Below are 144,179 nucleotides of genomic sequence, written 5' to 3' on the forward strand. Positions count from 1 at the left end.
GGGCTGAAAAGATCCTGGTTGGGCGCTGAGGTGTGGAAGGGCCTGGTGGTCTGTCTGGTTCCCTGCTGGGTCCCCAGGGCTTACGACAACGCTGGTGCCTTGTCCTTGCTCAGAAAATACCTGCCGGATGAATGACTCTGACACGCTTGCGGCCTGTGATAATCCAGATGCAGTGGGGACTTGTTTGCATGCTTAGCAACGTGCTATTTGGGAACCATTTCAGCGATGAGGTGAGACTGACTTTTATCTTAATTTTTCATGCGTCTGTGAATAAATAAATACTAGTCTCAGAGCCCCTGGAAACAGCTGGCATTCTCTCTTCAGCAGCATTGCTGAAGCTTTCTCCTGCTCTGGCCCATGGGGTCGACATTGTGTACTCTCAGAACTCCCGTGAAACCTCCCGCACTGCCCAGGACATTTCAGCTAAAAGTGCTGAGACACTCAGCTGTTAACAATACGCCAGTAACAGCCACCTGCGGGCTGTTTGGTCTTAGGTGAGAGGGGCTGTGCACTATTCTTTCTCTCACTCAAAAAAGCCTATCATGAGTCAAGTAAAAAAGATGTATTATGGTAGGAACAATCTTAAATCGACTGCTTTATTTATTTATTTATTTAGAGCGTGCCAGGGAGGGGCAGAGGGAGAGAGAGAATCCCAAGCAGGATCCACACTCAGCTGGGAGCCAAGTGTGGGACTTGATCTCACAGCCTTGAGATCATGACTTGAGCCAACATCAATGATCGCTTAACCACCTGAGCCACCCAGGTGCCCTTCACTCATTTATTCTTAAGGGACATTATTATTGGTACTTGTTGGTACTTTATTTTTTTTTATCAACAAATGACTTTCAATCTCACAGTGATTAAGATATAATAACTGGGATTGAGAACCAGTGCTTCGTACTCCAAAGAGCCTTGACATTTATGGATTTGGCAGTCATGGAGTTAGTGACCAAGGATCCTTTCCATATGGTGATTTTTCAGAGACACAGATTTCAATCCCATGGCCAGTGAGGCCGCCGGAGGATGACAGGGAATCCATTAGCTGGTGAACCCAGCCCACTGTGCACCTGCCAATGTCAAAATAGCGTTAATATTTTCTATTTGACTTCAGGGTCCTCTAATTCTTGGGACCTGATTAAGAAAAAAAAGTTAGTAGAACATGTCCCCAGGACAAACAATAACTGCTGGTGATGAAAAAAAGAAGACAGAGAAGTCATCAGACAAAGAAGGATCCTTAGCTGGGCTCATCAATGCTTATGGAGAATCATTAAGGATATGAAGGTCATTCAGAATTTCCATTTCCACCTGACTGCATTGTACAGAGGGCATGTGAAACTGCTGCCATTCACAAACACCTCCAGACACATCCCACCTGACCGCCAGGGGTCAACTATGTCTTCAACACTCCCCCAGCAATTTGGTTTTGCTATGACTCTGCATGATCTTGAAGGAAACTGTTGGCAAATCGAAGATAAACATCGAACCAGACTTGGTCTAACTGCATTAATTCCAGACTGATGGAGCCTGAGCTAATGAGGTTTCATGCCCTGAAGGACATCTTAGTCCTTGTCACCGGGCTTGGGGATGCCTTTCCTGAAGAGGCTCACTCCCCGGGGCACAGCCAGCCCCAAGAGGCCGCGTTCTAACTTGCTCTCCCTTTCTGCGTCTCCGATTCTGGCCCTTAAAAACAACACACCCTTCATGATACTTTCCAGGTAATTCTTCCAGGTGGAAGATTCACACCAGCACAGGATTACCCATGAGCCTTCTTTAGATGCCGCTCCCCTCTCTCATTTCCTTCTGATACTTAGACATCAACCACGGTGGGAGGTTATCCAACTTGAGTTTTGAAGTTGGGCGAATCTTTTTCACAGCCGGGAAACGACTCAGATTAAGAGTTGCTATTTGACTTCAAATTATGATGCTTTGATTAAGCATGTTGGGGAGAAACCATAAATAACAATCCTAGGCCTAATTTTCCAAAATTAAATAAGAACTGATATCAATTTCTTAAACTCATGTCTTTCAAGGAGCAGCTTGCTCTCAGAGTGGTCCCAACTTTTTAGGGTCTTTTTATATTGACGGCCTGGTTTTTTGTTTACGTAGATCCTATAGATAACAACACAAATCACAATAATTCAACAGAACAACATGTGATTATTCCAATACAGTGGATGCAGAGGTTATGGTCATCACTCAAAGCCATGTAGTGAATGGCCCTCTGATCTTACTTTAAGAAATACATGTGCCCTTCATGCAGGGTCGTGTCTTCTCTTGGTTCCAAGTTCATAATGGGGTGACCAGGAGCTCTATTAGAAATTGAACCATGGTAGGATATCCAGGGCAGCTGTTCTGCCCAATTAAAGACTAGATTGCCTCCCACTCAGCCAGGACAGAGGCCCTGTGGGCTTTTAAAGACTCCACGAGAACAACTGAGAGCTGAAAACAAAGTAATGGACTGGTGATGTTGCTTGCCTTTTCACGAACACAAGAGGAGAATCAGAGAAATTCGGGCTCTAAGTGGGGACGTGAGGAAGGAGATGTACGGTCAAGGGACATAATTTGTCAGAGTAAGTCATGCTTAGGCAGGTGTGTATGCTGGACCCCATGATCCTACAGAGAGAAGAGGGGGTGAGGCAGGACAGAAGGGAGCGGGTTGTAGGAGTGAGGACCCTCAGAAGGCAGTGGAATGTGGGACGCACAGCTCGTGGGGACGCTGGGCCAGGAATACGGAGTTCCTATAATGTGGGGCTGAGCATTTTCATCAAATCATGGGTTCAAATCTAGTCTCTGTCAGTTTGTAGAAATGTGTGAATTTGTGCAAGTTAACCTCTTTTTTTTTTTTAAGATTTTATTTATTTGACAGACAGAGATCACAAGTGGCAGAGAGGCAGGCAGAGAGAGAGGGGGAAGCAGGCTCCCTGCTGAGCAGAGAGCCCCATGCGGGGCTCGATCCCAGGACCCTGAGATCATGACCTGAGCGACCCTGAGATCATGACCTGAGCCGAAGGCAGAGGCTTAACCCACTGAGCCACCCAGGTGCCCCGCAAATTAACCTCTTTAAGTAGCCATACCCTCACGTGTAAAATGGAGGGAATAAGATCTCAAATTTAAATTGTTACCCTTGAGTCACACACACACACACATATACACATGCTCACATAGGAATCACTCATCTGTGAAGATAGATTACGTCCTAAGTCTTTCCACAACTTACCTCCTGGCATTTCTCTGTCCTCTGTCTCTGGCGGGACAGCCTGAGGAGAGGAGGGGCTACCTGGAAGTGGGAGGGAGGCCAGTAGGGCTTGCCGTGGCTTTGTCAGACACGGTGCTGGGCACGTTCCCTTTCCTTGTCGTCTTGATTCCTCACAGCAGGGCCTGATCCTTGGCATCTGGGGGCTGGGAGTGAAACAGGAGACATTAGGGTCTTGGGAGGGCAGGGCCAGCTCGCGTCCTTCCCTGCTATCCTTCCTGACTCCTCAGGGAACACACGGTTCAGCCTCAGACAGTGGATAATTTTGTGGCAGGGGAGGAAGAAGGGTCCTGCCTCATCTATCGGCAAACCTGATTCCTCTGTGCATGGAAGTGGGGCCTTCTGGTTAACAGCAGGAGTGAAAAGGAGGGGGAATGTTCCATCAACACAGAAACGATGTCTCGGAGGAGTGGGGGGTGACACAGGAGAGACTGTGTCCCTTGTGTAAAGGAGGTCACTGCTTCTGAGAAAGAAGTGAAAAAACAGGAGTGCCTGGCGATGCTCCAAGTGCTTGTCACTTGCCGTCGACGGCACCGCCAACCTGCGGGTTTAGGAACCAGACAGCTCTAAGTTCAAATCATGTTTTGTGACTCACTAGTTTTATGACCTTAGGCAAGTTAGTAAGCCTCTCTGGACAATAGTTTTTGCATTTGTGAAATGAGACCAATCCCAAAAGAGTAAAACCCTAAAGGACAATCCCAAAATGAAGACTGACTTTTCCAGGACAATCATGTGCATTAAAATCACACACATATATATGAATGATGTGTATTACGGACTGTTGAACAGCATCTGGCTTTTAACCGTTGCTTTAAAAAAAACATTGCTGTATTTTCATCATCATTTAAAAATTTCAAATCAAGGTTGGGCGCAAAAAACCCCTACACTTCCAGCTTGGTTTCTAGGGGACATAACGGCCCCAGAAGCACGGGCCTGACCCTCCTAGTGCTGAGGGGGCAGAACCTCTCAGGGCAGGGCTGGCCTGGTCGAGGCTAAGACCTGATGCGGGTCCTCAGACACGGACTCCACAATCAGGTCTGTGAGACCAAAGCGTCTGTCTCTACCTGTTAGTCTCAACCCTGTGGGGTTCTGACAAGGCCCCAGTGTCATCAACCCACATTTCCTTTTAACTTCAAAAGGCTTGCCCTGGGTGCCTGCTGTGCGGCAGGGTTCATTCTAGATGCTGTGGGTACAAAGACTGAAGGTGTGTGCTTGAACCACAGCTCAGGAAGTCGGAAGCAACCTGCAGACCATGCCCCCAGATGCGGGGGCCCCTCGCCTGCGGATGCAGACGGCCCCCCAGCACAGGCTGCAGACAGTGGGCCGTAGCCCTGAGTCACGCTGGAGACAGTGCTGAATCTCCCAGAAAACAGCTTACACAACGTGGAGTATCAGTTTTCTCCTTGGCTCCTTCCCCCCATGTACCAAGATAACGGAACCAGTTACACAGAACACTCAGCTTATTTGATGGTTGGGAAAACCCAAAACCTCCCCAAGGGAAGGAAGGCCCAAGCGCCTGGCGCAGACTTGCCCAGGGCTCCCAGCAGGCCCCGGGGACCGGGCCGCCCCCGGTTCCCTGCAAGGCCAGGCTGAGGCCCTCCAGTGGAAAGTCCTCGAAGGGCTCCCTCGGGGATCGGGAGATTTCCGCTGGCTAACTGGAGGCAGTAAGTGCCTTCCACGGTCTAACTGCAGGAAGAAATGGAAAAAAAGAAGGGAACGAGGAGACAAGGGACAGAAGGCAGCCAGCATTCTGGACGCCTGACTTGCAAGTGAAGGCAAAACTCTTAGGTTCCAGGGTGCCTGGGTGGCTCAGTGGGTTAAAGCCTCTGCCTTCGGCTCAGGTCATGATCTCATGGTCCTGGGATCGAGCCCCGCATCGGGCTCTCTGCTCAGCAGGGAGTCTGCTTCCCCCTCTTTCTCTGCCTGCTGCTCTGCCTACTTGTGATCTCAGTCTGTCAAATAAATAAATAAAATCTTTAAAAAAAAAACCAAAAACCCCTAGGTTCCAGAGCTCTACAGGCTTACAAAACACTCCACAAAGTATTGCATTTAATCTTTTCCTGAAATTCTCACTCCCTCACCTCTCTTTCTGGTCTCTCTGGGTATGACTCTCAGCCCGGGCCGGCACTGAAGTCTGTCACACTGTGGGAGTTATTGAGCCTCGGGGAGCTTGTGTTTTATCACCTGTAAAATGGGCATGATGGCCTTGTGGGGGGTGGAGGACAAGAGCCAGAGGTTGTAAAGCATTTCACGCAGTGTCTTCCGTGAGCAGTTTGTGAGTTTTCTGCCTTGAGTTTCTTTCAAGCTCTTGGCCACTAATGGGAACCCGAAAATGCGATCAAACCCAATATGTGAGTTCGGGAAAGATGCACCAGGATTCTGAACTCATTTTGAGACCCTGTTAAGTCAAGGACACCGATGCAGATTCCTCAGCAAGTGTGCGTGTGGCAGTCGTGGCAGCAGCGGGCTGTCTTCCCCCAGGACTCGCAGAGTCTGTGGATGCTGTCCGGCCCCTGCTCTGGGCTGCAGGGCCGTGAGCTCGTGGTCGGGCCTGTCTCTGCAGACATTCGCTCAACAACCAGAATCTAGAGGCTGAGTCAACAAGCACTCCAGGGAGAGGACAGGGTTATGGGGATAAAAAGCAATGTGGAAACATCTCGGGAAGATAGGGAAGCTGAGAAATCCTCCCCATGTCCCTAGGCCAATTATTTTCCTTGCGTTTATTTAAACTTTCTCACGAAATCTTGCATCGTCGGAAATTTTAGCACCATTTTACGAAGGGGGAAATGAAGGCTCACTGAGCTTAAGTCACTGGTGCAACTTTGTGCATGGAGCGAGGGCGGGTCTGGATCGGAACCGGATTCTGAACGTCGTACTGGTTTCTCTTTTATATCACGCCACCTTTCCCTGGAAGCCTCGACTGATGGAAAATCAACACTCTCCGGGGATAAGGCGGCACATTTTCCTATGCGCTTTGCTCTGCATCCTCCTTCCTACTCTCTCCCTCTGGAAATAGATCATGAAGCCACCAGGACCCCCGAGGTGGCTGTGTCCACCAGCCCTGTGGATTTTTGGCCCGGTTGCTTCCCATCAGACTTCTGCATGTCTGCCAGCCTGGTCCAGCACATCTCCTCTGGCTCTGATTTCTCCCCGCAGGAACCCAAGAGTCTGTCTCCGTATGTGTTATCAGACCAGCTAAAGAGTTACACATGTCCGCTCGGAGGAAGAGGGCTTTGATGTTGGATCTGCCTCCAGGAAAGCCTCCTGCTCCCCTGTCCCGGCTGGAGCTCTGTGTTTTCATCAAGTTCCTCAAGACACCTCGCTGCTTGCCAAGAGGAAGGCCAGTGAAGCAGGACGCTCCCGGTGTGGGGCGGGGGAGGGGGACGCATCTCCCCGGGCCCTGAGTTTGGACAGGGTGCTGATTATTCTGTGGCTTCCAACCTTAACTTCCTTTGGCGGAAGGGATCTGGATTCTTGCTGGGTCTTCAAAGCCTGTGGCTCCTTCGGAAAGGAGAGGGGACAACAGCGAGGGATGTGCTTGTTACAAGCCAGGCTCAAGGCAAAGTGAACACTTGCCTGTGACCAGAGTTTGCAAAGTGTACTCGCCTTTGTCATTTCATGCTCTTCTTGGGGGAAGCCCGGGAGCTGGGCACAGCAGCCCAACAATGTGTACTTGGCTTGCTGAGCATACGGAACCCTACCTCTGGGCTCCTGGTAAGACCATCCTGCAGGTGGTGGATGTCCCCAGATGACACCTCCATCTCTTTGTGATGAGACCTCCGTGATTCTCCACACGGTGATGCTTGGAATTGGGGGGGGGGTCCCTGTGACACAGGCGATGCCCAGAGTGAGCCACCGTGCCACGGTTGGGGGGTGGGTCTCTCGTCCATCTCTCCTACCCTCTTTTTCTTCCAAGGGCTCCTTTACTGCACAATCCCTTTTACGTGCCCCCTTGGTTTATATTAAATTGGCCCGTGTATCTGGGTGTACTTACAGCCTCTCCAGGCTTCACTGATGGGTCATTGATTCATTCACAAAACCGCTTTCATTCTTAGAGCTTCAGGCTCCATTTTTTCCTATCCGGTAGAAATATCTGCTTCCTATCTGTTTGCCCTTCCTTCCTTGACTTTTTAAGGGTCTCCCCAACTATTCTTGTTGTTGTTTTTCTATATGACTCTTAGGATACAGAAAGAATCTTATTGGCATTTTAATGGGAATTACACTAAATTTGTAGATCAACTGAGGAAGCTTTGGTAACTCCAGGATGCTGTCTTCTGGTCAGAATGTAGTAGGTCTTTCTACTTTTCAAACACTTGAGGCCTTTAGATTTCTGCTGTGCATCAGGCATGTTCTTACTTTATTCCTAGGGATTTGATTCTGTCTGGTGGTTATAGTTGATAAAGGTTTACCCTTCCTTGCCTGTCTGACCGACTATTTGTATTGGGGATGGCTGTTGATCTCTATACACTGCACTGGCTTGGTAAACTCTCTTATGTTTGAAAATAGTCTTTTAGGGGCTCCTGGGTGGCTCAGTGGATTAAAGCCTCTGCCTTCGGCTCGGATCATGATCTCAGGGTCCTGGGATCGAGCCCTGCATCAGGCTCTCTGCTCAGCAGGAAGCCTGCTTCTCTCTCTCTCTGCCTACTTGTGATCTCTGTCTGTCAAATAATTAAATAAAAAAATCTTAAAAAAAAAAAAGAAAATAGTTTTTTAGCTACTTCTCTCAGGTTTTTTGTGTATATAGGTTGATTTGCCTACATAAATAACAATATTTATTATATTCTGTTAATATAGTACTTCTAAATGGACTCCATAAATTTATTTGTCTTTTTAAATTAGAGCTAGTACCAGGGCTAGTACCAGGGGGTTCAGTCGGTGAAGCGTCTGACTCTTGATTTCCACTCCGGTCATGATGTTGGGGTGGTGAGGTCGAGCCCCACACGGGGCTCTGCATTCAGCCTGGAGTCTGCTTGAGATTCTCTCCCCTTCTCCCTCTGCCTCTCCCCTGCTCAGGTTCTCTAAATAAATTAATTAAAAATATTTTAAAAAAAAGATTTTACTTACTTATTTGAGAAAGGGCAAGTGAGAGAAAGAGAGAGAGCTCGAGCGCATGAACTGGGGGAGGGAGAGGCAGAGGGAAGAGCCGGCTCCCCGCTGAGCAGGGAGCCCGACCCTGGGATCCTAACTTGAGCCAACAGCAGACGCTTAACCAACTGAGCCACTGAGGAGCCCCAGTAAATAAAACCTTTAAAAAAATTAGTGCCAGTGCCCCCCAGAACAGTATTAAGTGATAATAATGATAATATCATTCTTGTCCTGTCCCTGACTTCAGTACAAAGGTCTCTAAATTCTGTGTTAGTAGCATGATAGACTCAGATAAATATCTTTTTGTCATTTTGAGAAAGTCTTTTTTTTTTTAAAGAATTTCTTTTTTAATCAAGAAAGGAGGCAATCCTATACTTTGAAAAGTTCTATATGTGTGTGTGTTTTATCATAAATATGTTAAGAGAGTTTTAATATTTGTAATTTATAAATAAATGAATGTAAAGATGTTGGGGATGCCAGCTTTGAAAAACTGATTGCCTCAGGCATGTAATCAAAGAAGCTTGGAGACAATGGGCTTGTAAGATCGTAATAAAATTACTTATATTAAAATATTAACATTTACCACATATAATTTAGCTTTTTGTTTTTTTTCAAATGCAGAAGGCACTTGAAGATCTTGAATGCGTAATGGATATTGTTTATCTTATCAGTTGATGGAAGATTGGCTAACTAAGCATCGATCATTAGACGGTCTTAGTTCATCTCTGAAAAAGTCTGATTTCTTTGCCCCTCTGAATGTCTTCCTCTACGTCGGATGGTTTCAGGGAAGCAGCAACATGCTGGGTTTCCCCAGTCACACCCCCAATCGTGGAGGCATCATGATATGACAGAGGAAGGATGGAGGGGGGCCTGTGTAGCCTGGGTCCTGCCTCTCTGAAGTACACCTTGGACAAAGAGTGTGTCCTGGTTGAAAGATGCTCTTTCTGGCAGAGGCAAGGTGGTGACACACCTATGGGCAGACCACTCAAAGGATGGGAGGGAACCAGACTTCATAATGACTCATGGCTTCAGCACAGCGGGACTTCCTGTCGGGGCCACTGCCGGAAGTCTTCTTGAGTAGATGATTCTGACAAGTAAAGAAACACAAGTATTCTTTGTAGTCATAGAAAAAGGAAAAGATGGCTAGAGGGATAAACATCTCAAACAACAAATTCTTTTTATGGGATGTCTGGCTTTCTGCAAATTTTTACTGAACCAAGACATGTGTTCTTTTTAAAATTAATACATACAGTACAAAAACTCAAAACAATATGCTGATTTATTCCATAAAGATAATTCCCAGGCTAACTGTGGTTTGTTTTACACTGTCAACAAGAGTAGGGAGCTGGGGGAGGAATTTTATAAAGTCCTGGAGATGAAAAGCTTGGGTCCACATGGAATGACTACTCTATAATCTAGAGTAAATTCAATCTCGGCCTCCCTCCTTCCCTCCATGTTCCTCTCTCCCTCCCTCTATGTCTCTCTCTCCCTCCCTCTCTCCCTTCTTTTTTATCTCTTTCTCTTTTCCTCTCTCTCTAAATATATACATATACATATATGTTTATATATGTGTATATATAAAATAAACGTATATGTTGAAATGGCAAATTTAATTCAACCTTTTAAAAAGTACTCATTGAGCACCATGGGAACACAGAAGCAAGATCAAATGGAGTGCCTTTTAATCTATTTAAGGAGTGAATACATGTGCATATGGAGTCGATAACAATTCAAAGAAATACAGAATTGTGGGGCAACTGGGTAGCTCAGTTGGTTAAGCGTCTGCATTCAGGTCATGGACTGAGCTGGGTCCTGGGATTGAGCTCCGCATCAGGCTCTCCACTCAGCAGTGAGTCTGTTTCTCCTCCCTCTGTGATCTCTCCTGCTTTTACTTTCAAATAAACAAATAAAATCTTTTAAAAAACCCACAATTGAATGACAAAATAACATGGACTGTGTTATAAGAGGTCAGAAAACTCGTGACTGGTTGTCGGGATTGTGTCAGTGGGGTGTCTATAAGTACAACGGAGCAAAGTGGGGAAAAAGGACCTAGGATTTCTCTTCCTTCTCCTAGCATTGTTCCAATGTCACAGGCTCCATCTACCTGCTCATCTGAAGGTCTGTTCTAATGACCTCATCCTGGGGCAGGGGGCAAATCAGAGCTCCTGTCAGTCTCCTTATGTGCTGCCAGTGTTAAGGCAAGAAGGAAAAAATGACAAGCTACCAGCAAGTGAGAAGGATGTTTTTAGCTGTAGGATTTTTGAGTTTAGTGCCATCTGCTAGTCAGAGCAATTGAGTCAAGGAAGAAGATAGACAACGAGCCCATGAAAAGATGCTCAGTCATCAGTCAGTGAAGTGCGAGTTAAAAGCACAGTGCAATGCCGCCATGCATCGTTAGAGTGGCTAAAACAGAAGACAGGCTGACCGTGCCGAGTGCTGGTGAGGATGAGGAACAATGGGAACTCTCATTCATTTCTGAGGGGAACGCAATATGGCGCTGCTGTCGGAAAAGCAGCATGGCGGTTTCTTGTAAAGCGCACATACGCTTACCGTGTGACAATTCCATGCCTAGGCTTTGCCTCCTCCTTCCAAATAAAAACATGTCCTTGAAAGGGTAGTGAATGAATGTTCACATCAGCTTCATTCATAATAACCCCAAACTGCAAACAACCCCAGATAGGTGTATTGACAAATGATTTATGACATTCAAATTATGAGTAATACACAGCAACAAAATGGAATGAACTATTCATTGATACACCCCAAAACACAGATGAATCTCAAAAATGCACTCAGAGAAGGAATGATTCCATTTATGGGATGTTCTCAAAAACAACCTATAGTGACAGAAAGCAGATTTATGGTTGCCTGAGGCTGGGGTGCAGGCTACAGGGACACAAGAGAGCCTTCCAGAGTGATGCACATATTTATATCTCGATTGTGGTAGGGCTTAACCTGGTGTGTAAATTTGTCCCGACTCATCACACTGTATGCTTCACATGAATGCGTTTGGTTGTATGTAACGTATACAAGAAGTAAGAAGAGAAGGAGGAGGCCCTTCTTCTGAATGGACTTTCAGGACAGGTGAACCAATGAGAGATAGCACTTGCTTCTGAGAAAGGCCTGGGGGATGAGGGACAGAGAGCCGCTCAGCCCCACATCTGCCCCAGCGCTGTACAAAGATGGCGGCTGAGTCATAGCCTGGCAGCCATGGTGTGGTCTGCTTGGTTGGATGTTTCTTTTGAGACCCAACTCAGTTCACTGGCTCCTCTTTTGAACAAGAAACTTAAGTTGGGGTCTAGCTAACTGTGGTTCGGAAGAGCATTCCTCCTGGGCCCTGTGCATCCGGAAGACGGTCCCTGCTCTGAGAGCATTTCCAGTTCGAGACAAGGTGGGAGATCAGAAGGAGATGGGCAGCTTCTGCTTGTGTGCCCCCAGCAAGTCATCCTCTTTGAAAAGAAACCAGGGGTTCGTAGCACATTACTAAGTTTGGGAAAATCTAAATAAACTTCCCCTCATCCCCAAGCTTCTTGGCCAACTCAGTGAGCCACATTGGAACAGTCTAGATTTGGGGAGGGGGGAGTTGTAACTGCAAGATAGATCATAATCTCCACTAAGTATGTTCTGAAATGTAAATTATGGTTATGGAACAGTGATGATTCACATAATTACATTGAAATTAAAATGGAAACAAAGTATGACTGTGAGCAGCATCTTGTAGAGAAATTACCACCACCAGATGTACGTAAATTGTTCCCTGGGTAGACTAAGGCACCTTTCCAGGACATTCCTATGAATTTATATTCTATGGACACTGAACTCCCTATCGAAAGCCCATCTTAATTACTGTTTTCCTTTCCAATGAACCATTTCCCCCACTGTGGGAGATACTTGTGTGGTTGGCTAAGTTAACAATTACATGAATTTCAAGAATTCTATCTTCGTTTTGAGCAACAAAAGATAGACAGCCACAGGCACTTTTTAGGTAAATAAAAACAAAGGAAAAAGAGTTCCTAAGTACATTAAATCTAAAATGGCTTAAAGCTGATTGTATGGATCTGAATATGATTTCTTCCCTTACTGCACACACCAGGGCTGGGAGTCAGGGCCCTGGGGTCCAGTGTCCACTGTCTCATTAGCCAGGTATGTGACTTCCAGAAAATCTAACCTCGTTCCGGTTTCCTCATGGTCAAGTTAAGATGGCACCATGTCCTTGCCAACCTCAGCAAGTAAAAGGCTTGCAACAAAATGTTACATCTGGTGCTAACACTTTGAAAAAGTGCAAGTTTGATATGAATACAAAGGAGCGTTTTTTTGGTTTTTGGTTTTTTTTCGCATTCCCAAGACAAATTTTACAATGGTATAAACATAGTATATGTCGTATCACTACATGTACATGCTATGGGACTGGTTCTGAAAGCAATAAAAATCATCTCATTCAAAAATTTACCAATCTGTTAGCAGCAAGCACCAAGGGCTAAGTGTCCTCCGAGAGCAGCACTCGCTCTCACCAGGTGGCTGTTAGGAACAGTCCTCTGTCACCACCGCTCGAAATCGTTTTAAGTTCCACACTGGGGTATGGCAGGAGTTACTTTACCACTAAACCAAGAGACTGCAGACTGAAGCCTGGAAATGGAATATGAATTAAAATTTCAAAAAGAAAAAAAATAGCAATTGGGTCCTAGAAATGCCACCATGGTTAAGTCTAGAATATAGTCCATATTCCATTCAATGCCAGCTATAGTTAAAAAAAAAAAAATGGAATGTCCCTGTGTCTGGGTTGTTTTTAGGGGAATAAGAGAGTCCTAGGAATTTGAAGTCAAGGATTGGTCTTGGCATTGTCTTGAGCTTACTGCCTCCGGCCTAGCCCTTGAGCTACAGGGTGGATCCATTTCCTGCCCTGCTCTCCCCTCCTGCCCTCTGCTTGCTCCCTGTCACATCATCTCTGAGGGTAGAAGCGACCCTTAATTTCCTCTTTTAGGAACCCTAGGAGCTGTGAAGTGCTTTTGTGTTTCTTGAGTTGTTTGAGGTGGTTGAACACGCGTTAATTGAGTGCAGACAGCCAGACCAGGCAATAAAAAAGTGACTAATACATGGTCCCTGTCCTCACCTTGCTGAAGATCGGATGGCTGGTCAGGCTGACGAAGGACACAAAAAGTGCCTTGCTATTTTGAGGAAGGAGATGTGGATCAGGAATGTGGATCAGGAAGGTTTTATGGTGGAGCTTCTGTCACTTGAGCCAGGCCTAGGCTGGGGAGAGAGATGTTTGCAACATGGGGCTCAACTGTAGGACCCTGAGGTCACAACCTGATCCAAAACCAAAAGTTGGACACTTAACCAACTGAGCCACCCAGGCACCCCTGACTGGGACCTTTTAAAAATTAGGACAACCAACGTTGGGTTCTAGATGATTCCATACACACCATGGTGCGACTAGTCTACCTGCCAGGAAGTGGCTGCCCACTGAGGGCTCTGTGAACAGCACAACTGAATGACATTAATAATTCCTAATGCTGTTTCTACTTGTAATTTTCAGTGGATTCTTTTCCCAGTCAAATTTCCCAAATTTAAATTAGTAGGGTTGTGTAAATCTAAAGTACTGAAGGAGGAAGAAAGGTATAATTTAATTCTTCATATGCAAACTTTATTTGCCAAAATGTAAGAATGCTGTTTAAAAACAAATTATCTGAGTTGTAAACCAAAGTCTAATTAAACAATTAATTTCATAGTACAATTGCTCAACTTGTTTTAAACTATAGAATGGATACATTTGAACATTATAGAAACTTGTTTTAAAAAGCAATTTAATATGTTTGAGCTTGTTGTATACAAAAGAATGGTTTGGAGGACTGGAAAGTGTTCCAGAGTGACAAGTGTTCCTAAGTTACCATTTCTGTTCTTCAAAATCCAAAACATGGACACAATATATGAATCAATGGTTTTCCTGGAGCAGGAAAGAAAGGACAGTAACCCCTGAGAGATTGTAACAAAAAAGATAAGCCCTACAACTGCCCAGGGTTATTGCTTTGAGAAAGTTTCCAGGTGACCATGAACAGAGGTGAGCCCGAAAGGAGTCCCACAATCTCCCTGAGTTTAGGAGACAAACTGATCAACAGAATGCCCATCAAAATCCTAGCTAGTTTTTTTTTTTTTTTTTAAGAAATTAAACAACTGATTCTAAAATTTAGATGGAAATGCAAAGAAGCTAGAATAGCCAAAACAAGTTTGAGAAGAAACAGAGCTGGAGGAATAACAATATCTGATTTTAAGAGAATATAAAACTACAGTAGTCAACAGTGTGGTGTTGGCATTAATACTGTTGAATAGATCAATGGAACAAAATAGAAAGTACGCACATGTGTGGAAAATGGATTTTTGACAAAGGTGTGAAGGCAACTTGGTAGTCTTTTCAACAGATGGTGCTAGAACAATTCTGTATCCACATACACAACAAATGAATTTCAATCCGTACCTCACGCCATATACAAAAGTTAACCCAGAATGGATCACAGATTTAAATGTAAAACCTCAAATATAAACTTTAAGAAGAAAATATAGGAGAAAATTTTTATAACCTTTATTAAGCAAGGATATTTAGAAATACCACCGAAAACAACATACATGAAAGTATAAATTGAATCATCAAAATGAAAAACTTTTGTCCTGTCAAAGACAGTGTTAAGGAAATTAAAAGACAAGCCACAGACAGACAGAAAACACTGGCAAATTACCTATCTACTAAAGGACTTCTATCATACTGAATACATAAAGAACTCTCAAAATTCAATAAAAAAGAAAACAAGTATCTCAATTAAAATAATGGACAAAAAATTTGAATAGATACTTCACCAAAGATATACGAATGGCAAATAAGCACATGAAAAAATGCTCAGTGTCATTTGCCATTAGGGAAATGCAAACTGAAATCCCAATTAAATATCACTACACACAGTGCAGTAGCTAAAATTACGGAGAATGACGATACCAAGTGTTGTTAATAAGGTGGTGGAAGTGGAACTCTGATTCATTGCTGGTGGGACTATAAAAAGGGATAACCACTTTGGAAAACAGTCTGACCATTTTTTTAAATGCTAAACATAGATCTATCACATGATTTGGCCATTCTACTCCTATGTATTTATCAAAGAGAAATGAAAGCATATGTCCCCTTAAAAAATTTATATGACTGTTCATAGATTTGTTTGTAATAATCAAATACTGGAAACTCCCCAAATGTTCAACAGGTGAATGGAGAGAAACAACTGTGGTATATCCATGCAATAAAATCCCCCGGTAATAAAAAGGAATGAACTCTTAGTGCGCATGACAAGATGAACGAATCTCAAAATAATTTTGTTGAAAGAAATCAGACAAGAAAGGAGAAAACATAATGTACAATCCTAATTATACAAAACTCTAGAAAATTCAATCTATGGTGACAGAAGGCAGGTTGGTGGTGGTTTGGAGATGGGAGGTACAGGGAAACTTGGGGGGGTTGCAAGTGGGTGTGAAGAAACTTTTGGGGTGATGGAAATGTCTGTTATCTTGTGGTGATGGTTTCAGGGATATATATAGAGATAGATCAAAACACATCAAGTTATCCACCTGAAATATGTGCATTTTGGTATGCCAATTACACCCCAATAAAGTTATTTTTAAAAACTTAGGATGTGACTTTGGGCACCTAGAGCAAAATCCTGGTTTGGGAGCTACAGAAGTCATGGAACACCAAGATATTAACAATATTTGGTTCTACAATGTGACTTGTCTTTAACTGGGAAATAAGATATTCTTGTTAACTGCCCAACAATAGGCCGTAAAGTCTCTGCTGAGGCTCTCCCACCACACAGATGGAGGCGAATGGGTCACTGAAAGCAGGTTTCACCACCTCCTCTTCCCTCCTTCCTTATCTTGGGAAACGAGAAGGGGGAGAATATGAAAACAGACTTAATATAAGGGAAGATACACAACAGGTTGTTGGAAACATATGAACCCAGAAAATGGGTATCAATATCCAAAAACTACAAAGAAAGATTTTTTCTCCGCCTTTGCTCTCTTCTTTTCCTTCTTTCCTTACCATCTCTCTCTACCATTCCTTTCTTACTAAACCCTTTCTTTCTTTCCTGTCCTTTTTCCCCTTCTCTCCTTCCACCTTCTGTCTTTTACCCCCACATCCCCTTGACCCCCATTTGCTGGCAGGATTGCACAGCGGTTCCGACTATCGCGCGGACCGGAGCAGACTGCCCAAGTTCAAATCTCATCCCGTGCTCTGTATGGTATTTAATGCCTCCTGCTTTAGCTGCCCTGTCTGTAAATAGGGTAATACCAAAGGCTCCTTCTCATTGGGCCAGTGTGGTAGGTAAAGCACTTGAAACAGGCAGAACCACGGGTTAATACCCTGCAGTGTTACCATTCCCAGGGCCCCTAATCTACCGACAGATTGGGCTCCAATCAGTTAAATGTAACTGGGCTCAGAGACGAGGGCAGAAAGCACGAGATTCCGAGAGCTGGAACCCAGTCCTGTCTCAGCCAGTCCCCAGCTCCCTGACCCCTTCCATATGATTTATGCATCAGAGCTTAGACTGCTTCCTGGGGAAAACGAGAAGGTTGATCCAGAAGACTGTCTCCATGGTAGCATCCAGCTGTTAACACTGCTTTTTATAATTCAAAATCATACAAATATTATCAAATGAGAAGCTTTTTGACAACCATTAGGCACAATGGAGTTTTTCAGGTTCCGGCAAAGATCATTCATTATTCAGTAAGAAAGATAACTAACCTTGCAAATTGCATGGACAGGACGATGGCTAAAATTTTGGCAGAATGCTGACTTCTTTAATCTTTGATGAGAACTTTCAACATGCAAGTTTATTATCTTCTGAAATTGGAATATATTTGAAGTTTTGGATCAGAACCTCCCTTTCTCAAAGCCGTGCGTGAAGTCTCTCAAAAGTTTAGGAGTCTGTGTATTTTGCTGTGGTGGCCAACGCGCCACTAGCTTGGCCTTAGGGACCCCCCAGAAGAAATCATTCCAGAAGGGCTCTGGAGTGATTCCATCTTCTCCCAGGTCAGCAGCATGAGTGGTGAGTGAAGTAACCATAGAAAGCAAGCTACAACCAGTTGACATGACTTCCTTTGTGCGAAGTTCACTGCAGAAGTAAAACAGTGCTGCCGGCTGAGAAAAAGACTCCACTTTTAACAGGGGGGCAGACTGAATGTGGAGACTGTTCTGTCGTGACCCAGAAGGCATGAAGGGGATCCAGTATAACATGAAGAGGGGGAGGTTTCCTCTGCTAACATCCTACTGAAGAAATTGTTAAGTGTGTCAACAATTCTGAATGCTTTAAAGGTTCAAGTAACTTTTAGGAGTGTTACACTCCCATTGGGGTCCTTATCCAGAAACTGGATCACTTAACCAAGGGACATCAATCTGTCCCTGAAGGCATGTTGACTCCAGGAACCAAACAGGAATTTTGTTAAAACACACGGAGATCATTTAGATGTCCCTCATAATTCCTAGAAGAAGTCTCTGCACTGCTCTCTGCTGGGATGAGCTGCTCCCACAACGTGGTTGATTCTGTCATTTGCTGCTAGTGACAATCACCATCTCAACTGGCACATTCTTGGAGCTGTTTAGAGAGAGCCAAAGGCATCCTAGCCTGTGGACACCACGGTTCTGTGCAGGGACCTGCTGAGACTCCTGTCCCTTCCAGCCAGCAGTGTCAACATTAGACCGGGAGTCAGAATTTGGGCAAGAATCAGTTGAACCGATCTGGGTATCTCGATGGGTCACTGTAAAAGAGGGAGGGTCTGGCTCAGTTTGATTAAATGGCATCGTTAGGTCAGGGCTTGAAGTTTTGAGTGTACAAATGTATGCGTGTCTTTGGGATAGCAAGCAGGAAATTCAACTTCTGACCTGATTTCCAGGATGAGGCCGGTTCAGGTGTAGTGAGGAATCTTTATAGATCGCTAAGTTCAATGAAAAAAAAAAAATCCTTGTAGCTTATTAAAAATTGGGAAATACAGGGAAAAAAACACAACTCCACAGAAATAGGAACTGCTACCAGATTCGTGTCTTTCCAACTGATGCTTTTCTGCACACATTTTCATACAGCCGAGACGGCATGTATATGTGTATATGAGATGATAGGTATACACTACGTAAACATACACAGATATGTACACTGCCTTGTAAGTTGTCCTTAAGATGCTTTGTGCATTTCCGAGTTCTTGTAATTTTTTCAATGTCAAAGTAATAACCTGTTGTAGTTATATTCTCACATGGTTAGATTCTAATATGGTTAACTGCTTTTTTATTGTTGGACATAGTGTTCTGCTGTAGTAAAGAATGCTTTTATAAACATTTGTGCATAAATAATTGTACTTTTTCTCTTTAGCACTATTCCCCTGAAATGACATTACAAAACTCAGGAATTAATACATTTTTAAGGCTCAGGGTACATTTTACCAAATGCTTGTGTCAAAATACCCTTCCGCCAGCTGTGGTTGAGAATGTTCCAACTCCTGGCATCATGACCAGTGCTGAGCATCTCTTGAAAGAAAAAAATCCTTGCTAATTTGATGAGAAAACAGTATCTTACTGTAATTTTATTCACATTTCTGATTACTAGTTACCATGTATTTACTCTCCTGTTTTTCCTCTTCTATCAACAACTTGTTTCTGACCTTTGCCCATTTTTCCCATTTATCATCCGCACTAATGAAATTTTGCTTTGTAAAGTCTCCATTGAAGAAGCAATAAAACACTTACTAGATTTCACTTTATTGAATTGATTTAAGTATTTTATTTAAAGTAATATTCTGAAGATTATAGTTTATTGATAGGAAAAATATGAATCATACATGTTTAAAGATAATTTTGTACTGACATTTATGGGAACTTGATTTCTCCAAATAACATGATTAGTTTTGTAGTGCGACTATTGGAATGCATTCTGCAGAAATGTGGTTTTACCTTCAGATCTGAGCATCATACCCTTACATCAAAAAAGAAAAAAAGGATAATAAAAAAACGCAACTTGGATGAGTTTAAATTTTAGTAGACAACATCTGATTTGTTGAAGAGTAAGTTCTTTTATTTACCTCTTCAAGGAACTGGTTATTTTTTTCACTTCTCTCTGTGCATCTGTATCCTATAAAGAAAATACAAGTACACAATGAAATTTCACACAGTGCTATCCTGGGTGTTTTGAAGCAAACTTTGGTGGATTGAGGCGGTACTTTCTGAAGGACCATTATAAAGAAATTACAGATTTCTTAGATCCAGGCATTATTCAGATCTCTGAGAAGATGTGTCATGTGGAGAGCTAGTTTCAGGGTTCCTCCCACCAGGTCTAGAGTGGTGGGAATGCAGGGAAAAGAGAGCCTTCCGTGTAAGCGGACACACTTGATCTCACTAGCGTGTTAATGGTTAACACGGTTTTCTTTTTCAGCTGCACCATGTGGAAGAAGTCCCAGCCCTAGCAGCAGGATTTGAAGAAATCCGAGGTTCCACTGCAAGATCCAGGCTAGCAAAAACACCTCTCATTATTGACTTTAACAAGTAGTTTATATGTAAGACGAAAAACCATGTAATATGTTTTCTAGTACTGCAAATGTGTTGTTATTTCTTTAAAACGGGTGTGGAGGTTAGAAAGAGAGGTGATAAATTCAGATGGCAGGATACTCCTCTACATTTTTGCATTTTACAAACATTTATTGAGGGGCGCCTGGGTGGCTCAGTTGGTTAAGCTTGGGTCATGATCTAGGGTCCTGGGATCAAGCCCCCAGTCGGACTCCACGCTCAGCAGGGAGTCTGTTTCTCCCTCTGCCCCTCCCCCTGCTCCTGTTCTCTCTCTCTCAAATAAATAAAATCTTAAAAAAAAAAAAAACACCAAACATTTATTGAGCACCTAATTGGAAAAAATTTAAGGGATGTAACAAATTTAAAATGAACAGATGAGGAAAAATAAACAAAGTAATATTTGGAAGTAGCTGTTAGATTAAAAAAAAACTGGAAGTTCTTCAATAGTTTTAATCATAATGTAGTGTCTGATTAATAGGATGTCTACTTCTATCAAATCAATATTTTTTGAAGACTGTGAGAAAATATGACAAACAAATTTAGGGTATGAATGTATTACTTAAAAGAACTTATAAAAAATAAGCTGTAATCCCTGTTGATCTTTGTAACCCTATGGCTAGCTGATCGCTTGGCCCCTGGGAGTCCTGAATGGATGCCTGCTATTAGGGGTTTGATGCTGGAACATACAGTAACACTTCCCATTGATCAATTCCTAGGAATCCATTTCTTACAGAATAATGACATGAATGAGAGAATTATTTCAATTAGATGCCTAAAGAAATGAAAATGCACAAACCATAATGACAGATTAAAAATGAAGATCACAGCGTAGCAATATTTACACTCATGCCCCACAAAGAAGAGTTCCTCCAACCTCCACCCCAATTCAACTGGCACCGAATGTGCACACCCACACGCTCACACACACACATCCCTCCCATTTCACTCTTTCCCAGGGCTTCCATCCAAGTATTCTATTTATTTATGTTTTTATGTACAGAGGACCCTGGTAGGGCTTTTTAGCCCAAAAAGCCAGCTAAAACCACCACCTCCAATCATGCTTTCCTCTGTTATCATCCAAAATATAGGCCCTTTACACCCTCGATTCTCGCTGGTGCTCCTGATGCAGCTCTCCTGTGAATTCTCCTCTTTGACTCAACCTCCCACTCCCCCTCCCCCCGCCCCCCCCCCCCCCCCGGCCTTTTTCTCGGATGCTTCTACAGAGCTCCCTAGCACTCCTGTTAGGGGACGTGTTTTGAAGTCACTTTTGCATCACCGGTAATGCATTTGCTGAGAGAATATATTCTGGGGGGAAGGGGAGAGGATGACGGGTATTACTGGTGGAGGGGTGGGAGCCAATGGGGGAAAAGGATTGCCCTCTACCATTTCTTATAGTTGTTAAACTCCTAGTCACTCTCCCTTTACGTTTATTTTTACATGACTTCGGGATCTGGGTCACTCTCCACACTGTCTGCCGTCACTGTTGGAGACACCCTTGCCCCCATGGCCCGTGGATCCCAGCGCCCCAGGAGCTGGTCCCCTCATCTCTGATGTCCTCCTGCACCACCCCTGTGAGCACACCCTGGGCTGCATCGTGACCTAGAACCACTCTACCCCGGACACTGGCAGCCTGCTCTCTGAACACAACTGCCTATCTTATTGGGCCATCTATCCGATTATTCTCAATAACACCAATTTTTCAACTGCTACAGCTTTATTATTTCCTTCTTGTTCTCTGTCAGCTTCCTGTTGCTTTGACTTATTTTCTACCCACTTTAGGTTCTACATCCAGCTACTCTCTGAGTGAGAGAGCAAAACCCTTTCTCCCTCTGTGACGCCTGCCCTGGCTCTCCACCAACCGACAAGTCCACAAACCCGTCGAGTTTTCTACTGAGCCCATGACCAAAAAAAAAAAAGAAAAAAAAAAAGAGGACTGTGATGTGCTCTCTCTGACTTCCTCAGGACCTTATTCTATCAATTATCTCCTCTCTCCCCGGTCTTTCTCGAACCCTGCCTTCTTCGCTGGCCCTTTCTCATCATTTAAATATGCTCCCCTAGTTCCCATCTAAAAAAACATGATTTCTCAACTCCGGCACCACCTTAACCACCGCCTGACCATCCCCCTCTCTTCCCCATCATAGTATTGGAAGGGCGCCTACATGTACTGACTGCATTTCCGCACCTCTGGCACTCGGCACTGTCTCTGCTTCTATTGTTCCACGGAAACAATCTGGGTGAAGATCGGCAGTAACAGACATCATTAAATTCAGCTCATTCCAGTACTGACTTCTCCAGAGTGTCTGACAGAGCTGACCACGTCCACCATCCTTTGGCTTCTGAGGCCCCTGTGGCCACTTCTTTCCATCTCACTTGCAGCTTCCTTTTCCTCCTCCCCTTCTCTTATGTTGGTGTTTCTCAGAGTTGATCCTTGACCTGTTGGCTTTCAAATACTCTCACTTAACTGGGTGATCTCTGCCATCCTGGGGCTTCAGAGATCCGTTATATGACAAATATCAATCACCTTATGGATTGGAAAACCTCACAGACACAAACTCAAAAGGTCCATAACTGAACTCACCTTCTCTACCAAATCTGGTTCTCCAATGTTCCCTAGATCCTTAAAGGTACTACACTGGTCAGTTTCTAAAGGCAGAAACCGAGACCTCATTTTTGAGTCCTTTATCTCCTGGAAATTCAGAGTCTGAGTCTTGTAGACACTGCACCCACAAATCCGTTAAATCTGTGCTCTCCTCTCACTCCTCACTGCCATCACCTTAGTCCAGGTCACTGGCTCATGCCTGCTTTATTATAGGAATTCCCTAAATGGTACCCCTTCTTCCAGTTCTGCTCCCCTCTGAGCCAAGTCAGTCTCCACACGGCAGCTGGTGTGGCCTCTCCCGGATCTCATTGTGTTACTTGTTGCTTAAGACCCTGTAATGGGTTCCCCCTGCCTTTAAGAAAAAGGTACACAGGGTTCTCATCTCTTTCCTCCCTCTAGTACTCAACATTTCAGCCACATTGTACATTTGATTCAATGCTTTTAGGCATATTTCTCAATTACAAGCGTTTTAGTGTCTTATCAAGTAGGGCCACCCACATCGGTACCATCCAAGACACGTGAACCACATCGTGTGTGTTTATGGTCCATGTTTCCATTCCATTCACCTTTGTCATGTACATACATGTACATACATATTTTGACACTAATATAATCCTTAGATTATATTAGTTCCCCATTTTTGAGTTACATTAAAATTTGTTTTCTGATTGAACAAAGTCTTTGTAAATATGTTTAGAGCTGCATAAAGAATAGAAACTGGTCAGCTTTCCACAGTGAGGTAACAAAGGGAAAATGGCCTGATTACTCAGCATGTTTCATGATTTTTTGAAGACAAATACCAATGTATCAGATTTTTTATCATCAACTTTTATTAATCTACTGAGGAGGGATTATCTTATAGCCTATTGCATGTTACCAGATTCTGCCTTCTACATGTCCAAGAACGCGTTTCAGTTCTACATTTTTACACTGCATTATTTTCAGTGCCATAACATTTGCCAAAAGTCTAAATTATATGTTGAATTGTGTTCTAAAGCGCTCTTGATAGTTTTGTTCTCCAGTATGAGTTTTCTTACAGAAGCTGCAGATAAAGGCATTTCTACTTGGACTTGAAGCCTGAGGGACTCCCCAGTGTAAGAACTTGAAGGCTGACTAAGGTATGCGTGATCGCTGAAGACTTCCCTTCATTTGTGATACTGAGGGTGTTCAATACCGTGAGAATCCTCACGTGTCCTGGAATGTTACTCTGTGAGGAAAGGGTTTCTCCTCTTTATTTCACTGAATTGCTTCTCGAACACAAATTATCTGGTATTTCTCAAATGGCTTCCTCCTCCTGGTAAAGACTTGCTGTTTTCCTTCTTGCTTTCTGTGTTCTGTGTCTTCCAAGGCTTGAGCTTTGGCTGAAGGCTGTAGGGTGTCTCCCCCGTGGGGACTCTTGTGGAAAGGTTAACGCTGAGTCTGAAGCTTCTACATCCGTTACATGTATGGGGGTTTCTCTCCAGCGTGTGTTCTCATGATGGCTGAGGTTAGAGCATGGGCTAAGGGCTTTACCACGGAGATGACATTCATAGAGTTTCTCTGTGGTGCGAACTCACTCGTGCTGTTTGAAGGGTAAGTTGTTACTGGCGGCATTTCCACACCGATTACAAAGGGTTCTCCGGTGTGAATTCCTTCACAGAAACAAAAGTTATCTCTGCGGCTGAAGAGTTTGCCACATTTGTTACATTTGTAGGGGATCTCTCCAGTACCACAGACCAGTCAGTTGAGCGTGGCTCCCCATTCGCATTATATTCAAAGAGCTCTGCTCCAGTGTGAAATCCCTGCTCCTAAGGGGGAGAGGAGAGGCCGCTAACGGTCTGCCTACATCCACTCATCAGTTCATCTGTCCACATGTGGATTCTGTGCTGATCCTTCAGTGATAACCCCCGGTAGAAGTCTTTGCCACACTGGCTACACTCAGAGGGTGTGATACTCTCCCGTATTGAAGTTCTTCCCTTCGTAGCAGGTCAACTGCACAGCGATCTGATGAATTCTGAGGTCTTCATTACGTTTCAAGCACTCGATATAAATGGGCCATATTTGTGCACATGGCATCTTCTGAGGACTCGGGTTATGGTTTTGAGTTCAGGTTATTCTTTGCCTCCCCAGATTCAAACTATGCAGACCTTTCTGCTGAGACAGCACACTTCCTCTCTGCAAAACACTGTAGTTTTAAGTTCCGGGCATATAAAGTTGTTGACATGCAAGAATCTGGGCCCTAGAGCCCAAGGGCTGACATTGCCAATGTCAAGTGCAGTGTGATGAGCTTAGAGCTCCCTGAAAGGGACAGAAGACATGTCACAAATAACTCACACCAGGAAGAGATTACAAGTGCCACAAGAAGAAGCACTTATGGGAAAATATGTCAGTACTCTCTACCAAAAACTTTGGATAAGGAAGTCTCTCTCTTACTTATTCTTATTCTTAAACTTACATTCTTATGCTCCTGGCATTTGGTAATGACTGTCAAACATCAACTTGACTAGACTGGGTACAGCTTAAGAATGACTGATTCCAAACTGATGCTCTGACATCAGTTATTTTAAGAAAATTATTAAAAGGAGGTCTAAGAAACTTCTTTAAGGTGTTTTTAAGATCAACTTTAAAAATGCAACCGAGGCCACTGTATATCAAGAAGACTTAATGAATACAGTATTTCAGAATGCCGATGAATACAAGAGCTGACAGAGTAGAAATGGGGGACGTAAACAGGGTAGCACCCTCCCATCTGCAGCTCATGAAAATGTCTGTTTAGAGAATGGGAACAGTCTGTCCATCCGCTAGTGGCCTTATTAAGTTCTTTTAAAATGAACCAGGAAGAATCAATTCTCTAGACCTGGATGGCACAGATGAGTTAATCTATAAGAAATAAGTCCAAACCAGAAAGAAATAGGGCAAATCAGAATTTCTAACAAATGAGACCCTGGACAGCATTGCTGGGTTTCAGTAAGTGAACCACTCACTCCTCTGAGCTGTCGTGTTCCCTTAACAGGAAGGCAGGGTGAACATCTGTAGAATGATTCGATTTTATAAACTTATCTGAGAAACCAATCTCCTAATTAAAATTGGCCCGGTAATGGGTATTAAGGAGGGAACGGGTTGCATGGAGCACTGGGTGTTATACGTAAACAGTGACTCTCGGAACCCTGCATCAAAAACTAATGATGTACTGTCTGGTGACTAACATAATAACAAATAATAATAATTTAAAAATCAAACGTGAGGTCTTAATTAAGACGGAAAATTAAAGCAGGATTAGGATTTTATTGCTAAGAGTGGTGACTAGTAAGAGGGATGATTCTTAATCTGTGTAACAGTATGGAGATACAGCCCAGGATTTTAAACAACAGGTAACTTCCAAGAACTTGTTAGCCGGGACACACTCGTGTTTACTTGGAGCATTCCCGGCGTCCTCTTCTTCCTGGAGTTGTTCCTCGTATATTTTATTTACTGTCCTATAAGAGTTTGTCTTAGAAGAGCAATTAATTTCACTTCAAAATAGCACAGCCGTTTAAGAACAGTCTGTTTCTTTCCCAGATCAGCGCTTCCCTCGCTGTGACACACACCACCACATCCTGCTCCGTGCCCTGAGTGCTCGCACAGCCCAGGTCGGTAACTTGACCCTTCTTCCAGGCAGAGAACTCCCAGGCTGCTGGTGCGGTCATGACTTCATTCATCAAGCATTCTCACACTGCCTCAGACACAGGAATCCCTTTTATTTTAAAAATGGAATGCTTCTCGGGACCTGAGATTACCTTCCTGGGGTCAAGAAAAGTCCACATGAATAATAAAATACTGTAGTTTCAAGTTCTGGGAATACAAGGTCGCTCACGTGCATGAATCTGGGCCCTAGAGCCCAAGGGCTGACAGTCCCGATACCGAGTGCAGTGTGATGAGGGGCAGCCCCCTGGAGGGGACGAAAGACAGCTCATCGCTGGGAAGAGGTTACAAGTGCCCCGAGAAAGCAGTGCCCACGTCACGCAAGGTCATGCGAGGGAGAGCGCGCCAGGGGTCGGTGGCCTTCACTGTAATTCGTGGCTCTGCTGGACATTTTGCAAATGAACAGAATGGTCAGCAGAATCACTACTGGGGTGCACTTCAGTCAGGAAAACCTTACAGAGATCAGGGGTACTACAGATAACTCTCCGCAGCCTACTTACTAATTGAAAAAGAAACGGAGACATTCCTGACAGTACAATTAACTCCTTGAAAAAACCCCCCAAAAGACCAAACCTCCTAGAAAATGCAAACAGAAACATCACTGGGAAAAATAAAAAAGTAACATGGGACATATTTACTAATGCTGTTTTGCTTATTACCCAAGTATTTCCACAGCGCCCAGCTCTCTCAGTTACATTCATAATCAGTCCCACTTACTAGCATTAGTATTTTTGTTTGCGTGCTATTAGTCTTCTGATTCTTCCTGCCCGGACTCATGAGTGCTTGTCACATGCCAGGCCTGGCACCTGGCACTAGGAATAGGGGGGTGAACGAAACACACCTGGCTGAGACTCTCTTGGAACAATCACACCCATTACGAGGCAACCACAGCTCTGTAAATGATATGAAGGAAAAGCAAGAGGCGCTTTCTTGCCTGGGGGCGTCAAGGAAGTCTTTCCTAAGAAAGGACATTGGTGGTGAGGCTGGAAGGGTGAGTAGGAGTAAAGGTGGTGAAGGGAGTGAGGGCTTGAGTGGGAGTGTTTTGGGAAGAGGCAACAACAGGGCCTGGGGGTATGAGGCAGGCGAGAGCATGGTGCAGAGGTGAGGAGAGCAGGGAGCATACACCAGAGCCCTGAAGGCTGTGTTACACATTCAGGACTTTCAAGCAGGGAAGGGACAGACTGACGTTTGCTTAATCTGCTACCTTGGCTGCTAAGGAGAGTCAAGAACGACCTGTGTGGGCCAGTGGGAGGCTCCCACGTCGCAGTTCAAGTGAACTGGGGTGCTTTCCTGCTTGGAGTGGGGGCAGCAGAGCGAGAGGGCCGTTGGATGGCTCATGGCATGTTTTAGAAGAGGAAGTCTGAGAACTTGGGAACTGGGTGGGTGTCTGGGTTGGGGGTTGAGGTGTCAAGGATGATTCCTAGCATTCCCAACTGATGAATGAATGTGCCATTTAGTAGCTAGGAAGACGGAGAAGAGCAGATTCAAAGGCCTGATGACGAGCTGAGTTTGAGATGTCTGCGAAACACCCAGGTAGAGATGTCACACGGGAAGCAGAAAAGGAGGTCTAGAGTTCAGAAGGGAGGTCTAGAGATGCAAATCTGAGGACTGCTGGCAGGTAGATAGCATTTAGAAGTCATGGACAACAGGTTTGTGGGGAGGGAGGAGGAAAAGTGAGAGGAGAGGAGAGACTTAGGGACCAAGGACCAAACCTCGGGGGTCACGGATACTTAGCCCTTGCGCGAGAGCTGAACTGCACGCACAAGTAGTCGCATGTCACACCAGGCATCATACTTCATTATCATACTGTACTCTAATCTCAAATTCTAATAAGAATGCATAGACACCCAGTTTAAGATGACTGCATATAACCTAAGCAACATCATTCAGGAGAAATGGGCAAGTTGGTAGGGTCCCCATCACCGATATGGGGCAAGCAACCAGAGGGACAAAATCTGTTTTCTGCCCCCCAAATTCCATAAAATGTCTTCTGTGGGTAAGTGTTGCTACTGAGCCTGTGCTGTGTGCTCAGTGTTGACCAAAAGAACCCACTGAGGGTCGGAGAGAGAAGGACAGCCAACCCTGTAGGAAATCCCGAACCTAGGAGCCACCCGAGACCTGGAGCAGGTGATTTCTGGGAAGGCCCAGAGAGGGCTGGCCAGCCCCGTCTACAGACACGGGCATCCCCGAACCCTGAAGCTCCAGAAAGGTCTTGCTCTACTTCCCCATCATCTGTATTTCCCATGACTGTCCTGAACACCTCCTTCCCTCCAAGCACACAGATCTTCACTTTTCCATGAGGAGGCTTTGGTCATGACCTGTGACGTGCTTCTCTTACACCTCCACATCATCAAAAACCACCTCTGGTGCTCCTTGATCTCTTCTAGGTGGAAATAATTTCCATCTTCACTATTTCCATAACCAATTATTTGTACCTCTCTTAGCTCTTTAGGCTTTTCACCCTGAGCTACAATTATTTGGCTATCTAACCTATATTCTAGGCTATAAAGGGCTGTGGGCATGCCTTGCAAGTTTATATTTGAGATCACAACAAATATCAGCCACCAATGTGGCTCCAACAGAGAAGGAGAGGGCTGCTTATTTCTGAGGCATTTATTTCCCCACGCCACCCCTTTTTTAAAATGTAGGCTCCATACCCAGTGCAGAGCCCAACATGGGGCTTGAACTCATGACCCTGAGATCAAGACCTGAGCTGAGATCAAGAGTTGGACGCTTAACCGACTGAGCCACCTGGGCGCCCCTTGAGGCATTTCTTTTAGCTGTGATTCAGAGAATGATGTTTGCTGGTATGGAAGGAAGAAGGAAAACATTTATTTTCTTTTGTTCCCACAATACCAATATATGGCTCACAGGAACACAGACGGGACTGTTAACTCTGAAATTCTTAAACCAGAGCACATCCAGAACGCTAAATCAGTAAATAAAAGGGCAAGAATATGATAGTTTCTTCTTCATTAATGGTAGGTGTTCAAAGACCGAGAAAATGGTAATAAATTATTTTTAATCTCCTTCCTGCTAGAGGATAGCATCCCCTGCTGTGAGCTGAGGACTGAAGATGGCAGGCACGTGGACAGTCCTCTTGCTCCAAGGTGGGCAGCCTGCCTACTTGTCTGCTGCCTATCACAGCCTCACCATCAGCTCCCCAGAATGAGGCTGTCCTCCCTCCTTCCCCCAGTGGGGCTTAGCCTATTCCCTGCTGTCTAACACTTAACAGGCATTAGGGTATTTTAACTACTAGCCCATGATTTGTGTGTCCCTTAAAGATACTGGGAGTCTACTACAGCAGACTTTAAAACTTCATACTACATGTTAGTATGGAAGAAAAATCCAGACATTTCTAAGCCATATTTGAGGCCAGAAAAGGACTAATAAAATAATAGCCCTCATTGTCACTGTTGGGACTTACCTCTTTGGTAACACAAGGAAGCAACACTGCCAAATTACAAAACTTCACAGCGTTGTCTGTTTGTTCAAGATCGATGTAACACTAGAAATGAAAAATGGTCCATATGAAAGGCAAGCACAGTTTTACGGAAGGGACTCAAAGTGATCTTAGAAGAGTGGTCTTCCTGGGGCGCTTGGGTGGCTCAGTCTGTTAAGTGTCTGACTTTAGATTTTGGCTCAAATCATGATCTCAGGGTCATGGAATTGAGCCCCAAGGAGGGCTCTGCTCTCAGTGCAGGATCTGCTTGAGATTCTCTCTCTTCCTTAATAAATAAATAAAATCTTAAAAAAAATATTTTATTTATTCATTTGAGACAGAGAGAGCATAAGCAGGGGGAAAGGCAGAGGGAGAGGGAGAAGCAGGCTCCCCACAGAACTGGGAGCCGGAAGTGGGGCTCAATCCCAGGACCTGGAGATCACAAACTGACCCAAAGGCAGGCGCTCAACCACCTGAGCCACCCAGGCACCCCAATAAATAAAATTAAAAAACAAACAAACAAAAAAACCAAAAATAGTGGTCTTCCCTACCTTGGCCAAGAACAAGTAATTGGACTTAGAAAAACCAGGGTGTAGTTCTTCAACCTGATTTTAAGAGAAAACAGAAAAGAGAATACTGGGACAATATTAAAACTCGTTAACAACCACCGCCACCAGTAAAGAGGATATATTTCAATAAATCAAATACTAACCAAACTGTCCTAAAAATTTAGGTTGACTACCTTACATCAGAATCATTTTATCAGTTCAAGTACCTTTTGAGTGGAAATAGAGCTTTCGAGATTATCCATTAAAATGACGTTATTATCACGTTCATAAAGCTTACAAAACAATGCGATACTTTGAGGTTTCAGGATTCCTTTGTATAACTTATCCTTTCTCTTTTTCTCCTTTCAAAAACAAGAACAACTGGTGATACACTTTCCCAGGACATCCTATACAATTCACAATCTATTTAGGAACTACGCAGAGGATGACTGGTATCCCATGACAAGCCTCCACTGCATTAGTATTTGATTTCTTAGGACTTCAACACATCCCATGAGTTGAATCCTATCCGGAGTCCATCGCATCAAGTATTTTTAAAGCAAATACTGACCCATGAAACAACTAGTCCAAGTAGCAGACCTACATGCAGATTTTAATAAGTGGGTATGATGGAGACACTTTACTCCTCATCTACTAAACTCTTACGCACCAGTTCCCTTTCTAGAGCTCTGGTAAATAAGAATGTCTTCAGGCATCTGGCATGGCCACTAGAAAGCACTTCTTAGAACCTAAGTCAATCTTCGGTCAGGGTCGCCTTCTGCAGTTGCAAGGGCCAATGCAAATATAAGCCCCTAGTCTGACCCTGGAACCCAACCCAGAGAGATATACAACCCAACAGAAGAAGGTTACTTTAAAAAATTTACAAAGATATGCTTGTTTTACAAGATACAAATAATATGGACATTTAAAAAATTAAAATGTGAAAGTTTCTTTGTTCTAATTTTATTTTCGATTTCAGTCTCATTCCTCAGGGGTAACCGCTATCAACAGTTGGCCATGCATCCCACCAGACCTTTTACAAGTACACACAAATTTAAAAAAAAAAAAAATCTGCTTTTGAAAAAAAAAATTAATATGGGACCATTTCTATGTATTGGTCCAAATCTTTTCTTCCACAACATATCACAGGTACATTTTTGTGTTAACATACACAGATCTACCTCATTTATTTCTTAAGAGCTGTATTTCATAATACACATATGATGTAATTAAATTAAAAATCCTCTATTAGACATTTTTTTACTCTTACTAATAATGACTGATGAACACATTTGCTCCTGTCTGCTTGTGCACATGTGGAATTATGTCTGTAAGAGAGATTCCTAGAAGTTGAATTGCTGAGTAAAAGGATACATACATTTTAAAGATGGATGCTAATGGAGGGGAATCTGAGACCCAGGTACTCCTCTGCTGAGGAGGGCACATCCTTGGTAAAGGACATTTACTTTCTATAAAATCCAAAAGGCAAGGGTCCTAGGAGGAGGAGGAGGAGGAAGAGAAAGTCTCTTGGGCTGGGGAGCGAGACTGGGTGTCAGTCTTTAGGACCAAATGGATGAACAGTGTGTGGATTTGGCCAAGAACCTGTGAGTGAGACCGCAAGGCTGCCGACAGATGCAAGGACATTGTCAAGTGCAGTCCTAGTCAGAGCCTTGAAAAGCCCACAGGGCCATCCACAGTGCTGTTGGATTCTGGTTCTGTTGCTTCTCTCTTGTCCAGTTATTTCCATCTCAACTCTTACTCTTTGAGTCTACTAAGTGTATTTCTTAAATCACTCTAATAAGACCTCACTTAAACTTTGTTCAATTGTACCTTCTTCTATGTCCAACAGTTGCCCTGCTCTGCCCAAATCCTGTCTGGAAAACTTGCTCCAACATATGAGCATATGCAGCTTCTTCTTTTTTTAATGTTGACATTTTAATTCTGCATACACACCTTAGCACTTATGTTTAATTAACCATAATAACTATAAATTAGAACATCTCTTTTTGTGCTCGTGGTTAAAAAGAAGCAGCAGCAGCCAAAGGAACATAGGTTACCGACAATACGAACTTCCCCAAATGGAGCAGATTCTGACATTTTACCAAAGGGCTTACCTAATAACAAGGAAGGTAGTGTTGCTCAGTAGAATGTTCTGGTTAGGCAGCAGTTTCTAGCTAGGCTTTTAGAACACTCTAAAATAATACTCTATAATAATACAGTAATATAATAACAATATACTCTATAATAATATAATGCAATAATAATAACAGTACTCTGTAATAATACAGAATATTGTAGTTAACTTGGTCTTGGTTGTACAAGTTCCCTGGAGGCCGGAGCTTGTTGATCATTTCTGTATCTGTTACCAGGTATGTGCTCAATAAACATTACTGAATAAACTAGTAGTGTTTTAAGAACATCTTATAACCTCAGACAGTTACCCTCCACCATATCAGGACACAGATGAAGGCTTTGCAAGTGGTAAAACCACTAAGGGGGATCCAGGGATCATATGTTGCAAACAGCAGGGGAGACCAGGGCCATCAATTCCCCAACACTGCTACACCTGTTATCCTATTACACATACTCAAGACACTGGGCTCTCAACCATACCATGGGCTGCACAGGAAGAGCTCTGAGAGCTTTAAAAACACTGATCAAGCTTTTAAAATACTTCCCTTATGACCCAAGTCCATTCCTTTTGCTAAGGTAACTTAGCAAAGTAACTTTAAAACATGTCAACCTAAAAGCTTGCATATGAATATTCATAGAAGCTTTATTCATAATGGCCCCAATACTGGACACAATTCTAATGTACCAATAGGCAAATGCATAAGCATACTGTGGTATGTCCACAAAATGGATTATTATTGGGCAGTAAAAAGGAACTGCTGATACACCAATAAAATGAGTGAATCTCAAACATTATGTTGAGTCAAGGAAGCCAGATACACAAAAATACAAGCTCTATGATTCCATTTATTAAAATAGGCTAAACTAAATCTAAACTAATCTATAGTGACAGAAAGTAGATCAGTGGTTGCCAGGGGCAGAGGGTGAGGGAAATTGACAGCGAAGGCACAAAGATAACCCTTGAGGGTGATGGAAATGTTCTATATCTTAATAGATATAGAACATCTATATCTATTATAGATTGATATAATTTAGATCTATATCTATATCTATATCTACATCTATATCTATTATATATATAGATATATATATCTATATATATAATATATGTATATATTATATACATATATATAATATATGTATATATTATATAATAATGTATATATAGATCTATATTAGATCTATATCTACATCTATATCTATTATAGATTGATATAATTATTGTCAAAATTCAGTGAACTGTATACTTAAAATGGGCAGATTTTATTATGTATAAACTATACCTTAATATATTCAAACATCCTGAAATAATTAGTCCGGGCTGTGGCCTGGGCTGGCATTTTTTAAAGGTCTCCAGATGATTCCAATGTTTAGCCGAAAATGGGAACCACTGCTGGAGGGAACCATGCCAGAATTCTGGATGAGATGGGAAGCATGCAATAGTTGGGAAGAATTCGCACAGGGGATTCAATGATGACTCCTGGTCTACAACCACCTCCCGAGATGCTGTGACACTGAGGAGGATCAGACTTCACCAGTTATAAGAGCAAAATAATAGCAGCTAACATTTACTTTCAGTTAGAGAACTTAATGTGCTAGACCCTGAGCTAAGAAATGTTACATGAACTACTTTATGTATCGTCACAAAAACCACATAAAGTAGGTGTTATTACGCCTGCTTTACAGACGAGGAATTTAAGATTAAGAGAAATAAAGAAACATGGCTAGGTCATATAGACAGGAAAAGACTTAGGTCTCAAACTGTCTGATTCTAATGCCAGTGCTCCAGATCTCTACAGGACTGAGCTGGATGGCCTGGGGACACATTCCTGGCCCCTGTGAACCCTCTTTGTGGGGACAGAGTTGGGGACAGGACTTCTAAAGTCTGGGGTCCAAAACCCCAACTTGCTGCTGGGACCAAGGTTCCGGACTCCCCTTGGGTATGGGACCGAAGTTCCTTCCCCCCAACCCCGCAGTGTTCTTACTTCCCCCCGAGCCTTTGAACTTAGCACCTTGGGCTCCTCAGGGCACTTCGCTGTGGCAGTCGACACAGGGAGAAGCTTTCCTTAGGCCTTCTCACTCCCTCAACAAATACCACAAAATGCATTTTCAGACAGAATTTAAGTCATGACTGAATGGTGAGGTTCCCAAGATGGTTTGCCAAGGTGTATACAATTTAATGGGGTTAAAATTCTATGACCTTTATTGGGCTTACTAGGTGCACGGCACTCTCTAAGCAATTTCCTTGTATTAACTTATTGAATCTTCACAACAACACTATTGAGTCAGGTACCATTATCTCCACGTCACTGATTACATGGAGAGAGAAGTTAAGAAACCAGTCCAATGTTAATCAGTTGGTAAGTGGTAGAGCTGAGATTTAACCAGGTGGTCTGGTTTTAGAGGTTGCAATCCTTACCTCTACATTATTGGGCCTCTGATTATTTATTTTATCTGGGTAGTATTTCAGGTACATTAGCACCTGAAGAACTTCTGTGCAATGTCCTGAAAACCTGAGCCCCCATTTATAACTTTGATACTATGAAGAAATGAGTTTCAAGTCCAAATGACATTTTTCCTAATTAGCTTAGCACCTTCTATGAACTACCTTAAATATACCATGATCTATAGTCTTATAAAATATAAAATGAAAGAACTAATTCTCAGTGGTAGATAAAAAAGGTGAAGAAATGGGGATGACACAGCCTTAGACTACATGCATATTTTGGCCTGCCATTGTGTGACAGTAGAAAAAAATTAAGTTCCTTGCTTTCCTTTTTTATAAAATAAAAAAGATCACATTAAATAAAAAAATAAGACACATTTGTCCCCTGCGCTTTTAAACCCTGCACTCTTTTCTAATGGACTCATGCTTGATCTCAGAACACTTATTTTTTCCACAGGGCATTTGTAGATAGCCGCTAACCATTCAATCAGAAATGGAAAGTGCAATGAAATCTACTGTGATCTTAGAATATATGTTTTCTAAATTCCCTCTTAGTTCTACAAAATCAAACCCTAAGATACAACAAAAAAGTATGAGTATGTATAATACGTTGGACAATACAGTTTAGAGCCTGATTTTTGTCTACATTGTTACAAATCTGAAAAGGTAAATAAGGAAAGAAAAGGCATCTGAGTGTCTGTAAGATTCCATAATTGCTCCCAGAGAAAGATAAAGGGATTAGCCCACCAGGAACTTGATTATATACACACGCACATTATTACTGTTTAGAGTTTTATCAGCATTGCAATTATACATTTTAAGACAGGAATGAAAATACTGGTTTGGTCTGATGCCCTGTGTTCCACAGAACTGCCTGCAACTTATGGAAAATAGTAACTCTCCCCTTTGGTTTTAGTTCTTCAAGATTGAACTGCTTCTGTATTAGGCTAATTGGGAGTATTTAGGAACAAGTCTAATAATCAGGGCATGAATGCTTTTGTACATACTCACACGACCTGGAGAGAAAACTCTTGGATTTAGTGGCAAGGGCTGTGCCCCTCGGACCTAGGGCATAACTAGCTGCTCTGGGAAGCAGTCTGGACACCTCAAAACTAGGATTCAACCTGGGGCTTTTGTCAGAGATCTACGCATGGAGAAGCATAGGAGGGATTGGTGCAGGTTGGAGCCAGTATGATACTAAAATAACAGACAGACAAAATATACCTTAAGGAAATTTTGCAAAGCTTCTTCTACAGTTGAGGATGGTATTTTTCCAAACAGAGTAGCGGCCATCTTTTTCTCAATCCAGCTCAGTTTTGAGACCTGCAAAGAAGGAGGCGACATCATTCTTAGAAAGCTGATCACCTTTTGAATGAACCGTCTTTCCTCAGATGTGCATGTCCAGGTGTATATGGATGTATATGCATAGAATATGTAAATATAAACATCTCCATAAATAACATATATGACAGAGATCATCTTTATGGTATTAATATTTTACCTTCCCTTTTTTATAGTTCTAACAAACTGTGAGCTCTAAAAGCACTGGTTACCAAATCAATCTGAAATACGGTAAGATTTGTGTTCAGACGGAGAAAGGGATAGGGAATACTGCTGATCCTGTTTGTTTATATGATTCAAGATTCTGAGATGACCACACAGTATTTCTTTTCAGAGTGTAGGACCTACCAGTCCCCACCGTGGGGTTCCTTCCTGCCTACCCTCTACGGCCAACCTGACCCAGAACACAGCATCTCAGAAATGTAAATAGAAGAAGGATCTTTAACCCAGAGGGAGTACAGAGTGAGGGCCCAGGATACATATTTACAATTCAGGAGAAAATTTTTTTAACCAATAACCACCAAAATCAAAATTCATATTATCATTTATTCTTTGCTTCCTCCCCCCCCCATTTTAATTCCAATGTGGTTAACGCACAGTGTTCTGTTCTCAGGTGTACAACACACTGATTCCACAATTCCGTATATCACTCGGTGTTCTACAAGAGAAGTGTGCTCTTCGTCCCCCTCATCTACCTCACTCACCTCACCCCTGATAACCAGCTATTTATTATCTGTAGTTAAGAGTCTGTTTTTTGTTTGTCTCTTTTTAGTTCCCTTATTCATTTGTTTTTGTTTCTTATATTCCACATATGAGTGAAAGCATATGGTGTTTGTCTTTCTCTGACTGCCTTATTTTGCTTAGCATTATAGTCTGGGTCCAACCATGTTGCTGCAAATGGCATGACTTCATTCTTTTCTATGGCTGAGTAATATTCTATTATATGGTATACTATACCACTTCTTTATCTATTCATCTATTGATGGACACTTAGGTTGCTTCCATAATTTGGCTATTGAAAATAGGTTACAATAAACATTGGGGTCCATGTATCACTTTGAATTAAAGTTTTTGTATTCTTTGGGTACTCAGTAGTGTGATTACTGGATCACAGGGTAGTTCACCAGTTTCCATTCCCACCAACAGTGCACAAGGGTACCTATTTTTCTACATCCTCATCAACAGTTGTTATTTCTTGTGTTTTCGATTTTAGGCATTCTGCTAGATGTGAGGTTATATTTCATTGTGGTTTTGATTTACATTTCCCTGACAATGAGTGATGTTGAGCATCTTTCCAAATGTGTCTGTTGGCCATTTGTATTTCTTCTTTGGAGACATATCTGTTTGTTTTTCTGCCCATTTTTATATTGGATTATTTGAGTGTTGAGTTGTATCAGTTCTTTTATGTATTTTGGACACTAATCTTTTATTGGATACATCAATTGTAAATATCTTTTCCATTCAGTAGGTTGTCTCTGGTTTTGTTGGTTGTTTCCTTTGCTGTGTAGAAACGTTTTATTTTGAGGTAGACCCAATAGTTTATTTTTGCTTCTGTTTTCTTTGCCTCAGGAGACACATCTAGAAAGATGCTGTTATGGTCAATGTCAGAGAAATTACTATCTATGCTCCCTTCTATGATTTTTATGATTTCAGGCCTCACATTTAGGTTTTTAGTCCATTTTGAGTTTTTTGGTATATGATGTAAGAAAGTGGTCCAGTTTCATTCTTTTGCATGTAGCTGTCTAGTTTTCCCAACACCATTTGTTGAAGAGACTATCTTTTTCCCATTGTATATTCTTGTCTCCTTTGTTGAAGGTTTACTTCTAGGCTTTCTATTCTGTTCTATTGATCTACAAGTCTATTTTTGTGTAAGTAACATACTGTTTTGATTACTTGTAATATAACTTGAAACCTGGAATTGTGATAATACCAGTTTTGTTTTTCTTTTTCAAGATTGCTTTGGCTATTTGGGTGGTTCCATACAAAGTTTAGGACTGTTTGTTCTAGTTCTGTAAAAAATGCTGTTGGTACTTGGCTAGGGATTGCATTAAGTCCATAGATTACTTTGGGTAGTATAGCCAGTTTGAAATATTTGTTCTTTCAATCCATAAGCATGGAATGTCTTACCATTTCTTTAGATCATCTTTAATTCTTTCAACAATTTTTTTATAGTTTTCAGAATACAGGTTTTTTACCCCTTTGATTAAGTTTATTCTTGGTATTTTATTATTTTTGTAATTGTAAATGGGATTGTTTTCTTAATTTTTCTTTTTTCTTTTTAGAAATGCAATGGAGGGGCGCCTGAGTGGCTCAGTGGGTTAAAGCCTCTGCCTTCGGCTCAGGTCATGATCCCAGGGTCCTGGGATCGAGCCCCGCATCGGGCTCTCTGCTCAGCGGGGAGCCTGCTTCTCCCTCTCTCTGCCTGCCTCTGCCTACTTGTGATTTCTCTCTCTCCGTCAAATAAATAAATAAAATCTTAAAAAAAAAAAAAAGAAATGCAATGGATTTCTCTACTGGGATTTTCTATCCTGTGAGCTTATTGAATTCATTTATCAGTTCCAGTAGTTTTTTGGTGTCATCCTTAAGGTTTTCTATATATAGTATCATCTCATCTGTGAATAGTGAAACTTTTACTTCTTCCTTACCAACTTGGAAGCCTTTTATTTCTTCCTCTTATCTGATTGCTATGGCTAGGACTTCCAGTACTATGCTGAATAAAAGTAGTGAGAATGGACATCCTTGTCTTGTTTCTGATCTTAGGGGAAAAGCTCTCAGTTTTCCACCATTGAGTATAACGTTAACTGTGGATTTTTCATATAAGGCCATTATTATGTTGAGGTATGTTCCCTCTAAACCAAGTTTGTTGAGAGTTTTATCATGAATGGATATTGTACTCTGTCAAATGGTTTTACTGCACCTATTGAAATGATCATATGGTTTTTATCCTTTCTCTTAATAATGTGATATATCACACTGGTTGACTTGCAAATACCAAACCAGCCTTGCATTCCAGAAATAAATCCCATTGATCACAGTGAATGATTTTTGAATGTATTGATGGATTTGTCTTGCTAATATTTTGTTGAGAATTTTTGCATCTATGTTCACTAGAGATATTAGCCCTTAGTTCTTTCTGTTGTTTTGTCTTTATCTAGTTTTGGAACCAGGATAATGCTGACCTATTAGAATGAATTCAGGAGTGTTCCTTCTTATTTTATTTTTTGGAGAAGTTTGAGAAGAGTATGTATTAGCTCTTCTCTAAATATATGATAGAATCACCTGTGAAGACATCTGGACTTTTTTTGTTGGGAGTTTTTTGGTTACTGATTCAATTTCATTGCTGGTAATTGCTCTGTTCAAATTTTCTATTTCTTTCTCTTTCAGTTTTGGTAGATTACATGTGTCTATGAATTTATCCATCTCTTCTAGGTTGTCCAGTTTGTTGGCATATAATTTTTCATAATATTCTCTTATAATCCTTTGTATTTCTGTGGTGTCAGTTATCAGTTATTTCTTCTTTTTCATTTCTGATTTTGTTTGAGTTCTTTTTTTTTTTTTTTTTTGGATGAGTCTGGCCAGCAATTGATCAATTTTGTTTACCTGTTCAAAGAGTCAATCCTATTTCACTGATCTGTTCTATTTTCTTTCTTTCTTGTTTCAATATCATTTATTTCTGCTCTAATCTTATTTCCTTCCTTCTGCTGGATTTGGGTTTTGCTCTTCTTTTTCAGCTCTTTTAGGTGTAAGGTTGGGTTGTTTGAAATCTTTCTTGCTTCTTGAGGTAGGCCTGTGTTGCTATGCACTTCCCTCTTACAATCACTTTTGCTGCATCTCAAGATTTTGGATCATTGTGTTTTCATTTTCATTTGTCTCCATATATATTTTTTTATTTCTTCTTTGATTTCTTGGTTGAACTATTCATTGTTTAGTTGCATGTTATTTAACCTCTGTGTAGATGTGGTCTTTCCAGATTTTTTCTTTTTTCCTTTTTTTTTTTAGATTTTTAAAATTTATTTATTTGACAGAGAGAGAGATGACAAGTAGGCAGAGAGGCAGGCAGAGACAGACAGAGGGGGAAGCAGGCTCCCCGCCGAGCAGAGAGCCCGATGCGGGGCTCGATCCCAGGACCCTGGGATCGTGACCTGAGCTGAAGGCAGAGGCCCTAACCCACTGAGCCACCCAGGCGCCCCCAGATTTTTTTCTTTTAAGTCTAAACAAATAATGTACATTCAAGCCCCAGACTCATGTGAGGTCGGGTCAATGGTTTTTAAGTCTGTGGAGTCTTGTACCTTAATGAAGACTCAGGTTCTCAATATCTAAAACTGGCATAATAAAAACTGCTTACAGGGCTGTTTCAAGGATTAAAGGGGACAAGAAATACAAAGTATAAACTGCACATTTGATACACAGCAGGTGTTCAATAAAAGAGCTTCCTTCTCCATTCCTAATCCTCAAACCACAATTAAAAAGCTTCCTCTTTTGCTTATGCTAATTTCCTCATTCAGAAATAGCATTTCTCTTCAGCATAATTTTTCATGCATCTCTTAAGATAGATTTTCACATTCTGTTAATTTTCTATAAACTAATGTCATTTAAGACACTGGATCTTAGACTTGCCAGCTGTCTTGATTTATTTCTGTATGTTTCAAGTGCCTTTCTAAATTCAGTTCTTTGAAGACAAGAACAGTGGGCACATAATTTATGTTCAACACACTGATAAATGAAACAGTCCTCTCACAAAACAAAGAATAGTACACCAACACAGAGCACATGCCTACAGGAGGCTGACCAACAACTGAGAGCACAAAGGGGACATGTGATTGCTGCCAGGGGAAACAGAGAGGTGGTCAGGGGAAAACACAGATATATATGTGTATATAAAAATTACATACTGTATGTAACACAGTATACAAACAAATCAATCATAAATTCATAAAATAGATACTGATTTTATCATTTTCCCTACAGTAGGCACTAGGTAAAACACTTAAAGAAAGAATAAGTCACTGGAAATATATCCCATAATCATAGTATATTTAAATAAGACTTAAAGATAGAAACATTCAACTCACAGTATAACAGTATCTTCCTTTGAGGTAATACAAAAAGGGTTCTTCAGGTAAAAATTGGATTGCTTTATCTAGATGTTCCTGAAAGAAAAATCAAAACAAATACCATCTCTCAGATTTCAGGCAGTGATGAACGGAAGTGTGCCTAGTCAATTCAAAGGGGCTTTACAGTGTTGTTTGGTCCTCCTCCTCAATCCTTAGCATTAATACAAGTAAGTCTTACCAATAATTCAATTTTCAGGAATGACTGCCCACAACTAGAACCAGACTGTGACTATGATTTAATTAAGCAATGGATAATTTAAAGCCAAATGTCACTATAAAAATAGAAAACGTCCAAGTGACATTTTTGTCTGCCCATGCCTTGCTTAGCTAGTACTTACTATTCAGAAGCGTCCTTGCAAATATCAAATGATGGGGATATAACAGGAGAAAGAACAGCAGAACTAAGTGGTGGAGGGATCTACTCCTCTGACGTTATTATAATGGTTATAGGGAGTTGGAAGACAAACCCTGACCATTTATATTGAGCTATCAAAGCTACAGGCACATTATAAACAATGTAAATGTACATTATCTGTTTTATTCACTCTTCATGTTAAGTTTAAGCCTTCAATTGGATTCTACTCCTCCTGCCACATCAATATGCAAGAAATGTTAACTAATTAGTCCCCATCATGTTGATGATATTGGTGAGTTCATAACCAAAAGACTAATCCTTAGTCTTTGAACAAGTAATACTTGTCTACTATGTGACTACTTTCAAGTTCCAGAATAATAATAATCTTCAAATTCCCAAGTAGTTTCATTCTTTTTTGTGCGGTACAATGTAAAGACTGTCACTTCACTTAAATAAAAAAGATAAAATTCTTTGAGATTAATTCATTGAATAATTTGATTTATATCTTTTAAGGAAACATATAGGTCCATTAAAATATTTTTAATATCAAGAAATACCTTGAAGCGATGTCCATAGTTGATTTTGTTTTGTAAGCCCTCAAACTCAGATACATAGCCACACAGAACCGCATACCTGAAAAGAATAAAAACAGTGGAGAGCGTGTGAACTTTTAATCAAATACCATCAAATATAACACTTTTAAAATATTTCTAAAGCATTTATTAATATTTGACAGAAGTATTCATATAGATGCAAGGGCATCTTTATGAAAATAAAATAAAATAAAATAAATACCTGACATGAACATGAGGCCAGTTTCCTCACCTATGACACGGGAAAATAACACCATCTCATACATCCCATATGTATGCCAGAACACCTCGAACACATAATTGCTTAGAATACTACCTGGCACATAGTGAGTTCTGAGAAACAGGAGTTGCTGCTATCACCATCACCAACATCAAAGTCACAAAGAGGCTCTCTGAAGAAGTCTAGTCACACAGGTAATAAATTGTAAAATATATCGTATCATCATATCCCTGCTCCTCCTTAATAAAAATAAAAATAAAAATAAAAATTTCACAGCCTCCCTTAATGTCATTTGAAAACAAAAATAAATACCATGACTAAAACAAAATCAAAGGTAGTTTCAGAATACATTTTTCCGGAAAATTCCCCATGTCCTTCGATCCTTCCTTGGAAACACTGCAACCTAGAACAGTGTTTCCCATGAATTGTTTACTTTTTTCCCCCACTGGGAATACAAAAGTTACATCAATAATTATTTGACATAAATTGGATGTGATACTTGTTCAGCAATTTGCTCACTCCGAAATCTGGGGATGTATTACTCTTTATATCAGAGTGTTTCTGTCTGTTTCAAGTCTCCAGAGTATTTCAGAGTGTTTCCGTCTGAGGCAAAATATTCACTTACCTAAATATTTCAAGAGTAAGTATTAATTTTTACTTGTACTGTCATAATTGAAATGAAAGATGTAATTTTGGGTATTTATCTTGATCCTTCCTGTAGATTAGCATAACTTTCAAGTACAAAAATGAAGTGAACAATTTTCTTAATTTGGAACAGGAAGACCCTTCCTGAACACAAAAGATGACATAATTCACATAACTTATGACACCAACAAAACAGTTACTTTTCAGTTACGATTTGTTTGACCTCTGAATTTCCAGTTTCTATATAATCAACCAAATCTGCTATAGGAGAAACAAGAATGACGACTAAATCAACCTATCAAAAGTAATCTGAGAGCCTAACTAGATTAGGAGATACTACTACTCACAAATTCAATCATCAGACTGCATTACACATAGCTCTCTGCACCCACCAGAGACTGAGCATGGAGGAAAAGATTACTGGAAAAAGACTCGTGAGTTTCCTTGTAAAACTGCTACTGTCACCTCCAGCCTCACCATGGTCTTTTGAAATGCTCTCTGTCATTTTGTTCTATCATTCCTCCCAGGGAGTTCCAGAAAGTGGAGCAGAATTCCATACATCTATTTCCCCCAATGCTCCCATTTTTTTATGGGCATTATCATTTTCTGATTCACTTGGACTTAAAACCTTAGGCCACTTTAAAACAAATAAGTTTTTATTTTAAAATAGCCTGAGATTCTGGTGCAACCACTCTGGAAAACAGTGTGGAGGTTCCTCAAAAAACTGAAAATAGAGCTACCCTATGACCCAGCAATTGCACTACTGGGTATATATCCTAAAGATACAAACGTGGTGCTCCGAAGGGGCACATGCACCCGAATGTTTATAGCAGCAATGTCCACAATAGCCAAACTGTGGAAAGAGCCTAGATGTCCATCAATAGATGAATGGATAAAGAAGACGTGGTATATATACACAATGGAATACTATGCAGCCATCAAAAGAAATGAAATCTTGCCATTTGCGATGACGTGGATGGAACTAGAGGGTATCATGCTTAGCGAAATAAGTCAATCGGAGAAAGACAACTATCATATGATCTCCCTGATATGAGGAAGTGGAGATGCAATGCGGGGGGGTTGGGGAGAGGTAGGAAAAGAAAAAATGAAAAGATGGGATTGGGAGGGAGACAAACCATAATAGACTCAATCTCAAAAAACAGAGGGTTGCTGGGGGGAGGGGGGATGGGAGAGGGTGGTGGGGAAATGGACATTGGGGAGGGTATGTGCTATGATGAGTGCTATGAAATGTGTAAACCTGGTGATTCACAGACCTGTACCCCTGGGGATAAAAATACATTATATGTTTATTAAAATTAAAAAAAAAGGAAAAAAAAAGATTCATCACAAAAAAAAAATAGTCTGAGATTTATAGGAAAGTTGCAGAGATGGTACAGAGAGTTCCCATACACCCATATTCTGTTTTCTCTCCTGTTTACATATTACATTACATTTTTGTACTGTTTTTTGTATATTTTGTACTATTTACATATTACAGTACATTTATCACAAGTCTACCAATTCTGTCAAGCAATACTGATACATAATTTTTACAATGTACCAATAGTAATACATTATTATTAATGAAACTCCAAGCTTTATTCAGATTCTCATGTTTTTCCCTAAGTTAAATGTTGACACTTTTCTCTCCATCCCTCCTTCCACATTTATCCCTATTAACTCACACATGTGAAAATCTTTTGAATTACTTTTGTCATTCATCATACATCCCCTTCTAGTTTCGTGTTACTTGCAACTTTTATAAACGTACCTATTCTATCTTTACCCACTGACAAAATTATGGAACACACCAGTGTGTAAGATACAGACTTGGAACCTTAGAATCACCTCCAGATTGACAATGATGTTGCCAATAGTTATTCTGTTGAGTAGCTGAGGCTTGAACCCTTCTCTCTACGTGGGTAACCCAGAGACCTGCCCACATTTCTGCATCTTGTCCGTAAGAACATTATAAGTAAACTTACATTAATGCCCTGCTTAAATCCAGATGTACCAGCTCAATTTCCCTACTCTACATGCTGGCAAAGAAATAAAAAACAAATCATGTCACATTTTTAGAAAAATCTGTTTGAACTTTCTCATCCAGAGATTTATAGAAAAACCCAAATATTTGCGCTGGAATTAAAAGAAAAGAATCTATGTTCGCTGATCTAGAGTGCTGGGATCAATCATCTATTCTGTTAAATGTCAGCATCAGACCAAACTCCATGCACGGCCCTAGGCATCGACACTACTCTCTCAGCACGCTCTCTCCAAGCTACTCTGAGTGAGGAAAAAAGGGAAAAAAACCCCTCTATGACTGATGCATATTTCATATAATGAATATATGCATATTTCATATAATGAACACCATTATATGAAATATACACATTTCCCTTATAAATAATCAGTCTTAATGCTTTTCATAATCTTTTTTGAAGTCTGTTTCTTTCTTTCTTTCTTTTTTTTCCCCCTAAGCTGAGATCAAGAATCAGATGCTTAACTGACTGAGCCACGCAGGCATCCCTTGAAGTCTGTTTCTTCAAAGTCTAAAATATTGCTTATCTTCCTACATATTCTAAGTCCAAAGTTCACCTGACCTCAAAGGATCATCACTTCTTTTTTTGGCAATCAGTTCCACTTATGTCTCTGTGTGTCTGCGTTTTTTTGTTCTTTTATGCTGTTCATCTTTAAACATGTAATTTAAACCGTCTCAAGTTGACGGGAACTCTGGAGAACGGTAATTCACAACATGGTCCATTACCTCCATCTAGAGGTCATTCTCACCGTACATACTTTGACAAAAATTCTGATTTTCTTTGCATTGATATTGAATATATCTTTAATAAATGACCAACATTCCTGCTTTAACTACTAAAATTACCCCATTAGTTTCCCTGCATACTTCTTATTCAGCACAAATGCTATTTACACTGTAGGAAAGCAGTAGAAAAATAATGTAAAAGGAAAAAATACTGAGTATCTAGGAATAAGAGATCTGGTTGTTGTTTTTCTATTTATTGTGCGACTCTTGCTTACTAATCAGCATATCACCCCCCCACCAACAGACCCCCTAAACACACTACCTGGCTCATCCTTATCTATAAAGTGGAAACAGGTTGCTCTGTGACTTTGTGCTGTAAACATCTGGATATAATTTGTGAACAGTAGAGCATAACAAATATGTAAGACATTAGTTGTAATTAAGGTCAGGCCTGTTGGGCTAACAAACTAAATCCACAGTGATTTTACTCTCTCGGTTCTAGAAGTATTTTAGGCTGGGTACAACAAAAACAATAGAATTTGTAGCAAACATTTTAGGCTTTGGGGTCAAACAGTCAAGGTTGCAACTATTCAACTTCATTGCTGTGCACAAATGCATAGGTGTGGCTGTGAGCCAATAAAACTATTTACGAAAATAGGCAGTTGGCCCCAGGCTGTACTTTGTCATTTACGCTGAATGAATGAGAAAATGTCTCAACACCCCAAAAAAGACTTTTTATGATATTTTTATTACAATTAATTATGGAATCAGTTAACCTAAATTTTAACCACTGCTTCTCAAGTCAAACTTTTAATTTCTTTTATCATTACCCTAAGCCTCTACTATTTAATTGAATGAAAACTCTTGTATTCACTACATGCAATATAATATATTCTAAGAACTAAGATAAAATTGACATTTGAATTTATCAAATTTTGCCAACTGATTAGATTTTAACTTTTTTTAAAATTTAAAACTGATACTGAACATGATATGTGCAACACAGTTGGATGACTACTCTGTGTATGTGTGTGTGTGTGTGTGTATAAGATTTAGACTTGGAGTCAAATACCATAGTTATAAACAAGGCAATCTGTTCACAACAAAAAGTGAAATAAGAGGGGCACCTGGGTGGCTCAGTGGGTTAAAGCCTCTGCTTTCGGCTCAGGTCATGATCCCAGGGTCCTGGGATTGAGCCCCGCATCGGGCTCTCTGCTCAGCAGGGAGTCTGCTTCCTCCTCTTTCTCTGCCTGCCTCTCTGCCTACTTGTGATCTCTGTCTGTCAAATAAATAAATAAAATCCTTTAAAAAAAAAAAAAAGTGAAATAAGATGAACAAAAGCAAAGAAGCCAGGCTAGTATACGGCAGACCAGGTAGACTATGAGGGCAGAGTTACGGATAATTTCTTCTTACAAGATAGATTTCAAGGTACTTATGCAGCCCCCAAGGAAGACTTACGAAAATTCCTCCATGAAAATTTGAAGCTTACATAGATAAATGCCCTCAAGTTGAGGACTGAAATCCACTGTGTATTTTAAGTGTGATTTTTCATGGATGCAGATGCATGTGTGGGAGAAGGAAAAGGACAACAGAGGAAGAGCAATGCAGCGGGAGGGAGAGGAGGAGCAGCTCAGAGTTAAGGGTAAGTAGGGCTTCGGGGTTCTTTCCTCATCTAAACCTCGTCAACCAGCTCCCAAACATCCAGTATCAAAGGAGATGAAGAATGTGTGGCTTGATCAATACAAATTCATTACAGTTACAACTAAAAGTAGAAGAACAGAAGTACCTTAATGCATTCCTATGTTCACTTATTAATACTGATGTGCAAATTAGATGAGAAGGTCTATTTGGCTATAGAAATGATAGCCAAGACCCTTACTTACTGGGAAAATGATCTTAAAGATGTGTACCAGGAGGTTAACTGCAAAACTGCCTTTCTGCTAGAGGTGCGGCAGAGGGACCAGGGGCATAGAACAATACTTCACTTTAGGTGCTCCAATTCCTAAAGCCAGAAGCTCTACTGCCCATGCGTGACACCCTAAGGAAACAACTGACAGGTTCTGCTGGGCTCAGCCCTGCGGCCCTTCTCCAGGCTATAGAAGAGAAGGTAAAGAAGGATTCTTGCAGATAGGCGGACAGTGGGCTCTGCCTCCCACCTTCTCATTGGAGGGGGCAGGAGGGAGCCTTGCACCTCATCTTAAGCCAAGTGAGAGCAGATCAAAAGACCTGTTTTTACTTTGGCCTGTGTCCCTTAGGGGACATAAAAAAATGCCTTTGACTCCTAAGCAGAGAAGCTTAAAGATGAGCGTGTGGGTGGAGCTCCCCCTGCTGGTGGCGGAGTAAAGAGACAGCTCTGCTTTGAGAAAATGGTCTGCATTTCAGAGTTAGCCAGTGGAATGAAAATGAATTTCCTGTGGGACAAATGTGGACCTGCAAAAAGGGAGCCATTCTGAGAGAGATTTTGCCTAAAAGTGCTCCAGAAGAATAAAAATAATCCCGAAGAGCGGTAGGTTTCTGGAAACCTAGGTCTGAGAGAAGGGTCATAAATTAACTTACTATTGTTATCTTCCTAGCACCTGAAGTACCTGTATTGCTGTAAGGAACTAAAAGATGTTGTAAAAATGCAACCACAGGGGTGCCTGGGTGGCTTGGTGGGTGAAGCATCTGCTTTCTGCTCAAGTTGTGATCTTGGAGTCCTGGGATCCCTGCTCATCAGGGAGTTTCTTCTGCCCTCACCCTGCTCATGCTCTCTCTCTCTCTCTCTCTCTCAAATAAATAAAAAAAATAAAATCTTAAAGAAAAATGCAACCAAAGAGTGTTAATTTAAAACAATATATTTCTTATTTGTGTTTTATAATTCTAAACATACAAAGGATCCAAAACAAAATGCATTCAAGAATAAATTTGTTTCCCCAAGGATATTCACCTACCCAATGAATTAAATTCCCTTTGTTTGAGCTTTCTTATATTCCTTATATTAAAAATGGCTTTTCTTTGACATGTAGAATTTGTACACATGGACTCATTAAGGTAAAAGAAATGAGTGACAGTCTTTTATTCTTTGAAGCATTCTTCCTACATTTCATTTAGAAACATGGTATCAATTCAATATTTGTTTTCAAACAAAACATTAAATTATATTTAATTAGAATTTATCATGTTCAAAGGCACTGCACTTGGTAGATTCACCTATGAAATCTTCAGTGAAAGTTTACTTTGAATATATTTAAAATATACATACTATAAAATACATGAGATAAGAATAGTTACTGTGCTATCTACTAAGTATATTTTTCAGTGAATGTGACACGTGAAACGGGTCAATAATATCTTAAAAATCAATTGTAACTTACATAGAGGCATATGAAGGTTTAAAAAGACTACAGAAATTCTATGTACTTACCACAGATGACAATGTCCATTCGTGGGTGCTCTAGTGATAGCTCTCTCCCCTAATGTCTTTCCTGAAAGACAAATGTACTTATGGTTAGTACTTTCATGCGAGTTGGTAGAGGAGTGGATTATTGAATTAAGTCAGTGGTTCCGAAAATATGGTCCCAAGACTGGAAGTATCGCCTGGGAACTTGTTAGAAAAGTGAATCTGGGACTACAAGGGAGAAGTCATTCCCTAACAAAGTCTGGGCTCAGCAATCTGTCTTAACTAGCCTCTAGGGATTCTGCTGTATGCTCAAGTTTAGGTCCACTGGACTAAGTGATGGAACCAAGTGCAAGAAAAGTCATTTGATCATTATTCGAAAGCAAAGAAAATGGATGCAGAAACTAAAAGCAAGATGAAGAAAGAGAGAGCGAGGCAGAGAACAGAGTGCTAACTCCAGCTAAAGGGAAGGCTTCCCAGGGAACAGGCTCTGTATATAAATAATCATTCCAAATCATTTCCCTTAGTTTTAGGATAGCTTTTCGTAATGTCATAATTACTTTAGATAGAGATTTGTCTATTGGCCTGAAAAGTTGAAACGCTTGTAACAAAACTGAACATTCTGAAAATTCTTCTCTAAAAGGGGCTGCTTTGTCTTGTGCCATCTCCTTTTCCCCTGTTCCACGTTTTTGTTGTTGCCGTAAAGAGAATATCCAGGGATCTGTGAAATGCTCTTCCAAATAAGTGGTTGAGATAATCTTTATAAATAAGGATCTTTTATTCTAAAACCATTCTATTTGTTAATATGTTAAGGTGGTATACTCTGTATTTGATAGCTCTATCCATGAAGAAAACCATCCTGTGTAGAAAGCTACCAAAACTGGAAAAAATTACAAAGTGAAGTGTTTTAATACTAACTGACACTGAATCATAGACATATATTAAAAGAGTAATTTTAAATAAATGATTGAAAAACAGTTTTAAACGTACTTTTAAATATTAGAAACGAAATCAATATTTTAGCTCCTTGGCCAAATAAGTAAAAATAGCTTTGAGTGCACAACCACAAGCCTGAAATAGAGTCCATTACCCTGAGACTAGGAAAGGATGCTCGGTAGCAGGCAAGCAGGTTCTGCAGCCTCACTGACCCAGCAGAAGTCTGATAGGAAAGCTGTTTTCCTTAGGACATCATACTTTGTGATCTATTTGAGACACTTATATTGGTCTTTTAATTCTGGCAATTATAATAATGTTCCTTTAGATATAAGATTCATATTTTGTTTGGAAGACAAATTATGATGAGTACTTCAAAAGAGGTGCTGTGTAAGGCTCCACCCCAGCGTGAGGGCGCGGAAAGAATTCTGCACTCCTTGGCCACCATGTTTTCCCCTGGCACAATAATTTTATTTTTTATTTTTTTAAAGTTTTTATTTATTTATTTGACAGAGAGGGAGAAAGCACAAGTAAGCGGGGTGGGGGGGCAGGCAGAGGGAGAGGGAGAAGCAGGCTCCCCACTGAGCAAGGAGCCCCATGCGGGACTAGATTCTAGGACCTTGGGATAATGATCTGAGCCAAAAGCAGACTCTTAACCGACTAAGCCACTCAGGCACCGCCTCCCGCACCATTTTTTAAAAAATTTAAATACGGTATTATAGGGAATAACATTCAGTACTTCCTCTTGCCTCATGCAGAGCTCCAGTGTCCTCCAACGTGGTCTCAGCTCAAGCCTATTTTTGTCATTGCCTTTCCCAGGTACTCACTACCTGAACCCTGAAGTATGATGGGCTGCCTCAATATTGATCTTTCTAGCAAGTTCCTTAATGTAGCATCCTCTTAATCACATTCACCTCCCTCCTGTCTCCCTTCTCTCTCACCCTCCACCCCTCATTTTAACATTGTTCCTGGACACGGTAATTTCCAATAAATATTTCTTAAATGGAGAGGAAAAAGAATTATTTTTTAATATATTTCAATATCTGAATGAATGCATTTGAGGCTTTCACTCCTTTTCCATGACATCATAAATGTTTCTTTTTAAAATAGATCCTATTCCATGGGGCGCCTGGGTGGCTCAGTGTGTTACAGCCTCTGCCTTCGGCTCAGGTCATGATCTCAGGGTCCTGGGATCGAGCCCCGCATCGGGCTCTCTGCTCAGCAGGGAGCCTGCTTCCTCCTCTCTCTCTCTGCCTGCCTCTCTGCCTACTTGTAATCTCTGTCTGTCAAATAAATAAATAAAACCTTTAAAATAAAATAAAATAAAATAGATCCTATTCCAATCTATGTTCCCTTTCTGTCCCCCAATTTCCTCCAGCCCATTTCTTTTTCCATTTTTACCACCTCATTCATTAACTCAGTTAAACTTCTACTACATTTAAGAATAGAGATCCCAAGTAATTTCCCCTATCAGAGACTCTTACTTCCCCAGGAAAGCCTCCCCTGCCTCAACTCCCAGCCCCTGCCATCATATCCTTGCTGTTATTACTCTTAAAGTCCTGCATTCTCTTTCCTCACAATGGCTTTCCATCTGTTTCCTTTTATGTATGGTTATTTCAATAATACCGCTTCCCCCAACAAAGCCGTCGGCTTGTCTAGGGTCTGAGAACATGTGATTTTGCTATCATTTCTACCTCCTATCACACACAGGAGGAATCTCGATGCCCAGGGTAGGGCAAGTGCTTACAGGAAATAAAAAGTGTCTGATACTGATGAATGTTGAAACAGTTTACATAGATATCCTGTGACTTTCTCAGTAGATACAAACACAAATCCGTTTTTTCTCTTTGTGCAAAAGTCAGTGGACGAGGAAATCTGTAAGTGGAAGGAATGTAATTACAAGGAGTTTGAAGATACCACCTTCTTAGAAATTAAAATGACAGTGAATGAGACTGGAATGAGGTCTGTGGTATCATTATGCTTTGCTGTTTCTTCCTTATGCTATCTTAGAGAAAGAAAGGTTGGAAAAGAGGAGGTTTGGAATAAAAGGAGAATTAAAGAAATTCTGATGTCAGATTACTATGCTGAAGCTCAGAGAAATGGCAACTACGGGGCTTTTTGCAAGAAAAGGTTTTGAGATTTAATAAGCGTCAAGGTGAGATATATATATTTGTATATTTATATTATTTATATATATTTAAATATATATTTATGTGTATTTATATATACTATACATTTGTATACTTAAATTTATATATTTATTATTTATATATATATAAATATTTGACATCCCGGCTGTTTTTCTTTTGGTGTTACTATGGAAAATTTCAAAAATATACAAAAAAGTATAGAGTACAGTATAATAAATAACCAGGTACTGTATGCCTTAGCATAAACGATGATCAACTCAAGGCTAATCTTGTTTTATCAAGATGAATTTTATTAAAAAAGCATTGAAAAAAACTCTGAAGTTCTACCTTATAGTAATCAGGGAGGGTTATCTTAATTGTACTGAAGACAACTATCCTCTGCCTCTTCTGCCTCAAATATTACCTCTGAACATTTTGTCTTTCTGTGACTTTATAAACTTTATTATCTGAAATTTGAGTTTTTCAGTTGCCTATTCTAATATGCTCAAACATTTAAAAAAATATATACTTTAGTCCTAAAAAACCCTTTCTGTCGGGGCTGGGTGGCTTAGTGGGTTAAAGCCTCTGCCTTCAGCTCAGGTCATGATCTCAGGGTCCTGGGATCGAGCCCCGCATCCGGCTCTCTGCTCTGCGGGGAGCCTGCTTCCTCCTCTCTCTCTCTCTGCCTGCCTCTCTGCCTACATGTGATCTCTGTCTGTCAAATAAATAAATAAAATCTTTAAAAAACAAAACAAAACAAAACCCTTTCTGTCCTTAGACTATGTATATTTTTCAGTACTAGGATATATTAAAATAAATAAACATATTTGTTCTAGCTAAGGTAATTTAAATTAGATTAAAATTCATTAATGGGTTATTATAGATAATGACTGTCACTTGAGGATAATCAATCTTTACAAAAAATACTTACCAATATTAGCATAATGTTTTTTTTCTTGTGCGTTAGTAGATAGCTCATACATGTCTCCATAAGCACGAGCTAACCGCCATATAAACTCTATTTCATCTCTAAACTGAAAAGATAGAACTGTTATTAGATTAACTCAGTAACTTGACAAGACTATAAATGTTTTCCCCTGCAACTTTTAAAAAAGTAGGCAGGTGAACTGACATTTATGGATGACTGAATCTACTCATGTGCATACAACATTTTCAATTCAAATATTTATGGCTACAAAATGTGGTTTAATATAGTGTTGCATTTGGATCTTAAAACTAAGGAGGGTTATGCAGACACTAGCTCTACATCAACATGGAAGAGAGAAGGGACAGGTGCCAGACTCGGTGAGTTTTCCCTGGATTATAGTATCCTTTTATTTTCCTTTCTAAGTTATCTACCTTCAATATAATGCCTCAGAGAGCATTAAAATCACATATACTCAAAAGAGCAGTCACATTTTTAACCTAAATTACCTACAAATACAATCACAATCTTTGTGTTTGGAGTTGCTAAGTCCTCAGACAAAGGATTTAAGACTTAAATTGCTCACAGAAAAGACTTTCTCCCTCCCTCCCTCCCTTCCTTCTTTTCTTGTTTCTTTCTTTCTCTTTGGTGGTAGTAGTGGGAGGTATGGGCTTTTTCAATTCAGCCCAACGTTAAATGTTGAAAAATGTCCGTTAGTCGAAACATGCTGAAACTGATGGTTGTTACACTAATAACTCTTAAGGCAGAAAACCTAAAATTGTAGCTTTCCTGCCCCAACAGAAGCAGTAGGTCTTATTCTTTATGTTATAAAGTACATACTAAATATGGCAAATTAATAAGAATCAAATAAAAATAGGTGTGTATAATCTTATCTCCGGTTCTCATTTTCATGATCTTAGAGCCTCATAAACTCTTATAATTTACTTTTTAAAAGTTTCAGTTAGATTATAGAAAAATTTTGCATCAACCATTTAGGTAACACAATTGTTACAGTCATAACAGGAATGGGACTTTAGGTAAAATTAAAAATCAAAATTATGCAAACATTATTGTCTCATATCTCTTACCTTTTCTTTGTGATCACAAAGTAGTTCGAAACTCTCCAACTTGCTACATTCATTCATACGTAAATTATCAGCCTTCTGAAGAAGGACGTCTAAATTTAACTCCTCTATGTGTGTGTTAAATGCCTTAGTGACTGGAAAACTCTGTTCTTCTGTGTCAGTATTAGCTGTAATATACCTAAAGTTCAGAAATAATAAATAATGATCAAATCTCTGGAAAGTTATATTATAATAGCCAGAGTGATTCTTTTAAAATACAAGCCAGTATGCTATGAATACAAGAACAGATGCGTGACTGATGAAATAAGAGAGGCATGAAGCAGATCGGTACACATATGGAGCTGAGGTGCGTGATGGAGTTGGCCTGTCAGATCACTGGGAAAGGAAGGGAAGGGCCAGGAAAAAAATGGCTATGCCTATGGAAAACAATGAAACTGAATCTCTATAATATAATATTATAAAATTAACTCTGGATTATAAAAGGAATTAAGTGTTAAAAATAATTTTCTAAACTCTAAGTAGAAATTATAGGTGAATAACTCTCAGTCTTAGAAGCAAAAGATTTTCTTTTTTCTTTTCCTTTTTTTTTTTAAAGATTTTACTTATTTATTTGTCAGGGAGAGAGAGAGCACACAAGCAGGGGGAGCAGCAGGCAGAGGGAGGAACAGGATCCTTGCTGAGCAAGGAGCCCAATGTGGGACTTGAACCCAGGACTCTGGGATCATGACCTGAGCCGAAGGCAGACTTTAAGTTTAACCGAATGAGTCACCCAGGTGTCCCAGAGCAAAAAATGTTCTTAACCAAGATATGAAAGAATTAGCTATAAATGATTAATTATGAGTGACTAATCAGCTTAGTTATATTAAAATGAAAAAGACTGCTGCTAATCAAAAGACAATTTCAAAAATATAAGAATATAAATTAAAAACCAGGAATAGATGTTTTGCAACATATCCATGTGGAGAACATTGATATCAAGAACACATAAATGCTTTTCTAAAATTAGATAATAAAAGATGCAGTGAAGTCAATAGAAATATGCTTGATAGGGGCACCTGGGTGGCTCAGTGGGTTAAAGCCTCTGCCTTCGGCTCGGGTCATGGTCTCAGGGTCCTGGGATCGAGCCCCGCATCGGGCTCTCTGCTCTGCGGGGAGCCTGCTTCCTCCTCTCTCTGCCTGCCTCTCTGCCTGCTTGTGATCTCCGTCAAATAAATAAATAAAATCTTAAAAAAAAAAAGAAATATGCTTGATAGATAGAAATAAACTTTCCCAAATGAGAAAATACATATAGTCAATAAACATAAGAAATGATGTTCAATGTTCAAGCAAATAGAGAAATACAAATAAAGACCACAGGGAGATATTATGTAAAAAGTCCGATAATATCAAATGCTGGGCATGAAGTCAATCCATAGGATCTGATGTGAATTCAAACTGGTGAACCCAGCTGGGAAAGCATTCTGGAGTTATCTTTTAATCGTGAATTTTTCACATGCCCTAGGACCCAGTAATCTGGTCTCCTGCGTATGTGCAAAAAAAGATATGTATAATAGAGAGAGCAGTACTTTTGAACACCAGGAAACAACCTAAATGCCCATCAAAGAGTGAATGAATATTATACAATAGTCAAAATGAAAGAAATACAGTGATGAGCAAAAAATGAAGGAATCTTGACAAACTTATTATTAAGTGGAAAAATAAGCTCTTAAAACTATATACAACACAATCCCCTTTCCATAAAAACAATCAGAATTAAATGTGTATCTTAAGGAACATACACATACCTGCAATGAAATGATATTATTAAAAAAAAAAGGAATGAACAATATAGATTAGACATTCAGGGTAATCGTTACCTTCACATGAGGGAAGGCAGGGGTGCCAAATGGTTTGATGAAGATTATTGTCTAGGTCCTATCTTTTGTTTTAGGAGGTAGTTTCATGGATGCTTTTACATTATTCATAATAACTAACTAAATGAATAAAAGTGACACATGCATGGACTAGTCCTTAGAGTTTGCAAGAGATATTCTATGTACCTGAGATATAAGAAAATGATAACCAAAAGGAAGTAACTAGTTCAATATCAGACATAATATTCTTTAGAGCAAAAAGCATTAAAGAGGGACACCAATGCTAAATGGTTCAATTTATGATAAAGAAAGAGCATTTTGAGACATCTGTGCATCTAAAAACTCAAGTCTCAGATACACGGAAAACATAAATTAATATCTACAAAGAAAAATTGAATCCACTATCAGAACAGGAGATTTTTAACATAAAAGTCTAAGTAATTGATAAAGTATAAGAAAAGGTAAGGATACAATTTAGATGCCAAAATTAACAAGCTCAAATCCAACTAACATATATAAAGCTAGACATTGAGCCCCAGGAAAACAATGTCATATGGAATATCTATGAAAACAGTCACATACACAAGGCCACGAAGGAAGCCACAAATGGTAACAAATAATCTGTTGTGTAGACCATATTCTCTGTTCACAATGCAACTAAGTTAGAAATCAACACTAAAGAGTAGGTGAGAAAACCTCCAAATTTAAAAATAATTGAAACATTTCCATCTACATGCCCACTACAATGGCTAAAATGAAAAGACAAAAAACACCAAGTGTTGGTGAGGATGTGGAGCCAATGGAGCTCTTATACACAGCTGATGGGAGCATAAATCAGAACCACCACTTTGGAAATATGTTTGGCAAAATATCCTAAAGCTGGCATACACATACTCCACAGACCCAGTCATTTCGCTCCTAGGTATATACCCAAAAGAAATGTGTACATATGTTTATCCAATCATAATAGTGCATAACTGGAAAGTACCAAATGCCTATGAGGAATAGGGAGCTTACATATTGTGGTATATTAACGCAATGGATGAGTATTTAGCAGTGAGGATAAATGGCCTTCAACCACGCACAATAATATGCATGAGTATCAGAAGCTAATATCAACTGAGAGAAGCTAGACACAAATGGGCATATAGTGTATTATTTCATTTAGATAAAGTAAAAAAATAATTTTAACTGATGTATGCATTTGGAAATCAAGATGGGTTACCCTGTTGGTGCCAGGGAGTGACTGGATGAGAGCATGTTGGGAATATCTGAGGTACTAAAAATATTCTGTCTCTAAATCTGGGTGCTGACTTTACCATTGTATTCAGCTTGAAAAATCCGTCTGGATATTTGTTATTTGTATGCTTTTCCACATGTACTCTGTATTTCATAAAGTTTAAAAAGAATTTTAGAAAGATACATCACATACATAAGAAAATATAAGAAAAGAAAGAAAAGCAGAAGTCATTATAAACAGCATCAGGAATGAAACATCGTTACTACAGACAGAGCATAGATTTAAATAACAGACTACCAGGGCGCCTGGGTGGCTTAGTGGGTTGAGCCTCTGCCTTCGGCTCAGGTCATGATCCCAGGGTCCTGGGATCAAGCCCTGCATCGTGCTCTCTGCTCAGCGAGGAGCCAGCTTCCTCCTCTCTCTCTCTGCCTGCCTCTCTGCCTACTTGTGATCTGTCAAACAAATAAATAAAATCTTTAAAAAAATAAAAAAATAAATAACAGACTACCATGAGCAATTTTAGGCTAATAAACTTAAACTTGGAATGAAAGACAACCACCTAGAAAAATATAACTGGCTAAAACTACTCAAGAGAAAATCAACCAGTTAGTCCAGAAAATGAAATAAAAAGTTTCCAGATTGGAAAGAAAGAAGTAAAATTATCTCTAATCACAGATGACATCATCTTGTTCATATAAATCCTAATAAATCTATAAAAAGCTATTAGAACTAATAAACAAGTTCAAGATTGCAAAATAGAAGATCAATTTATAAAAGTCAATTGTATTTCTATACAACTAGCAATGAACAATCCAAAAACAAAAATGAGGAAAACAATTTCACTTACAATATTATTAAAAAAATAAAAATTCTGGGGCACCTGGGTGTCTCAGTCAGTTGGGTGTCAGACTCATGATTTTGGCTCAGGTCATGATCTCATGGGTGGTGAGATCAAGCCCCTGGGTTATGGTCTACACTCAAAAGGGAGTCTACTTGAGATACTCTCTCTCTCTGCCACTGCCCACTCATGTGCGTCCCCCCTTTCTCTCTCAAATAAATAAATAAATACTCTTTTAAAAAAAGAATAAAATTCTTAGGATTGCATTTAACAAAATATCTGCAAGACTTATATACTGTAAACTATCAAACATTGCTGAAATTAAAGAATAGGATCTAAGTACATGAAAAGAAGTTTTGTGCTCATGAATCAGATTTAGTGTGATGACAGGATTCCCCCAATTTATCTACAGATTCAAAATAATTTCTATTAAAACTCAGCTGACAACATTTTCCCCTAGAAATTGACAAGCTGATCCTAAATTTCACCGGGAAATGCAAGGGACCCAATATAGTCAAAATAATGTTGTAAAAGAGGAACAAAGAGAATTCATGCTTCCAGATTTCAAATTTTACTATAAAGCCACAGTAGTAAAGATGATACTGGCATAAGGACGATAGACATATGGTATAGGGATTAAGGACCTAATAAGAATTCAGAGTCCAGAAACAAACCCTTATGTTTATGGTCAATTTGTTTTAACAAGAATACCAAGACAACTTAGTGGATGATACAATTTTATTTTCAACAAACGGTACAGGGACAAATAGATACCCACATGCAGAAGAAATAAGTTGGACCTTTGCCTCATACCAAATATAAACATTAACTCAAAATGGATCAAAAACCTAAATGTAAGAGCTAAAATTATAAAACTCTTAGAAGAAAACACAGGAGTAAATATTAGAAAGAAAAAGTAGATAAAATAGATTTTATAAGATTTTAAACTTTTGTGCTTAAAGGAAATTTTCTTCATCAAGAAAAAGAAAATTAAAAAATGGAAGAAAATACTTACAAATGAAATATACTGACGTATATCTAACAAGTATACTGACAAATATACTGATGTATATCTAAGAAGTACACAAATAGATTTACAACTCAATAATAAAAAGACAAATAATTCAATTTAAAAATGGAATAAGGGGGCGCCTGGGTGGCTAGGTGGGTTAAGCCTCTGCCTTCGGCTCAGGTCATGATCCCAGGGTCCTGGGATCGAGCCCCGCATCGGGCTCTCTGCTCAGTGGGGAGCCTGCTTCTTCCTCTCTCTCTGCCTGCTTCTCTGCCTACTTGTGATTTCCGTCTGTCAAATAAATTTAAAAAAAAAATCTTAAAAAAAAAATGGAATAAGGACTTAATAGATATTTCAACAAAAGATGATAACAAAATGGCCAAAGAACACATGAAGAGATGGCTCCATATCATTAGTCATTAGTGAAATACAAATCAAAACCACAATAATTCATTCATTCACACCTTCTAGGATGGCTAAAATAAAATAGACAATAACAACGTTGACAAAGATGTGGAAAAACTGGGACCCCCTACATTGCTGATGGGATTGTAAAATGGTGCATCAAGTTTGGAAAACAATTCAGTAGTTCCTCAAAATGTTTAACAGCAAATTACAAATTTGACTCAGCAAATTACAAAATGACTCAGCAATTACACTTCTAAGTACACATCCAAGAGAACTAAAAGACCATGTCCATACAAAAACCTGTGTAGGAATGTACATAGAAACTTATTGCATAATAGCCAAAGAATGAAAACAACCCAAATATCCTTCATCTGCTGAATGGGTAAACAAAATGAGTGAACAATGGCATATTATTTACTAATACAAAGGAATGAAGTACTAATGGGTGATACAACATGAATGGACCTTGAACACATCATCTAAGGGAAAGGCCACATATTCTAAGATTCCACTTCATGAAATGTACAGGATAAGCAAAGCCATGTTAACAGAAAGTGAGAATAATGGTTGATAGGGCCTGGAGATGCAGAGAATTAGAGAATGAGTGGATACAGGGTACATGGCCTTTTTTTGAATGATGAAAGTTTGGTAATTAGATAGTGGTGATGGCTATACAACTAAGTGTGAATAAACCAATCCCCACCAAATTGTACACTTTAAAGGGGTGAATTTTACAGCATATGAAGAATATCTCAATAAAGATTTTATTTTTATAAGAAAGAAGAAAAAAAAATGTGACTATTCCTATAGCTATCAAATAAATTAAGCCAGAATCTGTATATCTATTTCAACACACACACACACACACACACACACACACACACACAGAAAGAGAGAGACAGAGATAGGGATTGGGAGAGAAAAGAAGTTTCTCTCATGGGGAAGTCCACCAAATATCCAAAGAATTAGATTAACTCAAATTCTTCTAAGAAATTCTAAAACAGGGAACACCCCTCAGCTCATTTTCTGAAGCTGGTAAAACTGACACCGAAATCAAACAAGGATAGTATAAGAAATGAACATTATAGATGAATTTCACACATAAATATAGATGCAAAATATCAATCAAAGACTTCAAAAATATAAAAAAAATTGTAAAAACATGAAAGAATGCATCATAACCAAACTGGATTTCTCCCAGGAATTACAAGCACAGTTTAACATTAGAATGTTTCTTTTTAGTACAACAGAAAGAATGAGAAAAACTAGACGATCATTTCAGTGATTACCAATTTTTTCTCAATAAATTCATATTCATTTTAGGATAGGAAATAGCAGACCCATGAACAAGGAGTAGAAGGGGACTTCTGAACACAAGTTTATATGCCAAAAATATACATTTCACACTTAATGATGAAACATTAAAAGCATTCTCCTTAAAGTAAGAAATAGAAAAGGATGTTCAATATTGTTGCTTCTATTGAACAATGTACTGCAGGTCCTGTTAGCACAATATTAAAAGAAAACAAATAAAAATTATAAGAATTGGGAAAGAAGAAGTGGAACTATTTTTATTTGAAATTGATGCAGTAGAATAAAAATCCTATCAGAATTTACAGATAAGTAAACAAAGCTCTTCAACATTCACAATCAATTTTTGAAAAGGAATCATGCCCTTATATATATAAAACAAGTTAGAGAATGTAATTTTTCTTTTCTTTTTTTTTTTTAAGGTTTTATTTATTTGTCAGATAGAGAGAGAGCACACAAGGAGCAGCAGGCAAAGGGAGAAGCAGGCTCCCTGTCCAGCAGGGAGACTGACATGGGGCTCGATCCCAGGACCTTGGAATCATGACCTGAGCCAAAGGCAGATGCTTAACTGACTGAGCCACCTAGGCACTCCTAGAGAATGTAATTTCATAAAATGTAACATCTACAGGAAAAATACACAGCACCTAGGAAAAAAATTCATATTTTTTTAACTTTTCTACAGAAAACTAAAAAATATTATTTGAGGAAATTAAAGACTATCTAAAAAATGGACAAAGATATTATATCCATGGAGAGAAGAACTTAACATTAAACCAAAAAGATGCTTCATGTAAATAATAACATTGGCTATACTAACCTCAAACAACATGACTTTAAGTCAAAACTTACAAGGGTCAAAGAAGGACATTATATAATTATAAAAGACTCAATTCACCAGAAGAATGTAACAATAATAAACATATATGCATTAAACATTAGTGGTTCTAAATATTTGAAGCAAACACTGATAGAATTGAAAGTAGAAACAGAGAGTAACATAATAATAGTAGGAGACTTCAATACCTCACTTTTAATAATGGATAGAATAACCAGATAGAAGTTCAATAAGCAAACAGAGGACTTAAATATCGTTAGAGACCAATTTGACCTAACATATACAGAATACTCCACTCAACAACAGAGAAATACACATTCTTCTCAAGTGAACATGGGGCATTCCCCAGCATACATCATATATTACACCACAAGACAAGTCTTCATGAATTTTAAAAGATTAAAATCACACAAAGCAGGGGAGGAGTCAAGATGGCAGAGAAGCAGCAGGCTGAGACGACATCAGGTAGCAGGAGATCAGCTAGATAGCTTATCAAACCATTGCGAACACCTACAAAGCCAACGGGAAATTGAAGAGAAGAAGAGCAGCAATTCTAGAAACAGAAAACCGATCACTTTCTGAAAGGTAGGACCTGTGGAGAAGTGAATCCAAAGCGACGGGAAGATAGACCGTGGGGGGAGGGGCTGGCTCCCGGCAAGTGGCGGAGCAACGGAGCACTAAACCAGGACTTTTAAAAGTCTGCTCCAGGGAGGGACATCGCTCCAAAGGCTAAACCGGGGGCGGGGGGAAGCCCACGTGGGGTCAGCGTAACCCCAGGTCCAGCGGGGTCACAAAAGGACCAGGGGTGTCTGAGTGTTGCAGAGCTTGCAGGTATTAGAGCGGGGAAGCTGGCTACAGAGACAGAGCCGAGGAGTGAGCTCTCAGCTCAGGGTTACCTTGAACCGGGCACAGGCTGGGTGAGCTTGGAGCGCATCCGGAGGCCAGGGAGATGGAGTGACTGAGCACTTTTCTCTAAGCGCGTGGCTGGAGGCCAGGGAGACGGAAGTGACTGAGCGCTTTTCTCCAAGCGCGACAAGAGGCCAGGGAGACGGGAGTGATAGGGCACTTTTCTCTGAGGGCGCACTGAGGAGTGGGACCCTGAGCTCTCGGCTCCTCCAGGCCGGAGATTGGTAGGCTGCCATTTTCATCCCCGTCCTCCGGAACTCTATGGAAAGCATTCAGGGAACAAAAGCTCCCAAAAGCAAACCCAAGCGGATTACTTAGCCTGGCCCCTGATAAGGGCGGGGCAATTCCGCCTCCGGCAAAGACACTTGAGAATCACTACAACAGGCCCCTCCCCCAGAAGATCAACAAGAAACCCAGCCAAGACCAACTTCACTCACCAAGAACAGCGGAATTCCAGAGGAGGAGAAAGCAAATCTTATCTGGACAAAATGACAAGGTGGAAAAACTCACCACAAAAAAAAGAACAAGAGGCAATACTGAAGGCTGGGGACCTAATCAATACGGACATTGGTAATACGACAGATCTAGAGTTCAGAATGACAATTCTCAAGGTTCTAGCCGGGCTCAAAAAAGGTATGGAAGATATTAGAGAAACTCTCTCCAGAGAGATAAAAGCCCTTTCTGGAGAAATAAAAGAACTAAAATCTAACCAAGTTGAAATAAAAAAAGCTATTAATGAGGTGCAATAAAAAATGGAAGCTCTCACTGCTAGGATAAATGAGACAGAAGAAAGAATTAGTGACATAGAAGACCAAATGACAGAGAATAAAGAAGCTGAGCAAAAGAGAGACAAACAAATACTGGACCACAAGGAGAGAATTCGAGAGATAAGTGACACCATAAGACAACACAACATTAGAATAATTGGGATTCCAGAAGAAGAAGAAAGAGAGAGGGGAGCAGAAGGTATATTGGAGACAATTATTGTAGAGAATTTCCCTACAAAGGGAAAGGGAACAAACATCAAAATCCAGGAGATGCAAAGAACGACCCTCAAAATCAATAAAAATAGGTCCACACCCCGTCACCTGATAGTAAAATTTACAAGTCTTAGCGACAAAGAGAAAATTCTGAAAGCAGACCGGGAAAAGAAGTCTGTAACATACAAGGGTTAAAACATTAGATTGGCAGCAGACTTATCCACAGAGACCTGGCAGGCCAGAAAGAACTGGCATGATATATTCAGAGCACTTAATGAGAAAAACATGCAGTCAAGAATATTATATCCGGCTAGGCTATCATGGAAAATAGAAGGAGAGATAAAAAGCTTCCAGGACAAACAAAAACTGAAAGAATTTGCAAACACCAAATCAGCTCTCCAGGAAATACTGAAAGGGGTCCTCTAAGCAAAGAGAGACCCTAAAAGTAGTAGATCAGAAAGGAACAGAGACAATATACAGTAACAGTCACCTTACAGGCAATACAATGGCACTAAATTCATATCTCTCAATAGTTACCCTGAATGTTAATGGGCTAAATGCCCCAATGAAAAGACACAGGGTATCAGAATGGATAAAAAAACAAAACCCATCAATATGCTGCCTACAAGAAACTCATTTTAGAGTCAAAGACACCTCCAGATTTAAAGTGAGGGGGTGGAAAACAATGTACCATGCTAATGGACATCAGAAGAAAGCTGGGGTGGCAATCCTTATATCAGATCAATTAGATTTTAAGCCAAAGACTATAATAAGAGATGAGGAAGGACACTATATCATACTCAAAGGGTCTGTCCAACAAGAAGACTTAACAATTTAAAATATCTATGCCCCTAACATGGGATCAGCCAACTATATAAACCAATTAATAACAAAATCAAAGAAATACATCCACAGTAATAGAATATATATAGTAGGGGACTTTAACACTCCCCTCACTGAAATGGACAGATCATCTAAGCAAAAGGTCAACAAGGAAATAAAGGCCTTAAATGACACACTGGACCAGATGGACATCACAGATATATTCAGAACATTCCATCCCAAAACAAGAGAATACACATTCTTCTCTAGTGCACATGGAACATTCTCCAGAATAGACCACATCCTGGGTCATAAATCAGGTCTCAACTGGTATCAAAAGATTGGGATCATTCCCTGCATGTTTTCAGACCACAATGCTCTGAAGCTAGAACTCAATCACAAGAGGAAATTTGGAAAGAACCCAAATACATGGAGACTAAATAGCATCCTTCTAAAAAATGAATGGGTCAACCAGGAAATTGAAGAAGAACTGAAAAAATTCATGGGAACAAATGATAATGAAAACACAACAGTTCAAAATCTGTGGGACACAACAAAGGCAGCCCTGAGGGGAAAATATATAGCGGTACAAGCCTTTCTCAAGAAACAAGAAAGGTCTCAAATACACAACCTAACCCTACACCTAAAGGAGCTGGAGAAAGAACAACAAAGAAAGCCTAAACCCAGCAGGGGAAGAGAAATCATAAAGATCAGAGCAGAAATCAATGAAATAGAAACTAAAAAAACAATAGAACAAATCAATGAAACTAGGAGCTGGTTCTTTGAAAGAATTAATAAGATTGACAAACCCCTGGCCAGACTTATCAAAAAGAAAAGAGAAAAGACCCAAATAAATAAAATCATGAATGAAAGAGGAGAGATCACAACCAACACCAAAGAAATACAAACAATTATAAGAACATACTATGAGCAACTCTACGCCAACAAATTCGACAATATGGAAGAAATGGATACATTTCTAGAGACATATAAACTACCACAACTGAATCAGGAAGAAATAGAAAACCTGAACAGACCCATAACCAGGAAGGAGATTGAAACAGTCATCAAAAATCTCCAAACAAACAAAAGTCCAGGACCAGACGGCTTCCCAGGGGAATTCTACCAAACATTTAAAGAAGAATTAATTCCTATTCTCCTGAAACTGTTCCAAAAAATAGAAATGGAAGGAAAACTTCCAAACTCATTTTATGAGGCCAGCATCACTTTGATCCCAAAACCAGACAAGGATCCCATCAAAAAAGAGAATTACAGACCAATATCCTTGATGAACACAGATGTGAAAATTCTCACCAAAATACTGGCCAATAGGATCCAACAGTACATTAAAAGGATTATTCACCATGACCAAGTGGGATTTATTCCAGGGCTGCAAGGTTGGTTCAACATCCGCAAATCCATCAATGTGATACAATACATTAATAAAAGAAAGGACAAGAACCATATGATACTCTCAATAGATGCTGAAAAAGCATTTGACAAAGTGCAGCATCCCTTCCTGATTAAAACTCTTCAAAGTGTAGGGACAGAGGGCACATACCTCAATATTATTAAAGCCATCTATGAAAAACCCACTGCAAATATCATTCTCAATGGAGAAAAACTGAAAGCTTTTCCGCTAAGGTCAGGAACACGGCAGGGATGTCCGTTATCACCACTGCTGTTCACCATAGTACTAGAAGTCCTAGCCTCAGCAATCAGACAACAAAAAGAAATTAAAGGCATCCAAATTGGCAAAGAAGAAGTCAAACTATCACTCTTTGCAGATGATATGATACTATATGTGGAAAACCCAAAAGACTCCACTCCAAAACTGCTAGAAGTTGTACAGAAATTTAGTAAAGTGTCAGGATATAAAATCAATGCACAGAAATCAGTTGCATTTCTCTACACCAACAACAAGACAGAAGAAAGAGAAATTAAGGAGTCAATCCCATTTACAATTGCACCCAAAACTATAAGATACCTAGGAACAAACCTAACCAAAGAGGCTAAGAATCTATACTCAGAAAACTATAAAGTACTCATGAAAGAAATTGAGGAAGACACAAAGAAATGGGAAAATGTTCCATGCTCCTGGATTGGAAGTACAAATACTGTGAAAATGTCTATGCTACCTAAAGCTATCTACACATTTAATGCAATCCCTATCAAAATCCCACCCATTTTTTTCAAAGAAATAGAACAAATAATCCTAAAATTTATATGGAACCAGAAAAGACCTCGAATAGCCAAAGGAATATTGAAAAAGAAAGCCAAGGTTGGTGGCATCACAAATCCGGACTTCAAGCTCTATTACAAAGCTGTCATCATCAAGACAGCATGGTACTGGCACAAAAACAGACACAAAGAACAGAATGGAGAGCCCAGAAATAGACCCTCAACTCTATGGTCAACTAATCTTCAACAAAGCAGGAAGGAATGTCCAATGGAAAAAAGACAGCCTCTTCAACAAATGGTGCTGGGAAAATTGGACAGCCACATGCAGAAAATGAAATTGGACCATTTCCTTACACCACACACGAAAATAGACTCAAAATGGATGAAGGATCTCAATGCGAGAAAGGAATCCATCAAAATCCTTGAGGAGAACACAGGCAGCAACCTCTTCGACCTCAGCCGCAGCAACGTCTTCCTAGGAACATCACCAAAGGCAAGGGAAGCAAGGGCAAAAATGAACTATTGGGATTTCATCAAGATCAAAAGCTTTTGCACAGCAAAGGAAACAGTTAACAAAACCAAAAGACAACTGACAGAATGGGAGAAGATATTTGCAAATGACATATCAGATAATGGGCTAGTGTCCAAAATCTATAAAGTATTTAGCAAACTCAGCACCCAAAGAACAAATAATCCAATCAAGAAATGGTCAGAAGACATGAACGGACATTTCTACAAAGAAGACATCCAGATGGCCAACAAACACATGAAAAAATGCTCCACATCACTCGGCATCAGGGAAATACAGATCAAAACCACAATGATATACCACCTCACACCAGTCAGAATGGCTAAAATTAACAAGTCAAGAAACGACAGATGCTGGCAAGGATGCGGAGAAAGGGGAGCCCTCCTACACTGTTGGTGGGAATGCAAGCTGGTGCAACCACTCTGGAAAACAGTGAGGAGGTTCCTCAAAAAACTGAAAATAGAGCTACCCTATGACCCAGCCATTGCACTACTAGGTATATATCCTCAAGATACAAACGTGGTGCTCTGAAGGGGCACGTGCACCTGAATGTTTATAGCGGCAATGTCCACAATAGCCAAACTGTGGAAAGAACCTAGATGTCCATCAACAGATGAATGGATAAAGAAGATGTGGTATATATATACAATGGAATACTATGCAGCCATCAAAAGAAATGAAATCTTGCCATTTGCGACGACGTGGATGGAACTAGAGGGTATTATGCTTAGCGAAATAAGTCAATCAGAGAAAGACAACTATCATATGATCTCCCTGATATGAGGAAGTGGAGATGCGATGTGGGGGGCTTGGGAGGTAGGAAAAGAAAAAATGAAAGAAGATGGGATCGGGAGGGAGACAAACCATAAAAGACTCAATCTCAAAAAACAGATTGAGGGTTGCTGTGGGGAGGGGGGACGAGAGAGGGTGGTGGGGATATGGACATCGGGGAGGGTATGTGCTATTATGAGTGCTGTGAAATGTGTAAACCTAGCGATTCACAGACCTGTACCCCTGGGGATAAAAATACATTATATGTTTATTAAAAAATTTAAAAATAAAAAATAAAAAAATAAAAAAAATAAAAATCTTAAAAAAAATCGCACAAAGCATCTTTTCTGATTGCAATGAAAGTGTAAATCAAAGGCAGAAGGAAAACTAGAAAATCATAAATATGTGCAAATAAATAACACACTTAAACAAATGAGTCAAAGAATAGATCACAAGGGAAATTAGAAAATATCTTGAATCAAAAGAAGGCAAAACACAGCATACCAAAATGTACAGGGTGTACTGAAAGCAGTGGTAAGGGGAAATTTATAGTTATAAATGCTTTTATTAAAAAGGTATCAAATCGACAACCTAAATCTATAGCTTAAGAAACTAGAAAAAGAAGAGCAAACTAAACCCAAAGCTAGCAAAAGAAAGGAAATAAAAAGATTGAAGTAGAAATGAACATATACAGAACTTAAAAAAAAAAAAAAGAAAATCAATGAAACCAAGAGTTGGTTCTTCAAAAAGATCAGCAACATTGACAAAACTTTAGCTAGACTAAGAAAAAAGGACAGAAAATCAAATAACTAAATACAGAAATGAAAGAGGAACATCACTATCAATTTTACAGAAATAAAAAGGGCTATAAGAGAATATAATGAAGGATAGCATGCCTACAAATTGGATAACTTAGATGAAACAAACAAATTCCTAGAAACATAGAACCTACCAAGACTAAATTAGGAAGAAATAGAAAATCTGAACAGATCTAACAAGTAAAGAGACTGAATTAGTAATCAATAAATTCTTATCAAAAGAAAGCCCAGGACCACATGCCTTCACTGGTGAATTCTACTAAACATTTAAGGAATTAACTAGTATTCTTCAAATTCCCCCAAAAAATGGAAAGAAAGGAACATTTCCTAACTCATTCCATTAGGCCATTATTACCCTGATCCTAAAGCTGTACAAATACACTATGAGAAGAGAAAATTAGACTAATATCTTTGATGAATACTGATGCAAAAATCCTGAAAGAAATACTAGCAAATAAGATTTGAAAGCAATTATACACCATGACCAAGTGGAAATGAAGGATGGTTTAACATATGAAAAATCAATGTGATATACCACATTAGCAGAATTAAGGGGGGAAAAACATATGACCATCGCAACTGGTGCAGAAAAAAGCAGAGCACTTGACAATATTCAACACACTTTCGTGATGAAAATGGGTAACAAACTGGGGTGCCTTCATGACTCAGCAGGTTGAGCATCTGACTCTTGGTCTCAGCTTGGGTCTTGATCTCAGGGTTGTGTGTTCAAGCCCCATCTTGGGCTCCATGCTGGGTGTGGAGCCTACTTAAAAAAAAAGTGTGTAACAAACTAGCAATAGAAGGAAACTACCTCAAAATAATATAGGCCATATATGAGAAACCTAAAGATAACATCATACTCAATGGTGAAAGACTGAAAGCTTTTCCTCTCACATCAGGGACAAGACAAGAGTGCCTCCTTTTGCGACTACTATTCAGTACAGTACTAGGAGTCCTAGCCAGAGCAATTAGTCAAGAAAAAGAAATAAAAGATACCTAAATCAGAAAGGAAGAAATAAAGTAATCTCTTAGCAAATGACATGATCTTAAATGTAGAAAATCCTAAATATTTCATACACACACACATACACACACACACAAACTGTAAGAATTATAAACAAATTCAGCAGTTTCAGAATATAAATCAACTTGCAAAAATCAGATGTGTTTCTACACATTAACAAGAAGCAATCTAAAAAGCAAATAAAAATGACTATAATGGCATCGAAAAGAATAAAGTACTTAGTAGTAAACTTAAAAAAGGAGACGAAAGATTTATATACTTAAAACTATGAAACATTGCTTAAAAAAAAATTAAAGACAAAATTGGAAACCCCATGCCATAGATTTGGAGACTAATATTGTTAAGATGTCAGTACTACCCAAAATAATTGATAGAGTCAGTGCAATCCCTCTCAAAATCCCAACAATGTTTTTTGTAAAAATAGAAAAATCCATCCTAAAATTCACGTGGAATCACAAAGAACCCTGAATAGCCAAAACAACCTTGAAAAAGAATAAGGGTAGAGGTCTCACACTTCCTGATTTTAAAAATTACTACAAAGCTCAGTAATGAAAATAATGTGGACTGACATAAAGTCATGTATAGTATCAGTGCACTAGAATAGAAAGCCCAGAAATAAACTCTCACATATATAGTCAAATGATTTTTGACAGGGGTCCCAAGACCCATCAATGGAGAAAGGGTAGTCTCTTCAACAAAAGGTGTTGGGAAAACTGGATATTTATATGCAAAAGAATGACATTGGGCTCTGTGCAAAAATTAAAAATTAACTCAAAAATGGATCATTTACTATTTTGGGGATGTCAACAAAAGCACTGGTTACAGAAGCAAAATAGATGGACACCAAAATTAAAATAGATAAATTAGACATCAAAATGAAAATGAAATTTTGGCCATCAAAGGACATAATCAACAGAGTGAAAGGCAGCCCACACAATGGGAGAGAAGATTTGTAATCATATATCTGATAAAGGGTTAATAACCAGGATATATAAAGAACTCCTACAACTCAACAACAAAAAGCAAACAACCCAATTAAAAAATGGGTAAAGGACTTGAATAGACATTTTCCCGAAGAAGATGTACAAAAGGCCAATGAGCACATGAAAAAAATGTGCAGTACCATTAAACATGAGGGAAATGCAAACCACAGTGGGATACTACCTTGTACCAATTAGGATGGTTACTGTCAAAAAACAGAAAAATGTTGGTGTTGATGTGAAGAAACTGTAATCCTTATGAACTCTTGGAGGAACATAAAATGGTGCAGCTGCTATGGAAAAAATTAGGCAGTACCTCAAAAAAATTAAAAATGGAATTGCCATATGATCCAGTAATTCTACTTCTGGATAGACAATCAAAAAGAATTGAAAGCAGGGTCTTGAAGAGATATTTGTACACCCGTGTTCATAGCATTATTCACAATGGCTAAAAGTAGAAGCAACAAAAGTGTCCATCGACAGATGAATAAATAAGTAAAATGTGGTCTGTACATACAGAGCAACACTGTTCAACCTTAAAAAAGAAAATCTGACACGTTATAACATAGATGAACCTTGAGAACATTATGCTGAGTGAAACAGCCATTACAAGAAGACAAATACCACATAATTCCACTTCTTTAAGGTGCCTAGAGGAATCAAATTCATACAGACAGAAAGTAGAAAAGTGGTTGCCAGAGGCTGGGGGGATGAGGAGGGGGTACTGATTCTAATAGGTCCAGAATTCAGTTTGGAAGATGAAAAAAGCTCTGGAGAAAAATGGTGATAATCATTGCAAAACAATATGAATGTATTTAATGCCATTAAACTTAAAAACGGTTAAGACAGTAAATTTTATGTGACATGAATTTTACCACAATTTGAAAAAATGAAGTAGAAAATTTTTTTTTACAAGAAATGCTAAAACTTGGAGAAAAACATGAAAGTAAAAGTAGTATCTTGGCCCAGTGATGCAGGTTTAGGGGGCATTTTATCATGATAAATAATTGAACACAATGCCAATTTCTTTCCTCTACAAAGAGTAACTATATTCTAACTTAGGTATTTTTAATTGTTTATATGCATTTTTTTGTTCAATAGTTATTCTGATAAATATATCTATAGACCTTAATATAGTGGGAAAAAATTGAAAGATATTTACTCAAAAATAAAGTTTTGGGAGGCACTTTTTAAAATAAAACTTTTATTTAAAAAGTCTTTAAAGTAAAAATTTTGGAAAAAATCTGAAAAATATTCATTTTGAAAAATTGAGACTAATAAATGCATTTATTACCTCTGATCTCAGAGTCCTCTCAAGTCTCAGACATACACACACAAATGTGTATTAAAATTATTTAGTTAAAATACCTGGTTTCAGTATGTTCAATAATTTCTATTATCATATTTTTTATTTATAACTTGATCCTTGTATTAGTAAAAATATCATCTGTCTCTGGGCTATCTGGCACGAGAAATGTATCTAGCAATGCTGATATAAATGAAAATTTGTGAATTGCTGAATATAGCTCTATAGATGACATAGGTAGAAATACTGTCTGTAATGACTAAAATAGGATAAAAGATGATGTTAAAACTCACAGAGAATGTCACACATCTAGAAGACATATATCAATGCTTGAGGTTATTTTCAGATCACAGAAATATTACAATAATCATTCAGAAATCTGAGACTGGTCAACCTGTTAGCAGTCAATCTGTTAGAAGCCTGAAACAGATTAATAACCTTTGACTTCTAAATTTTAATAATGTCATAAGCTATTTTTCCAAAGACATACAGCAATTAAAATTAAATTTAGACTGCAACCTGGAGGTCTTTTTTTTTTCTGAAAAGGCAGTGAAGCTTGGTGAGATAGACTTTTAGGAGAGCTGAGCTATGATTTCTATAGAATGTGCCTGGTGGAAAAATTTCTGATTTAAGCGACTCTTCTAAGAGAGGGGAAAGTCTGTGGCAACGTTATTTTAGGAACTGCAAGAGCTGAAGATCTGTCTTCATCATGACATGGAATAGCCATGTTTTTATCTTCAAAGGAATCTAAAGCCATGTCCTTCTGAGGTGGGATAAAGCGAGTAGCATTTTTTTTTTTTTACAAAGTGAAGAAAATCCCACATTACAGAAAACAGGGGAAGTTACTCTTTGAGAGGGATGCTGCTGAACCACAGGTGGAGAATGATCTGTATGGTGATTCTGAGAACAGGATGAAGGGAAACTTTCCTTGATTGGCCTCTTTCTTCAATATCCCTGGCAGTTTCGTTTTGTTGACAGGTGTAGGAAATAATAGCTGGAAGGGAAGCTAAGGTTGATGTGCTACGTTGACAAGTGTTTCCACCAACAGTGTGTAGATGGGCTGAAGGACTAGCTCTTGTTCCCAAACTCATAAAATGTGTGAGGTTAAATTCAGGAGAACAAGAGCTTAGGTATTTTTCAGCACCAGAAATACTCGAGTTTTTAGAAACTCTTTCAATTTCATCTGTATTAAAGATGCTTTGACCACTTGATTGAAGATCAAAAAAACCAGAATTCTCATAACAGGAAATTATACTGAGTTTAGGGGCAGAGAAAAAACTTTGGAATCTAAGGCCAAGATGGTCTGAGGAAGATTTTAAATCACGGAAGGTTCTTTTTTCTTGAGAATCAAAGTTAGCTCTACTGTGTTGACGGTCGGGGAAAATATTGCTTTTCTGAAGTTTAGCAAGTAAAGAACGTCTTCTTCCAGAGAAAGATGAGTGAGTAGAAGATAAATTTTTACTTCCTCTACGTGAACTGACATTACATATTGCAGACAGATGAGTTCTTTTAGGATTAAGAGATCGATGAGTTAAAGAAGAAGCTTCATGCCATAGGGGGTCTGAAGTAACTTGATCTGCAGGATAATTTGGTCGCAAGTTCTGGTCCTGTTTGCTGCGGCTAGAGTGAGAAAAGTGTCAAATGAGGGGAAAAGAAAACCAAAAAACAAAAAACAAGGAGCAGAGGTGGAAACCTGCCAAGCCTTCTGAAGAGGGAATGAGAAAATTATGGCAGCTGAATTGAGGGTCACACAGATGTATTCCCCCCCTCCCAAATTCCCTAGTCTAAAAGATTATCTCTACTTGCACAGTACCTGCCCAATCTGTTAAACCTTGGGAAGATCAGTTGAAAGAATCAGGGAAACAGGCGGAAAGACCAGGGGAAACATACCACAAGGCACGAGAATGAAAATATCCCCTGAAGGAAAGGAGAGGGTTTCCTCTTTTAAAAATAGTAAATCATGATATCTGTTTGAGATTCTTGAACTCCCACATTTAAAGGAGTTAAGCAGAATAAGTGTATGCCCTGTTGACTAATACATTTTAAAGGAGTAACCATGGAAGAAGCGGGACGTCTCTGGAGAGAATACCTCAGAGAAAACACCCAGAGTCCTCATATTCAGTTACTGTGGGAAACTAAAGGAAGCGTTAAAGCTGGGTTCATGACCATGTCAGTGTTCTTTAGCACATGAACGCATATGGAACAATGGGGGTTTTTCTTTTCTTTTTAAAGGCTTACCTTAAGTATTTTCCCATATTGAATTTAACCCAAAGTAAATCTCTCCCTTCCTTCCTAAGCCATCATCCTTAAGCCATAAAAATGCCCTGTGTAGGTGGAACAGGTCAGAAGACTGAACGCTTAACCTGCGTGTGGAATTAACATGGCGATAACACAGAATGTGATGACAGCAGGTTCAGATAAACCTGTTCTGTGGCTTGCCTTTCTGAAAAGCTGCAATCCATGTGATGGAGGAAGGCGTATTCTAACTTCATCATGTTCAAGGAGTCAGCCAATAAATCAGGAGACGAGAAAACAGGATAAGGCAGTAACATATATAATATCTGCACGATCTTTGGCTTGGGACTGTCTCTCTCACTAGCCGCCCTACACACCCCTGGTTTACTAATTCATTCCACTTTCACATGAACACTCTTCACCCCAGGCTTTTATACCCTCCAGTAATGTAGAAAATTACCATTACAGATTTTGGTCCAAAGATATACAGAAAAGGGAAAAAAAAAACCCCAAAACCTGAATAGCCAACAACATTGCCCCCCCAGAATGAAATAAGCTTTCTCTATGCGGGCAGTAAAGCACGCCATCTGATAGTGCGGGCCAGACACAGAGATTAGAGATCTGCTGTGTTATTGTTTCTAACTCCTTGAAACAACTTACACCCATTTAAAGACAAGGGTAACAGAGTCCTCAGAAAAGAAATACTATCCTTTCCTTTTCCAAACCAACTTGGAGCCCCATCCATGTAATAGGTATGTGTGTCAAGCCAGAGATGACATAAAACAGTGCCTTGAATACAAACTTTTCAATGTCTCAATATTCTGAACACCCTGCTGCCACGTTCTGATTTTTCTTCCCTTCCTAACAATCTTCTTTGGTAAACCTTTTTTTATTTATTTGCCAGAGTGAGAGAGGTACATACAAGCAGGCAGAGGCAGCGAGAGAAGCAGGCTCCCTGCCGAGCAAGGAGTCCCATGTGGGACTCGATCCCAGAACCCTGGGATCAAGACCTGAGCCGAAGGCAGCAGCTTAACCAACTGAGCCACCCAGGCGTCCCAGTCTTTAGTAAACCTTTGAACAAACTACTTTTCAAAGGCCCAACACTCTCTCATTTTCATCATATAATTGTCAGTTTGGTGATCTGATTTTACCCTACACGTGAGCTAATACATTCATCGGTTAATGTCTCACACACAGTTCTTGGGTCAGAAGAAGAGGACTTTATTACGCACAGCAAATCCAGCGGTATGATCACTGGCATATTTGTGCTGGTTCTCCCAGACCCCAGGTCCCCCACAAGGGCAACGCAGAGGGCCTGGAGACTCCGCATTTGCACTGACTCGTGTTACAAAGAAAGGAACGCTGAGCTTAGGGAACCTACTACACTGACCCCAAGTAGTAAGCAAATCTGCTAAATGTGCTGTTGGTCTTGGAGGGACACATCACCTCATCCTCAGGGTTTCTCCCCACAGTCCTAACATATGCCCTGGACAAAGAGCGGTCGGTCATGCAGACCTTATACCCTTCCCAAACATTAACTCAAAATGGAACACAGACCTAAATATAAAATGCAAAACTATAAAACTCCGAGTAGACAACACAGGAGAAAACCTAGAATACATTTGGGTCTGGCAATGACTTTTTAGACAGAACACCAAAGGCATGTTCCTCCACTTCGGCCCACTCCTTGATATTAGTTCCCAAAGGCTCTGCACTCTACCTCTTGCTCTTCCCATGCAACACATTCTGCCTGAGCAATGCCATTCATTCCTACAGCATTCAGCATCATACACGTGTTGGTGGGATGGCCGGAACAGGAACGACTTTCCCTGAAGGAATGCTTCTCTCAGACCTTCAGCGGCTTCCTTTCACAGGCTGCTGGCGGGTGATTGCTCATGACGGCAGTGGCTTCCATCTTTTGCCCAGTCCTGCCTAGGAGGGTCTAGAAGGCAAGAGGACTTGGCCCTTACTGCTCTGTTGTTGGCCTTTGGGTCTCTGGTTAAAGTTGGAATACAGTATCTCTCTTTAACACATTCTGTTACCTTGTTTTAAAAAGATCTCTATTTGACTTGGAAGACTGTTTTGTTTTCTAATGTACCTGGGGAGCCTACATGGTGCCGGGCACAGAGTGGGCATTCCCAGAGAATCAATAAAGAGGACACCAACCTTCCTTTATTATCCCATTTTTAAAAGAGATTCATAGCTGAGAAGACCGAAATATAAATGAACTATGATGAGATGCCCAATCTTAATAGTGTCTGAAGAAACGCAAACTGAAATCATGATTAGTTACTACTTCGTCTCTACCAAGTTGCCTAAAATTAAAAAGTCTAACTGTAAGAATTTGTATGGGAAAATAAGAATTCTCATATATTGGCACACTCTGAGGAACAGGTTAGTAATACAGCATAACACTCTATTTGGTCTACAACTCAGCAACCACTTCTAAATATATACTTTGAAATTACTCCACCAGTGCCTAAGGAAATATGAAGGTATTCAATAAAGCATTGTTTGGAAGAACCAAAAAATGGTAACCTAAATAAACATCGATCCACAGGGAAATATGTTAAGGCATATTCATACAACGGAATGCAGCATAGGAACTGAAAAGAATGAAATAAATTTATATACATCAATCTGGAAAAATCTTAAAGAAACATTTGATGCAAAAGTGAGTTACAAAATGCCATTTATGTACATCTTGAGAACCAAACACCATTTATTCATTATTGATGTAACCATGCACATATAGGAGCAACACTCAAACTTTCAAAGGAAGAATCTGCACCAACTTTAAGACAATGGTTACCTCCAAGAGAAAGGACTACAAAAAGGATTTCATTTATGTCGCAATATTGTATTTTTAAAAATCCTAATCAAAAAACAATTTTTGTGTGTGTGCAAACATGCTCGTTTACATTCTTTCAACATGAAAGAATACAGAAGCACCACACTGTGAATATGTGAAATTGTCTCTGTCTCAAGGCCTTGAGAGATTGAAGTCCAACAGTAAAACTGTCTTGGCAGAAGTAAATAATAGTAAGAATAAAAAAATGTAAATGAACAAAAGGCAAAGACTATATATTTTTGCTCATGAAATGAAAATTCAAAGATTTTAATAAAGATTCATTTATCTATTTATTCGAGAGAAAGCATGAGTAGTGAGCAGGGGAAGGGCAGAAGGAGAGGGAGAGACAGAATCCCAAGCAGCCTCCTCACTGAGCAAAAAGCCCAAGGCAGGGCTTGACCTCACAACCCATAGATCATGAGCTGAGCTGAAATCATGAGTTGGATGCTTAAGTGACTGGGCCATGGGCACCCCAAAAATTTAAATAGTTTTAAATACAATCTCAAAAGCCTTTTCTGTCTGTGGTCTTGCTGGCATCACCATCCTTTATTATTTGTAGAGTAATATCTAAGATACTACGTATTGTGGCTTATATTATGGCTTGGTGTTCTTTTGGGGGTAGATTTGTAGGGTTTTTCTTTTCAAATAATTGTGTGTCTGTTGATACCATCTGAAGCTATCATAGGAACTTAACACTAAAAGGAAAATACTTACATCAAGAAAAAAAGAAAGAAGGCCTGTAGGATTACTATACAACCATGATTTACCTACCAGAAATGTTTCATTTTGAAACACATCTAATCTTTACTTTTTTAATTTTTATTTTTTTAAAGATTTTTTAAAATTTATTTTACAGAGAGAGACACAGCGAGAGAGGGAACACAAGCAGGGGACATGGGAGAGGGAGAAGCAGGCTTCCTGCCAAGCGGGGAGCCTGATTGGGGCTCAATCCCAGGACCCTGGGATCAAAACCTGAGCCAAAAGCAGACGCTTAATAACTGAGTTACACAGGCACCCCTCCTTTCTTTCTTTTAAAAAAGATTTTATTTATTCATTTGAGAAAGAGAACGAGCAAGCACGAGCCAGGGAGAGGGGCAGAGGGAGAGGGAGAACCATGGGGCCCCATCCGAGGACCCCAGGATCATGACCTGAGCCGAAGGCAGATGCTTAACCAACTGAGCCACCCAGGTGCTCTGAAATACATCTATTCTTTGTAAAGTTCATTTAAAATGAAGAACTGTGAGTTTATTAGGGTTATTACTTTAATCTAAACTGGAACAAGATGGAACTTTTGAAAGAAAGGTTTCTAAAGCTTTACATAACATTGTGATTTAAAGAACTTTTTAAACCCATGGTTCGATATAACCTTTACAGATACAAGTTGACAGAAAAAGGAGCAGTGAGCGGCTTGAAAAAGAAAATGAGCTAGAAAGTTTTCAGAAATAAGGAAGGACTTCTGTTTAAGCGGAAAACACTACTGTGAACTCGTGACCTTGAAAATATTTAAAACTATTTTTCTTTACTTTGACCCTAAATGGGCCCAAGCAAGCTCTGGTATCATCCTGCCCACAGACAGGGCGCATCTGCACACCCGGCTGCTGCTGTCTAGTACAATTTGTCCCTGAAAGGAACCAATGCTGCCAAGGCAGTGGCTGACTCCAAGTCTTGGAGCAGGGACAAAAACAAAATCAGTAGAAACATAATATTACCAAGAAGCACAGATGCTTTCCAAGATGTTCACGCTAGTGCTAAGAAGGAAAAGGAAGAAACTTGACAGGCCCTCTGATGGCCACATTATGAGAATTTGAGCCTCTGGGACGATCACCTCCACTGTGAAGTAGATGCAATTTGCTAAGTCCTACAAAGGCATTACTCCCTATGCCCATAATGATACTGTGTATGAAGACAGGCATGCAGAAGATACTGTGTGCAGAAAATGATTTCTACTGATATACCCATTCAAGTTTTTGATACCACCTAAGGATGTAACTAGGTTTTTCTCTCTTCTTGTGTAGAAAAAACAGCGTCAGCAAATTGTGACTGGCATCCCTTTTACTAAAAGATGTCAAAAGCTCCAGGAACCTTTGGAAAAAGATAAACTTTACATGTGGAACATGCAATTATCATTTGATGTTTAATTTTGCTGTCAAGGACACTGCTGTAACAAGGATACATCTCAACTTAAATATGTTAATGGGGCTAGGATGGTATCTTACCATGACCAGTCATTTCTGTCCCATGGGAGGTTTGTCAGGACAGGCAGTCTTAAATTTACACAAACACACTTTATAGAGACCTTGTTTTTAAAAAGTACATTATTTATTTAAAAAGTTTGTCTCTAGGTTTTTATTTAGAAAAGTATTAAATTTTTCTATATCTTATTCCCCTCTCAAAAAAAATCCATGTTAATTGTTTCTTGTTTTGTTTATTTTACTGAAGTACAGCTAAGTAGGAAAAAGTTTCCCTCTACTTTATTAAGTATATAATCTATAATTATATACTAGTCCAAGTCATTAGGGCTGGTTTGCCTCTACTCTAGTATTCTGTTGCTAACAAAGGCCCCCAGGATCGAGCAAGAAGAAGGAATGTCTTACCTGACATCAATCTTAAAGTTTTTATTAGCCGTCTGTGGCTGTCATTCATAAATTTCACAAATCCTTCTTGAATTCACATAAACAATTTATGCCTATACTATTACTTGAAGTTAATTAAGTCCCACGATTACCTTGTTTTCATTTGTCTAAACTTATCTTTTTTAAAATTTAAATTAATTAGCCAACATTTGGTACCTCATTAGTTTCAGATGTAGTGACTCAATAATTCATCAGTTGCTTTTAACACCCAGTACTCATCACACAATGTGCCCTCCTTAACACCCATCACCCAGTTACCCCATCCCTCCTCCATCCGCCTCCCCTCAGTTTGTTTCCTGTAGTTAAGAGTTTCTCATGGTTCATCTCCCTCTCTGATGACTTCCCCTTCAGCTTTCCCTCCCTTCCTCTAAGATCCTCTGAGCTGTTACTTATATTCCACATGTGAGTGAAACCATATAATTGTCTTTCTCTGATAATCCCAAACTTTTCTTAAACTTATGAGAGGCTGCCTCTCCTCCTAGAATCTTAGAAGTTCTTGAACAAGCCTGTGCTCAATCTAACCTAGGTCTTTTTAGATGAAGGGTTACCCAGCCTTTTGGCCTCCACTCCTTTACTAGGACTGCCGTCTCTCCTCCCAGTCTAGGGGATCCTCTCTGGCTAGTCCTTAGTTCCACCATGTCCTTTCGAAGATGTGCTTGCCACATCAATGTCCAATGCTGTGTTAGGATCTTTGTCCTCACTAGAGTACAAAACTGATGTTCTTTAAACCCTTAATAATTAACAGCACCTTTTCAGAGTTACGGTTCTGGAATATTTAGAACTATTGTCAATTCCTTTTAATTACTCCACTGCCAATTTTAAAATCAGTCCACAACTTCTTGTTCAGGAACACAAATGTTTAAAACCTTCCTGTTCTCTAGATCAATCATTTGTGGCTCTTCCCTATCTGATTTTTCATGGAGTTCATATGTAAAAATGCTAAGTAATTCCAGTCCTAGCATGATGTCAAAGACCTGATCAACCGTTTACACTTCTTTGCCTATGAAATCACACTTTTACCCCGACCCACTGTTTCCTCTCTTCTCTCTCCTCCCTTCTCCCAATTCCATGGTGATGTAGCAGAATACTCATTCATTCATGAAATAGTTATCAGCATCTACTCTGTGCTAGGTACAAAAACAAGATGTTAAGAATATAACAAAATAGGGGCACCTGAGTGGCTCAGCTGGTGAAGCATCTGCCTTCTGCTCGGGTCATGATCCCAGGGTTCTGGGATCACGCCCCGCATGAGGCTCCCTGCTCAGACGGGAGTCTGCTTCTCCCTCTCTCTCTGCCTGCTGCTCCTCCTGCTTGTGCCCTCTACCTCTCCTTGTCAAATAAATAAAATCTTTTTTTAAAAAAAGAATATAATAAAATAAACATAGTGTCCCTGCCCTAAAGAACCTCTAGTGATTCTTTATTTACTTGCCTATTTTACTCCTCAAAAACACTAGCTGAGGACAGTTTTTTTTTTTTGTTTTTGTTTTTAATCATAAATCATTTGTTTTTCTTCTAAAAGAGTGTTTTTTATGTTCTTGGTTTTAGAATTCAAAGGCTTACCACTGTGGATGGTGAGGATGAAACTGAATCACTTGTACCTTCTCAAATCTTTTTAGGTCTGCACTGCCCAATTCAGTAAACCACTAGTCCCCTGGCTATTTAAATTAATTACAATTAAATAAGATTAAGAATTCAGTTTCTCAGTTGCACTAAGTACACTGCAGGTGCTTGACGGCTAAGATGGTTAATCACTACCATACTGGCAGCACAGACTTTGACCATTTCCGTTATCACAGAAAGTTCTAGCTGAGAGCACTCCTTGGACAGTTCTTACATAAGGGGTCACACATGGCCACATATAAAAACAGGTTACACATTCTGGCAAACAATTAATGACTTTTTCATTACTCACGATGGCTCTTGGTGCTAGTAAGTCACTTATATTCTTTTTATAAGTGCAGTCTAAATTATCTTAAATACAGACCACTATGAATATAGTTTTAATTATGATGTAAGCCAAAAATTATTTCTTTTTTAATCTTATTACTAGCAGAATACATAACTGGAAATGCAAAATGAAAATACCTAAATATAATAGCAATAATGAAATAAATAATCAATTCAACATGGGAAACATCATAGAGAAACTTACCCTCCTTCACTTTCTGCTTCCTCTGAACTATTACTTGTTCCAGAACTTTGAACTGTGGCAAGCCTTCTTTTTCTAGCTCTGTGCTGGGGACTTATTTTATGAACAGTTATCCGCCCTCCAAGTTCACCTTGTATATACTCCTCCAGCTTTGGAATGGTTTCTTTAAGAACTCTGATTTCCTCTTTGAGTTCTTCCATATTTATCAGTAATTCATTTAACTTCTCCAGTATCTGAAGCTGCCTTCCTTGAAAGATTGCTGCTGTTCCTTGGCCATTATACATTTCATCTTGAAAAGTCATGGAATCAAACTTATTACCCAGAGAAAGAAACTTAGGTAAATTCAGTGTTGTCCTTGATTTACGAACCTTGTGGAACCACAAAAGAAGCAAGCTGATTCCAGTAGTTCCCACCATGATGCCAACTATCAGTTCTTTGTTTGTGGAATGAGGCATTTCTTGGGTTTTGTTTCTAAAATTGAAAGCATAAATGTAAATAAGTGTTGTTTCTATCTTTGCCCAAGACAAAAACATTAAAGCTTTCTCAATCAACAAAAGTCAAGTCCCCATCATAGACACACAGACACACACACAGACACACACATGAAAAATCATAAACTAAAATACACTGTAAGTATAATATATTTATTTCTAAAATGTATGTGGCCCAATAGAAATATTTGCTTTAAAGAAATCACTGAAGTCCAGTGTAATGTTTCAATTTTTTTTTTAATTAAATTTTTTATTTATTTTCAGCGTAACAGTATTCATTGTTTTTTCACCACACCCAGTGCTCCATGCAATCTGTGCCCTCCCTAATACCCACCACCTGGTTCCCCCACCCTCCCACCCCGCCCCTTCAAAACCCTCAGGTTGTTTTTCAGAGTCCATAGTCTCTCATGGTTCACCTCCCCTTCCAATTTCCCTCAACTCCCTTCTCCTCTCCATCTACCCTTGTCCTCTATATTATTTGTTATGCTCCACCAATAAGTGAAACCATATGATACTTGACTTTTGTGTTCTACATGACTGATCTGAAATTTAATCTTTATCATATATTTTGAAAGAATATGATAGTGGTAAAAGCATCATTATACATTTCTGAAAAAAAAAACTATTTAAGAATTCAAATTGTGCTTAACTCTTTTTGAAACTTTTATCTGTATAAAATTGGTATGCTGATTTCTGAGTCTTATCCATCTTTAAGGAAGTTCAAGGAGCTTTTCTTAGCACCCAGTTCACATGTATATTTAGAGTAATAAGCATTTTCAAAGCCCAAGGATTTGGAATATAAAATATATCAGAGAGCCCTGGCACGTTTGTAACCTACCTCATCTCTGTTTTATTCAGCATGCAGAGCAAAAACACTACCACATGAAGACTCCATCACCTTTCTTCTTCTGATCCAGAATGCCTCTGTTCCTCACATTTCTATTTCTGAGGTATTAATGTTTTTATTTTCTTTCAAATTTTCCTCTTTTTTAAAGTAGCAAAAATGTCCTTTCTTTGACTCTTCTCTCCATCTGAACTTTCACTGTTTTACATCCAAGGCTCAAGTGTTTGCCTGCCTAATTCCACACAAACTCAGCTACTTTGACTAAATGCACCATAATTTTTCCTTGGTATATCCCATCTTCCTAGTTTTATTGCTTATTTCTGTTCTTAAAATCAGAAGACCATTAATTAAAAACAATAATATAATTAATAATATATTATTAAACAAACATATATAATATTAAATATATAAACATATAAAATATAATAAAAATATAATATTTATAATAGTATAACGTTCCTTTCCTCCCAAGACTTTAAAATGCCAATAAGTATATTAGTACTATAATAAACTTCTGTGTTTAGAATAAAATATAGTGAGGCTTCTTTACAGACTTTGAAGTTCTCAAAATTATTTTCCTATCAATATCCACTACTTTGTATATACCTTTATTAAATTTTGTTAGCAATTTGAGAGAAATATTACAAATAATGGTAAACTGTTACAGGAATTTGAATTCATGAAATTTTTGGTTTATTTTTCTTGACACTTTCTCAAGGAGCAAACTAATAGAGCACTGCCACCTATGATCCCCAAGAAAAAGGAAACAAATGAGGTAAGTCCTGTGATCTCCCTGGGTTTTTAATTTGAGGCATTTCTGGACTATGGCACAGGAACAGGAAAACCAAACAAAGCCTGGTAGTCTATTGAGTTGAACAGAGAACAGAGTTCAGAGAATCTGAAGGACCTAGAATTTGTATGGCACAGTAGTGAAGATGAAGAAAGTATGTAGAGAAAGAGCTCTAGAAATATGCATAGGAGTCTTCTTAAATCTTTAACTGAATACCAGTCTGAACATGCATAGAGTCAAATCCCATCAGTGCAGGCAAATGAACAATTTCCAGGAAGCTATAAACCCAATTATTCCTAAAGATTATACAAATTCCCATCAGCCAGAGTGGAGAGTGTTTATCAAATATCTGAGGCTTTCAGTAGAGATCTCAGAAGGCTAATGCCTTGGAAACTAACCCTAGAGTTAAGATCTATTTAGATTTGTTCTAAAATAGATTAAAAATGAGCCTCCAAAGGATCAAACTAATTCACAAATAATTTAACTGCCTTCAAGAGTAAGTCTTAAACTCTTTAAAGAAATTGAAAAAGTTCAGAATTCAATGACATAAAATCACAATGTTGATCATCCAACCGAAAATAACTAGATATGCAAAGAAGCAGGAAAAGGACAGAGATGATGTAATTAGCAGACAGGATGTTAAAATAATGATTACAAATATGTTCACTATTTAATATAAATATTAAAAATATGTCACAGGGGCACCTGGGTGGCTCAGTTGGTTAAGCATCTGCCTTCGGCTCAGCTCATGATACCAAGGTCCTGGGATCGAGCCCCACATCAGGCTCCTTGCTCAATAGGGAGCCTGCTTCTCCCTCTCCCTCTCCCACTCCCCCTGCTTGTGCACCCTCTCTCTCTTTGTCAAATAAATCTTTTAAAAAAAGATGTTACAGAAAAACATTAACATGATGAGGAGAGAAATAGAAGGTGTTAAGCAGAACCAAATAGAACTTCTGGAGATGAAAAGTAAAATATCTGAAATAAAATTTTATTGATTGAGATTAACGGAAGAAAAAACATTGTGGAGAAAAACGTCAGCAAACCTGAAGACAAAGTAAAAGGCAAAAAAACAATGAAGTGACATCTTTAAAGTACTGGAAGAAACTGTCAACTTATATTTCTATACCCAGTGGAATATTTTTCAAAAGTGAGGGTAAAACAAAGACTCTTTAAAGTGTTTTTTTTTTTTTTTTTTTTAAGATTTTATTTATTTGTCAGAGAGAGAGAGGATGAGCACAAACAGGGGGACTGGCAGGGAGATGGAGAAGCAGGCTCCCTGCTGAGCAAGGAGCCAGAGGCAGGACTTGATCCCAGGACTCTGGGATCAGGACCTGAGCCCAAAGCAGACGCTTAACCAACTGAGCCACACAGGTGTCCCAAACAAAGACTTTTTTAGACAAAGAAAAGTTGAGAGAATTCATTGCCATCAGACACGTACTACAAGAAATGCTAACAGAGGTTCTTCAGGCAGAAGGAGAATGATAACAGATAGAAAACTGAATCTACACAGAAGATGAATTACAGCAGTAGTGGCAAGTATGAGGGTAAATATGAAAGTCATTTTTCCCACTTTAAGATTTCTTTATAAAATATTTGCTTATTATAGCAAAAATGATTTAACCAATTAAGGGGTTTATAACATATGTAGAAGTAAAAAAAAAAAAAAATGAGGACAACAATAGCCCAAAGTATGGGAGGGGACAAAGTAGAATATACTGTTGTAAGGGTCTTGGATTATAACACAGTGTCATTATAATAAGTTAAAGATGTACTGTTGTAAATCCAAGGGTTAAAAACTAAAACAACAGCAACAGTTTAAAAAAAACTCCTTAAATGTGTAAATAATAAGCCAAGAGTAGAGATAAAAATGTAATACTAAAGATATTCAGTTGGTCCAAAAGAGGTCAGAAAAGGGTGAAAAAAAGAACAAACAGGCAAACAGAAAGCAAGTAAGGAGAGAAGAAATGATGTCATGACTATATTGGAAAACGGTGCCAAAAAGATGGGAGAAATAAAAGCATTTCTATCTGGGCATGGACAAGATCCAATTTTTTAAAAAAAGGAATATAAAATGATGAAGTAAAAGATCAGAGAATCACTGAAGCACGAAACTTGAGAAGGCAGAGGGATGGATGGTCTGCAGGGCACAGGCACAGACCTTGACCTTTGCTGGAAACACAAACCATTCATTCATTGGAAGGAAAGAAAAGGCAGATTATGTGAGCAGATTCAGGAAGGTGGGTAGATGGGACAGTGGAAGCTTATGAAAGTTCTCTGTGGTTGCTTCATTGTTCTAAGTGAACTAGGAAACAAAATAAACAGCTAAGAGTGAAGACAGGGAAAGGCACACTGGAAAGACGTGAATTCTGAATTCAGTTGTGTACCTGAAATGTGCCTTTCTAGGGTCTATAGCTCATGATCACACATACTGGAGCAAAGCATTGTTTGTTATACTCTAAATGAGCAACTAAATGTGGTGCTTCAAATGGTCCCCCATTGGAGAGTGAATAACATTATTTCCAAGAAATCTGCCTAAGAGCAAGTCTTTTCGGATTCCTTAGGTAATACACTAGATGATATGCACTGAATGCAGGGAGGATCCTAGCTAGATGCTCCATTTCATCACAGGTCTCAGTGTAAAAGAGAAGGACTAAGGATTTTAAAATAATAACTTTTCAGAAGTTACTGGTGACTATTATATCCAAGAGAATTAAGACTCTCTTCTTCTAAAGCCAAAGATTCTAGGAGAAAGGCTGAGTGCTTAATCTGGCCTGCCTGACCTCAGGGAAGTTTTTCTGGAATTAATTTTTTTTTAAACAAAAAGCATTTTTACCTAATTGTTAGAATGGAACTGTAAGTCTAACCATTTGTCTTCTCCTATCCTGTCTAGGAGACACGTCTGCAGTAGATTGGGATCAATTCAGCTAAAGTTGTGGGTAATTATTATTAGCTGCACACTTATTTACATACACACACACACACACACACACACGCACGCGCACAAAATATATCACCAAACTAAATTATTTTGAAAATTATTGCAAAAAAGGCAACAGATAATAATAAAAGTCACTACGTGCCCATGATTTTCATTTGCATTATGTCTACTAACCACACATCAAACTTGATCTTCTGGGCTTTTTGTCAATAAAAAGATTAATGCAGAATGTTCCTATGCCGATCCGGAGGTCTATTAAAAGAAATCTTCCTATTCTGATTGCTTTCTTGGCTCGTGGGCCTTCCTTGAACTTTACATGAGAAAAACGTAGCCTAGTTTGAAATTATTCTCATTTAATCAAGTAAATAAATGGACGTTAGGAAGGTGATCTGATCCCTGAGACTGTCCCGGGTTCAAATAAGTGGCCAGGGGCATGAATTTTCGTTTGACCTTTTCTTTACGAATTATACCAATTCCAAATTATATCTTGGAGGTAGGTCCTATTATTATCTCTATTTTGCAGAAAGCAAACCGAGGCATATTGCCTGCTGTCAAGTCATTTACCCAGGGGCCGTGCGACTAGGACAGGAAAACCATTACCCTGATAACTCCTCGACGAATGGCTGCCTGAGGAAGATTCAGAGAGCATCCATAAGGATATGAAGGAGGGTGCTGCCCGGGCAGAGATGTTCGCAGCTGAAACAGGATTTCAGAACTATAAAAATCAACAGGGGGAAAAACTAGAATCAATCAGTGGAGCAGGTATTGCTTTTAAATAACCACAATTAGAGACTAATAGTGCAAGCTTGTTTAAGTTTTTTATCAGTATAAAATAAACCTAGTTCTAAGCCACCAATCTGAAAAATACCACTCATTAAAAATAGTAACTAGCAAGGGCACCTGGGTGGCGCAGTTGGTGCCAGACTTTTGGTTTCTGCTCAGATCATGAGCTCAGGGTCCTGAGATGGAACTCCTCCTCAGACTCACCTTTAAGTCTTAAGACTCTCCCTTCTTCCTGTCCCCTGCACTCACTCTCTCTCTCTAAAAATAAATCATTAAAAAAAACTAGCAAAGTAATGAATCAGAACACTTGCTTACCTGCAGTATAATTTCAAAGGCTGTATTACATTATTTGTGTAACTTCTATATGTTTAATTATCAAATTAGTGTATTTACACTATCCTTTAGTATAAAAACACAGTAATTAAAAAATATCTTGACTAGATAATCAAATGCTAAGTATTAGTCTTCTTACAAGTCTTGATTTGTAAGGTGCTAGTAATAATAGAAAATGACTCACTATTTTCATAAAAAATATTGTCATCTAAAGCTAATGGGTAATACATAATTATTTGCAGATGAGAACGAAGAATCCTACTGAAGTAATAAATCACCAAAAAGAAATTTTTACATTAATTTTTAGAAATGGAAATTGTGCTTTATCAAATTACAACGTTTTCAGCAATATCTACCACATATTTATTCATTTAATTCATCAGCAGAATCTTAGGGGGAATTACATAAAATATGTAACTCTGGTACTTGGAAGACGTATGAAAAATTTTGCAAGGGGAAAGGAATACCATGGGTTACACTCGGGCCTGAGGTTTGATTCTCATAGGATTGTCTGAGACCTTGAACTGGCAATCACAGCGACCTGCATAACCTAGTATTTCTAAGTGAATTCTAATACTCCTTTTTCATCTCATTAGTTTTCCTATTTAATTCTCATTAGTTTTCCTATTTAATAATTTCTTTTAAACTCAGGGCTCGCTGATGTTTGGCTTCTTTGCAGATATTTGGGGCACTGAAAATTTGGCCTTTCTTTTGTGTAAAATAGAGAATCGGAGTCTGAGCAAAACACAACAAAAATGTTTGCCGGAGACTGTGCGGCGACCCGGCGTCTCCGGCTGAAAACCCCTTCGGCTTGCAGGGACCCACCGGGGCGTGCAGCACACCGCCAGCTTCCCATGCACCCACGACGGGCGGCCTGCGTGAAACACCGGCGAGTTCCGGGACTGAAGCTTCCAGACGCCGGCTCGACAGGGCTTCTCCGGAAGGGGAGAGCCACCGCCCTCCGGGGCTGCCCCCGGGAGGACGCGGCGCAGCGCCGGCCGACGGAAGGATGCCCCGCGGGGCGTCGGCGGCAGGGGCGTCGGCTGCAGGGACCCCCGCGGGACCCGGAAGTGCCGCCGCGGCCGCCGGAAGTGCCGCCTCAGCCCTCCGCTCCGCGGTCGCGTCCGGCCTCTGCCAGCCGAGCCGCCCGTTGCCCACCTCCCCGCGCACCTGAGTTCGCCGCTCGGGCGTCTTCGCGGTTGGAGAACCGGGACCCGGGACCTGCGGCCGGGCGGATGGGAGCGGAGCGGCGGCCGGGCGGACAGCAGCCGGGAGCCCGCGGGTCCCCCCGTCCGGCCCCGCGGCCCGCCGCGTCCTGACCCAGATAGCGGAGGCGCCGGGGGAGGAGCCCGCGGCCGCTCGCCCTACGGCTCCCGCCTCTTCCCGCGGGGGGTTCGACTTACCCGGGCGGGCATCCAGCGCACCTTTTCCAGAAGGAGAATGCGCTCCGCCGGCGCCTCGGCCCGCACCGCATATTGTTGCCGGGATGCCTCCTCCCCTCCAAGCTTGTCTCCCTCGGGTCTCCGGCCCTGGCTCCGGTCCAGTCGCGACAGGCCCAGCGCGTCTGTCCCATCACTGCCGCTCCCCAAACCCGCCTACACCTGGCTCCCGCGCCCAAACTCACCCTTCCCCCAGGATACCCTTCTTTGTTACCCCTCCTAGGCATAACCTTGAAGTTCCATCTTCATTACAGGGTAGGGCAGACGTCAAATTTAGGCTTGCAGAGAACTTAGTCTTGATTACTAAATTCCCCACCAATGTACTGAATGGAATTAAAAACAGGTCACTCCCATTTGTTAAGAAAAAAAAAAAATTCCTACTCTACGAAAAATTAAAAGGTTTGTTTTATCATCTATACAATGCTATTTACTGATGGGGGTTCTCTAAGATCCTTAAGACTCTAAGGTGTTTTTTGAGTTTTAAACAAGCTGCATTAAAGAATAAGCAAGCCTAGCCATAGCCACAGTCATTTTATTAAAACAAAGTTGTATTTTGGAAGAGAGCAGGCTAATACTTCTAAGATTTGAAACTAGCTAGAATAGCACTCCATTCCAAAAACCACTTTCGCATTTTATGGTTTGCAAGGATATCACAATACAATGCTAATATTTGTTTTGTTTTTCCAGACTACAATATAATGTAAACCTGTTATGCAAAGTGATAATAGGGTTTTGTTTGTTTGTTTGTTTTTAAATAAGATTTGGGTACAAAAGAAAGTATACTGTCTCTTCTATAATACTTAAAAGAAGCCTAAAGCACCATGAGATTTAAGCTTTTCCAGAAGCAGCCCATTGAGTTGTTCACTGCTATGTCCTCAGTACACAGCACAAAGGAGATCCTCAATAAAAACATGGAGTGTGAGTGGAGAACAAGGCCTTACCAACTTTCTGCTCCAAGAGGAAGATGGCAGCTCGTACTGACTTGTTCTTCAAATTCAGGAAGTAGGGTAAAGTAGCCAGACTCTTGTTTGCCTACCCAACACCTGTTCCTCTGCCTGCCACCAGTATCTTTGATTCTGTTCCTTGCTTAGTAAAAATTATCTGAGAGGTAGAAACTGAGATAGTGGTAGCCACTGATCTTTGGTTAAGTTAAAACTAAACAGCACAGAGAAGAGCTACCCTTGCCGGGAACTGTTGTAGGGATAACCTAAAAAAGAAGGAATGACTCCCCCACCCTTCCTCGAGTATAGCATCAAAGGAACTACTAAAGGGGGGTTTGGGAAACAACAGTTAGGAGTTTCAAAGTTTCTGTTGGCCATGGGCAAATATTTGTGTTCCCCCAAAGTTCATGTATTTAAGCCCTAATCCCCAAAGTGATGTGATTTGGAGGTGGGGCTTTGGCCGATAACTTGGTTATGAGGTTGGAGCCCTGTGAATAGGATTACTGCTCTTACTAGAAGATTGAGAGGCCAGAGATCTCTTTTTCTCCCATGTGAGGATACAGTGAGAAGCCTGCTGTCTGCAACCTGGAAAAGGACTCTTCCCAAAAGCCAACCATGCTGGCACCGTGATCTTGGGTTCCAGCCTCCAGGGCTGTGAGAAACAAGTGTCACTTAAGCCACCCAGCCTATGGAAATTTGTTCTAGCAGCTAGAACTGATTGAGACACTTTTCTCCATCAAAACTAGCACAGTGCTACAATGATCTGGCCCTTCCCAGTTTGTCCTCACCTGCTTCTCCAGCTTTTCCCTACCAGACATCATTCTATACTTCAGCTATAGCCAAACTGCCTTACCATCTTTCCATAAGCCACAGATTTTCCAGTCCCTGCGTGCTCTTCAGGCTGCTCTCTGTGCCTAGAATACCCTCCCATTCACCGCTGGTCAAAAACCAATTCATCCAGTTAATCTGCTTCTCTTGGGAAACTCCTCTGTACATTTTTCTCCTCCCCAAAAGATGTGCCCATCCATGCCCCCATCAAAACTTTTGGGGAAGGATAAGGATTCAAACAGTCACAAAACCCTTCCCCGCTGCCTTGCAGACACCTCCCTCATACCCGGTTTTATTACTGCTTGGCCAGTGACTGCTGGGTCCTTCAGATTGGGCTCTTCAAGGCAAGGATGTATCTATCTTGGTGTCCTCAGTTCACATACTCAAGGGCACAGTACACATACTCAATGTCAAATATTTTGAAAAAGAATTTTTGTAAGTAGTATGTATAGTCAAGAGAAAAGCATTAAGACATTTGAAGCCCTTCCTGCCGTAGAGCACGTGTTATGGGTTTATCAGGGTTTTTTATTTTGTTTTGTTTTGTTTTATTTCTTGGGTTTTATCTAAGTGGTTTTTTTTCCAGGAAGCAATTGAATGACCAAGTTGGTTTTAGCCCTATAACAGTTAACAATCTACTCTATGGTTAATTATTCATATACTTCCTTGTGCAATTATTTCCAGATCTTTTTATCACCTATCAACTTAGGGAACAGACCATTAAGGGCAAAGAAACTATTTAGTTAGAAGGCAATCAAGGGTTTTGCCTCCATTTCCTTGAGAAGATACACTCTTGTTCTAGAAATTTGATCTGGATTTTACTTAAAGGCTCAGGAATCTATTATGGTCAGATATTGCCATTTACATTCTAATCCATTATATTTTTGCTCTTGGAATATTCTAATTTATAACCTGAATTTCTGTGAATTGCAGGTTGAGCAGTAAATATAAGTACTCCCCAGGCCACGCCCCCAACCCCTACCTCAAAACAGCAACATCTACCTTTTTCTCCAGGCTGGGGTCAAGGAAGTATTTTGTTGCTAAATAACTGAAGACATTATTCTAAAATTAAGGACACACTAACCAAGAAGAGAGAGAGAGACCCAAGGCTGACTGCACAAAGAGCAGCCTGGAGGAGCCCGCCAGCACCACTGAAGCTCCAGGTTTCCCAGACCAGACCTGGGGACCAGAGGAGAGTCAAAAGCAACAACAGCCACAACAAAAATACTGACTGCGTCTTACACTCCATTCTTGCTTCCTTCTTCGGATGACTTGTCTTATTCCATCGTCCCAGCCATCCAGTGAGAGAAGTAACGTTATGGGTGAGGAAGCAGGGGCTTGCAGAGGTGAAGAAACTTGGCCCCAGTCCCACAGTCATTTTTAGAGGCAATAATCAAACCTAGTTTTTTGTGAATGCCTTTCCTCTCGACCACCTCCAGTGAGGCCCGCCATCCTGATGCCTGATAGAACATTCGATCGAGAGTCATCAGAACACCTCTCAAAAGCACAGTCCAGAAGTTTGCAGGTGATATTGTCCTGTCTTCATCTCCCTAGTCAGTTAATAATGGGGTTCAGCCTTCACTGCTCCTCTTACAAGAGGGCCTGAATCTCCCAGAGCACTTTACCCCACGGGGAGCTTCTCTCGTGGGGTTAACCATGATCTCTAAGCCGCAGGTACATACAGAATTATGGTGGATCTAGTATGTTCATTTTAGGCTAGGATTAGACTTGGGGGAAAGAGGGAAAATAATACTGTGTCAAATGCAAGCAGAGTACTTTTGGGGGATATTTTTATTTTAGGGGACCCCCAGACTATGAAATTACTCCGAGATTACTATGACCAAATTGGACCTTTCAAGGGGAAAATGTTTTCTATGAAAAAGGCACAAGAGTAAGTTTATTAACTGTTTCCATAAGACTAAGTAATTAGTGTAATAAACTGTTAATCATTTAAATACAATAAAATAGCTGATCCAATATTCCTGTGCTGAATAAAACTTAAAATGGTATTTTAGAAAAATACGTAGGAAAGAAAAATTAGCAACAATATTTATGTAATACTACATAGCAATCCAATGTTGGAACCATTTGTTAAAAATATGACAACCTCATTGAAATATGGAATTCTTATTCAAAACTTCCCGTTTGGCTAGAAAAATTAAGGTTTTGTGCAATGAAGAAACAGTTATTTTCAGAAAAGGGTATACTTTGCCTGATTGATACCAACCTTGCTCGTTGATGATCAGTAGTTTTTCTGGGACGCTTAAAGATGGGCATGAAGTTTCTTCAGAAATTGCAGAAGGCTTTCTAAGTCACATTCTTGCGGTGGTTTCCTGTAGACAGCCCGTTTAAAGCATAGCCTTGGATACGCTCGAAAATGGAACTCACGGAGTAAAGAGGAGTCTTGCCCCTCCCTTCTGCATGTTTTCTTCATCTTGAGAGAAAATGTTCAGGGACATTCTTGATTTATTTGTCAACTTCACAAGCCAAGGTCAGTTTCCTGGGGGCAGGTTCAAAATAAAGTCAAATGCTCTTCAGTTAAGCAAAATATTGTTACAATACATGTATATACAAACTAGGTAAAATAACTGGATAGTTTTAGTTATACTCAAGTAGAACAAAAGATTTCATTTTGAACTTGGGTGCTAAGTCAGTTTTGTAAAAGGTTCAGGCTGGGAAAATTTAGGTTAGCAGTTTCCCAGACCCATTGTCCTCAGACTATTTAAAGAGAAGTAGTTTCTCCTCAGGAGCAGATCTCTTTCAAAAAGTTGTTCAGTAGAGACAGCCTCTTGTATGCAAATAAATCTATAAGAAGAAAACACCCTTGTGCCATAATAGAGACACATTAATTCACCATTCATCATTAAACCTTTTTCCATTTTATAAAGATTATACTCCCATTATTACAATTAAGACACATACAAAAGTGAATCTAGACAAAGATGAACATTGCAATTCACCACTGTAATGATTTTAGAAGAAAGCTTGACTCCTAAAGCAAGTGACTAACCTGTAAGTATCAGGATCTAAAATAATTGTGGTTTGTTTGGAACTTGGAATATATCTTATGAAAATCACATTATAAATTGTGGTTTGTTTTCTTTTCTTTTTTTTTTTTTAAGATTTTATTTATTTATTTGACAGAGATCACAAGTAGGCAGAGAAGCAGGCAGGGTGGGGGCGGGGGGAAGCAGGCTCCCTGTTAAGCAGAGAGCCTGATTCGGGGCTCGATCCCAGGACCCTGAGATCATGACCTGAGCTGAAGGCAGAGGCTTAACCCACTGAGCCACCCAGGCACCCCTGTGGTTTGTTTTCTAAATAACCCCATAAAATCCTTCATAATCTATATGAAAACATACTATATAGTTTCAGCTGAATTCTCACTCAGAACTGTTGATGTCAGGATATCACCCACCTTTAGCTATGGCCCTAGCTGTTTCCACTTAGGGGGTTAAAAAAAAGTGGACTTGTCCCTGCCAGTTGCAGCAGCTAATAGCTGTCCAATGAAAAGAGAGACCCCATCTTCCAGCTATGGCATCTGCTTACCAACTAAATAAAAAAATAAAAAATTTCTTCCTACCTCCAACCACAGCCTCTGCTGAGTTTTCTTTCTTTTTTTTTTTTTTTGTTTTTTTTTAATGTATTTATCATCGTATTACATATATTTAACAAAGACTCTTTATTTTTTTTTTAAAGATTTTATTTATTTATTTGAGAGACAGTGAGAGAGAGCATGAGCAAGGAGAAGGTCAGAGGGAGAAGCAGACTCCCCATGGAGCTGGGAGCCCGATGCGGGACTGGATCCCGGGACTCCGGGATCATGACCTGAGCCGAAGGCAGTCGTCCAACCAACCGAGCCACCCAGGTGTCCCTCTGCTGAGTTTTCTAGCAAGGAAAGAACTGTCCATTCAGCCAAGGGGTCTTTATTTTTCAACTGAGGCAAAACAACTATTCCATGCTCCTCAAAAAAAAAAAAAAAAAAATCAAGATAAGATAAAATAAAATAAAAAGACAATTCCAACAGTAATGACATTTATTCTCTCTGTAGTGGAAACCTCCCATTTCTCAAACAGAAGGAACTTTCCTTCTAGATGTAATGATTGGCTAGTCACTCATGGTATAAAAAGTATAACTCAAAGGGTGTCTGTATTTAACAAATGAAAGCCTGCTAAACTAATTTTAATCATGTAGATAGTCACATAGAAAAATGCAATACAGCTTTACAGAGTGACAGCAATTAAAAAAAAATTAACTGAGAGAATCCAACTTTTGCCATAAAGGCAAAAGTTTTTTCTTTGCTAAATATTTGTGATTGTGAAGACACGACCAAAAATAAGCAGTATTATTTTCTCCTCTTTTTAATGTGTAAAAACGGAAGATCTTTCACCAACATGCTGTCATTGCCACTGTGGCCCAGGTTAGGGCTTCAAAGGCATCAAATATCTAAAGGAAAAATGAAAATTTCAGTTGATCCAAATATTTTTAAATACTTGACTAGCATCAATTACCTTTCCTAAAAAAAGTCCTCATCCTGCCTCCCCGCTGGTGTCTCCCTTATCTCACACCCCGCACTACCAAAAATGATAAGAGAATACCTCCCATTCATAGACTTGTCTTCCTGCTTCCCCAACCATTTATCAGCCCCTCCAGGAAAACCCTAACACTGCTCTCACCAAGGGGACAAAGGTCTCCTGATGTCCCAAATTACTGCCTTTGGAGCTCTTTGGAACAGGGTTTTTCAACTTCAGTCCTACTGACCTTTGGCACTAGAGAATTATTTGTTGTAGGCTATCCAGCATATTCCTAGTCTCCACCCACCAGGTGCTGGTAGATCTAGATAGAAGTTACCCATCATGGAATCTCAACCCTTAACAGTGAGTGGTCCCAGTCAAACACACGCACATTTTCCTAAAGAATTAAATACTCCATGGGCAGGCTTGTTAAGCAACGCCCAAACAGCAAAAGAATGTGATGTGAGTTCTTAATTTCTAAGTTTAGATAATTTTTCTTAAAAGCATGGGCCATGTCTTATTCATTTTCTATCCTCGATACTTGACATTCACAAATATACATCTTGAATGAATAAATAGATGGACGGATACATTAAAATACCTTGACATCTGAATTCTTTACTTTTCTTTCTTTCTTTTTTTTAAGATTTTATTTATTTATTTGAGAGAGGGAGAGAGAGCATGAGCGGGGAGAAGCAGACTCCCCAAGGAGCTGGGAGCCTGATGTGGGACTCGATCCCGGAACTCTAGGATCATGACCTGAGCCAAAGGCAGTGGCTTAACCTACTGAGCCACCCAGGCATCCCTGAATTCTTTGCTTTTCAACCTGAAGTTTTGACAAGTTTGCACATTTGTCCCCAGCCTACGTGATTGCTTAAAAAAAAATTTTTTTTAATTGGTTAATGTCAGGAAAGGTGGCTTACAGAAAAGAAAGACCCATTTGGTTGCGGAATATGGAATTGGAGGGAAGTTGAGAAAGGAGAACTCAAGTTTTCAAAATTATATGGAATTTTTTGACCTCACCTCAGAGACCTAAATTTTGCCTAAAACTAACTCTGTTTTATCAAACTACTTTTCTCATCAGAATTATACTATCCAGTGTTTGTAATTCTTTCTAAATACATGTATACGTCAACAAGGTTTGCTGTCCCTTGTTTCTGCTTTGCAAAGCCCACTCAATCTTTTAGGTAGCATTTGTAATTAAAATGGTAAACTGAAAGATTGGGATATTTATGTGCATGTACATTAACTGGATCGCTTGCTTATTTTATAGATTCTCTGACCATCAAACCTTCAGATTCTAAGCTCTGAGATGGGGCCCAGGAATTTGCATTTCAAAATATTCTGATCTGATGTCCATGGACCACCCTTTGAGAAACATTGCTTGTAGCGGTAGGGATGGTGATCTGCTGAATTTCTAAAGTAAAAATGAGGTCAGGCAGCCTTACACTGGAGGAACTGCTGTTAAATCTGTTCTTTATTCATTTTTGGTGTTTTATGCAAAAGAAACCAAATGAAATTCAGATTTGGGAAATCGAGTACTTCATTAGACGTTCTTCTCACAGTTTCTCCTGTGAGTGAAAGAGTGAGCGCAAAGATAGGAGAGGATAAAAAGGTCCACATTTGTCACCATTCTCAAGATTCCAACTCATAGGGAATATACCTCTTGGTATTTTTTGTTTATTCTGTACTCTATGGCTTAAGGCACTTTTTAGACTCACTTTTTGACATCATCAATTAGATCATTAAAGGGAAAGCATGGGCAACTTAAGAGTTGTGGAAGGAAGAAGAAAACAAAGAATGAAAATCTAGGTGGAGGCAGGTCACAAAAAATAGTACTGAAGCTCTCCACTTCATGTTCATGTATGTTTGTAATATCCAAATATCCAGGATAGCGAGGAAGTCATTCTTTGGTCTGTCTTGGCACTATGCCAGAGTCACCTAAAAGCTCCACAGAGTGCCAGAGAAACCTCCATCAAAAACAGACCCAGAATGGGAGGCAAAGACTGAGGAGGTTGGTACTGAGATGACAGGGGAGCTAGGAGTTGGGCTTATGGACCCCCAGAGAGAATGAAGCATTTCCTTTTGGAGAATGGGATGGAAGGGAAGGGGAAGAGGACTCTCATACTAAATCCAGAGGATCACGGCAGGAAAATTAGAACACAAACTAAAATATTTTCATTCTCTTTTCACAGCTTATGGAAATTAGTTCTCCTTCCTATGACTTTTAATGTCTTGCTTGGTTGCAAGTAATAGAAAACCAACTTGATGGGTCTTAAACACTTAAGGTTTTTCTTATCCCACATCTCAAAAAGTCTGGAGGCCTGACTGATTCAGCATCTCAACAGTATCATTAGGAGCCAGGCGCTTTCCATATTTCCAGGCTGCAATCCACAACATATTTACTTTCATCCTAGGTCTGCATCCTCATGGTGGCAAGACGGCTGCCACAGCACCAAGAATCATGCCCTCTCCCAACTGCTTCTGAACGCAGGAGGGAAGAAGGAGGCTATCCTCCTGCATCTCTTTCTTTTTATGATTAAGGAAAATTTCCCCAGATATTCCTCATGTCTCCATGGCCATAGCTGCTCATACCCATGCCATTTCTGAAAAGGAGCTGCCTTAACTGCCATTTACCCTCTGCTGTGGCTGGTGGAGTCCATCAAACAGTCAACATAGGAAAGCTATTGTGCAAAGAAGCTTGTGGGTGAGCAAACAAAATTGCTTCATGAACAGATCTTGTGTTTCTCTTTAGATGTTTCACTACAAGTGAGTCAGATTTCTTCCTCTTTTTTTTTTTTTTTAGATTTTTATTTATTTATTTGACACACAGAGAGAGATCACAGGTAAGCAGAGCAGCAAGCAGGGGTCGGGGGGGAAGAAGGCTCCCTGCTGAGCAGAGAGCCCACTTCGGGGCTCGATCCCAGGACCCTGAGATCATGACCTGAGCCAAAGGCAGAGGCTTGACCCACTGAGCCACCCAGGTGCCCCATGAGTCAGATATCTAACCTGGCTTTATAGTAAAACGGCTCAGGCCCAGATACCTATCTCCCGGAGTAATGCTGACCAGTTAACTGACTTTAGGGAACAGGGAGCCTGACTGTGAGCCTGCTCTCCTGCTAACGTGCTTTCACATTTGAAGGATCAATGCTTGTATGAAAAGGAGAATGTGTTCCAACATGTTATGTTGCTAGAAACGGAGGTCTAAAAATATAGAGGATCAAGAGGCAGCTTTGTTGTGTCTAAATCACATTTGCATTCATACAAAAACAGCTTTTACTTCTTCTCCTTTGGACCCCTATAAACAAATTTCCAGCTGGACGTGAAACATTTGGGGAGGTGCTCTGTGTCTAATGGCCCTTTAAAAAGAGAAAAATAGATTCTGGCTTTTACCTTCACAAACAGTGTGGGAGTTAGGGGTCAGTGCCTTCTTACACAGATCTACTATGACATCCTTTAGTAAAACAAAATGTTGTTGATAGAGCAGATGAGACTTTCAGTTGTAAGATTCATGTATGCAGAAATGTCACTTGTAGTTGAACTCCGAGGAGGATCTTTTCGTCCTGGCTAGCAACGCCATGGAAGAGATCAAAATCGCCTATTCAAGGTAACTCAGCTACTTCCAGATTTTAAGTCTGGGAATCTTCCACTCTGATGCACCTTCTCTCCTCCTCCCGGAGGGCGAGCTAAGCTCCTGGGAAGGCTCATGTGTCATCCTGGCAGCTCGCCAGCCTGGCCATGCTCCATTCCCATTCGCTTCTCATGCTGGGGAGCTGGTTTCTCCCCCTCCCACCCCAACCCCTACTTCCACCCCGTCCTTGGGTGAAGTCTCTGCCTTCAGCTGCTGGTGTTCCTGGCCTTTGGTTTCAAGGTCTAGCATTTTGTTTCTTTTGGGTCCCAACCATAAGTGTTTTCTGCTCTCTGGCCCTCCCAGCACACTGCTCCCCACCTCCCCGCACTGGTTTAGAAACTCCTGCCCTCCTTCCTACCTGGGTGGGGCCGCAGAACTTTCTGAGACAAACCAGTCTTTTCATAAAAATAGTGGTAACACAATAAAGCATGGGTATCTAAAGAGAGAGTCCCTGACCCGGAGATTTTCCAAATCCCTACTTTCCCTTCGCACAGTGTGCCCGCTGCCATTTTCGTAGAGGAAAAATGAGAAATCAGCCTTACTTCCCACAGTGCAGGCACTGCTGGGGGAAAGCAGGAAGAATTTGATCCTCTCTTCTTAGATAAGGGAACAGAGTCAGAGATAAGATAATGTTGCCTTGGGGGAAAAAAAAAAAGTTTGCTTTCAGTGGTTTCCTTCCTGGGAGCCTGATGTCTGTGGGGATTCAATCCTCAGCTGAGTCAGTGTGGGGTTTTGTACCAGCAACCTGTGCCTATAAAGCATTCAGCTTCTGAAATGAACACCGAGTCCCCCCAGCAAATCCGCACCGCCAGGCCCTGAGTGGCGTGGGGCTGTGTATGGAAACTGAAGTTCTTGTGTTTTCAAAAACAAAGCATGGAAAGAAAAAGCAGATGGATACAGTTTCACAATTCTAAATGTTCTTTCATGCAGGTTAAAGAAAGAGTTTTGAATGATGACCGTCTATGTTCATCTGTGTTAAATACACACCATGCTGAAGGGTAAGTTTTAGGTGAGAAAGAAGTTTTACGTGGATGTAGAGCTGGGAGGAGTTGGGGGGTGGCAGCAGGGGTTGTTTCCAGTCTTGGGCTGGCTTGTTGGGGTAAAGCTGGGAGGGAGAGCTGAGTGACTGTTCTGCCTTGGACATCGATTTACTTTGTGGCTTCGAGCAAGTCACCTTAAAGGATCTGTGTCATCGGTGAGTCAGTGACCTAGCCTTGAAGTTGCATGCAGGACCCAAGCGGACAGAACCGTCTGGTCCGAATGCGGGCAGCTTCTCGGAAGGGTGGAGCCCCAGAAAGAGCAAGTGTGACTATCCTGTGCCTTGGTGAGCCTGCTGCGACCCGCTGGAGCTGGAAGCGGCCTCTGAGACCATCCGACCCACCCCCCTCATCGGTCAGGTGAGGAACCCAGAGAGGGGAAAATAACTTAGCAGCCCCACGTAGCCGTAAGTGCCAAGCTGGACCCCATAACTCAGGTCTCATGGTTGCCATGAGGGTTCTGGTGTCCTCGATGTCTAACGGTGAATACAGAGTTTATTTTGTGGTTAGAAGCAAGGTGAGTGTGCTCACAAGTGTTCTCAGTAAAACGCCCGGCTCTGTGTCCTAGAGAACAGAGGGATGACTTAAGGAGACATTCCCTGTGAGCCAGGCAGAGGCTGCTTAGGCTGTGCCTTCTGGTCAATTCTATCATCACCGGGGATGGGCCATCTCACAGACCTGGGGCTGCTGCCTTTAAGTACGGGCAGCCCAAGGAGGCTCCAGTGCTCCTCACCCCAGAGACCTGACTGGGGAAGGCAGGAGGAAGAGAGCAGTGAGGAAGCAAGGGGGTGGGGTTGGGGGTGGTGGGGGGTGGGTGGGAGGTGGAGGGGAGGGTCAAAGGAGCAGACTGAGTGACAACATGTGGCTGTGGGGAGAGTGTTGGTGAGGAGATGGCGGGAAGGGGAGGGAGCAAGCCAGCAGGAGAGCAAAGAGAAAGGGGGCTCCTTCTCCTGAGGGAGTAGGGTTGTGGCCCACCTGACTGATGGACAGGAAGGGCTGGTGGTCCCTGGGCTGAGGGCATGAATCCAGCAGCTGGGCCAGGGCCCTGATGGGGTTGGAGGAAACAGGCAGGTGAACCTTTTTCCAGGCTGTTCCAAGTGGAGCCTTTGGGCAATGGAGGCTTCCAAGGGCTCCAAATGACTCTGCTCCTAAGATAGAGCCCTTTGAGTCCCAACAGGCCTGGACTTCATAATAAATAACAACGAGTATATTTCTTTAGTACTTCCATGTGTATAAAATGAGATAAGCGTTTTTTTCATACTCTGTCTCCTTCAATAATCACAACAAATTTCAAGTTAAATATTATTATCCTTTTTATACAGCAGAGGAAATTGAGGTTTAGAGGTGGTAAAACAATGTCCCAAGACTACCAAGCACATAATCGGGCAGAGATTCCAATCCAATTTCTATTCTAAATTCATTTTTAATCATTACATTACACTAGGGACTCTACACACTTGGATCCTGCCTGCTGGGGTCTGGGCCAGGCTCTTCCTTTGAGTGACACCAGTTCTATGATTTTTCTGAATGAACCTGCCCATGCCAAGCTTGATGTCAGGAATCAGAAACTCTGACTGACTGAGGAAGAGAGAAAGAAAAAGGAAGATGGTGGACAGGGGCAGAGAAGCCCCAAGCACCCAGCGTGCTCAGTGGAGCCTCAGAGCATTCACCTGCCCCGGAGATGCATTTCTCTGTGGCTTTTGATTCTTACCCTCTTAATAGCTCTGGCCTTGCAGCAGCCAAAGGGCAGGACAGCATTGCGCAGTAGAGTCCAGGATCAGGGAGTGGGCTAGATAGACCAGATGTGTGTTCAGGCAGAAAAGGAGAGCTGCTCCTTTGGGCAGGTGTGTGCAGGTGGTGAGTCCGGGTGGGGAGGCAATTTACAGAGCCAGGGCATCTCCGGGGGCAGGGAGGACCAAGCCACAAGAGGATCTGGAGCAGGCAGGAGGGGTCTTTGGGTCCACGAGATCATCTCTGTCAGGAGGAGCCTGGATTAAGTTCGAGGCAATAAGCCAGGCTAGAGCACTAGCACTTCACATAGAAATACTAGATGAGCTAGTGGGTCCTAAATGCTGTTTTTGACATCTAGTTCCATCGTACAAGTCCTCAATCTGCCGCCAGGCCTGGACGACCCCTGATCCCAAGGAGAGTCTGCTCCCTTGCTTATCTTGCCTGGTTTCCTCGGCTCAGGTTGGATGGGGAAACTGGCCACGAGAGGGCAGTAGGGAGCCACTCTTGAGGCTGCGTGAGGGTTGGAGGGACTGGGTGCTCCCAAACCTGGGCAAGGTGACACAGATTCCTCCAACTCACACTGGACACTCGGATTCAGTAGCTGGGGGTGGGGGTGGGGGTGGCACACGGTAGTTTTAACCCACGGCCCGCCTGACTCAGATGAGGCAACTCCATAGCTGGCATTCTAAAGATTTTTTTTTTTTTTTTAAGATTTTATTTGTTTATTTGACAGACAGAGATCACAAGTAGGCAGAGAGGCAGGCAGAGAGAGAGGAGGAAGCAGGCTTCCCGCTGAACAGAGAGCCCGATGTGGGGCTCAATCCCAGGACCCTGGGACCATGACCTGAGCCGAAGGCAGAGGCTTTAACCCACTGAGCCACCCAGGCGCCCCCATAGCTGGCATTCTAAAGGATCCTGAATCTTCTCTTACCTTCAGCCACCTTGATCCAGGTCAACAAATATGATTGTTCGGAGAATCACACCTGTTCAAATGTTTTACGGAGAAAATAGATCGCGTAACAATGACTATCTGAAACATAAGTTCATTTCAACTAAGAAGAATAAGGGAAAGAGCTGTGCCCATGCTGGGTCGGTTGAAACGTAGAAGGTGGCGAGCCCCTTAGAAGGCCCTGTGTGCCTGTCTCACCTCGGGTTCCCTCCCTCCCTCCAGAGGTAACCATGACCCTGAGGTTTGTAGGAATCGCCCCCTTCCTTCTCTTTAGAGCTTAACACCTCTGGGTTTCTGGTATTTTTTAAATCCCTAAATAATATATTATTTAACATGGGCTGATTTTGAATTTCTAATAAAAGGAATTCTTTTTTTCAGTTAACAGTAGGCTTTTGAGACAAATCCATATGGACACCAGGGTTTGTAGTTCATTACTGTGTAGGGACATGTGCACCTGGATTCATCTCCTCTCTCTCTATCCCCCCCACCCTGTAAACTCTACCCCTAGTGTGAGGCTCGAAATCAGGACCCCCAGATCAAGAGTCACACGCTCTAGCAACTGAGCCTGCCTATTTCCTCTCTTGATGGAGACTTACAGAGCTTCTGGGCTTCTCCCTGTACATTTCTGTGAATATTCCTGTACCCGGAGAATTGTGTGAGAGTTTTTCTAGGGCATAGATCCAGAAGTAGAATTGCTGGGTTTTAGTGTGCATAACAAGCACTAACCATTTAAAAAAAAAGCCGATACATCTTTAAATATAGAGAAAAGGCAAGCCACATCCTGGGAGAAGATGTTTGCAATCCAGAATACCAATAAAGAACTAATATCCAGTGTATACGATGAATCATGAATCGGTAAGAAAAAGGGAGACAACCTGGTAGAAAAATGGGCAAAAGTCAGACGTGCTTCAGAAATAAGGAGATCCAGAAAGGCCATTAAAAATACTGAAAGAGGGGCATCTGGGTGGCTCAGTAGGTTAAGCCTCTGTCTTCGGCTCAGGTCATGGTCTCGGGGTCCTGGGATTGAGCCCCACATCGGGCTCTCTGTTCCACGGGGAGCCTGCTTCCTCCTCTCTCTCTGCCTGCCTCTCTGCCTACTTGTGATCTCTGTCTGTCAAATAAAAAATAAAATCTTTAAAAAAAAATACTGAAAGAGGCCCAACCTCGTTAGTTATCAGGGAAATGCAAAGTCAAGTCACAAGGAGACAGGAGCCCATAGCTTACGGATTGTTCAAAACGAATCAGCCTGTATTAAGTGTTGTTGAGGTTGCAGGACAATAGAAAAATCCACTCATTGCAGAGCAAATGGTAGAATAACTGGAGAAACACCAACATTATTAGGAGAATGCAATGGAATCGGAAAAGCCAGGGGTCCATGCTGAAGTGGCGCCATGAAGAGGAACTGGTAGGGGGTTCTCTAGGAAGCTCTTGCTTCGGTGTAGCTATGGCCTCTGTGGGTTCACAGCCAAGCATCTGATGTGAGGCCTGGGGCTGTCTTGGCTCAGCAGGGCCTGTCATCTGGAAGAGCTCGACACGTAGCACAGGAGAGAGAGGCCAACCTGGATGGACCCTACGGGGTACCCTATCACAAAGACTGTCAGAGAGAAATGGCTCCCACTTCCCAAATCTTGTCCATGTTTCTCCTTTGGCCAACTCTAATGGGGACACACAGGAACGGGGATTCTGGGAGATGTGGTTTCCACTGTATTAGTTTCCTATTACTGCTGTAACAGATCACCAGAAACTCGGTGGCTAACAGTGCAAACTTAGTAGCTTACAATATTTTTTAAAAAGATTTTATGTATTTGTTTGACACAGAGAAAGAGAGATCACAAGTAGGCAGAGAAGCAGACAAAGGGGGAGGGGGAAGCAGGCTCCCTACTGAGCAGAGAGCCTGATGCGGGGCTTGACCCCAGGACCCTGAGACCATGACCTGAGCCAAAGGCAGAGGCTTAACCCACTGAGCCCACCCAGGTGACCCAGTAGCTTACAATTCTTGAGGTCAGAAATCCAAAATATGTTCCACTTAGTTAAAATCCAAGTATTGGCACTGCCCCACTCCCTCTGGAGACTCTGAGGGAGAGTCCACTTCCTTTCATTTTCGGGCCTCTGGAAGCGACCTGCATTCTTGACTTGTGGTCCCTTCCTCCATCTTCAAAATGTGTCACTCCACCTTCTGTTTCTGTTGTCATATCTCCTTTCTGACTGTGATCCTCCTGCCTTCCTCCCATTGGGACCCTTTTGACCTTGAGACCCCGTCTCAAGATCCTTAACTTAATTACATCTACTAAATCACTCTTGCCATGTAAGGAAACACACTCACAGGTTCCAGGAACTAGAACATGGGTGTGTTTGTGGGGTTGTGATCCAGACCACCATGGCAGTCCAGCCCAGCCCAGCCACCATCTTACTAACTGGAGCCTTTTTTACTGGATGATTTTCAATTTGCTCACTGAGGTCCTCCTAGTGTGGCTCTCTTCTTTCAGGGGTGAGGTAGACTGGTAATTTATAGATCCTCTGGCTCATAGATCTTTCTAATCTTTCTTCTCTCTCTCAAGCCTTGCTGCTGTCTCATGTTTTGGCACACCCAGCCATCACCTGAAGATATGGATCCTGGGAATTCCTTTTCACCTCATTTGTTGAAGGTGTCCTTGGTGTTTTTCTTTCATCATCCTTGTAACTGTGTCTCTTTTTTATGATCTGGGGATTAAATAAAACTCTACTGCCACTAGTTCCTGCTGTCTGAATGGTCTGCATTCTTGCCATGGTTTTGAACCCATGGGTAGAATACTATTCTTTTAAATGAAGCTGGAAGATAGGTATGATGATAAAGATTAATGAAGGTTTTCAAAGGACCTTTTCTGAGGTTGGATTTCCTAGCCAATCTCTTCCCAAACCATCCCCTAAAATATGGCTCGACACTACACTTCAAAGCTGAGTAGCTACTTATACTACTAGAAATAAAACTACTTACACTACTAGAAATAAAACTGGATATGAGGGTTTTGTGGCTAAGCTATCCCTCCATTATGGTCAGAAATGAAATTGCAAAGGTTTAGGGTCAAGATATTTTCGCAATTGAAGTATCAGTTTCAAATACCTATTTTAAAGATTCTCAAACTAGGTGGTTTGATTTCTTGGTGTCTTAAAAGTGTTTGGCTTCACTTCATCCCAAGTGAGATTTTAGACTATGACCCACATTGCAGGAATCCCTTGGACCACCCACCTCAAAACTTCTGCTTGCAGCCATGGAACACACACACACACACACACACACCACCACCACCACTACCACCACCACCACAACCACACCATATGAAGTGTCTGCTTAGCAAGTGACCATCTTTGTGGTTGTAATCATCAAATATCTATTTCTATACCCTTTTTACGGAGAGTTCAAATCTCTAGCAGAAAATACTCTTCGAACAAAACCTACTCATTGCATTTGGGCAACCGCAGACCACCTGGAGAGCCTTCAAAGACCAGAATCTCAGAAACTACAATTTAGAGGATAAAAAGAATCATGGTGCCTTGAGTTGAGGAGAACCAAAAAGATACCTATACCAGCTCACCCCAAATTTGATAACTAGCAAAGCACACAATGTGTCTTAAAGGGATGAACTATGGAACCCAGCTGTCAGCTAGGACCACCTCTGCTCTGGGGGTTTAGCTGAGCTCCTACGTTCACAAATGTTCCTCTGTTTTGTCTTCCCTTCAACCTGGAAACTCAAACCCTTGGAGGATTCTGTAATTCGTCCTTCTACTCAATCATGTCTAGAAGTTAATGGTGTCAGAGAGAAGTCAATGGGGTCATTGGATGCCGTAGCCCGCAGCCTGACATCTCTTATATCTTCACTTCTCCTCTTCCTCTAACCCCACTTCCTAACTCCACCTCCCTCCCTCTATGGGGAGCAGACAATCCCATCTCCTTCACTGCCTGCCCTTCCCCTGTGGCCTCAGCTCCAGTCCCCCCACACCCACCCCAGACTCACCTGCTCTGAGTGGCAGAACTGAATATTTCCCCAAAAAGGATAGGCCTCCTGTGAAGAGAAATTCACCTACCAGCCCCTGAAGGAAGAGAAATGTCTTCACCTCCTGACACATACAGCAGGCAAAGTGGTCATAAAACCATGAAACGACATGAGAAGTTATTCAGTCTCTTCTTCTACAGTAGAAAATCCACACAGAAAACCCAGACAGGTGAGGACAAATGTGATAACGTCTGAAGGCTTCTCTTCCTTCCTTCCCTTAGCAGGCTTAGCAACCTTTCGTCACCTGAATTTGTCGTCTCTCGCCACGCTTCCATCAGAGCACGCTATTCTTCTGCATTCTTTCCAAGTCCTTCTTTCCAAATCTTCTTCCCCATGAACTAAATCTGCCATCCTGTTCTTTCTCCTTGTTTATGGGTTCACATCCAACAGGTGAATTTCCTACCGCTGGGTTTTGTGTTTATTTCACTTGCTGTTCAAAAGGCAACATTGCAATGAACTGTACTTATCTGTAGAGAAGTCAGTAAGTTCTTACAACACAAAAGAAGGATGGATTCCTGTATTTTTTATCAGGAGTCTCACAAGTCTGTGCATCATTTGACTGACAAAGCAGCAAGCTCCTGAGACTCTCTTACATTTCCTTACAAACTCCACTTCATCTAGCTGTCTCAGAAATGAACAGACAGGGACGCCTGGGTGGCTCAGTGGGTTAAGTGTCTGTCTTTAGCTCAGGTCATGATCCCAGGGTCCTGGGATCAAGTCCCACATCCAGCTCCTTGCTTGGCGGGGAGCCTGCTTCTCCCTCTGCCTGCTGCTCCCCCTGCTTGTGCTCACACTCTCTCTGACAAATAAAGGAAGGAAGGAAGGAAAGAAAGAAAGAAAGAAAGAAAGAAAGAAAGAAAGAAAGAAAGTAAGTAAGTCTAGGAAGGAAGAATGTCTAGAAAGGAAAGAATGTCTAGAAAGAAAAGAAAGGAAGAATGTCTAGAAAGGAAGAAAAAAAGGAAGGAAGAAAGATAAAGGAAGAAAGGAAGAAAGAAAGGAAGGAAGGAAGGAGGGAAGGAAGGAGGGAAGAAAGAGATGAACAGACATCACTAAGCTTTATGGGGCAGCTTCCCGCTAAGACAAACAGAAGAGGGCCCTATCTTCAAAGGACTTTAAGAAACAGCCCACCATAACAGGAAACATTGGACTTAAAGTCTAAAGGCCTGGCTTCAAAAGGAGTGCGGGCGGGCAGGTTATTGTAAGTCTCTGAGATTCCTTGGTTTCCTTGTTTGCAAGATGGGTAATAATCATTACTGCCCTGCGTGTGGTTGTTGTGAGACATGAATACAGTTGTACCCATGAGAGGTGTGTGCAGACTGCAAAGCATTGTACAACATCGAGATATCAAGCAAGGGTTTAGCCATCAACACAAGGAGGATGTAAAAGGAAGGAAAAGTGCATCCAGTTAATTCTCTGAGTCTTCAGGTTCGCTTCTGTGGACTGAAGCTTCAAATCCCTTTTCGCATCTTGAATTTTGATGCAAACCTTTCCTTTATCTCCAGTAGTAGCCCTGAGTGTGCAATGCACTGGCCACAGCCTAGGTCAGCTACGTCTGAGCAAGCAGCTTAAACTCAGCCCTCACAGCGGGACATCCCACCGAGCCATGGGTTGTCCAGATCGGATGTGGTCACCTCTTCTTGGCTGCAGGCTCCACGCCTGTCCCTGATGATTGTGCCTTTTCCTGCCTTGCCAGGCCTCGCCTGAGCAGTGCACCGGTGCAGAGAACGAGACACAGTTTGGGCAATTCCAGGCCTGAGCAAGTCTTTATCTTCCCATCCAGCCAAACCCTCCATGGAAGGCACCCCCATATTCCATTTCACAATGGAATGGAAACTCAAGGAGGCTGGATTGCCGGGTATGGCTGGGGCCTGAGCAGGGTGCGCATGACAGGGACTTACCAAGTGTCCAAAGCTGGGTTGGGTCTGGCAGTCCCCCTCTGAGTCAGGCTCTAGCCCTTTGTTGCCAGATCATGGGAGATCTGGGAGGAATGAGAAAGGGCAGAAGGGTCTGGACGGTGAGGGTAGGGAGGTGGCAGGGGAACCCTTCAGGGAAGGACGCCATCTACCCACCAGCAGGAAAGTGTTTCAACATATTAAGGTCTGGAATGCTCTTAGAGGGACACACGGGCTGAATACCAGCCCAGCGAGTGAGATATCATCTAGTCTACCCCTTAGGCTTCCCCCGTGAGCAAATTCAGTAACTAGGCCAGGTCCCTTTCCCAGCAATGGTCTCTTTGATACAATCACTCCAGCCAATCGTCCCCAATCTTCTGGGCTTCAAAACATGGAGGACTGCAGAGGGCCTGGTTTCCACGGCAACCGGAAACCAGATGCTATGCTGGGACAACCCTTTATCTAATCAATTAAAGTCTTGTTACTGGCGCCTTTGATTTGATTTCCCAACACTTCCTCCTGTTCCCTCATCAGTAATTGACATCAGTGCGACTTCATGAAGCTGCTACTGTGTCAACTGGGCTTGATTCTACAGGAGATTTGGAGGACCGGAGAGCCTCTGGCTTTTAAGAGGCTGCAGGTGGGAGCAGACAGAGGTGTTGTCTGAAGGCATCCAGGAATTCTGAAGGTGCAGAGCCGGGAGGAGGGGAGGAGGGTTTGGCCCTGGGAGCACCCACAGCAGGGAGCCCCAGCCTGAAATGGAGACAGACAAATGGAGCCTTGGTAAAGGCACACTCATTGAAGAAAAGACGTGTCTGTAGATTTACAGGTGGAATTAGGTGAAACCAGGGAACCCAGCACTGAGAGCAGACACAAATGGTGGCAGGTGGGTAGGGCAGTAGTCTTCCAAATTTTCTTAGGAGTAGATCTTATGCCAGAGCTGAAAATATGCGATAGATTAGGGCAGACCTGGGAGGTGGGGGTGGGGTAGGATGGAGAGCATGGGGAAGGGCAGGGCTCTGGGAGCACAGCGTGGAAACCACTGGTCTAAAAGATGGCCTTTGGGGGCTGGAAGATCTTGCAGGATCTATCATGCACGGGTCACCTCATCCCAGGATCCCCACAAGGAAGGCCTCAGATTCCTCCGGCTCTGAGAGATTAACACAAGTGGGAGACTAGCTTCCGGAGGCTGGAGTGAACAGCAAAATGTCAGCAGCTGGGTTTTCAATGGGTTGGACTCTTAACCTCTTTTCCCCGTTGTTAAGCTACGTGGCAAACTAAACCATAATCAGAAAGCACTTTAGTACCTCAGCATAAGAAGTCACGGTCACTGGTTTAAAAATATTTGGTCTGTATCTTCCGCATTCTCTTTCTATGTAGATATCCACCTGTGGCAGGACATAACCACAAGGAATCAGTACAAGGGGGAACTCAAGAAATCGGGTCTTTAGTTGCATCAGGCTAAAATAGCCTGACCTTTTTATCTTGTAATCCAGTGGACTCCAAACTATGGAGTGTGCATCCCAATTAGCACAAATTGCTGGAGCCCACACCCCCAGGATAGGTATTTTAGTTATGAATTATATGTACCTTCTATGGATATTTTGAATATTAAATATGAATACATTTAATTAAAAATGAAAAAAATCTAGTATTTTCTTTCTTCCGAACTGTGGAATATTTAAAAGCTCTTTGATGATGGAAATGGATTACCAAATCCACGGATTTCCTATGTGGGGACCTCTTTTCAGTGGAAAAATTAAAAACATTCTACAGAACACAGGAAGTGTGTTAACTTCTTCGGGAGGCCATGCCAACATCATCATTACCTCACTAATAAATAATGTCACCACAGTACGTAGAAACTGGATTCCAAGCCCCTACTTTGTGCGTGTGCCCTTTGGTCTTATCTAAAATGGAAGAGCGTGCTGCCTTCCTTCTCTGCATGGAAGTATCATGACTGTTAAAAATATTGAAGATGCCAAACAAATAAGCAAGATGGCTGTCCGGTTCACACCTACAAAAGCTGGGACTGAGGTGGTTTCTTACCTGCATAAACGCTATGAGCTCCTGTCACGGGGCAAATATTCCAGAGTCCGTAGAGCTCTCCCCCCACCCCTGCCCTCACCACCATCACCCCTGATCAGGAAACAATTGTACTTGTTAGGGATCAGCATCCATATTAGCACATAATAAAGAGAATGATTTGCACTGAACGTCCCAAACCTTGATGTAATTCTGTTTTTACTATATGAGTAACCACGTTGCATAGTTCAGCCCAATTTTTAAGGATTTTGAAGATTTCCTTGATGAATAAAGCAGTGAACCAACGGATTCACCATCACTTGTGCAAGCTTCTTGGTTCCAAGTGAGTATGAAGAAGCTTGACTAACCTAATCGATCAGCTTCTTTCCCTTTCCCACCCATGCCTGGGTCTAGAGACAGCCTTTCCTCTCACCTCTTTTTTATTTCCTTTGATGGACTTTTATGGTTTATATGGGTTTTCATATGTCAAAAAAGGAAATAAAAGAACGTGGAACAAACTTTCTCTCTCTCCGACTTAAGCCTGGGTTTTAAGCTTAGTGTGTTGCTACAAAATCCTATTTTGAATAACGAAAGCTATTATTCAAAATATCAGATTTTCCCCCCACTTTGCGTTCCTGCTGTAATAGTTTTAACCTTAGAGACAGATGATACCTCAGGTCGCCCAGAGAAAAGGACACATATCCCCCAAAACACAGAGAGAAAAGTGCATTAACATTTTTAGGGTTCTTTACTGAGCCCCAGGAGTTGGCCAGTTTTTGCTGCATACTCTACAGACCCCATTTTCCTGGTCTTCCGTGGTGACCCCATAGCCACATGATGCTGCAGCTGGTGCCCCTCTGAGGACGCTCTCTCTGGGTTCATCATTAGGGTTACCCCATAATGCTGCAGCTACCATGGTTCTGGGCTTTGTTCTGGAACCTCTTCCTGCCCATTGCCTCCAGGGACACTCTCATCCACCCTGGGGGGAATCTCCATTTCATGAATGGTCTGTGTGTGGAATGTCCATAAGTCTAGCCTTGGAAACCCAGAACTCATTTTTCTGTAGAGAGAATGTTTTAAGTGTTTGTGGTTCTCCAGGTCAACCCACAAAGACTCACTCAAGCCCTAGTACAGGTAATGAGTTTTCCCTTTCCTCCTTTTATATGTTAGAATTATAGACTGTCGGAGCTGAAATGGAATGTAGAACATTGTGTTATCCACTGCTAACAGAGTTGTTTTCCACTGTGTTCCATTACAGAGGCCCCACATTCCATCCACTTTAGACGTTCGTTGGGTCCTGTGGTCTAGCCTGGAAACCCAGTCATCCTTTACGACATCACACAGTCATGAAGCAGGAATGGTCTTGCCACAGAGAGCTTCACCTTGGCTACTTTTCTTTACAGCCTTGGAGACACACCACGAGGGCTGGGTATGTGTCGATGGTGTCCCTACCCAGACATGGCCAGTACTTAGCACCTTAAATCAGTGGGATCACGGGAGCCACATCAGGAAAACCAAAGGACTCAGGTGTGGAATGGAAGGTGTGAAAGAACGCCTCTTGGCATTTCCAGAGCCAGGCATACTCCCAGCTTGGGGAGCCTTTATCTTCCTGTCCTCTCTGAAATGCTCTTCCCCAGATACTGTCCTGGCGCCTTCTCTCACTGCATCAGCTCTTTGCTCAAGTGTCACAGCTTGGAGAGGCCTTCAATGGCTGTTCCGTCTGAACCAGCCCTTCCCAGCTTGCCGGTTTCCTATCCCCTTTGCTTTGCTCCATGGCACTATTGTTTGCTTATTAGTCAGAATCCCCACTTGCTATCCTCCCTGCCCCCTGCACCCTTTTCCCCAGCTCATGTGTCAGGTTCATGAAGGGAGGATTTTATCTGTTTTGTTTACCATCTACCATCAGTGCCCCCGACACTGTCTATCAGACACACAGTAGGAGCTCAGGAAATGGACTTGTAGGGGAAAGGATGAAGCCAGTAAGTACTGCCCCAGATGCTCTGTGCCTGTTATCTCACTCAGTATTCGAAGCGTTTCTGGGTGGTAGGTTTCTTCTCCTTTAACCCACGAGTGGCTGAACACCCTTAGGTTTCAAAGCAACTTTAGCAACACAATTTTGTGATTCATATATGCATTTTATCAGTTTGTAATTGTTGGTATGTTTGAATCTCAGTAAAATCCTCTCACTTTCCCTGCAGAAGACATTTGAATTAAAAGAAACTCTACCTGGACTTCATTATCATAAAGGGAGAAGGACGGCACTTTATGGTGGTTTGTCCCTAAGGACAACTCAGTTCAAGCCAATAAACTAAGTGAATGATCACTGCTGCCGGAGTGGGTAGAACTTAAGGGCTCTGTCCTCAAAGACCTCGTGGCGGCATCATCTCTTTGACCTGGGACACATAATACGTTACCATTTTTCTTCCATCCATTCATTCATTTAATAAGCTTGAGTTCTGCCCTTGAGGATTTCTCTTCCAGAAAGAAGCTTTGTAAAAAAAAAACCTTGATAACACAGTGAGTTAATAGTAACAGAGAGGTCTGAGTAAAATGCTATGAGGACATGTGGTCCTTATATTAGTTAAGTCCCCAGGGGTACAAAATTGTCTTTCCCGTACTACACAACCTCTTATTTTCCCGGACAAGTTGTTGCAACCCTTTGTGATTTTATTTCTTGACAGTAGATGGCGCTGATGATTGTCAAAAGAGACCAAGATGTGGTCACCCTCGCCCCTTCCTCAGCCATTAAAACAAAACAAACAAAACCTGAAAGGCATATTTAAAAAAAAAACCTGAAAGGCATATTAAAAAAATATAAAATATAAAAAATATAGATAAAAATACAAAAAATAAAGAAAGTAAGATTTTCATTCCAATGAAATGTTGAAATTAAGAATTTGGAACTGCCATGTAACTGAGCTGAATGTGTACGTGATCCATGTGTATTTAATTTGGGACTCTAGGGGCTGCGGCTACTTGCAAAATTTCATTAACAGGATTAAAACAAAATATAGTAAAATTTAATTATCCAGACAAACAATAAACCTAGAGTTACTTGTCAGATTTTATTTTCTGCACCATAATTTTAGGAAGACATGAATATTAAGACAACTATAAATGCAGTTAAATATATATATATATATATATATATATATATGTATTTATATGACTTCCAGAGTGCTGAAGACAGTGCAGAGGAATACGGTGGTCAAGATGAAAAACAAAACAAGACAATTTAATTAGATGACCCACAGGCAAGTTAACATCTTAGACGTAAGTTTCCTCATCTTGAAAACTGAAATATTTCTTATTTAATTCACAGGACAGTTGCCTGGATGGAAGCCAGTAAATGCCTTGAGAATGATCACATCCAATATCCCAATACGCCTTCTTTGATCTTTTCCAAGCACTCAACCCAACCTCCTACAGTCACAATCTTCACACAGCGACACTGAAATGTAGAATAAAAGACTTGAGTGTTCAATTTCCTCATTGGTCCATGAACAATTTAGTAGCCTTCCGTGTAGATTCATGGAAGACCAGGGACTAAGGTATTTTCAACCATAAACGGAATGTTTAGGTTAATATTCATCGATCCAGAAAATTAAATAAAAGAACCGTGAATCCAAAGGATATCCGTTCATTGGAGTAGCCTATACTTTCCTCCCAACTTTCACTATCTTCCCCTCTGCAAGTGTGCATGTGCCCATGTGTGGAGGCAGTGGGTGTGTGTGCCTGTGAGATGTACGTTTGTGGGGCACAGGCGAAATAGGGGTGTAGAGAAGATCACAGCCCTACAGAAGCCAATGTAGGATTTCTCCCTCGACTTTCACAAGAGGCATAGACATTCCCTCTGCTCTTCTTCTTCTTTTTAAAAAAATAGCTTAATGAACATTCTTTGACATATAAAAAAAATAGACACTTCTCAAAGGAGACATTCAAATCGCTAACAGGTTCTCAGCGTCTTTAATCATCAGAGAAATGCAAATAAAAACCACAAGGAGCTATCCCCTCACACCTGTCAGGGTAGCTATGATCACAAAGAGAAAAGATAGCAAGTGTTGTCAAGGATGTGGAGAAAATGGACCCCGTGTGCACAGCTGGGAGGGATGTAAATTAGTGCAGCCATTATGGAAAATACTATGGAGGTTCCTGAAAACATTAAAAATAAAATTACCGTAGTATCCTTTGTTCCTTTTTTTTTTTTAAAGATTTATTTATTTATTTGAGAAAACGCACAAGAGAGCACGATGGGGGCCTCCGTCTCATGAGGCTGAGATCACAACCTGAGCCGAAATCAAGAGTCAGATGCTTAACTGACTGAGCCACCCAGGCGCCCCCCTCTTGTTCTTCTCTTAACAAAACGTTCACAGATATTTGTGGATGATGGTATTATCATTTCTGCTTCAGAAGCTCTGGGCGTCTCTGGTCCTGGCTCCTGGGCCTCAAGCTGCTTTCGCTAGAAGAGACATCCTCCACACCAGGGACTCCTGGCGGCTAGATGCAGCCTCTCAGGTCCTGCCGGGAATAAGTGCCCCATCTCCAACCTCCACTATTCTCTCTGGGCTTTGGGGACACAAAGCATCCTGGCCAAGGGCAAACAGTGTCTGGCTGGCTTCTAAAGCACAGGGGGCAGATTCTTCTTGCTTTTACAGATTCTGTCACTTCCTCAGAAGGGTCTCCCTGCCTGGCCTCCATCTTACTCCCCACCCCGGGGAATATTCCTGTAGAACCTTCCCGCATTTGTGACTAGAGAGCTGTTTCTGGGATTCTTTATTTCCTCCACTAGACTCGAAGTTCCTGGGGAATGTGATGCGAGTCTGTCTTTTGTCCTGCTCTGTCCTCATGCTTGGCACAGAGCCCAGCGCAAAGTAGGTGCTCAGTGAGGAGCTGCTGAATGCGTGAAAGACTAACGTCTTTGACCTTCCCTGGAGAGCGCTGGCAGCCGCTGAGAGTCAAACGAACCCACCCACTGAGCACCCAGACTGAGAGCGTTTATGACACTTCTCAGGCTTTTCAAGAGTTTGGACTGGTTGGAGGCAAGGGGAGAATTTCTGGTTAAGAGAGGCTGGGTTTGAGGGTCTCCAGTTCCCCCATGCTCTGAATTCTCCAGAACCTTCCCTGCTAAACCACCCGCCCCCCCAAAGGGCCCCTTCCTCCTCTTTGCTTCATTGCTCCCCGTGGGCATGGGGCTGGCATGGAACTTGATCCTAAGTAAGAGTCTGTTCTAACAGGAAGCAAATAATGTTCCTCCCCTGATGGAGGTGTTTCCTTCTTAAAAGGAGTTACAAAGGGCTCTTTTCAGAGCGAGAGGGGGCGGGCATGGTGTGTGGCCGCACTGCTCCTGCCCCGTGCAGACTGAAGCACGTTCTAAAGTCAGGGCCTCCAAAAGGAGCCCGGAAACAGAGTGGCCAAGGGTCTCTGAGCCTCGGTCCCTTTATCTACCGGTTATGAGCATCCCCCAGAACACCCTAGAGTCCTTGTGAATCTTTTTCTTTTCTTGGCTTCCAGGATATCGCAGTCTAGGTTTTCTTCCTGTTTTCTCTCAGTCCCTTTGCTGGATCCACTCCCTCTTTGTCGTCTCTTCCCTGCGGGTCCCCAGACCTGTCCTGAGGACTCTCCTCTCTCGCCACACTCACCTTGGGATGAGGACACTGAGTTTCATGGCCAACAATTCCCTCCGTGTCCTGAGGAATCCTTCATGCTTTGTTCCAGCTCCTGCTTTTTCTCTGGCCTCCAGAGTCTTACAGCTTATGGCTGACTCTACATCCCACTGGGATGCCTACTAGATGTTTCATACTAATTGGATCTAAAGCTGAGCTCTCTCTCTTTTTTAGAAGACTACCTTTCATGAGCAATGGAGCATTGATGTAGACCCAACAGTTGACATCCTATGCAATAGTGAAAAAATAGGGGCCTTTGTGTTGAAGGTGAGAAAGAATGGAAGGAGGAAGCCATTGTGATGCTATTTTGACAATGACAGGGAAGTTCCAGCCAATTAAATAAAATGAGGGGAGAGGGTAGAAGAAAAGAGGATGAAAATTATTATTTGTAGATGATATAATTTTCAATACTGCAAGCCAAAGAGAATCTAAAAGAAAATAATATGAAAGAGCCATCAGGTAAGAGTCAGTTAGAAAATAAATATGCATACATTGAAACCCTGCACTTGTTCTAAAAAATTCAAAATATAATGAAAAAGGTGCCACATATGGCATCATTTGTTTTAAATATAAAATACCTCAGAATCAACTTCTCAAAGAGGTGTGACATGTACATTTTAAAAATTAAACATAAACTATATTAATTTATTTTTTAAAAGATTTTTATTTTTTTAAAGATTTTATTTATTTATATATCAGAGAGAGAGAGAGAGAACAGAAGTATTGAGAGCTACAGGCAGAACAGGCAGAGCAGGCAGAGGGAGAAGCAGACTCCCAGCTAAGTTAGGAGCCCAATGTGGGACTCGATCCCAGGACCCTGGGATCATGACCTGAGCTGAAGGTAGATGCTTAACTGACTGAGCCACGCAGGCGTCCCCATAAACTACAATTAGAAGCAAATGACAAATCAGGAAAATAATTTCCAATTAAATGACAAATCAAATTTTCCTATCTCTAATATATAAATAGCACTTACAAATAAAGAACAAAAAAGCAGAATCTCAATTAAAAATTGCAAAGGGCAAATGATTCACAAAAGAAGGAATAGCCAATAGGTCTATTAAAAACATTCAGCCTCATTCGCCATCAAAGAAGTACAAGTTACAACAGTAAAATGTGATTTAGGCCTTGTCAAATTATAACTTTTTTTCTAAAATATTGTCAGCATTGATAAGACGTGAGGGAACTGGCATACTTATATGTTGCTGATAGAATGTAACTAGCTGTGATTTTCCTGAGGACAACCCGACAATATGTATCAAAAGCCTTAAGCCATCCTTTGACCCAGAAATTTCACTTCTAGAAACATAATCACATTCATTATAAAAAGCTTTGCTAGAACAGCATTTTGATATGGGGAAAATTCTGGAAACAACCCAAATGATGAACAACAGGGGACTGGTGAAATGAACTATAGTTCATCCAAAATTAAAGAGACCACGTAGCATTACACATGACATTACAGAACATAAAGCTGAACTCTCGTTCCCACCCTCCCTGTGCTCCAGCTGGCCTTTCTCGTAATCTTCCCCACCTCAGTAAGTGGCTCAGTCCCAAAACCTTGCAGTCATCCTTGACTCCTCTCTTTCCTTCAGAGTCTGCCTCTAATCCACAAGCCTGTCAGCTCTACCTTCAAAATGCCTCCCTCCTCTGACCTCGTCCCTCCGCCCTCAACGCTCCAGGCTCGATGGAGACCTAGCCCCACCACCTCGCTCCTGGACCACCTTGACAGTCGCTGTCTTTCTGTTTCTACTCTTGTCCTGCTACAGGCAGTTCTCTCTACAGCAGGCACACTGACCTGTCATGTCACCCCCCCTCTGCTCGGAACTCTCGGGGGCTTCCCTCGCACATGGAATAAAATTCAAACTCCGTGCAATGCTTTAGACAGCTTTGCCAGCTCTGGCCCTTGTGTGGCCTTCTGACTTCAGTTCATCTCTTGCTCTGGTCACGCTGACCTTCTTGTCATTCCTCAGACTCACAACCTTGTTACTGCCTCGGCTTTGCCCTGCTGCTCTCTCTCTGGGGTTCTCTTTCCCCAGTTCTTCACATGACTTTGATCTTAAAAGTACAGAGAGGCTCATTTGACTCCTTAAGTAAAATAGCTTCCCATCACTCCCCTGTCCCTCATCTGCCTTTGTTTTTGTCACTTATGACTCCTTGTGTTAGGAATTACCTGTCCTTAGGTGAAAGCTAGTTTAAGGAGAAGAGGGATTTGTTAACAGACAGAAGCTCAAGGAATGGTTAGGAAGGCGGAGTGGTTCGCAGCCAAGAGCAATGCGTAAGTCACACCGGTCGGTTAGAACGTTGTCTGCCTTCTGCCAAAGGAATGTCACCAGCGCCACCGTCCCAGACACTAGCTCTGCTGCACCCACTGCAATCTTCCTCCTCCTGCAGATGGGGCCACCACCAGCAAGGATTTTCAGCAGGCCCCGTGTCCTTGAATCATTGGCTCCTGACCCGAAGTATGGGCTGGTGTGTCTGATTGGCCAAGCCTTGACCACAGGTCTTGGCTACTTCTACAAGGGAGGCTGATCAAACTACTGTCTGGAGAGTTCTCTTTCTATATCGCGGGCCATGGGCTCTGAATCCCAAGAGTCCATAAGGTACAGAATGTCCAGATAGGGGTGCCTGGGTGGCTCAGTGGGTTAAAGCCTCTGCCTTCTGCTCAGGTCACGATCCTAGGGTCCTGGGATGGAGCCCCACATCAAGCTCTCTGCTCAGTGGGGAGCCTGCTTCCTCCTCTCTCTCTCTCTCTCTCTCTCTCTCTGCCTGCCTCTCCATCTACTTGAGATCTCTGTCAAATAAATAAATAAAATCTTAAAAAAAAAAAAAAAAAGAATGTCCAGATAAGAAGGAGTTTCAGATGCTGGGTGGCCAAAGACAGATGACATACTCTTGCATTAGCTGGTTTTCTACTATGTTTATTTGTCTATTGCCTATCTCCTCTGCTAGAATAGAAGTTTCACTAGCTCGGGGACTTTGCCCTTTCCTCTCTGTATCTCTAGAGTCCAGAACAGTGACGGCAGAGAGGTGGCCTTCCATTAATATGCGTTGACTGAAGATCAGATACTATGTTGAAAGTGTTGGCAATCATGAAGTTTAAACAGTCTAGTTGTTATCATTCCTCTTCTTGGTGGTGGATGCTCCTGGCCCCCTCTTCTGGCCTGTTCCTCCTTCCTTAGCTCCTAAAGCAAAAGCAAGCCAGTCTAGCCTGATGTGGCTAGAAACCACACTTGGAGGTAGAGAGTATCAGAATAGAGTGACATCGTAGGACACCCAGCTGATGTCACAAATTGTCTGGTGTGGGGGAAAAAACCTTCACACATTTGGTGACCAGAAATGGAGTGTTCTCTGTGTTAAAGTCAAGGAGACATGCAGGGAAGAAACATCAGTAGGGAAGAACTGGGTTTTTCCCTACACGGAAGGAGGAAAACAGCTTTTTTGCTGACCAGGACACCGACATATAGAACTCCAGCATTTGGTGGTGGGGGGAGGGTGAGATGCAAAATTTTTCTCTCTTAAAGGGAAAGAGAGAAAACAATAGTGAAAGTTGTGTCTGGGCTGGACTATATGCCAGAGAGGGATGGGCGGAGGGAGGAGAGAGAGAGGGAGTGGAGAGGGGAGAAAGAGGACAGGAAGGGGGCTCTCTGACGGAGAATCGGGCCACATATGATTTCGAAGGAATGCTTCCTATGTTCTATTTATAGATTCTAGAGACCTGCTAAGAAGAGACAGTGCGAGCTGGTTTAGCTGTGTTAAAAGATTACTAATTACAGTCATTTAGGAGAATCGCTGCTTAGCATTTCCAGCTAATCACTGCGCAGGCAAGTATTATCTATATCGTGAATATCTGCCAGAGAGTCTTTTGTTATAAATTTTATTTGATTGCAACACCTGCTCCTGAAGATTCCCTCTGTTCTGGCATAGCTGCCTGCTCAGGACTGAAACAAAGCAACCCAGAAGGAATGCTTTCTAAGAATAAAGGGAGAAAAATGCCTATAGATATGCCTCATAATTTCTGTTACTTAGGGTGATGGTTGGTAGAAGAAGACCAACAAAATACTAAGAATTTTTTTTTTTAATTTCTGCTGCTTCTTATATCCTCATTCTCTATTCTCATCACCATCCCGTGCACACATACACACACACACACACACACACACCCCACTCTTTGCACACTAGGTCCATGACAGATTCAGAAACTGAAGCATGTAATCTGCAAACCTACCCATTATGGTGTTTTGCTTTTACTATTAAAGAAAAGGGGGGGTCTGCAACTAATGGTGCTTGGGTCACTGGGGAAATCTGTGACATATTAAGCAATGTGGGGTTTGGATTAGGACAAAAGAAGGTTAAGTTAAATCCAAGCAAAAACATCTCGACTTGTAGCTTAGAAACGTGTGTGGTTCCTTCCTTTAGATTCGGTTTTGCAAAGTAACTTTCCAAAACACATTTTGCGGGTGGGTGGCCATGTGTGGCCCTGTGAGCCATTTGGGAAGAAGGATGGCCTTTGCTCTCAGCCCAATGGCTGCCGTCACCGTCTCTCCATGGAGGTGATAAACTGGGGCAGCTGACCGGCGCTTCTCTACCAAGCTTGGAATGCAGACAGGGAATTGCATACATAGAAAAAGAAAGCTGATTGGAACCACTTAGCTCCTATGTACATTCATCAACTTCTAACCGGTCAACGTTTGGCATCTGTGCTGGGGGATCAACCTTACCAGGCCTGTTGTTCAGATGAAGACATTACAGAACACAAAAGGCATGTCAAGTCCTCCAACACGGCAGCAGGCCTGAGATAAAAACCAGACTTTGGAGTCAGGGTGGGAACAAGCTATACTGTTTTAAAATGTTACTTACTGTTTAAAAAAAAAAAAAAGTGAGGGATTGGGAATCAGAAAATTAAATACAAGGGCAAGAGTTTAAAAATCAAGCATTTTCTTCTTAAAAATATTATTTCCATGTAAAATTATGATTTAACCCTTAGTTATCCCCCAATAACTGGGTTATTGGGTAAGAACAAAATGATAAAAACTTAGACGTTATCTAATGCAATTTTCATCTGATATTTGAATGCCCTCTTTGTGCCCCCAAATCTTGTCATCTCGCTTCTGCCTCAAAATTTAAGTGGCAGCAAACCCATTGCCCAGTGTGGCGTCCAGCAGACAGGAGCCTCTTGATAATTGTCAGGTGAATGGATAAATGACACAATGGTGAAAAGGAGAAGGTTGGGACTGGCACCTGCCCTTTCTGGAAAGGAAGACTTGGCTGAAAGCCTGAGCATTCAAACCTGAAACTTCACAAGATTGCATAGCAAACCAATGTCATGTTCTAGATAGGCTTCAAGGAGGTTGGAGATTATGGAATGGGCGAGTAGGAATTATTATTTTACATGGGATTTTTAGTCATACAAAAGAATTCCTTTTAAAAATTTTTAAAAAATTTTTAAAGTTGCTTTAAAAATTGCTATAGAGAAGAAATTGTCCAGTTGCTGTAGGCAATTATTTACTTAGTAATTCCAAGAGTGGGCAGGGCAAAGCCTCGGTGGTAGAGACCACTGCCCACTGAGGTTCTATCTGAAATTAAGATAAAGCACCTCAGAGCTGAGCGCCATTGGGAAGAGGACGAGGCCGGGCTTGCCACCCTTTACACGCTTGTGTGTGCTGAGCTGCATCGGTGTGATATATGATTGCTTTTTCACAGAAGTCAGCAAAGGTTTCAAACCTTCCAATGGATCTATATTTTCAGTGTCAAATCACAAATCGTAACTAAGATCTCTAAGAAAAGGGTCATCTTATGAGTTACTTGGACTTTCAAACAAGATACACAAAAATGGAGACTACCTCTTCAGGACCCTGTGAATTGGCCATGCAAATGTCATTTACAACTCCCCTGGGCTGTAATGCATGAGAGGCCCTGTCTGTCTCTACAGAGACATTTCCCATTCGTGGCAATTACAACTAGAACCATCAGTTGGCTCTTACCTTCGCACAGCTGACATTAGCAGCAGAGACTCATTCGAAAGCTCAGAGACATGCAAAGCTTGGTTGGGGTCACCCAGGCCGCAGAAACCTTCAGTCAGAACAAAAAACAAAAGGTCATGACCTTGGTTACATCTAAAGTAAAGACTTCCCTGTTTTAGATTATAAACTGGTTTGGATGAAAACTGGCTGATGTGTGGACAATCTGATGGGTTCAATAGGCTTTTCAGCCTTTGTAATTATCTCTTCGCTAAAGTAAATGTTAGCATAACCATTGACATTTGGTAAGTTGCTCTGTGCTACCCAAGATAGACGACAGATAAACTTTAATCATTTTTTGCGTAGTTAATATACATTTCTCATCACAGAACACTCTTCTTTTTTTTTTTTTTTTTTCTCACAGAACACGGTTCTGTTTTGTTGCTAGGATATATAGAAATATATTTGTATACAGTTAAGTTCAAATAACTGCACGTGTATGCAAGTTTTTCTGTTTTCCAGGAGGTGCAGTTTTTCAAATGTGGCTCTCCTTCGAAAACAAATAGTGACTTTCTGTTGCGAGTCTGAAGGTGAGGCAGTGCTGATGGAGAGGCCAGGCTGAGGACTTCCGGGGAAACAAACCAAATTAAAGACGGGTGGTTCTGTAGGGACCACAGGCCTCTTGGGGTGTATTTTTGCTAAGACTGATTACGCTTCCTCTACACCAGCAACATGAATAGTACCATTTCTCAGATTAATGAGAACAAATTCTCCTCAAAGGGTAGAAAACATGCCATTTCTCAATAAGGAGACAACCTGTCAAAATTATACATAAATAAAACCATAACTAGAGGGCCTCCGTCATTTATAGCCATTAATTTCTTCCACCCTCTTTGAAAATCCTGAGGGGAAGAGGCGAGTGACAGCAGTTCACACACAGAGACATGGGCGTACCAGGGACTCCTGCCAACTCGACAGGACCTAAAATAGTCCTTTGGCAACTGAGCAAAGAATGGATTCCAGGTCCTGAGGCAACCGTGCACGTCAGAAGAGTGGGTTCCCGCCCTTCGGCTGGGGCAGGAGCTAATCCTGCGGTCTCCCCAAGACAGCAGCTCTGCTCCGAGGGCAGCCAACTAAGGCTTGACAAAAGCCAGCTTGGGGGTGGGGGGTAGCCCAGCCCAACCTCATACCCACAGGCTGCTACTGAAAATGTTTTAAAGATTCATAACGTCTTATTTACACTGCTTAGCATGAGCAATTGTCAAGGTTCTCCTTCCTCTCAGCGTAGACTATCCCAACCCCCCGTTGGAGCTCGACCCATACAAAGAGGAGTCCCGACCACCCTGGGCATTATCAGCTTGTGTGTGAGTGGCCTGAGACTGGTTTATTTCACGTTCAACAACCATTTCCTGAGCATTCACTATGTGGGGGGCTCTGTACAATGGCTTGGGGGAAATGTTCAGAGAGGCATAATAATAATCATTAAAAAAAAAAAAGAACAGCTCAGGGAGGTGTAATAAAAATAAAAAGATTAGTTCCAGTGTATGGTGCTCCTACAGGCTTGGCGTCAGGCCCCAGGGCTGTGCTTTACGTAATTGGCTCATCGGGTCTTTGGAACAACCCTGCAAGGTGAGGATTTTCATTCCTGTTTTACAGATTAAGAAACTGAGGCTCAGAGAAATTATGTGACTGGCAAAGCTCAGTATATTAAGGTTGGGAAGGGAATTGAGTCAGTGGTGAAGGGGGGAGTCTTTGAAGGTTGTTGAGCACTGATGTGAACTGGTCAGACTGAAGAAAAGAAGTACATAGCATCGGGAGCCCTGAGTGGCTCAGTCAGTTAAGCATCCAGCTCTTGATTTCAGCTCAGGTCATGATCTCAGGGCCTGGGGTTTGAGCCCTGCTACTGGTGCAGGGGTAGGGAGTAGGGGAGAGAGGAGTCTCTCCCTCCCTCTTTCTTTGCCCCTTGCGCACACACTCTCTTTTTCTCTCTCTCAAATAAATAAATAAACCTAAAGAAAAAAAAAAAAGGAAAGGAAAGAAAAGAAGATGTGCAAAGAATGGCAATAGGGTAACTGAAGAGGTGGGAAATCGGCCAGGAGATCAGTTAGCATTTGGTGGAAAATGTGTTAAAGCTTAACCTGCAAATCTAAACAACATGCATATATGTGTATGTGTTTTAGGAACACAATCATCTGCAATAAAAACGACAAAGCAAAGCCAGGTAATTACAAGTGCAAAAATTCAGGAAAGTAGTTATTTCTAGGAAGGATGAACAGAAAAACAGGAGGAGGACATAGAGTCAAGGTTCCAGTAGGCTTCAACTGTATTTATTTTATTTTATATATTTATTGTTTAATTTTGTTTTATTTTTAAATCTTATTTTTATTTTTAATTTATTTTATTTATTTTTATTTTTCAAATTTATTGAGTTATAATTAATAAACAGACCTGTATGTAATCTTTTAAAAAACATACAATCTGATATTTGCTGCACACATACATTGCAAGAGGATTCCCACCATCAGATGAGTTAGCACATCAGGCATCTCACATATTCCCTTCTTCTTCTTTTTCGTCGAGAACCCTTCAGTTCAACTCTCTTAGCAAATTATAATTATATGATATAGTATCCCTGAAAAGCAGCCACAAAAGCAGGGGCCCCAGGGCAAGAGCTTGCCAGAGAAATGTTGGCAATCTGGTTGCTACAGTTGGGATGAGCACAGAGAGAAGGTGGAGGAAGTGCCCAATGGCTTCCCTGGGTTCCTGGGAGGGCTGCAGCTCGTCCTGAGATGCATGCGGATTAGAAACGGGATGCTCAGATCATCGGTTGTAAAGCAGGCAATCAACCCCTCACAAGGAAAGATTGGGCAATGGGCTTTTTTGCCTGCTCCCTCAGTGCTGGGCTCTGAGCTGACAACCTCAGAGAGTGCTCACGTGCCTGTGAAGAAACGCTTCTTTGTTTTCTAGGATCCTGTGGGTGTCATGAATGCAAGCACCATTGACTTTTCATTGGTGTCTGGGGGCCCATCTCTCTGGTGGGAACCTTGAAAGTTGTGGTACTAGATGTGGGGCCCAAATACTTTGCTCCCTCAGGGACATGCTAGGAGCTGAGGATCCCCCTGATTATATGACAATGTGCCAGGATTGGGGTTTGTGGTGAAGGTGTGTCCTGGTCTCTCCTATCCATTTTGATGTGGGCATTTTCTGTCATGTGGTGTGTAGGAGTCATTCAGCTAGTTTCTGGATTTCTGTCAGAGAGAATTACTCCGAATGCAGCTGTACATTCAGTGTATCCATTGGGGGAGGTTGCCCAGGAGCCTCCTGTGCCGCCATCTTGTTTCCTCTCCTTGCCTCACTCAAACAGTAGTTAAATGCTCTGTGCCTTGTGCTGTTTTATAGGCACATAGGTGGTCAATCAATTTTTCTTTGAAACCCTAGGTACTAGAGTTTCACAAATTCTCTCAGCTCAGAGTACTCTTAAGTATCTCACTGAATTTTTCAGTGTCTTGAGACAAAACCAAATACCTAATAGTTTTGTTTTTAAGTAGTTAGGTCCCAATAACTTCAAAGTAATGGATTATGTGGTGTCTCTTAAACATTTAAAATATACATTGGTTCTCCTGTGATTTCACCGTGGTCTTCCAGATACCTCAGCACACAATAGTCATCACCTATGCTCATGTGTATGAAATGTTTCAAAATATATATATTTTTAGATATAAGGGCTTGTTCAAAGATAAGGCTGATAGAGACATGAAAGAGACATAGGATTTCCTTGGCTTGGTGACTGGGTGTGGGGAGGGGTAAGTCAAAGACCTTATTAAAGTGTTGAGGTAGAATATTGAGAAAAGTGTAAAGTCAATGGGATGATTGAGGGCTTATAGGAAGAAAGAAGAGTAATTTGGGACACAGGGAGTTTATGGCAGCCAAAGATATTCATATTTGCAGAGATGGTTGAAAAACTAGGACAAGCTTATGTTCCATAGATGTAGACCCAAGAGACTGATTTGAAGACCATCCGAAGACAGCAGTGGAGCTGGGAGGAGATGACCCAAGGGCAGAGGATAGGGTAAGCATGATGGGAACTGAGGACAGAGACCAGGCAAGCACCCACATGTTTGTACAGGAGGAGTGGGACAAACTTGTCGGAGAGAGTGAGAGAGGAGGAGAGCAAAGGGTGGGCACCTTCAGAGAAAGTGGGGGAAGGGACTCTAGAAAAGAGTGGGGGTAAGGGAGATTGTCAATGGAGCCCAATGCTGCTGAGGCAGTCTGAGGAGAAGATGGATAAAAGCCACAGGAATGGATAATTGCGAAGACATGAAACAGAGATCATGGGTTAACCTTGCTCATTCAATAAATTTGAAGTTAAAGAGAAGGTTAGAAAATTTGCTTGAAGGGATGAAAGGGGTCAAAGGACTCTCTGTGTTTGCTGTTTTGTAAGAAAACACCCGTGCTGACCTACAGACAGAGAGAAGGAAGATTTAAAGCAGAAAAATAGAAGGGACGATGCCTTCTGCAAGTGCAGAAGGAGCCAAGTGCAGAGGAGACAGAGGAAACAGGGTCAAAAGCACGGGTGGAGACAGACAAGAGCTCCTTCCAAGGTGTGGGTCCACGGAGAAAGGAGGATGGAGGACAGTTGAGGGGAGAGACATAATGAAAGGTCCTACCTCATGGCTTCAGGTGTCTCAGGAAAGTGGGAAGCAAGCCTGGAGAGAGCTTTGGTTGGGGACTTGGGGAAAGGTTTGGGCAAGCCAAGATCAGAGAGTCCAGAAATCAACCCAAGCAAGGGGTTCAAAGGAGCCTCCGGCAGCCGTGAGACCCACACGGAGCTTCCGTGGTCCCTGTCTGGCGGCTCCAGTGAGCTCCACTCTGCAGGCTGTCTTCCCTTGAAGCTCGGCAGGGGAGTGCAGACAGGAGCCCAGGGGCAGGGAAGGTGGGGCAAGACCAGGGGTGGGACAGCAGAGGTCAAAGGTGTAAGGGCATCACAGAGATGTCTGAGGATCATCTGGAAGGGGGTGAGGGCCCCGCAGGAGGGAAGGGTGGAGGGTCTGACAGGTGTAAGGAGGGTGGTGTGGAGGCTGTGGTGTGGCAGTGTGGAGCCGTGGAGAGGTGAGGCCGTGCGGAGCTGTTGCCACCCAGCTGTCAGCATGCTCAGGTCCACCCCACTCTCCTCAGGCTCCCCAGCCCTCCAGTTTGCGGGCAGTCTCCACCAGCAGAAGAACGGGGTGGGGGGGTGGGTTTGGAAGGGAAGACTGGAGGCCACTTCTCACATTTTCCCCTCCCTCTGGCCTTGCTCCCAGTGGCGGTGTTTCCTCTCAGGCCCTTGGTCCTCCAGGGAAGCCCCTCCCTCCACGGTCCCTGCTCCCACGGAACAGTCCTAGCCCAGGGGCCCTGGTTTCTGGCCTGGTTATGGCCCCTGTCCTGCTGATCCTCCAGTTCTAGCAGGGGTCCTGGATTACTGCAGCTGTGGGAATCTCTACGACCTGTAACCAGTTCCTGGGTTGAAGTATCTAGAGTGGTTTCTGTCTTCCGAAGTGACTTGCACAGATACATTGGAATAGAAATGAATAAAAACGAATGCCTCCTTTTTGATCTGCTTCCATCTCCTTTCTTTTCCTTTGCCTCAAAACAAATGAGGAACACTATGTGGTTTTAAAATTAACCAGTGGAGCATAACAAAGGAGAGGGCAAGTGTGGACCCCATCTACAGGGAGCAGGGCCGGGGAGGGGTCTCCTGGCCTTGGCCAAATTGCACGAGCCAGCACAAGCTTCCTTGCCACCTTTCTGAGATAAGAGGCCACGTGGACGCAGCGAAGGGTGAGTGCGTGTTCATCTATACGATCCTCTGACCCAAAGTAGCTTGGCTACCATAGGTATTGGGACCTGAAATTCCTCTTTTTTCCCCCCTTTGATTCAAGTTACTCTGCATCTCCAGAAAGCTTATATTTAAATAGAATAAGGATTGAAAGAAGGCTACTCAATTAGACCAAGATGGATTGGAGAAGTTGAGAAAAACTTTAGGGAGTTTTGGTTTGTAGATAGTTTGGGTTTTCCATTGTCACCTATATTGTAGGAAGTTTGTAGAAAGTTGTGTTTGAACAGGCAGGGAGGAAGGGAAAAGGCTCTCTAGGGACAATCTGGGTGGAGGGTGGCCACGGGGACCAAAGCACAGAGAGGCACAGGCTTGCTGGGAAGAGACAGTGGGCACCTCCCACTGGCTGGTGGTTTCAGCAACAGAGAGAGAGAACTTCCGACAGGTCAGCTGGAACCTGGAGGACCTTGACTAGCAAACTATGGATTTCTAGCCTTCGCTCAGAAGGCCATAGGAAACAGAAATTTCTGAGTAGAGCGACAGCATGTTGAAAGTGGTGATGTGAGGAGAAATCGAGCCCTGAGCCGGGTGTGCAGAATGAATGAGAGGCAGAGAGCAGCTGGGACCAGGCAGAGTGATGAGGAGGCTGCTGCAATGACCCAGCGGTGTGGTGATATAAGGACTTGAGCTGGGTAACGGCAGAGAGCCAAGGAAGAGAAGGGCGTGAGAGATAGCAGGAAGAAGTATTCCACAGGATCAGGCTGATGGCATAGGAGAGTTCTAAGAGATGGATGAGATTCAAGCAAGGGTGATTTGTTGGAAGCGTTTCCAAAATGTGCACTTTGTAATGAACCCACAGATATTTATGACTTCCTGAGTGTCATTACCTAACTCATTTACAATCTGGAAATTCACATTCCACTTTATCCATCATGTGGGATTGACTCTTAACGCCACACGTCTTCACAGATAGATTACCTGACCCTGTAAAGAAGTTTTTATATCATGATAACATGTAGTTATTTATTTATTTGTTTATTTTTCTTAAACAAGATTTAACAGAATCCCAGAACTCCCAAATCCAGATTTGGTCAAGGATTACTAGAGAAGCTCAGGACTGGGAGGTAAGCATGAGCTCAGTTTGTCCAGGGGGAGGACAGACAGCACTGCTCTGCAGGCCAGCTCAAGCCACAGGACAGCTCGAAGCCCAGGCGCCTTCTCCAGGAATCACTCCAGTGTCATGCAAGGGGTCCCTGCACTATGGAGGAGGGTCATGTCTCCAGAAAAGAAGACCATAATCCTGTCACTAAAGAAATGGTTACTATGTGCCTGATCTGGTGGTCAATAGCGCCCTTCTTAGAATTTTCCAAAACTTCAACCAAGACATAGATTTCCAGTATGAATTAGATAGACCACACTGGGGGTATAAATGTAAGGATATCCTGGAAAATAGGCAATATAAGTGATAATGAGAAAGAGGCATAGTTTTATCCAATTTGTGGAATGGGATGGAAATTCCGTCACATTCGATGAAAGATTTTCATCTGTGTAATCCATAAGTAATGATGTCATGAGCCGGTGGTCATTGCTACTCTTCAGATTATGAGACTGACGCGCTGCCTACTGCGCTAAGGAGGCACCTGGTCATTGCTACTCTTATCTAGAGAGTAATTTCCCTACTGGTAACTATGACTCTACCCTCAAAAGCAGAATTTCTACTTCAGCGGCGTGAGATGTGTGAGCAGCAGGTACTACTCAGCCTGGTGAGCTTTCTAGAATCCCACACTTATCCCCTACAATGGATGTGGGGTGCCAACACTGTGATGCCCCTCGTAGACCCCGTCAGTTCACTGAGCTGGTTGTCAGCCACCTGTCCCAGAGCATTAACCCCCCATCTCCCCATCCTGCTATCATGTTCAGCTTGTTGGTTTCAGTTTCCCATTTCTGTCCTTCCTCCCATAAGACTCAATACACTGTGTTCCCTTCTAACTTTGACCTTAGTGTCTCTAGGTGACATTCTGATGCTCTACTCTGGCCCCTGCTTTCTATTTTCAGAGAATATTGAATTTATTCAAGATTAAAATAATAATAAGTTGCTCCCCTCCTGATTTAAACGTACACTTCTGTCAAGGTCATGGTATTGAGGCAACATGCCCATTCATTTAACAAATATTTAGTGAGCACCTACTAAGTAAGTACAGTGTGTGGGGCAAAATGCTGAGATACCAAAGTAGAAGTTATGTCCCCTACCCTGACCAGGAGCTCTCCAACTGAAAGGGGTAGAAAATTATAACACATGAGCACATCCTGGCCACAAGAATCTCTGTTGATTTGGATAGGAATTTGCTGCCCTCAGTCCAATCCCAAAATAAAACACTTAAACCAAAGTCAATCAGAAGGACAAGGCAAGAGTAAAATCTGTTGTGTTTTGGGGATCAGGAATGATTTATACTCTTATTTAAAATTCACGTGAATGTTAACACAGCATTTATAAGTAAATACAAAAATAAATTTTGGATCACGTCTGCTGTGACCAACAACCCCACTACACGCCTACTACTTCTGGTGGAGACGTCTGATGGATGAAGTCAGACCCCCACGCAGGAGCCGAGAGTGTTATTTGTCACCCCCCCCCGTAGACACTGACCTGCCTGCACTGGGCTTCGAGAGCCCCCGAAAAGGTTCCAAACACAAGATAAGTTACAAAGTTCCTTTCTTCAGCTCTCCTTCACCTCCCTGTCTCTCCTTCGCTCACTCTTTGTTTCACCCAGGGACTGCTTATCTACCTTTGATGAGCCCAGCCCTGTGTGGATACCAGGGTCAAAGCAAAGGCAATGAAATCCCTTCCTTCCAGGGTTGGCCAGAGGTGAGACTCCAGACACCACCTCCGGATGGGAGCGCGGGGAAGGTGGAAAGGGCATCAGAGGGCAGGCCTGGGAGGGAATGTCTATGCTGCAGAAAGGCGGCGCGTGGGTGTCACAGTGTCAGTGAATGGGGGCCCGGAGCCTCATCTCCCAGTCAGCTTGGGAGCTCTGGGAAGCTTTTGGAGGGGTTAAACGAGGTGTGTGTTATATAACCACGGCCACTGCCTCTCAGGGAGTTCATGGCAGGACACCCAAGTCGTTTCAGGGTTTGCTCTGTGCTGATTTCCAAATTAGGAAGTCCCACTAGCCTGGAAACTCGGGAATGCAGGAGGAGCAAGAGGCATGGCCCAAGGACTGGCTGAGCCGATCCTGCCCCACGGCCTGGAAAGGAAAGGCCGCAGGTTCTCTCTCTGCTCAGCCCTTTGATCACCCCCTCCTCAAAGGCAGGGCAGACTTGTATTCCCTAAAACTCATTTTGTTTAACTTCTGACAATGAGAGTGTTTATCTTTATTAAAAGCATTGGGAAAGGACATGTGTAGCTTCATGAATTCTAATTTGATCTCAGTCTACAATAGAAGATGAGTCTCTTTTAAATTATCGGTGCCAACAAGGAGATTAAGGTGGGTTAGGCTTTCATCTGGTGTCAGGGATCCAGGCTCAGGCAATACTGGCCAGTGATTTTCATTTGTGGTAGAATTTAAAGTGGAATTTCGATTTGTGAATCAATTATCAGCTGTCTTGTCTTAAAATAAGCAATGTGCATATTTTTACATGGCAACTCAAAGACAAACAGGTGCTGGTGTCCTGGTTTGTTTCATGGTGACCAGTAGGTTAGGAGGGGTGGGGAGCAGGAAGCAGGCCAATGCTCCATCTGTCCTGAAGCCCAATGGGAAGAGACGTAGTATGTTGGATCACAGGCCCCCTGGCAAATGCTTCTCATCTCTTCTGCCATCTTCCTGTCTTGCTATGTGTCCTGGGTGAGCCCCCTGCCTCAGCCCCCAAGCACTGCGAGGATGTTTGTGTGGAGCACAGTTTCTCTTCTCTGTCTCCTTGGGTCCCCGAGAAATGGTTGTTTCCCTGAGATAAGAAGTACAACCTCTTGAAAGAATTTGGGGAAACCTTGGCTGGCTCCAGCCCATTGCACTGGACGACCCGTCAGGCTGTTTCTCAGCACATACTTTGTCCCTTGATTGAACTGCTGCAAACCTACCCACCAGCCTTCTGCCCCGTGTAATGCAGCTGGAGTAAGCTGGGTGAGCCTGGAGCCTGGGGTGTGTGGGGCAGCCATGGGCAGAACACCTGAGAGAGCTAGGGGATTGGGCTTGAGGGTTTCAAAGTCAGGTTGGGGTTCAGGCTGAGTCAGAGGACTCTGGGAAACCATCATAGGTTTCAACTGAGTAGCAATATTGGACTTGCACCTGGAAATACTCCTTCTAGCTGATGTGGAGATGGGGTTGGAGAAGGTGGGAGTGGTGACCAGCAGACCCGATAGGAAGAACGTGCAACAATCCTAGAAGACAGCACCACAAGGAGAAGCTGGCCTCCAGGCAGCTGCCATTGTGCTCACCCCACCCCACTCTGCTTGCGTGTGAGGTTGGCCTCCCAGGTGTTCCCGGGACTGGCCATCACTCCCACTGCCGGGATCATGGTCAAAAGTGTCCTGTGACCTCCTCTGAGCCTGGCTGGGTTGGGGTCTTGGAGCAGAGGAGGGGAAGAACAGGGCTACATGGAGAGATGAGCAGGGCAGTTTTTCTGTGGGCTGTGTTCTTGTCCTACTCTCTGTAGGGCACCAGGCTTTGAGAGACTCCCTGTGGACAAGTTGGGAGGATGTTCTCGCCACTTGTTTTCCATTCCCAGACTGCCTTACTAAATGTCATTCTTATTTTAGGAAATGAGTTGGAACTTTCCTAGGCCCTCTGGGCCCAAGATGGCAGGCTAGCCTTTGCTGCATCCGGATGTCTCCTGATGGCTAAAATGGCTGTTGGGGTCTCCTGGCAGACTTTGCAATCCCTGACCACAGCACTTGGCGAAGTCCCTGAATTTACCTGGACCTCTCCCTGCTCCAGGGAGTAAATAGATATTTATAGATAAGTAAAGACTTATCTATAAATTCTCTCCACATCATCCATGCAGAGCAGTGGTCCAGGGCTAGGGACGTTAAGCGGGGCCCCCAGGGAGGGAGCAGCAAGAAGAAGAGGGCTCAGCAGGGCCTTGTTGGCAGTGTGGACTCAGGGGAGGAAAGCTTTGCTGACGGGCCACCCTGACCTTCCAGCTACAGCACCTGACCCGCCTTCCACATCGCTCTGTTGGCTGGAAGCTCCTGACAGCAGAATCTAGAAAACATGGAGGGGTTTTGTCCAACAGGTTTGTTTTTGTGTTTCAGACTCTGAAGGAGGAAACCTATTTGCTCCCCTGGCTGTGCCATCTGCCGTCCCTTGACCCAGGGTGACCATTTTCCTCTCTGTGCCTCCCACCCTCAGATAGGCTACCCGCCATCCTACCCTGCCACGTGTCCTGGAGATGTCCCAGGAGCAGCAGGTGCTGGACGACACAGGCCAGAGCTGAAACACCATTCCCGACCCTCTGCTCCACTGTACTATTTCTTTCCCTTCCTTTTGTAGCCTGTTGGCCCACAAGACTTGACTAGAAGGTACCTCATTTGTATAATGAAGGTTCAGGTGAAAATGCGGCCTTGGGGTCCAAGTTGGGGATTGACTCTCCCAGCCCTCGTGACCTTGTGTGTGGCATCGAATGTGAACCTTGGGAGCTCGCTCCGAGGCTCTTGCCCTTGAGCAGCCCAGCGGTTCCAACAATAGGCATGACTCCTGCCAAGGAAAGCTAGCTGAGATCCAGAAGGACAGCCCCCGGCTGCTCCCACCTCCCAGGCAGGAGGCACAGGATGGACAAGAGCTCTCTAATCCACAGCAGGCCAGCTGGATTCCTGGGGTTGCCGTCTCCTGGCCGTAAGACTTGCATGCCGATGTAAGCAGGCTCTCTGTAATTCAGTTTTGAACCGCATGGCGCAGGCTGCTATGGTCAGAAGACGCATGGGAAGGGGTCGGGGACATGGCAGGAATGTCATGGCCCTCTTGGGGACAGGAGGGCTGAGCCTCTCAGGGGCTGTGCTTGGAGAGTTTTCAGTCTATAGCAAAATGCAATTCCTTTGCCTCTTTTGAATCACCATTTAGTAGGCTCAAAGACAGGTAGTAGTCACCGCTGATCCCCTGCCTATCTGCCCAACCACCGAGCAGACATTTACCCAGCATGAACTTCATGCTCTTCCTTGACCAAAAGGGGGGAAGCACAAGGTTAAAGGGCATGGGGCCTTCTTTCAAGGGCTCTTGAGTCTTGAGGCTTTGCAGTTCAGGGTCATCAATGCTTGCTACTCTTTACTCTTGGTGCATTGCCCCTAGGCTACCAATCTCATGACCAAGGTTAACCCCACCAAATTGTTCCAATGACCCTTTGCCTGGAGAACAAGGACTTATGATAGAATTGGATGACACAAGGGTGAATCTTTTTCTAAACTGCTGACAGCAAGTTTTTGGACATTTTCTCCATGTGGAAGCTAAGGAAGCCATATTCACCCCAGTTACCCCTGCCCACCCACTATTCTATGTCACTAGATACAGGGTGATTAGGAGGCCTGCACTTGAGTTTTGACTCTACCTCTTCCAATCTTGAGCAAGCCACCACTGTCCTGTGCCTTGGTTTCACTAGTTGGAGATAAAACACAACAAAGGCCAAAAATCACCAAATGGCAAAAATAAAAAAATACCACTACAGCAAGCTACTAAGTACAAATAGTATCACAATATGGGAGAATGTGTAAGTTTATTACAATGCCACAGCATAAATAAGTTATGGTTCACCGTTCCAAGCTATATTATAGATGCTGGAGGATATAAGCTTCTGATCTTCCCCAACCCAGCAGGTGCTCCATAAATTCATACAAAACCACCTTGGATGCTTGGATGATGACTGGCTTTTCCTTTAATGGGTGTCATGGCTTGGACTCCCAGTGAAGCAGACTCTGCGATGAAATTTAACATGCCGGATGTTTATTTGGGAGTTTGTTTTTGGAACAAACACCTGTTGAAGGGAGAGGAAGGAAGCAGGAGTGGCCAGAGGGGGAGGTCATGTTGCCATACAGGCTGATGATGACCTCAGCAGGCCACACAGGCTCTGGAGTGAGAATGGCCTTCGGATTATCCCACGTTTTGCTACATGGCCAGGTCTTCCTAGGCCTGTGGTGATCTATTGTTTTATTTTGCTTTTGTTATATTTTGCTTCTAATTGGAGAATGTGAGTCATAGAGCAATGGTGACCTGCCCAATATTGGAAGAGGTAAGGCCAGGACCCAAACCCAGACCTACTAATGCATGTCATGTGATGTGTCTACAACGAAATGCCTTAATTCCTTTTTTTATCCACTCACTTATTCAATAAATCAGTCATGTACTTCCTTTTCTATAGGCACTGGTGGTTAAAAAATGAATAAGCTACTATTTTATCCTCTACACTCTCACATTTTCCCCCTCTCTATTACAGCTACAGACTTATTTTCCTAGAAAGTTTATTTGGAGCTTCTCTGATATCACTGAGTTCTTCTTACCCTTCGATATGTTCATAACTGTCCCAGGATCTTGTCAACATGCTGACTCTGAGTCTGCAGGTCCGGGGTGGGCCTGAGTTCTGCATCAGAATGTGATACTCTTGGTCTTAGGCCACTGTGAGTAGCAAAGGTCTACTCTTCCGAAGCCATTTTTACTTTGGTCTCCTTAAGTCAGCCTCCCCACTTAATCTCCTCTAAGCTGAAATGTTAGCTGGGCTGCGGTGTATCAGAAAGAATCCATCCACTGATAGTATAGCATCATGGCTTAAAGTATTGTCTTGGATATCAAACTGACTTAGCCTTAAATCCTGGCATTGCCTCATACATAGAATTTGGACAATTTCCTTAGGCTTGCTAAACTTGAGGCTTTTCATCTGAGATGGGAATGGAGAGACTGTCTTTTTTCCACTGTATATTTTTAACTGCTTTGTTGAAGATTAGTTGACCATAAAGTTGAGGGTCCATATCTGGGCTCTCTACTCTGTTCCATTGGTCTATGTGCCTGTTTGTGCCAGTACCATGCTGTCTTAGTGATCACAGCTTTGTAGTAAAGCTTGAAATCAGGCAACATGATGCCCCAGTTTTGTTTTTCTTTTTCAACATTTCCTTAGCAGTTTGGGTCTCTTCTGATTCTGTATAAATTTTAGGATTGTTTGCTCCAGCTCTTTGAAAAATGCCAGTGGAGTTTTGATCGGAATGGCATTGAAAGTATAGATTGCTCTAGGCAGTATAGACATTTTAACAATGTTTATTCTTTTGATCCATGAGCATGGAATGGTCTTCCATCTTTTTGGGTCTTCTTCAATTTCTTTCATGAGTGTTCTGTAGTTCCTTGAGTACAGATCCTTTACCTCTTTGGTTAGGTTTATTCCCAGGTATCTTATGGTTCTTGATGCTATAGTAAATGGAATTGATTCTCTAATTTCCCTTTCTGTATTTTCATTGTTAGTGTATAAGAAAGCAACTGATTTCTGTACATTGATTTTGTATTCTGCCACATTACTAAATTGCTGTATGAGTTCTTATAGTGTGGGGGTGGAGTCTTTTGGGCCTTCCATATAAAGTATCATGTCATCTGCGAAGAGAGACAGTTTGACTTCTTCATTGCCCATTTGAATACCTTTTATTTCTCTTTGTTGTCTGATTGCTGTTGCTAGGACTTCTAGTACTATGTTGAACAAGAGTGGTGAGAGTGGGCATCCTTGTCATGTTCCTGATCTCAAAGGGAAGGCTGTCAGCTTTTCCCCATTGAGGATGATATTCACTGTGGATTTTTAATAGGTAGATTTTATGAAGTTGAGGAATGTTCCCTCTATCTCTATGCTTTGGAGCGTTTTAATCAGGAATGGATGCAGTATCTTGTGAAATGTTTTTTCTGCATCAATTGAGAGGACCCTGTGGTCTTTTTCTCTTCTCTTATTGATTTGTTCTATCACATTGATTGATTTGCAAATGTTGAACCACCCTTGCAACCCATGGATAAATCCCACCTGGTCATGGTGGATAATCTTTTTAATGTACTGTTGGATCCTATTAGCTAGGATCTTGTTGAGAATCTTAGTATCCATATTCATGAGGGATATTGGTCTGACATTCTCCTTTTTGGTGGGGTCTTTGCCTGGTTTGGGGATCAAGGTAATGCTGGCTTCATAAAAAGAGTCTGGAAGTTTTCTTTCTGCTTCAATTTTTTGAAACAGCTTCAGGAGAATAGGTATTATTTCTTCTTCGAAAGTTTGGTAGAATTCCCCAGGGAATCCATCAGGTCCTGGGATCTTATTTTTTGGGGAGGTTTTTGATCACTGCTTCAATCTTGTTACTAGATATTGGTCTATTCAGGTTGTCAATTTCTTCCTGATTCAGTTTTGGAAGTCTATAGGTTTCGAGGAAAGCATCCATTTCATCTAGGTTGCTTAACTTATTGGCATGTAACTGTTGATAATAATTTCTGATGACTGTTTCTGTTTCCTTGGTGTTAGTCGTGCTCTCTCCCTTTTCATTCATAATTTTATTAATTTGTGTCTTCTCTCTTTTCTTTTGGATTAGTTTGGCCAGTGGTTTATCAATCTTATTGATTCTTTCAAAAAACCAGCTTCTAGTTTCATTGATGCGTTCTACTGCATCTCTAGTTTCTATCTCATTGATCTCTGCTCTAATCTTGATTCTTTCTCTTCTTGTGTGTGGGGTTGGCTTAATCTGTTGTTGATTCTCCAGTTCTTTAAGGTGTAAAGAGAGCTGATGTATTCTGGATTTTTCAGGGGTTTTTTTGAAGGAGGCTTGGGTGGCTATGTATTTTCCCCTTAGGACTGCCTTTGCTGTACCCCATAGGTTTTGGACTGAAGTGCCTTCATTCTCATTGCTTTCCATGAATTGTTTAAGTTCTTCTTTGATTTCCTGGATGATCCAAACATTCTCAAGGTGGTCTTTAGCTTCCAGGTGTTTGAATTCCTTCCAAACTTTTTCTTCTGGTTGAGTTGCAGTTTCAAAGCATTGTGCTCTGGGAATATGCAGAGAATAATCTCAGTCTTTTGGTATCTGTTGAGTCCTGATTTGTGACCCAGTATGTGGTCTATTCTGGAGAAAGTTCCATGTGCACTCGAGAAGAATGAGTATTCTGTTGTTTTAGGGTGGAATGTTCTGTATATATCTATGAGGTCCATCTGGACCAATGTGTCATTCAATGCTCTTGTTTCTTTATTTTCTGCTTGGATGATCTGTCTATTACTGAGAATGGCATGTTAAGATCCCCTACTATTAATGTATTCATATCAATACGACTCCTTATCTTGATTAAGAGTTGTCTTATGTAGTTGGCTGCTCCCATATTGGGGGCATAAATATTTACAATTGTTAGATCTTCTTGGTGGAGAGACCCTTTAAGAATGATGTAGTGTCCTTCTGTATCTCTGACTAGAGTCTTTAGTTTAAAATCTAATTTATCTGATATGAGAATCACTACCCCAGCCTTCTTTTGAGGCCCATTGGCATTAAAGATGCTTCTCCATCCCTTCACTTTCAGTCTGGATGTGTCCTTAGGTTCAAAATGTGTCTCTTGTAGACAACATATGGATGGGTCCTGTCGTTTTATCCAATCTGCAACCCTGTGCTGTTTTATGGGAGCATTTAGGCCATTCACATTGAGAGTGATCATCGAGAGATAGATATTTATTGACATCATATTTCCTGTGAAGTCCTTGTTTCTATAGATTGTCTCCATAAATTTCTGTTCAATGACACTCTTGGGTTCTTTCTTCTTTTATAGACCACCCCCCTCTTAATATTTCTTGTAGTGCTGGCTTGGTGGTCAACTACTCTTTTAAACCTTGCTGGTCTTGGAAGCTCTTTATCTCTCCATCCATTCTGCATGTCAGTCTTACTGGATAAAGTATCCTTGGCTGCATGTTCTTTTCATTTAGTGCCCTGAATACATCTTGCCAGCCCTTTCTGGCTTGCCAGGTTTCTGTGGACAGGTCTGACATTATTCTGATGGGCCTTCCTCTGTATGTAATGAATCTTTTCCCCCTAGCTGGTTTCAAGAGCTCCTGTTTAAAATTATGATTCATCATTTTCACAATCAGGTGTTTCAAGGTCTTTCTAGATTCTATGATCTTGGGCGGAAATCTTTCTGCCTCTAGGACATGAACGCTGGTTCCATTCCCCAGATTGGGAAAATTTTCATGGAGAATTTGTTCAACTATATCCTCTAATCTTCTTTCTTTCTCCTCCCTCTCAGGGATTCCAATAATTCTGATGTTGGAACATTCATGGCGTCATTTATTTCCCTAATTCTGTTTTCATGGCTTCTAAGCTATTTGTCCCAGCCTCCTCCTGATCCTGTTTCTCTATCGGCCCAGGATACCGATTATGATCAAGGGCTCTGCAATCAGATAGACTTGGGGTCCTGTCGAGGCCCCTTCACTGCAGGACTTTAAGCAGTTGCCAATTCTGAGCCTCAGTTTCCTGTTGTGTCAAACAGGAATGATGACAGCCACTGACCTTAGAGGTGATTGTGAAGATTAACTTAGGGGTCCCACAGCACCTGTTGTATTTGTGAGGGAGTCAGGACCTCCCAAAAGGGGAGACCAGGAAACTCTGGGTGGGCCAGGCTGAACAAGGGTATGAAGAGTTCTATAATAATAATCATCACTCTGCAAGTATTGTCATGATCATTATTCTTACTCCTACTTTCATGATTTGGAGGAAAGGGGGAGAAGAGGGGATAGCAAAAGGTGTGGCACTGTCTTTTTGTGTGAGCTGCTTCCTGAGGCCAAGTGAAACAATTCCTTCCCACCAGGGTTTACGGGAGAAGAAACATTAGTTTCTTTCAGTTTCCATTTGCTGTCTACCTTATGGATTGTTGTAGAAATTCAATGTGTAAGTGCAGGGATGGTGTTTACCAGGGTTCCTCACACATAGTGAGCATCCTATAAATTCTTATGAATAACAAAACACCAATCTTTTTTGGCTGCCTATAAGATGCGGATCCTAAGTTGATGGGTCTTTCCACAGCTAAAGAATGATTTTCATTCCCTGCAAGGTTACAAATCATTTCAGGGCACGGTAGTAGAGAAAGGGTCCTTACTAGTCTTGCCCCTGGCTCTTGCAGAGGGCCCAAAATGCTGCCTGGTTTGCTCGTCTGGTATCTGGTAGATGCTTCTGCAAGAGGGACCAATGCAATATGAAATGACATTTAATGAATGACCTTCTGTTGTCAATACTTCTGAGTAATTTTCTGGCAGCCAGTAGAGCTCTTGGGTGCCCGACCTGGAAGCAATAGGGGGCTTCCTGAGCCCTTTCTATAGTTCCCACAGGGTGGTAGATGCCCCTGCCCTCCCTCTGTCAGGAGAGGTGGCAATTGTTCTCTGTCTGTTCTGGAAAACCCTACTTATTCATGTGGATCCTGACTAATGACAGGGACTGCACCATGAGCTGACCACCCAATGTACCTTGAATTGGCAAGACTGGGGCAGAGAGCATCCCAGTGGAATCCATTATTTTTGCTGGGCCAAGGTCTATAGGAAAACGAAGTAATGTTCCCAGATTAGCGCCTAGCTCCAGATGCCGTTCATGTGACCATCCTCCACTATGTTGAATGCAATTTTTTTTTCAATACACAATTGCTGCTACTGCTAAATTACAGCTTGTGTGTGTGCACGTCTCCCCCACATGTGTAGGTGTCAAACATGTTACTTACTAGCCTAACAGTTGGTGTCTCTCCAAACACATTGAGGCTCAGGGAGGACTCAATGCAAGAGGTGTGGTTGATGTTAATGCCTAGGTTGCTTCTGCTTTTGTCTCAGTCAGGAAACAGGCTGCCATAGTAACACATTTTTGGGGTTTTATTTCATGGGGAAAGTAGAAAATTGCCTTGTGAAGATAGCTCCACCCAGTAATTATTCACAGAGTTTCAGGTACTGAAATTCACAATTTTTGTGTTTATATTAATGGCTTCTGTAAGCTAAAAAAAAAAAAAAAAAGTGCATTTCATTTTCCCTCTGCCAAAGCAAGCAAACAGCAGTGGGAAGACCAAACTAAGAAGATTATTTACTTCGGAACTTTAAATAAGGGAAAAGAGCTTTAAAATTCATCATGTAAAACCTCAAGAAACAAGATTTTAACCAATTTAAGAAGCACAAGTTTAAAGACACTAGACACACAAGAGGGAAAAAGCAGAGGGGGCCCTGACCTCAGAAAGTGTTGTGGAGGGCAGGAGACAGATAAGGAACAATTCAACAAGTAAGTTAATTAAATAACTTCACATCCTGATTAGGACTGTACAGGAATAACAGGAAATGTAGGGGCAACTCCTACTTTGGATGGGTGGCTAATATGGACCTTCCAGAGAACGAACATTTAAGCTGAGATCTGTGGAATGAGAAGAAACAAGGGCACGTTCTCCGTCTCTGGCAATTGAGTTAATATTAATGAAAAGGATGGAATAGTGTTTCCCTACTTCTCAGGTTTGGGGAACGACATGGCAAGGTTTTGTGCAAGGAGCTTTCCCAAGCCCTTTGAGATGGGGGGGTCCCCGCCTGCAGAGGCAGCAAACCATTTCAGAGGTTAAGAAACTCAGCCAGGGGTTTACAGAGTGTAACAGCCTTGGTACAAGAGTCCCAAGTCAGAAAAATACACACGTTGACCATTTTTAGTTTTCCAAATAACTGACTTCAACTTTTTTTTGGCCAGTGCCCACTTTGAACGCACTAGCTGTGGAGAAACGTGAAATAGTTGTAGAGATATCTAAGTGCATCCAAATGTGTGAATTTGACTCAGTCATTTGTAGTGTGACGTGGGTATTAACACTGTGTTGGCTCCCTCCATCTCTCTATTCCTAACTCCTTCCCAGCACTGATATTGATGCCTGGGGGCAAAGCCTGGGAGAAGGAGTTACCTGTTCCTGCTTTCAACAGCAGCCAGTTTGACTTGGCTCCGTCCTCTGTTGGTTGACCCATGGAAGATGGACTGCCTACTGGTTCCAGAGTTGGGCTCTCCTCTGGGATCCTGGATTGGTTCTTTGGCTGGTGGAGGTAGAAAGAGGATGAGTCTGAATCACCTTTTCTCACTGCAGAGTGTGGGTCCACTCCTCATCTTTTGCCACTCTGACCTCTTATCATTTTTTTTTAAAGAAGAGATATTTTTATTATTTTTTAAAGCTTTTATTTATTTATTATCTGACACAGAGAGAGAAAGAGAAAGAGAGAGAGCGAGCGTGTGTATGCACAAGCAAGAGCAGCAGGCAGAAGGAGAGGGAGAAGCAGGTTTCCCGCTGAGCAAGGAGCCTGATGCAGGGCTCAATCCCAGGACCCTGAGATCATGACCTGAGCTGAAGACAGATGCTTAACCAACTAAGCCACCCAGATGCCCCTGGTCTCTTATTCTTGATGTGTGGACTTAGAAGGAGCCACATCAGGATGGCCAAGTCCCAGCTCACCATCTGACTGACCCATATTAGGGAAGTTACTGTCTTTGTTTCTGAACAGAGTGGTAGAAAATCAGGCTATCTCTCTCTATCCCTTCCCTGCCTCCTCAACCCACCCTCTTTCCATGTTGTTCTCTTTCTAGTCCACCTTCTCCCATACTGTGGCATCACCAGGCACAACTGCCAGTTTAGTGGGAAGATGAAGGAAGATGAGGGAGACATGTTGGAAGCTCTTGATTGCATAGAAAGGGAAGGAAAAGCCCCCCAAAGTGAACTCTCTACTCTTTTCTCTTGCCTTCTTAATGAGATGAGTGGAAAGTTATCATAAATGTTTTGTTGGTTTGCTTCCTCTTAGAAACCCTACGGTGGGATGTAGACCCTTCTGTTCTTAGCTGTAAGCTATCTGTCCAGCCTTACACTGGGTTGCATTGGGGGCAGGGTGCCCAATCCATATGGAAATGCCAAAATCCAAATCCAGGCTTATGTAGCTCCAAAGCCCATGCTAGTCTCTACATGATGTTACCTCCACTGTGTACCATATTTTATTTAGATTTGGAATATGCTTTGAAAAAAAAAATCCCAAACCAAGAAAAAGAACACAGGTATGTGTATTGTGGACTAAGGAGTAGAGGTGGGTTTATATTTTTTAAGTCCTTGCACAAAATCTAGGTAGAAGAAACTAAATGGGGTGAATTTGAAGGAGATGAAGTGAAAATAGTTGAATTGCTGATACAAACACTAGGTGCTTTGCCCAGGGGCCTTGGGCTGATCATACATAAGTGGAATAGAAACTCTAGCCCCATCCTACTTCCACTTATGGTAGATGGCTCCAATATGTGCTTTCTTCTTGAATAAGCATGCCTATAAAGTGCGGAATTGCAGGGAGAAAGCAGACATCTATGCAAGACTGCAGAAGGAATGTCACTGCCAGAACTTGAAGTCATGTTGAACTGATAGTGTTCAAGTCACAGATCTCAAACTACCACACTGATAATACAGGAGAACGGAGGATGAGGCTTTGATTCTGAAAGCAGACATGGGACAGAGTGGTGTTAGTGATGGGGAAAGGAGACAGTGACAAGATAGAGGAGCTTCCACTGACAGAAGTGAGAGCACCGTCCAAGGATCCATTAGATTCTTGTTCTCATCCTTGTCATTAAATATTGTCCCACCTGGGACACCCAGTTCGCTATTATCTGATACATCAGACTGATGGGCTTAGATTCTTTACCAATTCTTCTTAGA

General features: G+C 41.6%; 1 protein-coding gene across 2 annotated transcripts; it reads right to left on the minus strand.

Moving 5' to 3' along the window:
* Positions 1-19,107: 19,107 nt before the first annotated feature.
* Positions 19,108-89,413, minus strand: RMDN2 (regulator of microtubule dynamics 2). 2 transcript variants are annotated; one of them, XM_080814586.1, is made up of 13 exons: positions 89,262-89,413; positions 87,576-87,690; positions 81,916-82,383; positions 54,234-54,408; positions 53,152-53,254; positions 49,186-49,246; positions 42,118-42,193; positions 41,164-41,241; positions 35,975-36,073; positions 30,175-30,228; positions 29,609-29,689; positions 19,442-19,491; positions 19,108-19,335 (listed from the first exon to the last, which is right to left on the minus strand). In XM_080814586.1, the coding sequence occupies exons 3-13, from the start codon at positions 82,365-82,367 to the stop codon at positions 19,329-19,331; spliced, it is 1,236 nt and encodes a 411-aa protein (XP_080670712.1). In that variant the 5' UTR covers positions 82,368-82,383; positions 87,576-87,690; positions 89,262-89,413; the 3' UTR covers positions 19,108-19,328. The 2 variants fall into 2 exon arrangements, with proteins under 2 accessions (XP_080670712.1, XP_080670713.1); XM_080814587.1 differs by having other exon boundaries at positions 88,917-89,413.
* Between the last annotated feature and the right edge of the window lie 54,766 nt (positions 89,414-144,179).

This window comes from Martes martes (genome assembly GCF_963455335.1).
Source record: "Martes martes genome assembly, chromosome: 9".
Lineage (NCBI taxonomy): Eukaryota > Metazoa > Chordata > Mammalia > Carnivora > Mustelidae > Martes > Martes martes.

What these genes read in the sequence shown, in the direction of transcription:
- RMDN2 (XM_080814586.1), bottom strand. Translation starts at nt 82,367, where the DNA reads ATGCCTCATTCCACAAACAAAGAACTGATAGTTGGCATCATGGTGGGA. An exon ending in GAAGCAGAAAGTGAAGGAGG is followed by an intron (nt 54,409 to 81,915) that starts GTAAGTTTCTCT and finishes TCTGAACTTTAG; the next exon opens with GTATATTACAGCTAATACTG. An exon ending in AAAACATTATGCTAATATTG is followed by an intron (nt 49,247 to 53,151) that starts GTAAGTATTTTT and finishes TTTGTCTTTCAG; the next exon opens with GAAAGACATTAGGGGAGAGA.